Source organism: Leptodactylus fuscus, chromosome 6, assembly GCF_031893055.1.
Source record: "Leptodactylus fuscus isolate aLepFus1 chromosome 6, aLepFus1.hap2, whole genome shotgun sequence".
NCBI classification, from domain to species: domain Eukaryota; kingdom Metazoa; phylum Chordata; class Amphibia; order Anura; family Leptodactylidae; genus Leptodactylus; species Leptodactylus fuscus.
The window spans coordinates 36,468,477-36,612,655 of NC_134270.1; the positions used below are offsets into that span (position 1 = coordinate 36,468,477).

The 144,179-nt window shown below is 43.3% G+C and overlaps 2 protein-coding genes across 4 annotated transcripts; both read right to left on the reverse strand.

Moving 5' to 3' along the window:
* Positions 1 to 9,624: 9,624 nt before the first annotated feature.
* LOC142210528 (FXYD domain-containing ion transport regulator 6-like) lies at positions 9,625 to 65,896 on the reverse strand. 3 transcript variants are annotated; one of them, XM_075279746.1, is made up of 8 exons: positions 65,669 to 65,896; positions 22,321 to 22,374; positions 20,643 to 20,684; positions 16,344 to 16,418; positions 14,613 to 14,652; positions 14,100 to 14,149; positions 13,977 to 14,016; positions 9,625 to 11,985 (listed from the first exon to the last, which is right to left on the reverse strand). In XM_075279746.1, exons 2-7 carry the CDS (start codon positions 22,367 to 22,369, stop codon positions 13,988 to 13,990), a joined length of 285 nt encoding a protein of 94 aa, XP_075135847.1. In that variant the 5' UTR covers positions 22,370 to 22,374; positions 65,669 to 65,896; the 3' UTR covers positions 9,625 to 11,985; positions 13,977 to 13,987. The 3 variants fall into 3 exon arrangements, with proteins under 3 accessions (XP_075135847.1, XP_075135848.1, XP_075135846.1); XM_075279747.1 differs by lacking the exon at positions 65,669 to 65,896 and adding an exon at positions 65,248 to 65,282; XM_075279745.1 differs by lacking the exon at positions 65,669 to 65,896 and adding an exon at positions 43,847 to 44,128.
* Positions 65,897 to 76,386: 10,490 nt separating this feature from the next.
* TMPRSS13 (transmembrane serine protease 13) lies at positions 76,387 to 113,519 on the reverse strand. Its single transcript, XM_075279748.1, has 13 exons — positions 113,300 to 113,519; positions 99,685 to 99,811; positions 94,996 to 95,100; positions 91,440 to 91,562; positions 90,260 to 90,392; positions 89,631 to 89,729; positions 89,501 to 89,544; positions 86,661 to 86,832; positions 84,890 to 85,056; positions 82,032 to 82,130; positions 78,610 to 78,752; positions 77,562 to 77,714; positions 76,387 to 77,028 (listed from the first exon to the last, which is right to left on the reverse strand). Exons 1-13 carry the CDS (start codon positions 113,312 to 113,314, stop codon positions 77,011 to 77,013), a joined length of 1,398 nt encoding a protein of 465 aa, XP_075135849.1. The 5' UTR covers positions 113,315 to 113,519; the 3' UTR covers positions 76,387 to 77,010.
* Positions 113,520 to 144,179: the final 30,660 nt, after the last annotated feature.

The window sequence follows — 144,179 nt, forward strand, 5'->3', positions numbered from 1 at the left end:
TGGCCAATCAGTGCTGGCCAATGCATTCTATTAGCTTGATGAAGCAGAGTGTGCACAAGGGTTCAAGCGCACCCTCGGCTCTGATGTAGCAGAGCCGAGGCTGCACAAGGGTTCAAGCGCACCCTCGGCTCTGATGTAGGAGAGCCGAGGGTGCACTTGAACCCTTGTGCACCCTCAGCTCTGCTACATCAGAGCCGAGGGTGCGCTTGAACCCTTGTGCACACTCTGCTTCATCAAGCTAATAGAATGCATTGGCCAGCGCTGATTGGCCAATGTATTCTATTAGCCTGATGAAGTAGAGCTGAATGTGTGTGCTAAGCACACACATTCAGCTCTACTTCATCGGGCTAATAGAATGCATTGGCCAGCGCTGATTGGCCAGAGTACGGAACTCGACCAATCAGCGCTGGCTCTGCTGGAGGAGGCGGAGTCTAAGATCGCTCCACACCAGTCTCCATTCAGGTCCGACCTTAGACTCCGCCTCCTCCGGCAGAGCCAGCGCTGATTGGCCGAAGGCTGGCCAATGCATTCCTATGCGAATGCAGAGACTTAGCAGTGCTGAGTCAGTTTTGCTCAACTACACATCTGATGCACACTCGGCACTGCTACATCAGATGTAGCAATCTGATGTAGCAGAGCCGAGGGTGCACTAGAACCCCTGTGCAAACTCAGTTCACGCTAATAGAATGCATTGGCCAGCGCTGATTGGCCAATGCATTCTATTAGCCCGATGAAGTAGAGCTGAATGTGTGTGCTAAGCACACACATTCAGCACTGCTTCATCAAGCCAATACAATGCATTAGCCAGTGCTGATTGGCCAGAGTACGGAATTCGGCCAATCAGCGCTGGCTCTGCTGGAGGAGGCGGAGTCTAAGGTCGCTCCACACCAGTCTCCATTCAGGTCCGACCTTAGACTCCGCCTCCTCCGGCAGAGCCAGCGCTGATTGGCCGAAGGCTGGCCAATGCATTCCTATGCGAATGCATACTTAGCAGTGCTGAGTCAGTTTTGCTCAACTACACATCTGATGCACACTCGGCACTGCTACATCAGATGTAGCAATCTGATGTAGCAGAGCCGAGGGTGCACTAGAACCCCTGTGCAAACTCAGTTCACGCTAATAGAATGCATTGGCCAGCGCTGATTGGCCAATGCATTCTATTAGCCCGATGAAGTAGAGCTGAATGTGTGTGCTAAGCACACACATTCAGCACTGCTTCATCAAGCCAATACAATGCATTAGCCAGTGCTGATTGGCCAGAGTACGGAATTCGGCCAATCAGCGCTGGCTCTGCTGGAGGAGGCGGAGTCTAAGGTCGGACCTGAATGGAGACTGGTGTGGAGCGATCTTAGACTCCGCCTCCTCCAGCAGAGCCAGCGCTGATTGGTCGAGTTCCGTACTCTGGCCAATCAGCGCTGGCCAATGCATTCTATTAGCCCGATGAAGTAGAGCTGAATGTGTGTGCTTAGCACACACATTCAGCTCTACTTCATCAGGCTAATAGAATACATTGGCCAATCAGCGCTGGCCAATGCATTCTATTAGCTTGATGAAGCAGAGTGTGCACAAGGGTTCAAGCGCACCCTCGGCTCTGATGTAGCAGAGCTGAGGGTGCACAAGGGTTCAAGTGCACCCTCGGCTCTCCTACATCAGAGCCGAGGGTGCGCTTGAACCCTTGTGCACACTCTGCTTCATCAAGCTAATAGAATGCATTGGCCAGCACTGATTGGCCAGAGTACGGAATTCGGCCAATCAGCGCTGGCCAATGCATTCTATTAGCCCGATGAAGTAGAGCTGAATGTGTGTGCTAAGCACACACATTCAGCACTGCTTCATCACGCCAATACAATGCATTAGCCAGTGCTGATTGGCCAGAGTACGGAATTCGGCCAATCAGCGCTGGCTCTGCTGGAGGAGGCGGAGTCTAAGATCGCTCCACACCAGTCTCCATTCAGGTCCGACCTTAGACTCCGCCTCCTCCAGCAGAGCCAGCGCTGATTGGTCGAGTTCCGTACTCTGGCCAATCAGCGCTGGCCAATGCATTCTATTAGCCCGATGAAGTAGAGCTGAATGTGTGTGCTTAGCACACACATTCAGCTCTACTTCATCGGGCTAATAGAATGCATTGGCCAGCGCTGATTGGCCGAATTCCGTACTCTGGCCAATCAGCACTGGCTAATGCATTGTATTGGCTTGATGAAGCAGTGCTGAATGTGTGTGCTTAGCACACACATTCAGCTCTACTTCATCGGGCTAATAGAATGCATTGGCCAATCAGCGCTGGCCAATGCATTCTATTAGCGTGAACTGAGTTTGCACAGGGGTTCTAGTGCACCCTCGGCTCTGCTACATCAGATTGCTACATCTGATGTAGCAGTGCCGAGTGTGCATCAGATGTGTAGTTGAGCAAAACTGACTCAGCACTGCTAAGTCTGCATTCGCATAGGAATGCATTGGCCAGCCTTCGGCCAATCAGCGCTGGCTCTGCCGGAGGAGGCGGAGTCTAAGGTCGGACCTGAATGGAGACTGGTGTGGAGCGACCTTAGACTCCGCCTCCTCCAGCAGAGCCAGCGCTGATTGGCCGAATTCCGTACTCTGGCCAATCAGCACTGGCTAATGCATTGTATTGGCTTGATGAAGCAGTGCTGAATGTGTGTGCTTAGCACACACATTCAGCTCTACTTCATCGGGCTAATAGAATGCATTGGCCAGCGCTGATTGGCCGAATTCCGTACTCTGGCCAATCAGCACTGGCTAATGCATTGTATTGGCTTGATGAAGCAGTGCTGAATGTGTGTGCTTAGCACACACATTCAGCTCTACTTCATCGGGCTAATAGAATGCATTGGCCAATCAGCGCTGGCCAATGCATTCTATTAGCGTGAACTGAGTTTGCACAGGGGTTCTAGTGCACCCTCGGCTCTGCTACATCAGATTGCTACATCTGATGTAGCAGTGCCGAGTGTGCATCAGATGTGTAGTTGAGCAAAACTGACTCAGCACTGCTAAGTCTGCATTCGCATAGGAATGCATTGGCCAGCCTTCGGCCAATCAGCGCTGGCTCTGCCGGAGGAGGCGGAGTCTAAGGTCGGACCTGAATGGAGACTGGTGTGGAGCGACCTTAGACTCCGCCTCCTCCAGCAGAGCCAGCGCTGATTGGCCGAATTCCGTACTCTGGCCAATCAGCACTGGCTAATGCATTGTATTGGCTTGATGAAGCAGTGCTGAATGTGTGTGCTTAGCACACACATTCAGCTCTACTTCATCGGGCTAATAGAATGCATTGGCCAGCGCTGATTGGCCGAATTCCGTACTCTGGCCAATCAGCACTGGCTAATGCATTGTATTGGCTTGATGAAGCAGTGCTGAATGTGTGTGCTTAGCACACACATTCAGCTCTACTTCATCGGGCTAATAGAATGCATTGGCCAATCAGCGCTGGCCAATGCATTCTATTAGCGTGAACTGAGTTTGCACAGGGGTTCTAGTGCACCCTCGGCTCTGCTACATCAGATTGCTACATCTGATGTAGCAGTGCCGAGTGTGCATCAGATGTGTAGTTGAGCAAAACTGACTCAGCACTGCTAAGTCTGCATTCGCATAGGAATGCATTGGCCAGCCTTCGGCCAATCAGCGCTGGCTCTGCCGGAGGAGGCGGAGTCTAAGGTCGGACCTGAATGGAGACTGGTGTGGAGCGACCTTAGACTCCGCCTCCTCCAGCAGAGCCAGCGCTGATTGGCCGAATTCCGTACTCTGGCCAATCAGCACTGGCTAATGCATTGTATTGGCTTGATGAAGCAGTGCTGAATGTGTGTGCTTAGCACACACATTCAGCTCTACTTCATCGGGCTAATAGAATGCATTGGCCAGCGCTGATTGGCCGAATTCCGTACTCTGGCCAATCAGCACTGGCTAATGCATTGTATTGGCTTGATGAAGCAGTGCTGAATGTGTGTGCTTAGCACACACATTCAGCTCTACTTCATCGGGCTAATAGAATGCATTGGCCAATCAGCGCTGGCCAATGCATTCTATTAGCGTGAACTGAGTTTGCACAGGGGTTCTAGTGCACCCTCGGCTCTGCTACATCAGATTGCTACATCTGATGTAGCAGTGCCGAGTGTGCATCAGATGTGTAGTTGAGCAAAACTGACTCAGCACTGCTAAGTCTGCATTCGCATAGGAATGCATTGGCCAGCCTTCGGCCAATCAGCGCTGGCTCTGCCGGAGGAGGCGGAGTCTAAGGTCGGACCTGAATGGAGACTGGTGTGGAGCTATCTTAGACTCCGCCTCCTCCAGCAGAGCCAGCGCTGATTGGTCGAGTTCCGTACTCTGGCCAATCAGCACTGGCCAATGCATTTCTATGGGGAAAAGTTAGCTTGCGAAAATCGCAAACTGACAGGGATTTCCATGAAATAAAGTGACTTTTATGCCCCCAGACATGCTTCCCCTGCTGTCCCAGTGTCATTCCAGGGTGTTGGTATCATTTCCTGGGGTGTCATAGTGGACTTGGTGACCCTCCAGACACGAATTTGGGTTTCCCCCTTAACGAGTTTATGTTCCCCATAGACTATAATGGGGTTCGAAACCCATTCGAACACTCGAACAGTGAGCGGCTGTTCGAATCGAATTTCGAACCTCGAACATTTTAGTGTTCGCTCATCTCTAATAGTGGGTATACATATACCCTGATCAAAATATATACTAATAACCTCAAATTTCATGTTTGATGAGAAGCCTTGATCAATGTATAATACTGGGATGGGCGGCCCATGTCTTTTTTTTCTAACATATTGGTATACTTCTAAGGAAATGATTCCACAATCATATATGGAGTCCACATGTTCTTCCTTTTTTCTGTTTGGAAATGTGCCTGTTTTTGCAAATATGACTGTGTCAATGAACCTACCCCTTATACTATACATTACTCATGGGAAAGCATATCTCGTAATAATGGGAATAGTGGTCATAGTTCTAGTCCCTAGTTTAGTGATCTGCCCTGATGTAATATGCAAGTGATGTGACCCTCTCAAAGGCGAGAGGACTCACTCTGTATTGTAGCAGTCACTGGCATGTCTGCATATCTATAGGTGACCAAACACCTTAGACAGCTGTCGGTTGACTTCCACACCCCTCTATATACATGCATTCTCAAACAAGTGTGATAAGTTCTCGGTAGTGAGTGGAGTGTAAGCCATTACCAGACATCTTTGATGGTGACTTATCTACCTTGACCATAAAAGAACCAGGCATGTTGAAATCTCACATGTCCAATCTGCTTCTCCTGTTTCTTGGTTGTCCTCTACTCTCTATGTCCTTGTTTCTCTCGGCAGTCGGGACATACAACAAAGCAGACGACTGGCTGATTTGGGATTAGTGAGTGAGCCTGTCGCTGGTACGTTGGTGCCGTCACTCTCCATGAGCATCAATGAGCTTGGCACTTGTTTATTGGCTTTCCTTCTTTGGACCACTTTTGGTAGGGACTCACCACTGCATGGCTGGGTACATCCTACAAGATCTGGTGTTTTTTAGTTGTTCTTAGTAGTTTTGCTATGACCATATGGCACTAGTCACACAGCTCCCTACTCTTCCCCATTTTCTACACATCGACTTAAAGAACCCAATATATCTCACCCTTGGCAGGCATCATTGTCACAAGATAACCCAGTTCAGTCACTTCACCTATCACTGTTTTAACGCTATGGCTGTTCGCTATATCTATATGGTGGATAATGTATCTGGAATGTAATGTTAATGGAAGTGGAGGACGGTAAGTGACAACTACTCTGCGAATATAAAAGGATCATGTGGTTGTCACTTTTCAAGGCAAAATCTGTTAAGTATACTTTGAGCACCATCTGCCATGATATCCTAGTCTACGGAGAAAAAGGACATTGATATCTGAATGATTCTTTGTGTGAATTGACAGGACGTGAGTTATAATGTGTGTTGGTACAAGGGTGATACAATGTGGCATTAGAATTGGAAAACAGAAGTGAAGTCAAGTAATTAAAATACTCAGATGACCTTGAATTATGCAAAAGGTCATTAACCCTATAGGAGTCCTTCTGCACACATGGACCCCAGTAATGAGTCCTCACCTTAATCTACTTGGCACATTAGTGTAATTTCGGCCATTACACCTATGTCTGCATGAAGCTGGTTCTCACCTGCACTTGGAAAATCCTTGTGACCACCCATAAATGTTGTGTCACATATTCTCATTACATGGTCCATTGCTTTGCTACAGAATTAACCTCTTTTGTCTGGAAGGATACCCATTGCGAATGCTGAGAAATAGGTAAAAATTAATAGAAGTCCACGCAGTCTAAGGTATGAGATTAAAAAATGACTTGGGTCTTTAAGGACTTAAAGGTAACTAACGTTTTATTTTTAGCAATGTTTATCAAAATCTGGTTAAAAAAATTATTTAGAGGCTTATTGAAAACTTATGAACCCACAACAAGGATCACCCAACAAGTTTAGTAAGGCCCCGTTCACATCAGTGTTCGGGTTTCAGTGCAAGCAGTACGTTTCTCTCCGCATGTTTCGTATGGAAACTGAGCAGAAAACACACAGACCTCATTATAGTCTTTGGGGTCCGTGTGGTTTCTTAGGTAACCGGTTTTTATTGCATATAGGTTTCCGTTTGAAGGGTCCCCAAGTGGACTCCCCAAATGGAAACCTGAACGCTGATGTGAACCGAGCCTAAGGAACATGAAAAACCAGAAAACATTGTAGACAAGCTCCAACGATGGTGCTAATCCCAAGACGCTGGTATGTCTAATGGGAGAGAAGTGAGAAATTGTCTCATCTTGGTAGGTGGTGAGGATGACGCTGGTCATATATGTTCTATAGATGTCAGCCAGCTGTTCTTAACAAACCCCTATACACATGCACACTCTTTTTAGCTGGGTACTGTTAATAGCATCAGGCTAGGATTGGTGAATCCCCTAGTGGGCCTAGTCTCTCATTCCCTGCCTGAGTACCTTGGTGATGAACCTATGGCACTCGGAGCCCTCTCTGTGGGCACCAATCTGTGGAACAGATTATACTGTGTGACGGTCACTTTGCAGCAGATTGCACTGTGTGGGGGAAACCATGTAGCAGATTGTACTGTGTGGGGGCCGCCGTGTAGCAGATTGTACTGTGTGGAGGCCACTGGATTGCAGATTGTACTGTGTGGAGGCCACTGGGTTGCAGATTGTACTGTGTGAGGGCCGCTGTGTAGCAGATTGTACTGTGTGGAGGCCACTGGGTTGCAGATTGTACTGTGTGGAGGCCACTGGGTTGCAGATTGTACTGTGTGGGGGCCGCCGTGTAGCAGATTGTACTGTGTGGAGGCCACAGGGTTGCAGATTGTACTGTGTGGAGGCCACTGGGTTGCAGATTGTACTGTGTGGGGGCCCCCGTGTAGCAGATTGTACTGTGTGGAGGCCACAGGGTTGCAGATTGTACTGTGTGGAGGCCACTGGGTTGCAGATTGTACTGTGTGGGGGCCGCCGTGTAGCAGATTGTACTGTGTGGAGGCCACAGGGTTGCAGATTGTACTGTGTGGAAGCCACTGGGTTGCAGACCGTACTATGTGGGGCCACAGAGTTGGAGATTGTGTTGCGTTGGGGCCACTGTGTTGCAGATTGTACTATGTTGGGACCACTGTGGAGCAGATTGTACTGTGTGGAGGCCACTGGGTTGCAGACCGTACTATGTGGGGCCACAGTGTTGGAGATTGTACTGCGTTGGGGCCACTGTGTTGCAGATTGTACTATGTTGGGACCACTGTGGAGCAGATTGTACTGTGTGGAGGCCACTGGGTTGCAGACCGTACTATGTGGGGCCACAGTGTTGGAGATTGTACTGCGTTGGGGCCACTGTGTTGCAGATTGTACTATGTTGGGACCACTGTGGAGCAGATTGTACTATGTGGGGAACCGTTATGGAACATATAATACTGTGTGGCAGATTGTACTGTGTGGATGCCATTCAGTATTTATGTCACACAGTATCAGTTTTATAACAGACATGTGATATTATTACAGGCCTTAATAACATTGCACGGTCCTATAAAACAGATCTGTGTAATGTAGTATAGTGAACATTAATTGTTCAAAAGTACCAAATGCAAACTTCTACCTTTCAGTACAAAATTGTTTTGTATCATTGAAGCTCTGTAAAGCCCCATTCACATGACCGTATTTTGCGGGTCCTTTACCTGACTACAATTGTATATCCGCACAGTATTAAGGTTAAATTGCCGTATTGGCACTTTGTGATAAATTATTGGGATATGGGTTGCAGTTTGGGCACTCACTATTGCTGCCCTAGTACAATCACTGCACTATATACAGGTAGGCAGCAAACACACATATACACCCATATAATAAACCGGGCTCAATATTTAACAAAACTACCCAGATTATTATATATAGATGCATTGTGTTACTTAGACGACATCTAGGCACAGAGGCAAGATGGGCATTATTCTCCCTCCTGGGCCCTTTATTCCTGTCACTGTGGGGTCCCCATCATAAAGATAAGGGGACCCTAGTCTAAGGCAGGCTAACACTGAAATAAATGGGAGACAGGTAATATTTCCATTTGGCAAGTGGACCCCCTGAAGGAGTTCTACTGATGTGCCCTAGGCACCTTAGCTGAAACTGAATGGCATCTTATCTCACCTGAGACCAAAAGGATTTTGCATGTTGAAATTCAGGATAGGAGATCCTTCTTTCCCTCAACACCATTCTGAATTTTTAAGGATTCAGAATGGTGTTGGATTTTTAAGTGACTGGTACAATGCCAAGGAACTAGCGGAAGTCAAATCAGGTGCCTATTTTCATAAAGGTCTCTTGGTCTTCCCCAGGTGGGATTGATATATTTCCCCAGGTATGTCCAAGATGTGTGACCAAATAGCTTCAGGGGATTTTACATAAGGAGGGGGTACAGGCTGTAGGTGGGCTTGGAGATAGTAATAGGGGTTGGTGGGTCCTGCCTACCGAAGTGCAATTTGGAAATCAATATAATCAAGTTGTGCAATAAATATGGTGTATGTTGTAAAATAGTTCTAACAGAATTGCAAATTTTGGTGATTTTTTCTGTTTTGTAGATGTGGGACAGCAAGGTTGTCTTGATGCCGATAGAGATTGTTTTGGAGTCCTTTTTTACCTAAAAATGAACATGTCCGCAATATGTTTCCTAAAGTCTAAATTCATGTGTCCTTCCCTGGTTTACAATATGTATATATGCTGAGTTTACTTATACTGGGTCATGAAAATCCTAGCTATGTCAGTGCCTATAAAAAGAGGTAAGAATGGATGGGGCCGGTCTGCATAGATAGTATTAATCGTAAAGAGTCGTCATATGAATCGATATGTGGATTTATAGAGCCATACAGGTTATATGGAGCAGAGATGACATGAGACAATAGAATTTATAGACCATAGGCAAACAAAGGAGAGGTCATGGGCGCCAATAAGAGGAGAGGCAAAAAACAGTTATAGGATCAATAGGAAGAGTTATAGGAAAATGTCACGAGGTGACAACGCTGGAATTCAGCCATTCTGCTCAAAGGCGGCGGCCGGCCTTACAACACCAGGAATGTATAAAGTCAATCTGGAGACAGTGGAGGGTTAGATATACAAGTTTATTTCACATTGTTCTGACGTCACTAGATATACATACACGATAAAAAAGATGCTTGTGTTGTTCCAGGAGAGGAGCAGGGGATGCCCCAGAATCACAGCGAGATCGGTACAGATTTTAGGAAACATAGATTTGATTGTGTAAAAACATGCCACAGAAACAGCCACATCTGCACAGGGATCAGGCGGGAAGAGAACTGAAAAATAAAGGCAAAGCCGCTATCTGATGGGAAAACAGTATAAGATTCAGTGTAGGATCTTGCTTGGATATTGGAGGACGAACATCTTGTATAGCGGTTGCTTAAAATACATTATTATGTATTAGGGAATTGCTGAAATGTAAGCACAATTCCCTGATATACAAGAGTAGGTTCGTCTATGGGACAGATTATTCAGCAATTAGGGAGATTTATCAAGGACAGAAATGAAGGGTTGCCCATAGCAAACAATGATATTGGGTTTATTAAAGGACCTCTGAAAAGTGAACGGGAATTTCGTTCCTTGCTATGGGCAACACATCCACTTTTAAGTTGTACTGGGTTTGATACAGAACAATCCTGGGCGAGTTTCATCCAGAGCAGCCCTTAGGGTAGTTGTCTCCTTATGGGAGTCTTATGGGCAATGCTCTCTGGGAAATGGTATGTAGATTGGATCTCTATAGTGCTACCTATAGAAAGCTGCTATGTCAATATTTGACCCATTAAAGAGTCTTGAAAGTTGACTATGGATTTTTGTCAAACCACTATCCCCTCCAAAAGGAGGAGTTCTTGCCCCTTACCACTACAGATCAGGTTGCAAGGCACTTTAATGAGTCAGACATTGACTTATAGGATTGCTATATAGATAGCAAGATGGCATCAAGTGGTCAAGAATTTCAGGTTAGGTGCAGCAGCAGCAGTTCAGGCAAAACCTCGGTTCTTGAATTCTACCTGAATTTCTTAAAAGGAGTTGATCACTTAATATTTCTTTTACCAATGAACTTATAGTTCTTACTAGTTCCGTGGCAGCGCCTTGGATAAGTATCAGCTCTTTGTTAGTACAGCCTTCTCCACTGTCTGCACCGCACCCTTCAACATGGCTGCTGATGGAGGGGCATTGTCTATTGAACTTCACCAATGGAGGTCATTGCATAAGTGCAATGGGATGAGGCCAATAGACATGTCTGATAAACAACTATAAAGTGATCAACCCCTTTAAATGCTATAGTGCCAGTAAAAACAGTGGTCACATGCATTGCCACCTCTCTTTCAGGCAGAGGACCGACTGAGGTTTATTTTTGTGAAATTTTGCAGCCGATCCATTTGATTTTTCCAGAGAATTTTTTTTATATAAAATTATTTTAATAAATCTTTCCCAATATATGCTGAAATAGTATTTTAGAGCTTTTTGCTACATTTTAATACAGCAAATCTCAAGTAAGAGCGTCCTGGGGTTCAAGTCAAGACCCAGAGAGTATCCCATATTAATGTTACTATGTTCTTTCTCATCTCTGTGTACGCCCCAATACCGTAAACTCAAGTGTACGCTAGTTCCATAGGAAGCCTAGGGCTATTATAGTGTCGTTGATGCCCCCTGCAGTTGGTGAGAACAGCAGTGCAGAGCATTACAGCAGTGTGCTTACTTACTCTATGGAAAGAATAGACTGAAGTAGTCAGCGCTATACTCTGCATAGGATTCACAGTGCTTTGTGCGTGATATATGCACTGTTCGGCATAACATACACAGTGTACAGTACTCTGCACATGACTAGATATGTATGACTATTTACACATAACATATATGCTAAACACACAAGGTATGTGGCTCCGCCATAACTTCTTACATTAATATGTGTAGCTCCACAGTAGTCACTAACAAGAATATTTAAAGGCACAAGCACACTTTTGATCTGGCTATTGGGACCTCCTATACAAATAGACTGTGTAACACACTCGTCTTAATAGTATGTATGGTGTCGGAGGTAAACGGCATGAAAAACTTGATTGAAAAATGAAAAGGATTACATAGGCCGCGGTCAGATGGTCAGTAAGATTCCCTACTGTAATGCAGCATGTGCGGTTACTGAGAACAGGATTACACATTGGCCACAAAGTTAAGGTTAATAATAACATCTTCGCTCCTTCTAAGCCTCTAGGAAAATATCTGCCACCAAGTGCTAAGACATTACAAGTGAAGAGCACGGACGGCACTGAGTAACAAATCGTAACTAAGAAGTTCACGCATGGTGCGGACGCACAACATGGCGGAGAGGGAAGGCCTGATTTATGATGGGTGGTAGTAGGTGTAGCGCTGCTTAATTTTTTTTTTTTTTTGCGTAGTTTGTTCTCTGTTAATCCCTGGGGTCCTAAAAAGAGAAAAAGAACAGAAATGAACAGTCTGCATTTGATAGGAAATAGGATTCAGGGTACTGTTCTACCTTATGGAGACACAGTAGTGTAACTAGTAATTTGCAGGGCCCCGTAACGAACTTTTGACATGGGCCCCTCTGATCACCTTCTCAATTCCTCCTGCCCCCCTCCCCGAATACCCCAACTGGCCAATCTCCTCTTCCCTGCATTCCTGCATGCACCATTATGCCCCATAGTGGCCCCTTCAAACAGTATTATGCCCCATAGTGGCCCCTGCACATAGTATTATGCCCCGTAGTGGCCCCTGCACACAGTATTATGCCCCATAGTGGCCCCTGCACACAGTATTATGCCCCATAGTGGCCCCTGCACACAATATTATGCCCCATAGTGGCCCCTGCACACAATATTATGCCCCATTGTGGACAATCCATGAACAATTATTATACTCTGAGGTGTTTCCAGACCCCATAGTATAAAAATTGGAGACCCAGGGGACGATATAAACATAAGAAACACTGTAACTGGCTCTGGCGCACTCCTCGCTGATGTCGGCCATCTTCAATGTTGGAAAAGACGTCACTTGAGCCAGGCTTGTTTGGCGACGTATAAGGACACAAGCCCAGCCCATGTGGCGTCTAGGACATCACACAAGTAGGCCTAAAGCCTTCCGGAATCAAGAGAGGTAAGTAATAGTGTTTTTTATATTAACCTCCCCTCCCCTCCCATTATTACACTCAGAGGTTTGAAATGTTTGTGGGGTTCACAGGCCTCACAGCCTCACTTAGCAGTCCCGGCTTCTGCTCACAGCCTCCGCAGAAGGGGAAGCACTGGCAGCCGTGAACATCAGCCAAGATTGGGAAGTAAATAGGGCCTGTTATCTGCTGGAGTTACTGCAGCAGGTAACGGCCTATAATAAAAAAAAATATAATAATTTGTAGCGGCTACCACCGGACCCCCTAATGTCCTGGGCCCTGTGGCAGCCGCTACCACTGCTACCCCGGTAGTTACGCCACTGTGGAGACCACCAACTGGTGGAAAGAGTCTGTGAGGCCAGGCAATGCTCCCCGGGAAATTAGTTCTTCTCCCAGAGGGAGAAATCTATCTCTTTCTATATATTTATCTATCTTTCTATCTATCTATCTATCTATCTATCTATCTATCTATCTATCTCTCTCTGTCTAACCTGTTGGAGGTAGACTTTTATAGGTGCCATGTTATGACCCTGTACAATTGAGACCTTATAAAATATCAATAGAAGTTTAGAAGTTTCCTGCACTGTGCTCCTTTGCAGATTGCCAGACTTCCCATTTGAGATCAGCGGATCCCTATACTTACCAACAGTCCCAAATTTGCCAGGACTGCCCTTTAAAAATTGTGATTTTAATTTTGGACGAAATGGGGTGGGATTTCTTCGTTTGTAATCGGCTGCTATCTATTGGAATATTTATTCGGGAATAATGGACCATATTATACTTACTGATCACTAGTCTTGCACGGGCTCAAGTCCAGCGCACAAAGTATGACTGGAGCAACAAGCACATTATGTCTGAATGCTAAGCAACATCAGGAGCTTCAGGGGGCCTATAAAGAATCTCTTTCCAATGTGAGGAGACTTGTACCATAAGCCATGTATTAGAGCTAGAGGGTCTGCTATAGGTATTATATACCTAGGGGCTTCATGTTACACCTCTGTCTGCAGTGCAGTGTTGCACGTGTGTTGCTTGTGCTCTGTTCACTTCTATGTGACTATCGAGATGGTGATCTGGGGCTATCCATATAATGGCACTACTGTTCCATTCACATGGGCACTTGGTTGCACTCGTGGACCAACCTTCCCCTATTTGTGGGGGGTTGATAGGGGATATTTTGGGAAAACCCCTAAATGTACTGTAACTAATGCAAACCTACCCAAAAATAAAAGTTCATATCAACAAGTCTTATTCATTCTGGCCATTTTAATAGAATACCTTAGAAGAAAACTTACAAGTTGTTGTGTTAATTGTCCGTTTTCTGCGCTCCACGAGCTATAGGGAAGACAGAATATAAAAGTTAGTACCATAGTGACAGTATACATGTATATACATAATTTCCATTGTGATTCAGTCACCTTTTGAGGCAATAAGGTTTTCTGCCTGAGCTTCTTCATCACCTGGAGCCCTAAGAAACAAGGAAAACATTAAGATCAATTTACTGAAACCATCTGAAACAGAATCCATTATGCATTGACGGGACTCATTGCTCATGTACACAGTCCTATATAGATCTACGTAGCGAACCTGTGTAATGTGACGCCCATACAGTACTGCATCCCTGTGTGAACATGGTACTGTATGGGCGTCATGTGACTCGGAATCCACCTAAAACAGGCTTGACTTCAACTCCAACTCCAATGTCTTGGTACTGGCACTGATAATGGGGCTATAATAAATGGGGGATTTGGGTCAAAATCAATCAACATCTTTCCAATAGATAGAAGAATATTAGATCGGAGGGGACTCCAGTTTTGCACTCCCCCACTTGCTGCTCCTCTGCTAAGAGCGTTTGATAGGAGAAGCATCAAACATGCACCATATACACCCTATGGCACTGACAGTCCAGCACTATATGTTATGTCTCTTACCTTTGTTTCTGGTTCAGATTATTGCATCTGCACCTTCGACCTGCATGAAGAAAAAAAAAAATCACATCACATTTGGGTTTTCTTGTATGTTCACTTTTCATGGTGAATCCATCAGTGGATCCAATACTTTGGCGCTGTATTTTGGTAGATTGCGGATTGGATCAGTTTCTTATAATGACCACCCTGCAGGAGGGAAGCTGCAATGGAGGAGGGAAGCTGCAGGAAATAAGACACTATCACAGCGTAGTTCTTGCAATCCTAGTCCTTGCATTTTAAGTGTGGTGGTTACGCACAAAGGCCAAGTAAGCGCAATGATTCCACAACAGGCACATTCATAGTTACAGTCTCTGTATAATATTTACTTTGGTTGTTTCCCCTTTAAATTCTGCGGGGAAAGGATGGTTCTAAAAACAGGTATCTGAAACACTCTAACTTGTCACTCAGGTCACCTGGCATTCCCTCCTCAGACCCTGTCTTGGGCACATGTTTGGCCTTCTGCATTGCACTTTTTCACCTCTTCCAATAACAGGAGCTTTATTCCTTACCCGACATTATATGACGCAAAGGGCACTTATTTTATTAAATTCTGGTTGATCCTGCCTAATAAACATGTGAGTGTGATATAACCGAGCCTGCTACAGGACGACCACCACTCTACTCTAATGGAGTAGGGAAAATCAAGTGCTGCCTCGTATGCTGTGGATCCAGTAGGTGGCGCTAAGTGACTGTTAGTATGTGGAACCAGCTGTTATATCCACGTCAAACCAGGTGGGTTAGGGTTGCATATAAGAGAGACAAAGTTATCCTCTATTTCAGCAATACAACACCCAAGCCAGATCAAACAGCTAATAATCGTGTGTGTGTGTGTGTGTGTATATATATATATATATATATATATATATATATATATATATATGTATATACACACACACACACACACACACACACACATACATACATAAGAGCTCTGTTGCTATAAAATAACATAAACTGCAGCAGTTCAGAACATAACCAGAAGGGGCGGCTTTATATACATTAAAAATATTTATCAGAGCAATAGAGATATACTAGTAGTGATATAGTACGTGCTAAATGCATTATAGAGCAATGTCTCCCTGCATTCATATGTAATAACCTATTAGGATAATTCATCGTTATTTCTTTAAGATTTCTCGGCTTATATTAATGGTTCCTTTATCGGTAAGTTACATTTTTTTCAAGCATCGCTGTTCTTACTGTTACTGTTGGGACTATACTGTTTTAGGCTAAGGACACACGTTGCAGAAATATAATTAAAAAGCAGCAGAAAAAATATGCTGCAAAAAATACTTATGTTTTTCACTGTTTTTCTATTGTGTCTTTCATTTTTCTTTATATAAATCTATGGAATGAGCAGCATATCTATAATATTTCTATTCTGCATATATAGGATTTATACATTCAGTTTCTCTGCAGTATCTAAACCACTAAAGAGAATTATAAGTCACATCTCTATACTGTCCCTTCCTCTTGGATACACTCAAGGTTTCTTTTGACTCAAAAAAACATAATTATAAACTTTCAAAAAGAACTGCATCAAAACTGCATGTATGAATTCAGATTTAGGCTAAATCCCTACATTTTTAGTTCTAATCTCTATTGGCCAACTATGTCGACAACCACTAGGTGTCAGTGTAATACTCTGTAATATACAAAGGGCGCCATCCCACTTGTAGCATAGAGCAGACTTACTCAGAATCAGCAGGATTCCCAGTGTGAAGAGGACCACTGCAAAGACCAGGCCGCCGATCCGCAGGCTCTCATAATCTGGGGAAAGGTCATTTAATGTCACATCATAAATTCAGCACATTAACAGGCTCCTGATACAATATTTAAGCACTATAGGAAATTGTGAACTTGCATACTATGCTTTGTATTGTATTAGATCTTATTGTATGGATTTTATTACAGTGCATGACCCATATAGACCAAGGTTTCTTATTTCCTCTTATTTGATGAGAATATCCATATCAGTTTTCCCTATAATTGTGGCTGATCTTAGAAGTTAAACTGTACAGCAAGTATGGTATTAGGGAGAAGAGAAGGACACATGGCATTGTGGGCAGTGGGCACAGTATTGGGGAGAAGTGAGGGACACATGGCATTGTGAGCAGTATTGGAGAACATTACTGGCTGTGGTATGCTGCACAAGTGAGGAGTCTGGACATCAAGCAGGACAGTGGCTATAGGGGATGCAGCGGTAGCCCTAGACCCTGAGGGGCCCATAGCACATAAAATATACTGCTATTCTAATAGTACAGTGTAGAGAGAGGCCCCACTACAGGGTTTTCTCTGGGGCCCAGGAGCTTCAAGCCACAGCTCTGCATTTTGTGACGTACAGTAGATGAAAGATGTCTTCATAATAGAAAAGACTCAGAAAGCAGTAACTACCATTAGATAAGACGTCAGCCATGAGTCATTGGATTTAATGGTTGTTTACTGAGCTTGAGCCTAAGCCTGATCAATACTGTGCTTGTAAGAGTCTGGGGTATGATCATGACTGTGTAGTCACCATATACTGATATTATTCAGTCTGGGTAAGACACTAATATTATACCAATATATGGTAGTATTACTCCATCCCTATGTAGTGCAGGTATTATTCGGTCATTGCTATTGATTTTTGTTTGTATAGGGGCACTTTATCATTGTACTGAAGCCTACAATATAAACTTATACATGGGTAACTACTGTATCTAATCTACAGTATCTAGTCTATTGTATCTAATCTTTTGTATCTAATCTATTGTATGTAGTCTACTGTATCTAATCTACTGTATCTAGTCTACAGTATCTAATCTATTGTATCTAATGTACTGTATCTAGTCTACTGTATCTAGTCGCTATGAAAATGTAGATCAGGAATACGTTGAGTAAGCAGCACAGAGCCCAGTATATACACAATACTGGGGGCTTGTGCTCTGGGAAACATCTGATATGTGGGGTCCTAACAATTGGGACATTGGTAACAATAGGCCATCCATTTTTAAAAGTTATATAATCCTTTTTTATGGATATTCCACTCATTTTTTGTTTACGCTCTGGACAAACCCAAAACTTTTGGGATTTATCATCCTTGATACACTTGAAACACTATTATACTCTGAAATCCCCTAACTATGTCTTTAGTCCTCGTCTGGCCTCTGGCTCATATTACGCACCCAGCAGCCAGGAGAGTCACATTGACGCCATGATGATAGATGAAAGAGTCATTACGCGGTTGCATCCTGGATGACCCCAGGACACTTGATGTAAGCAGAGGTCAAAAAGGACACCCAGGAGAGGTGTGTATAACTATTTCTTATTTTTACTCACCTCCCCTCAGACTTCACTTATCATACTTTGGCATCTGAGGAGACGCCAGAGTACAATAACTGCAATTTTTGCTGAACAAATGCCCCGCATAGTATAATTTCGACCTCAATGCAGCCCCTACACTATAATGTATCCCTTAACATGGCCCCCACTGTATAATGCCCCCTTAATATGGCCCCCACTGTATAATGCCCCCTTAATATGGCCCCCACTGTATAATTCTCCCTTAATATGGCCCCCACTGTATAATGCCCCCTTAATATGGTCATCACTGTATAATGCCCCCTTAATATGGCCCACTCAGTATAATGCCCCATTAACATGGTCATCACTGTATAATGCCCCCTTAATATGGCCCAGATAGTATAATGCACCCTTGATATGGCTCAGACAGTATAATGCCCCCTTGATATGGCTCAGACAGTATAATGCCCCATTGATATGGCTCAGACAGTATAATGCCCCCTTAATATGGCCCAGACAGTATAATGCCCCCTTAATATGGTCATCACTGTATAATGCCCCCTTAATATGGCCCAGATAGAATAATGCCCCCTTAATATGGCTCAGACAGTATAATGCCCCCTTGATATGGCTCAGACAGTATAATGCCCCCTTGATATGGCTCAGACAGTATAATGCACCCTTAATATGGCCCAGACAGTATAATGCACTCTTGATATGGCTCAGACAGTATAATGCCCCCTTGATATGGCTCAGACAGTATAATGCCCCCTTGATATGGCCCAGAGAGTATAATGCCCCCTTGATATGGCCAAGATAGTATAATGCACCCTTAATATGAGATGAACCTCATGAATATTTACCAAATGAATCTCATGGGGTGAATTCCATAGGCAGCAGACATGAGAGCCGATCTCTTCACTAGAGATGTATTAGCTTTTCATGGGAGATAGTAGTCAGGAGATCCGGCTTTCCCTGACCACTATCCTATCTTAGACCTATAGGCCTCCTACACTCCTGCCCCCTATAGAAGTGAGTCATTCTGCCATATATTAGCTGGACTGACTAACATGGCCCCTTTCCTACCTACTTCTGAAAAGTGTAGCAGATGGCATATACATGTAAAATTACTTTTTGATGCCAGAATTTTGAAGTGCAGACCATGAAATCCCCTCAGTGGCCGCTGTGACCTTTTACTTCAGACGTTTGATGTATTATTAGTTTCAAAGGAATTTAATGAATTACACCCCCAAGAAAAACATAGGTGAGCAATAAAAATATCAAAGGGAGAATAAACAGTACAGGGTAGGCGCAGTACAATATACGAAACACAGTCCTAAAATCAGAATGCCAAGCTAGAAGAAAAAGTTCGGAGGAGTAGATGGCGCCATAATGAAGGGCTCGGAAGTTGAGTGGGGAAGGGGCCCAGCCAGGTCGGAAGGGGAGGGTGTATCACGCTCAAGCCCAGTTTGTGTTTATAGTTGGAGACAATATGGCAAGCATAGGGCATTGGATCTGGTAATCGAGGGTGTCCAAATTTTATCGGAGAGGTGAGTATAAGAGATGGCGGAATCTATTTTTTCGTGAAGCATTAAAGAGTCAACTAACCGGATAACATCCATCTCATCCGAGAGAGTGTGTTTCGTCCAGTTGAAGGCTACATGAATACATGCGGCCATTAGGATATATTGTAGTAGTTGTAATTTCGATAGGCCATGAGGGAAGAAGGGGTTTGAGAATAGGGGGATCAGTGGGGAGATTGGGCTCTTTAGGTAAAGCAAAGCTTGGAGGGAGGTCAAGGCCTACGAGCCCATCTCTAGGTCAAGCCATTGTGGGGGTTCTGTTCCATTACAGATAGCGTAGCGTTGGGAGTCTAGCATAATCAACTTGGCATTATTTAATTTAAAATGATGTGCTGTATTATTAAAGGAGTATTCTACAATTACAATACTGATGAATAATCCTTAGAATATAAAATTGGTAAAATCTGACTCCCAGGATCCCTGCCAACTTGCTATTTGAAGAAGTTGCTGTGCTTTTCAGGGCAGTGACATTATGTCCATTGATCACATGACTATTCTGAATCTCAGTGCCATTCAAATAAATTGGCCTGGGTTGCAATACCAAGCACCGCCACTATATAACGTATGGTGCTGTACTTGGTAAAAAGTAAAGAGGCAATTAGCAGTCAAAATTACAGTCCTTTAAAATCCCATTTAGGCTATGTTAGAGGCCATATCAGGATTGTCCATGGCAAATTGCACCTTATATAACGAAAAAATATCACTATGTGCAGTGGTATTTTTCCATCAAAACAATAGGCAACTTGGCTGAACCTTATGGACCCCATTATAAGTCAATCAGGTAATGAGGGTATGATGGGTGTTGTTGGTATCCATTATATGATGTGGTTTCCATTATAAACAGAGGCCATGTTAGGTAAGTTATACGTTTACGTATATTGAGGGTCACAGTACATTGATGGCCTTCCTACCTTCCTTCCTTCCTCAAATGGCCGCATTATAGCCCATATTATACACAGTCCATATTATACAGCCCATATTATACAACCCATATTATGGCAGCAAATTCCATCACAACTATGGATTTGATGACCTAAACTACCAACCTCATAGTAGCATGTTGTATTTCTGGATGACTATGTACAATTCTAAAGGTTTTGCACCTTATAGGTTTTGCATGTTGCCTTACCGTATTTAAATGGATCTGTATCATTTTGTTCTTCACTGACACCTGCATGAAAAAAACAGAAGAAAGTCAGATTGTTGCAGAAAAATCTAGAATTATAGATAACTGTATATGATAATAACTTATAAGAGTTATGGGCAGCACGGTGGCTCAGTGGTTAGAATTGCAGCACTGGAGTCCTAGGTTCAAATCCTGCCAAGGACAACATCTGCAAGGAGTTTGTATGTTCTCCCCGTGTTTGAGTGGGTTTCCTCCGGGTACTCCGGTTTCCTCCCACACACCAAAGACATACTGATAGGGAATTTAGATTGTGAGCCCTATATGGGACAGTGACTGTCAATATCTGTAAAGCGCTGCGGGATATGATGGCGTTATATAAGTAAGCATAATAGATAAAATAAATAATAAATACGAGTTCCTGTCTCTACAGCCAGTGATGGGCTCTTTATACTGCACAGCAATGAGAAATCCAGACCCAAGAGCACCATGATATTCTCTACTCCTGCCATCGGAGATCATGGAGGAGGGGACATCACAGTATAAACCTTTATACTGTTAGTATATGCTACTGGTAAAGGTAAAGGCCAGACATATAGACATGGGGAGAGCTTTTAGATGGTTACGTCATGATTGATAGCTATGACTGCAATTTTTATTGAAACCTCACCTTGCATACCTTCCAACTGCCCTGGATTCAGCGAGACAGTCCTGGATTCTGGGTGCTGTCCAACTTTTCCAGATAACAGAAGGTATGTCCCAACTTTATCTGTGTCCAGTGCACTGGTGAAGCATGAAGATGTCGGCTCCCTGCTTTACCATTCAGCTTCTGTCTCTTCTGCCAAGAGTTTCTAAGCAGGAAGAGGCAATGTACTGACATCACTACAGCAGGTCTTCTGCTCCCGATGTGCAGAAGTGCAGAGAAGCTGAGTATTGTTTTTTTTTTCTTTTGTGCGTTATACTGTGAGACCACAAGATGGGACAATATATACTGTGGGGGCATATTAAGAGGGCATTATACCATGGGGGCCATAATACAGGAGGCATAATACAGTTGGGGCCATATTAAGGGAGGCATTATACTATAGGTTCTATATTAAGCAGGAATTATACTGTGGGTGCCATTTAAAGGGAGGCATAACTAAGGGGGCATTATACAGTGGGGCCATATTAAGGAATGCACTATACTGCGGGGGCCATATTAAGGGGGGAAGTTATACTGTAGGGGGCACATTAAGGGTGCATTATACTATGGGGCTATATTAATTGGTGTTTTACTGAGGAGGCATTATTAAGAGGAACATTGTAGTGTGGGGGCCACATTGAGAGGGAAAATATATCGTGTGGGGCATTATACTATAGAGGTTACAAGGGGATACTAATCTGTGTGGGGAACACAAGGAACTTGATAAGGTGTCAGGGTCACTAAAGGGGGCATTATACTGTGTGGTGGCACAAGAGACATGTTTGGGAATGGGCAGGACCAAAGTGGGCATGGGAAGGGAAGGTTTGGGGGCATGACTTACAACACCTAAACTTGCTGCAGCACGTTTCAGTCCCTTGAACATTGGGAAGTATGCCCCTGTCACTCTTTAGAGTCGGGTTTTTAGTAGTCATGATAAATATGGCATGTGTTGAGAAGAGAATAAATTGTACAGATTGAAGACATTTTAGTGGCTCTTACCTAGTACTGGTACCAAGACAGAACAAAGGAAAATCAAAGCAGTCTCCATGAGCCCTGTAAGAATCAGCAGATTGTTGGTGAGAAGACGGTTGTGCATATCATGTGCATATACATACATATATACATACAGTGCATACACTCAGATATGCATACATACATATATCAGAATACTGCCCATTTTGGAGGCAGAGATGAAGGGTGCGGTTACACAGTGCTCAGAAAGCAGTCATAACTACATTCAGAGTTCAGTAGAAAAACATGGTGCAATATACGGTGTTCAACAGAGCATGCTCTAGTACTTTTATTGGTGGTGCGGATGGCTGTTGGATATTGACACTCAAACATACGATACAGATCTCAAACCAACCAATGTGAAACTATGCCATCAGCAAGACTTAGGGTACCTACACAAATTACAGTAATGGTGGCTGAACGTGCCAGTCTGATGTATACTTGGGTGTTGTGAGTCTTTACTGAAACATGGTGTTGGTGGGAAAAGAAGGATCAGGCATGTTGAATTTTACATGCTTGATCCTTTTGTTCTCAGGGAACATAAGGACTTTAATATGTATGGGAAAACAGAGAGACATAGCTGTTGCCAGCTTGTTAGTTCAGCTGACAGCCATTGAAGGTGTATGGACACCTCTATATGAAAAATAAAGACCTGCTATATCTATATCCTACCAACTGTGCCTGATATTCAATGATTCATCTTCATTGTGTTTGAGATGTAAGAATGGCCTTACACATTTGATAGCTGTTTCTTATCTGTCTGAATGTCAGAGGTTTCTCCTGATGCCCCTGCAAGTTAGACTTGGCTGAGTGTTCATGTGTTCAGAATGGGGAGAAGGGAATAAACTGATACCAGAGACATCTTATCTTAAAAACATTGCATATGGTGGATCACAACAACCTGATCCATCTCTCCCCCAACATCTGCTAATGGGAAAGTCAGGAGGACCCAACACTCATTAGATGGTGGAGTCCTCCTAAATCGGTAGGTTTGGCTGACATTAATCTAATGTGCACGGCCTTCTTAAGCCCTTTAAATTGAAAGAACATTTGCCGTAACACATGATATATTATTGGTTGTGAATATGTGGTTGGGTCACACTAAAGAACCTAACATTATGGTGATCCAGATGTTTCCCATGATAGCGCCCAGTGGACCTCATTGACTATCTATGGTGGTCCTTTAGGTTACATCAAGGAGGGCTTCATTGTACCAGAAAAAAATTGTGCTGCATGCTGTGCTATTGTTTCTGGCAAATGTGATGGAATCTGCAACATAGCTCTGCTGCGGTTGTGAACACAGCCTTAGAGGATTCCTTAGGTTTGTGTCTTCTATATATGCAAAGGAGGTGTATCTACTTGTTTGTGGCTCCTCTGATTCCTAATGGTATGATAAATCACTGTAAAAGGGCACTGGATGCTGGAGCTGCATCTGTCGGAGCAGAAATTAACCCTCAAGCATGCTGAATTTTTTCTCCGATATTTTCTATAGGAAATATAATGCGCCTACAATCCAGGCTCAAGGATTACAGTTTCCACTATACAGCACAGGGTATTTTCTGCTCTCAGGTCCATCTTCTGCCTTGTCAGGGATGGCTGCCTTGAAGCATTGCCTGGATGTTTCACTGCAGAGTCCTGCAGATCCCAAGTAGTAGGAAGAGGTGCGGGGAGGAGGCGTTCTCTCCTCTTATCCCTGACTCAGGACATTGCAAGGATGTGGTACAAAGGCAGCTAGGGGATGGCAAGAAATGGCACACGGCAGTCAAGAATCACCAACAGATACTTTACAAGGATTATTCCCCAGGTCAGTAAAATAACCTCCGCTCCATAAGGATCTGCATTGACCTTCTCTATTATCTCTTTGCCTCCTCTCCCATCTCTTACTGTATATCTCTTGCCTACTCGTACTTTAACCTTCACATAATGATTTTTGTCCCCTGACTTCTTCCTCTGTTCTCCCTTCTATCTGCATACATCTCTTCATCTGCATGCTCCATTAAATGGATAAGTACCCGCTGATACAAATGTATATGTGATATTACATGCATTCAGTGTAATGTGCAGTGGGGTACGGAAACATCATGGTGCGGTGTAACTATTGAGGCTCCTGAGTCTGGAGACTGAGAAACCCATAGTCATTTGTCCTGCAAGCACATAAGATGATTTCAGTACGTTCCTTAGGGGCCCAGTGCCAGATTTTCTATTAGGGCCCAGGAACTTTAAGTTACCATTCTTATGTTTGTATGCACTGTGTGCGGCTTTCATGGTAGAAACTGTTTTACATAAGTGGTATATCCATGGAATTTGCCATAAACGTCTTATAGATGCTAGTGCCAGGCTGGGCTCTGCACCAGTTTTACGAAGGGGGTTGAGAATCCCCATTACTCTATTGCTGCAAACATATAGGGGGCAGTGTATAAGAGCTCTGAAAGCAGTCGGACATGCTTACTGGCCTGAACTCCCATAGAAATCAATACATGGCTTCTTCTCGATTCACAATGTGGATCCATCGCTCCCATTCTTAAGACAGGTGTTGAATTCCAACCTGCAGTTGTACGTCATGTATTGCATATTTGTGGATAGTACAAAAATATCTGGATGGGAAACCCCCTTTACTGACATTAAGCGGTACCTCCAGCTCTAAACAGCTTTTTACAAATGAATAGTGCATATAAATATAAGAATGTAATATATTTCCGTCCTTGTTTCCTTCTCCACTTAGTCTAGGGTCACATCTGCGCTGTTGGAGACTCTGCCACAAAAACTAACAAAAATTGGCAGAGAGAAAAGTCCTGCAAGGAGAACTTTTCTCTCCTCCAGTTTCAGTATAAAAACGGGGGACACCTGGCGACCCCATTACAGTCTATGGTGTCCATGGGTAATCACTGTTTTAGCGGTCCAGTTCTGTGTTGACCAGGTCCCCCAGAATGAACTGACCCACATGATGGAGACCAGTGTGCAAATGTGAACCTAGCCTTATTGAGCTGTTCTCCTGCTCCTTATCTTCAGTCTGACTACTTGATTACATTATATCCGTCTCTGTCTTTAGCCTCATACATACAACCCTATGGAGCAGGTCGGGGCTGAGCACAATTGAGTTATTGCCTCATTCTGTGTGTTATCAGCTCATTATCTATAACTTAGCAGTGTCTAAAGAGCAGCAGAGTGTAACAGCAGCAATTACTTGAGTGTCTTTTCTAATTCCCTTCCACAGTTCATAGACTAATATAGAGAAAGTAACTAACTGAAAAGAGGAGAAGAAAACTGATTTTTTTAAAATAAGATATATTACAAAGTTTCTTATTTTTACCTGAATTATTCATTTATATATAACTGGAGGTACGTTTTAATGCTTTGTATCCTGTCAAAGTCTTTATTAAATTGTTACCCATATAACAGAAGTCATTCTTATAATATATCTAAATAGCTTTAGTAAGCTTTCTATGCCTTCAGGTGCCTACAGGAGCCAATATGACATAAATGGGTTTGTCACAATGTACTTTGGGAAGTGAAATGGCTCCTGTGACAATGCCACTCATGATTATATCTAGTCATTGTATACAATGGCTAATAAAATATATATATCTGTGCCTTTAATAGAATGCATTTAAACTGGGGACACAAAAGTGCCAACCACTACCCCACTGTAATGGACAATCTCAAGCACAATATTTTTTTTGTTTAATCTCATGCACAATATTGTAACATTGCAGAGATACAATAGCGACAAGCTTTGAATTATTTAGTTAAAAGTCATTGGTAAAGTACAGAATAGAAATTTAGATAGATGCAGCACTGTTCTGTAGCTGACTTACTCCGTCTTAAGGGGTATACCTGTGGGGAGGGAGACTCCCTCTCCTCTACCAGGTTTTCTCTAGGTGTTGTCTCAATGATGTTTCACAGGAGGCAATAACCAATTAATCTATAGAATGATGCTAACAAACCCTAGTCTAATTGCGCTAGAATTTTTATACACCTACATTAGAAATATATACACATCTATCATGAAACAGCTGCTTCCCCAAGTCACTGAGCACTATTACAACTTCTACACTCTACCATCCGATGCTCTCTCCTCTTTTTTTGTCGGCCAATGGTGGACAGTGTTCCCATTCACTTGAATGGGAGTGCTAGAGATAGCTGAATGCTTTACTTCAGCTATCTCTGGCACTACCATTGAAGTGGATGGAAAGGCTGTTCACCACCAGTCATGCCTACATTCAGCCAGACTGGGGTCAGGTTGGATGCGCAGTGGGGGGGGGACCCCACGTTCTCAGAACTGGCAAGAGTCTCAGTGGTCAGACCCCCACAATCAGGTATTTCAGTGGTCAGACCCCATAATCAGGTATTTATCCTCTATCCTATGTATACCTGGCATACTCTTTAAAGCGTAGTCTCTATAAAGCATAGTATCACTCCTCTTCTTCAGGATGTCAATGCAAATTCACAGTAACAAGCTTTGCATTTACACAACAGCCGATGCCATAACAGTATATCCTCACGTACGGGCAATGGCTGAAGCACTCAATGAACCATACAACTCAACAAGCAACACCCTTGCTCTCATAGGCATTGTTACATCACTCCCACTCTTCCAGGATTGGTCTTGCTGGGGAATACGTGTTTTCAGGATTGTCATCATGTCTTCTGGCAAAATTCTTGGGAACATTCTAAAAAACCTAGACAGCCCCTTTAACTGAACTGAACCTAAAGGCTCAATTTAGATGGGTTCTCATCATATTTGCTAGTGTTTAGGCCACAATCTTGCTTTTCGAGTAGAGCACAGATGACTGATCATTCCTGGTGCAGAACGTGTCCCTGCTTTATAATAGGAAAAATTGCAACTGAGACATTAATCATAAGCCTTGCAACAATTTAATAGGTATGTCTCAAACATCACTCAAGTGAATGACAAGTAGAGTTATCGTTGGTGCAGCACCTGTCAGGAACGTGTCAGACATATTACTTAACCAGTTCCCATCACTGCACTGCTTTTATGTCCTAATTGCCAAGCCATTCAGTATTAGGATGTGAAAACACAGGGTAGCTCAGAACCTGGTACAGATCTAGTAGCAGGTAGTGAGCAAGGTGAGAGCAGCTGTCAACCTGTTATAGACCTAGGGGTGTGACAGTTTTACTGACCATCGGACCCTACAACGCAATTGTTTATGTGTGAAGTGGTTGGGTTATAATGGGAAATGGGCCTAACAATGGGCCAACATTTGGCGCAACAACCCAAACTATAATATTATCACTTTGTTTAAACCGTGCAGTATTCACTTAAAAAAAACCCAAAACAACCCACCCCCTCAAAATTACCTTTTTTCGGCCCCCCCTACTCAAAATAAACAAAGGGGTTGGTCATTTTCAGACCAATATGAGAGACCATTCTTATTGTTTGTATAATAAAAAGGGGTTAAATATCAATCCATGGTCATGTGATGTAAAGTCCATGGTCATGTGATGCACAGTCCATAGTCATGTTATGTAAAGTCCATGGTCATGTGATATACAGTCCATGCTCATGTGATATACAGTCCATGGTCATGTGATGCGTAGCCCATGGTCATGTGATGTAAAGTCCATGGTCATGTGATGCACAGTCCATAGTCATGTGATGTAAAGTCCATGGTCATGTGATATAAAGTCCATGCTCATGTGATGTAAAGTCCATGGTCATGTGATGTAAAGTCCATAGTCATGTGATGTAAAGTCCATGGTCATGTGATATACAGGCCATGGTCCTCTGATATACAGTCCATGGTCATGCGATATACAGTCCATGGTCATGTGGTATAAAGTCCATGGTCATGTGATGTACAGTCCATGGTCATGTGATGTACAGTCCATGGTCATGTGATGTACAGTCCATGGTCATGTGATGGGCACACAGGTGCACAGTCCGTTATCAGGCAGACTTCTGATCACTGTGCTGTGACTATAACAAGTGACCATGGACCATGGACTTTATATCTCAAAGTCATACCAATAAAAATTTCAAAGCAATATTAAAAATACAACTGACAGAAACCTAAAATAAAGTTCTGGCTCTCAAAATATTGTGACACAAAAGAAAATATTTTTTTTAACAAAAATGTTTTTACTGTACATAAGTTGTAAACCATGAAAACCCTCTAAATATTTGACATGGACATATTTGTACTATCTCATCAATATTGGGACCGTGTTATGTATTCTACAAGGTGGATGGCTCATAATGCGAAAAAAAATGAGAATTGTGTTTTTTCCAGTCCATTCCAGAAAGAATTAATAAAAGTTAGTCAATAAGTTATATGAACCCAAAAATGGGGCTGTTGGAAAATGCTACTCATCCTGCAAACAACAAGCCCCCATATGCCTACAGAAAAATTACAAAAGCTATTGCTCTGTGAGCATGCAAAAACAAAAAAAAAATTGCTTACGCTAGGTTCACACCTGCGTTCTGGTCTCCGTTCTGTGGTTTCCGTCTTCTGCATGCCAGAAGACGGAAAGCACAGACCGGTTCCGGCCATGAGCGGCGGTGAGCGTTTTATGCTCTCCGCTGCGAAACCGGATTTTTTTAATCCGGACACAGAGTACTGCATGTCCGACTCTGTGTCCGGAATAAAAAACCCGGTTTCGCGGCGGAGAGCATAAAACGCTCACCGCCGCTCACGGCCAGACAGCTTTCTCACCCATTCAAATGAATGGGTGAGAGACTCCTGCAGGTTTCTGTCTCCTGCTCTGTTTTTTGCAGGAAATGGAAACCTGCAGAACGGAGACCGGGGCGCAGATGTGAACGAGCCCTTAGATACTTTTCCTTCCCAGGATCCTGCTGTTTTTTGCTTGCACCTTTTACTTAGCACAGAGCTGTAATGTGTGACTACATTTTAGCTATAGTATTTGCAGGAAGTCTGATGTAGTCTGAGACACGCCCCCCATCTCATCATTGGTTGCTGCTCTTTCCCTCCGCCTACAGCTCTGTCTCCGCCTACAGCTCTGTCTCCTCTGATTGGCTGCTGTATATCACAGTCTACCAAGGGCTCACCATGAAATCAGTGCTGGGAGGGGGATTTCTGTTACAGAAAGGGCAGAAAAATTCTAACGTACAGATAGTAAATCACCAGTGCGAAAAAGATTATTTATTGCTGCACATATACCGATAGAATGAGTCTGGCGGATTGCTTTATCCATTGTGTGTAATTATGTGGGAGAAGTTGGGTTCTTAGGTAGTGGCGTAACTAAAGTCTTTTGGCCCCGATGCAATCTTTTGTCCTGGGTCCCCTACCTCATCCCTACAGTGATAGTTGCAGGTTTTAAGGAGTTTAATCCACTTTAGTGTGGTTAGGGTAATCTGTGGGTCTCTTTGGCTTATGGGCCGGATGGAAGCTGCAATCTCAATACTGATGCCAGTGCTTATGGGCCCCCTAATGCTCCTGGGCCCGGGTGCGACTAGACCCTCTGCACCCTGTCAACTTACCCCTTGTTCTTAGACATGGTACTTGCTCTGGAGCTGAGTAGTTAACGGAACCACACTTATCCCTGCCCCACCGGTCCAATGCCTTGAGGTAAACCTGCATGTTATATACAGCAGCAGTGTCTCGGATCTCAGTCTGCTCCGACCAGATGAGACTACAAGTGGTTACTTCTAGCAGCCAAGCAAAGAATTGTGTATTGCGTCAGCTAACTTGGCCTCAGTGTGTAATGCCATAAGATTGGCTATAAGGAAGAGCCTGAGACAGATGCTGCGGAAAAAAAACAGAAGTTGTGTGGTCTGGACTTCTCCACAAGAAGGATGTGTTGCGTCATGGGAGAGCCTACATCCTGCACTACCAAGATGGCCTCCTGTACCATGTGCACCTGTGCTCACCCCTTGTATCCAACCCAAGAACGGGGAACCTGCTCTCACTGCGCATTTATTCAGTCTATGCTGAGACTCATAATACCTCAATGTTGCAGAGTATATTGATCCGCACGCAAAACTGTGATCTGTAGTACCTCAATGCAGCAGTGTATATTTAGTCACAGGCTATGCTGGGACATGTAGTACCTCAATGCTGCAGTGTGCATTCATTCACAGACTGTTTTGGGACTTTTAGCATCTCTGTTTTCAATCCTAGGCTATGCTGGGGCTTGTAGTACTTCAGTGTTGCCGTGTATACTGATCCACAGGCTGTGCTGAGATATGTTGCAGTGTATATTTAGTCGCAGGATATGCTGTTACTGCTGACACTTCATTGTTGCAGTGTGCATTCATTCACAGACTTGTAGTACCCCAGCATTGACTTTTCGCCCATGCTGGGACTAGGGTATTTAGGATATGTAGGTTATTTTCACCCTTTTGGGGAGGCTTGTTGTGTTGCACTGTGGTATTTGGTGCCGCTGGTTATAGTGTATATGGTTGATAATGTGCGATAGTGTTTGGTAGATGGATTGGCTGTCGATGATAATATGATAGTAATATATGCCATGTACTCATGCAGATGCCTCATTACCAATGCCGTGCACATACGGGACAAGTGTATCTTTGCATTTCCACACGTACATAGCCCCCCACTAGCCAAATCTCTGGTTTCCCTAGTCTTTCTTCTTCAAGGTCCCCATATCTCACATCACACACCAGTAATAGAGTAATGGCCGCCTGCTATCACGTCACCATCCACAGGCTCCTTTATAATCTGCAGCTTCATTCATGCACACACGGCCATAACCTCCTACTCCCTGGAGTCCTCCACAAGCAAGCCTGCCGTATTATCTATGTCCCTGCCTGCAGATGTGGTCCTCGCACATCCCGTCACCATAGCAATGCAGGGAGGAGAGGCTACTATGGAAGCGACAGGAGGCACTAACACAGACAAAACAAACAAGAAATGTCTCCCGGCCTCCTCCTCGCTCAGAGTAACCCACTCATCTACACTAGAGGGCAATGGAGTCCAATGTGTCTTGTAGAGTCGGGGCTTTCTGCATCATTGTCACCATCATCATCATCATCATCATGTAGAGCTGTGTTATGAAGATCAGGGCTCTCCGGCCTCACCCCATACATTGATCACATAGTATAAATATAATGCAAGCTTACGAGAGTGGAAAGTGGTAAATCAATACAAGTATTCATCCCAATGATGATCAAATAACATGTCCTAGGCGACATACACAGAATAAGCGGATATAGGATATGGGAAAGAGGACAAATATGTATAAGAAAAGATAAGATAATCCTTTAATAATGGGGAAATTCAGTAATATCCTATATCAGTAGGATAGGGGATGAGTATCAATGGGGGTCAAACTGTGCAAGTGATCACAAGAATAGGGGTCTAAGGTTCCCCCAGTGCCAATGCTCCATTCACTACAATGAGACACCAATCTCCGACAGTAATGACACCACCACACCATGCACATGGTGACGTCTTGCAACCCTTGTTCTCATGATCGCTGTGGGTCTCAGTGGGTGGTAGATGTCAATAATGGGAAAACTCAACAAAGTCTCCATTTTACCTATTTTTGACTGGTTTGTACTTCTTAGATCACATTTAACTACTTTCTACATTTTTTTGTTACCACTGCACAGGGGAGTGGTGATGTCCCAAAGGTCAGGGTGGGCCATAGCTACATCCAGAACCGTTGTGCACAGTTCAGCCATATTGACAAAGATTGGTGTAATACCTCATGTTACAATATCATGGTTTTGGGGTTATCAAATGTCCAGTGCCCCATTGTTCTTTCGTTCTGCAATTAGAGGGGTTTGGACAATATCTGTTTGTTAATAGTGACCCCAAGGATCTGTTATAATTTGTGAGGGAACCTGGAGGTTAGTGTTTTATTTCCCTGCAGCTCCTCCAGAGGAGAGATTAAGTATTGCACAGTGTCCATTAAAATCACTGGCATTGAACAGGATAGGAACAGCTCTCCACTTTGACCAGGAGATGACCAGGAGATGAAGATCCCCAACAGAGGACCTCCTCCCCCCTCTATCATCTCAGAATTCCTTGGCATTGTAATATCATGATGTCAGATCAGAAGTTCTTCTGAACTCCTTTGTCTGTATTTTATCTTGTTGCTTATAGAATATAGGACACTAAGTCTCATTAGTTTGTAGACTTATGTCAAGGAAATTTAAGGCCGAGCGAATACATTAGATTCCTATTTCTCCTGGCCTTCTCATACATGTGCACACTTGGCTCGAATGAGCATGCGTGTGTTCTCAATGGGGAGAGGGGAATAAGCTACTACCAGACGCCTCTAGCAGCAGCAGACCATACTTGAGAACAAAATGATTGAACATGTTCCAATATTTTTTTCTGCCCGGATCTGCTTTGGGTCGGGTGAAGTCAGGGGTGTAAAGACACTGCCATACACATTATATGTCTGGTTTACCAAAGTCTTTAGTATTAGATATGTTTTTCATGCACTGAGAGGCATATTAAAGACTATGCCACAGAGTCAGACGTCACCTAATCCCTGTTTTTACGTGGCGTCTCTGTAACTTCATTGATCTGTCTGCCCCACTGTGACCATTTGATGGCTCTAGAAATAGCCTAAAAGCTACAAAGATGTAGCAGAGTGATATAGCAGAGCGGCTGGCTTCATCTACATTATTTAGCCTGCAGGAATGAGACTAATCTGTGAATTGTTGCTTTTACCTTTGCTATGTAGTATATATATCAAATATTTCCCTGTAACTTGGAGCAAAGTCTGTCTGTGTAACGCCTGAGGCATGAGTTCAATTCGATATATTAGGGCTTCACCGACTGAAAATATTAAAAGGCGTTTGTCTCCAAAACTCAGCATATCAAGCCAGCCCTGCAGATAGATAGGTTACAAATGGTGTTTTCCCCTCGTGAATCGCTGCCTTTGTTGTCAAGATATTGCTCTTTGGAGCAACTAAGGTGTGGCCATTGCTCCATAGAGCTAATTTGCATATTGACAAAGACTGTGACTTCTTGGCAGTGTAGGCTCCTATCCACAAGTACATAACACCATTTAATGTAGGCGACCATAACCTATTTATCTGCAGGGCCTCTGGTAACAGAACTCCAGTTATATCTGAAAGGGGATAGCAATATCTTTTTGTGTAAAGGGACCTCTGATGCTTAGCAATTATCACTGGGGCAAACCAGTAGCAAGTATTTAATTCCTCTGCAGCGCAATCATAGGAGGAAAGAAGAATTGCGTGGTTCTTATTGAAATCAGTGCAATATATATTTGCAACACGTTGACATGTAGGTTCTGCAGAGCAAAAAACTCTTTGTAAATGTAATCTGATCAGGATGATAGACACTCATACTGCCCAACTGTCCCAATTTCCACGGGACACTCACGCTTTCTTGCCCCTGTCCCGCGCAGCTCCATACATATCCCGCTATGTCCCTTTAACGATTTACTGATCAATCATTCCTCTGATTACCGCCTGCTCTTATAACAGATAAGAGGCTGCGCTGATTGGAGGAACGCTTTACTATGGTTCAAGGACCTTGTGTTACTTCACACGGTCACATGACTAGGTGGGCGTGTCAGTGTCCCTGCAGTTAAGAGAGAAGAGATCCGTGTAAGGTACTGAGAAGGGAGGGAGGGTCTGAGATGCAGGATGGAGAGAGAGAGTGTCTGTGTGTGTCTGTCTATGTGTGTTTGTCATTATACTGTGCGCAGAGATGGACGGGTGACATGAAACTGAGGGCAGATGAAAGGGTATATGAAACTGAGGGAGAAATGGAGGAGGGGAGATGAAACCGGGGGCAGAGATGGAGGAGGGGACATGAAATGGAGCAGAGAAAGGGGGCACTTAAACTGGGGGACAACTGGAGAGGGCATTAAACCGTGGGAGGAGCTGGAGGGGGACCTGTCTGCCTCTAGTTGCCCCCAGTTTAATGTCACACTCCAGCTACCCCTACTGTTTAATGTCTGCTTCTAGTTGCCCACCGTTTAATGTTCCACTTCATCTGCCATTTATTTATTGCCCCCTCCAACTACCCCCCATTGTTAATGTCCCCCTCCAGCTGCTCCAGTTTCATGTTTAAACTGGGGCACCAGGAGAGGGACTTAATACTGTAGGGCAGTTAAAAGGGAACATTACAATGTGGAGACATATAATGTGCGGGTGACTGTAGGAGGATTATACTGTGTCGGGGGACATGAAAAATGAATGAGAATGGGCGGAGTCAACATAAAAGTGGGTGGGGCTAAATTTGCTGCGGCACACCATGCGCCGCACATTTTGCCCCTCTTTCTGTTGTTCAAAAGTTGGGAGGACAACTCCTTTAAAGATTTCAGCTGCCCTCCTTCATCTTCTGCCCTGCATTTCCTGGTCCTCAGGTCAGGCTAGCGGTATGCTCTGCAGATGAGCAGTGTGCTTGTTGTAAACTGGATCCTTATCTCTGGATTTACATATATAGATAACAGAGACAGATCCATCACTGTCCTAGCTAAAAGCACTTTGCAGAGAGAGAGAGAGAGAGAAAGAATCAAGGTGGCCAGGAACAGGGACTGAGTCATCAGCCCATTAGAGAGCTGGTCTGAAACCTAGGCAACAAGATCTAATCACTTAGGACACATACATAGCTGTATCTGACAAATGGAGCTAGCAGGGGTGTAACTAGAGGGGGTGCAGAGGGTGCAATCGCACCCATGCCCAGGAGCCTTAGGGGGTGCATAAGCATTGGCATAACTTAAGTGGCTCAAAGCGGTTTCATCTACCACTGAGTCCATTAGCCCAGTGGTCCATAAGTCACCCTTACTATACAAAGGAGATGGGAATACCCCTGTAAAGTGCAGAGCACAAGATCTCCTCCTGGGACATGGCTCTGTAATAAGTTTATATTACAGTTTTAGATCTTTTGCAAATTTCAATACATGTGAGCTAAACAACAGCTATTCCTCCTAACCTCTTCATACACATGAAATCTTGGCATGCTGACTGTGTATGTACATTAACCCTTAAGTACTATTATGGTGTCTATCATAATGATATGTGTATGATAGAAACCATGATAGTACTTAAGGGTTAAATAGGTAGAGGGGAGATGCCTCTGGAAGTGATGTACAGTATCAAACCAAAGGATCAGGCATATTGATTATTACTTTTTTTTTTTTTTTTTAAATGTAGATTGTGAGCCCCAAATAGAGCTCACAATGTACATTTTTCCCTATCAGTATGTCTTTGGAATATGGGATGGAAATCCATGCAAACACGGGGAGAACATACAAACTCCTTGCAGATGGCTTTTTGCGCTTGGCGGGATTTGAACACCAGGACTCCAGTGCTGCAAGGCTGCAGTGCTAACCACTGAGCCACCGTGTGGCCCCTGATTATTACTTTTTCACACAACATTGGCAGAATGACAGAAAGTTGATTGGATTGGGTTAGATGTGCAAGTGTTCTAGATAGGGATAGGAGTATAAAGTGTTGCCACCTCTTGCGCCATCAGATCTCCCTTGAAGAAAAAGGGTATTCGGTATGTTGAAGAGTCAGGACACCATTGTATACTTTGGATGTTCCAGTGTGTGCACACATTAAGGTGAAACCTTACATAGTACTTACATTTTCTACATATTTTAACTTGCTCTTAGCAGTAGGACTGGCTGGTGATCTAATAAGTGGGACTCCCTGTTTAACTCCTCAGATACACCTACAGTAAATTCATGCAACACCTCCATCCCTGAGCTGTGCACCAAGAGATTTCTTGATTCACTGTAGTACGTTGCAAGTGGAGCGCCCTCCTCCAGGTGCCATAAGCCATAAGTCCTGCCTTCTCATGCCATAAGGCATTAGTGCTGCCTCCTGGTGCCATAAGTCCTGCCTCCTGGTACCATAAGCCATAAGTCTTGCCTCCTAGTGCCATAAGGCATTAGTCCTGCCTCCTGGTGCCATAAGTCCTGCCTCCTGGTGCCATAAGCCATAAGTCCTGCCTCCTAGTGCCATAAGCCATAAGTCCTGCCTCCTAGTGCCATAAGCCATAAGTCCTGGTGCCATAAGCCATAAGTCTTGCCTCCTAGTGCCATAAGGCATTAGTCCTGCCTCCTGGTGCCATAAGTCCTGCCTCCTAGTGCCATAAGCCATAAGTCCTGCCTCCTAGTGGCATAAGCCATAAGTCCTGCCTCCTGGTGCCATAAGCCATAAGTCCTGCCTCCTGGTGCCATAAGCAATTAGTCCTGCCTCCTGGTGCCATAAGACATAAGTCCTGCCTCCTAGTGCCATTAGTCCTGCCTCCTAATGCCATTAGTCCTGCCTCCTAGTGCCATAAGCCATAAGTGCTGCCTCCTAGTGCCATAAGCCATAAGTCCTGCCTCCTGGTGCCATAAGCCATGAGTCCTGCCTCATGGTGCCATAAGCCATGAATCCTGCCTGCTGGTGCCATAAGGCATTAGTCCTGCCTCCTGGTGCCATAAGTCCTGCCTCCTAGTGCCATAAGCCATAAGTCCTGCCTCCTAGTGGCATAAGCCATAAGTCCTGCCTCCTGGTGCCATAAGTCCTGCCTCCTGGTGCCATAAGCAATTAGTCCTGCCTCCTGGTGCCATAAGACATAAGTCCTGCCTCCTAGTGCCATTAGTCCTGCCTCCTAATGCCATTAGTCCTGCCTCCTAGTGCCATAAGCCATAAGTGCTGCCTCCTAGTGCCATAAGCCATAAGTCCTGCCTCCTGGTGCCATAAGCCATGAATCCTGCCTACTGGTGCCATAAGGCATTAGTCCTGCCTCCTGGTACCATAAGTCCTGCCTCCTAGTGCCATAAGCCATAAGTCCTGCCTCCTAGTGGCATAAGCCATAAGTCCTGCCTCCTGGTGCCATAAGCCATAAGTCCTGACTCCTGGTGCCATAAGCAATTAGTCCTGCCTCCTGGTGCCATAAGACATAAGTCCTGCCTCCTAGTGCCATTAGTCCTGCCTCCTAATGCCATTAGTCCTGCCTCCTAGTGCCATAAGCCATAAGTGCTGCCTCCTAGTGCCATAAGCCATAAGTCCTGCCTCCTGGTGCCATAAGCCATGAATCCTGCCTACTGGTGCCATAAGGCATTAGTCCTTCCTCCTGGTACCATAAGTCCTGCCTCCTAGTGCCATAAGTCCTGCCTCCTGGTGCCATAAGCCATACAGCAGATTAGCACCGGAAACAGCACTATTCCTATTCAAGCAATAGGACTATAGCTGTAGGCTCTATGTACTGTATTGTCATGGCGCAGGGGTTCTACAAATTTGCACCTATTACGTGAATAGTAGCAGAGTTCCTTCCATCTCCATTCATCTCTATAGCTTCCAATGCCCAGAGACAGCCAGCCAAGCACTGCTAAGATATTGATCACCCATCCTGTGGATAGGTCATCAATGTGAAAAATAACTAGGCTGGCTGAAAACCCCTTTAAGAAGCCCATCTACATAAGATGGTTGTCAAGTGAATCCAACAAATTCGGCAGAACTGGCTGACCATCTAATGTCCAGACTCTTCCATGACAGTGGTTAGATTTCAACCTTCTTTTCTTGGGAATATAGGACGTCACAAGAAGTGTCTGGTAGTGTCTTCCCCCATTCTTCCATTCAGTTATCATGCACTGGTCGGCTGAGTTTAGCATGCATGTGTATGGGAGGATTGGGTAAAATATGGCCACCATTGTCCTGCTTGTCTGTGCATTAGTGTAACCCTGCAAGACAGGTGACCCCAACACCAGGATTCATGCACGGTGATAAGAAAGCTGACCAAAATGGACAACCCCTTTAAGGTAATGAGTGACTTTCTATGGTCAACTTCCACACATCCAGTAGTTCATATCTTATGGAGTAACCAAACACATCATGTAGGAGAAGCAAAAAGATATATTAAGGAGCCATAAATTCTTGCAAAATGTCTGAAAGAAATGCCCTCTCCTAAAAAGTAAAGGATAAGCATCGGTATTCTGTGCAGCATTACATTGCTGAGATGAAAAGTGGAGAAGATGGGAGGGGGTGAGCATATAAAGAGAACTGAAATGGGGGTGGTGGGTGGAGAATTGGAGCAAACATCTGCTATCAAAAATACACTGAAATCTAAGTTCACAAAGGGAGGGGGAGATAAGACCAACAGGCTTCTAAATACAGTCTTCAGACACTCCCCTCATATCTTACAAGAAGATTAAAGGCACATAGTAAAAGACATTGCTTTTCCTCGCAGAGGCTTCTGTGCAGATATTGTGTATCTCCGGGTTCTGTATTCTGGGTATGTCCTAGTATATGCATGTATATATTGTAAGTGAGCCCTAGCTACAAGAATCTGAGCCACATGTGCACTCTGAAGGCTGCATTGTGATAGCCATAATATGGGTGCATTTAGATGAAATCCCCTTCTGACCATGGCTCAAATAAACTGGCAGTAATAGCAATATAGGGGTCTCTAAATATGGCTGATCAAACCTGTGCATGGGACAATCTAAAAAGCACATGCATGAAAGATGTCTGACGTAGCCCTAATACATATATTGTATGGAAGGAGTAATTATGTATGTATGGCAGAGATTGGTTAGGTTCACATCTGTGGTGGGCCACAAAAAATGAATGGGTGTCAAAATGGATATGCAAAATGACTGACACCAACTCAGCCTGAAAAATCCCATTGTCTAAAATGGGGTCAGTTAGCTTTCCATTTACCCAGACAAAAAGCGTAGCTTGTAGGAATTTTCGTCTGGGATTTCTGAATTCATACTAGGGACAAATATGATAATGGGGGATCATATTAAGGGGGCATGATAATGAGGGGCTATACTAAAGGGGACCTTATAATGTGGAGGCTATATTAAGTGGGACATTATACCATGAGGTCCATAGTAAGGGGGATGTTATAATGCTGAGGCCATATTATGTGGGACATTATACCGTGAGATCCATAATAAGGGGGATGTTATAATGTGGAGTCCATATTAAGTGGAACATTATACTGTGAGATCCATAGTAAAGGGGATGTTATAATGTGGACGCCATATTAAGGCGGGGGGGGGGCATTATACTGTGGGGGCGATATTAAGAGAGATGTTATACTATAGAAGCCATATTCAGGGGGAAATTATAAAATGTAGGACATTATAATGTAGGGGACACATTAAGGGGGATGTTATACTGTCATGCTAAGGGGAATATTAGAACGTGGGGCCACTTTGAGGGTGACATTATAATGTGACAGCCACAATGAGCGGACATTATACCATAGGGGCTACACAGAGACATTATACTGTGTGGGTATCATAAGGGGTCATCATACCATGTTGGGGCCAATAAAGGTTCACTATACTATTTGGAGGCAAAAAGGAACGTGGATGGTGGAGCCAAAATAGAAGTGGGCAGGGTTTGAGGTGGGGCTTACAATCCCCAAATTTGCAAAGGCTTGATGCTTGCGCCATAGTTTTTGTTCCCTCATTTAGTCCTATGAAAGTCAGGAGATGTGCAACACTGAGCAAATGAAATGGTCCATATTTTCATCTGGCCGTAGCCATAATACAGAATGATACCTGAATGATAATACCTCGATGCATAGGGGACGCCTGGGCTCACAATTGAAAGCCTTTCATTTCCTGATGTGCATAGTCCTGCACAAGTTCCTGCAAGGCTGAGCCCTGTGTACTTTGCTTTCTCCTGTACGCCATGACTACCTTAATATATAGATATTAGGGTTGAGCCGTTCTTGAGATTTCAGGATCGTTTTTAAATTCCGATTTTCGATCATTTTCCAGCCGATCCCAATCCCGATTGCAATCGTGACATTTGCTCGATTGGCGATCAGGATCCGATCTTTCCCGATCCCGATCGCTCAACCCTAATAGTTATCTGTTTTCTGATGGATTTTAGCAGTAATTCTTTTTACGTATCCTGTAGCACATACTAATATGAGAAATAATTGCAGTCTTTGGCTCTCTCAGTGCTGGCCATACACACTAGGGAAATGTTGGCAGGATTAGCCATAGACCATCTCATGTGGTTAGGGAGGGGGCACAACTGTCCCCCATTGTCTGCTTGAATTTTAGTAGGATTCATCATTCTTTCAAAGGGTAATAAGTGATGCCGGTGCTGCCTGGCTGACATTACTAAGGGTACATTGTATTTCACTTTTCCTGTCCGTCCAACAAACTAATTTTCATAAGCAAAACAGCTATAAAATCATATCTGCAGGTGGACTTATAGAGAGTAAGCACAAGGTGTATGGGCACCTTACCCGTATGATCAAATAACTGATAACAAGGAATAATAGATTGTACCCGGCTATTACCCAGTATCTATCTATCTATCTATCTATCTATCTATCTATCTATCTATCTATCTATCTATATTACCCAGTATATATATATATATAGATATGTATATATATATATATATATATATATATATATATATATATATATATACACTGACCGGCCACTTTATTAGGTACACCTGTCCAACTGCTCATTAACACTTAATTTCTAATCAGCCAATCACATGGCGGCAACTCAGTGCATTTAGGCATGTAGACATGGTCAAGACAATCTCCTGCAGTTCAAACCGAGCATCAGTATGGGGAAGAAAGGTGATTTGAGTGCCTTTGAACGTGGCATGGTTGTTGGTGCCAGAAGGGCTGGTCTGAGTATTTCAGAAACTGCTGATCTACTGGGATTTTCACGCACAACCATCTCTAGGGTTTACAGAGAATGGTCCGAAAAAGAAAAAACATCCAGTGAGCGGCAGTTCTGTGTGCGGAAATGCGTTGTTGATGCCAGAGGTCAGAGGAGAATGGCCAGACTGGTTCGAGCTGATAGAAAGGCAACAGTGACTCAAATAGCCACCCGTTACAACCAAGGTAGCCAGAAGAGCATCTCTGAACGCACAGTACGTCGAACTTTGAGGCAGATGGGCTACAGCAGCAGAAGACCACACCGGGTGCCACTCCTTTCAGCTAAGAACAGGAAACTGAGGCTACAATTTGCACAAGCTCATCGAAATTGGACAATTGAAGATTGGAAAAACGTTGCCTGGTCTGATGAGTCTCGATTTCTGCTGTGACATTCGGATGGTAGGGTCAGAATTTGGCGTCAACAACATGAAAGCATGGATCCATCCTGCCTTGTATCAACGGTTCAGGCTGGTGGTGGTGGTGTCATGGTGTGGGGAATATTTTCTTGGCACTCTTTGGGCCCCTTGGTACCAATTGAGCATCGTTGCAACGCCAAAGCCTACCTGAGTATTGTTGCTGACCATGTCCATCCCTTTATGACCACAATGTACCCAACATCTGATGGCTACTTTCAGCAGGATAATGCAATGCCATGTCATAAAGCTGGAATCATCTCAGACTGGTTTCTTGAACATGACAATGAGTTCACTGTACTCCAATGGCCTCCACAGTCACCAGATCTCAATCCAATAGAGCATCTTTGGGATGTGGTGGAACGGGAGATTCGCATCATGGATGTGCAGCCGACAAATCTGCGGCAACTGTGTGATGCCATCATGTCAATATGGACCAAAATCTCTGAGGAATGCTTCCAGCACCTTGTTGAATCTATGCCACGAAGAATTGAGGCAGTTCTGAAGGCAAAAGGGGGTCCAACCCGTTACTAGCATGGTGTACCTAATAAAGTGGCCAGTGAGTGTATATATATATATATATATATATATGTATATATATATATATATAACCCAGTATATATATATATATATATATATATATATATATATATATATAATAAACTTCAGCTTTATATCCCCTTTGCTGTTTTTGACTTAATATTCTGCCTTTTTGCGTCATATTTCTCTTATGACTGCTACAACATTGGCCCAACCCTCATCCCAACAGCCATCATACCCATTCACATGTTAGCTAACCTAGTCTGAATTGTGATGTTATTTCTATAGAAGTAGATAAGAGCCACATACACGCTTGGTTACACCCATCAGCATGGTAAAAATCCAAAGTGTCTGATCCCAGAGTCTTCTCATGCTGGGTCAATAGACATCAGATGTAAGACAAGTCCTGCCAACAATATCTAATGTCTGGGGTCAATGTTAGACATGTTTTGCATGCTAAACACTAGGTCATCCCCTATTTATATCTACAGCTGTACTCCTTGTAAGCAGTTTTGCCTGCAAGGGGCGCTGCAGAGAGCAAAACATAAGTGCCTTGGTCAGTTGATATAAAGGGGAGAGACATCATTTCTATAGCTGTAATATATAATCCTCATTGGGAGAACCACTGTACATATATACTGTATGTGATACTCATATGTACAAGTCCTTGTATGGACTGTGCCAGCGTGTATGTGCAGAATTCAGCCCTGTCTATGTGTGATTTATCATTTTCTATACCTAATAATCCTATAAGAAGTCTGACTACTGCGCCCTCTCTATGAGACTGATACATATGATCTATTGTATGACTCATTGCTGCCTATGACATATAAAGTACATTGTTTATAACATGGTAAGGATTCTATCTTGTTTACTACATTGTTCTGTAATAAATCAGTCTGACTAGGGTCTATGTGATGGGTTATTGTATTGTGATATGCCGTTCCAGTAAATCTCCTGCACACAATAATATTGCGTCACACCAAGTTGATTTACTGTGCACAGCTTTCTTTGGAGCGTCTCAGCTGCCATTTTGCCCCAGTTACTTACAAGCTAAATAAACTCAATCCATTCCCAAACTACTAGTAACATCATAGTAAAAATAACAGTAATGATAATCCAATAATCAATATTAGTAAATATAATAAACACTTCCTTCTATTCCATCTATCTCATTGTATCTTTGCTTTATTGACACTTTATTGCATTTTGTGTTGTAAATACAGAAAACAGCAACATCTTGAAGGAGAAGAAAGAGATTTCTGGGAATTAACTAGGAAGGGGGGAAGGTGGGCACAAGGCGCTGGCATAAACACCCCCACCCCCCACCACTCCCCCTCTAACAAGCACAGATGAAAAGATTACCAGAGATAAACCTCTTTATCTAACAAAATCATGAAATCTCCATAATATCATAGAGCAGACACCTGTGGGAATGGGCAAGCAGAAGATGGACAAAGGGAGGGACAATGGAGAAAGAGCAAGGACTAGGAAAGCCTTCGCAGATATCACGCTACTAGCCAGAAATATTGGATCTCTGTATGCTTAGCATACAAAATGGAACAGTTTCTGGTCTTTTACTAAAGACTACAATGTAACAGTCTCGGGTTATCCACTGAAAAATACAATGTAACAGTCTTTGGTCCTTTACTAAAGACTACAATGTAACAGTTTCTGGTTTGTCACTGAAAAATACAATGTAACAGTCTCTTGTTATCCACTGAAAAATACAATGTAACAGTCTCTGGTATTGCATTGCTACATACAGTGTAATATAAACTATGTTTTATGTCTAGATAACATTGCACAGGGTCTTCTAGTGACACCACCATCCATTCATTCATCATTCATTCATTCATGCCCTATTCTTACTTGCCTGTACAGGTTGTAAGCCTCCCACTCTACACTCTTGCTTTGGTGGACAGGCTGCTATTATGAAGCACACAGCATATAGATATCCAGAGAACAGCATTGCCTTATTGTTACCTTGTAGCAGAGATGTTCCCTGATGGTGGGATCAGCAGGTGGGATATTCTCTGGTCTGTGCTGTCAGAGCAGTCTGTATGTTGCTGCCAGGCTGTGAGTCTACCACTGCTGATAAGGATGGATGCAGGCTGCTGTGCTGCTTAATAGCACATCCTAAAGGGAGGGAGATTCTTCCTTATGGACCAGCAATGGGAGGGGTGGTGTGTTGTGTGACTCTGCTTTATCCTTGTGACTGAGAACAAGGCTCCTAGTAAGGTGCTTGGATTGTGCCCTTTCATAAAGAGATGTGTTCTGTAACACAAGGAGCTCTTCCTCCTCCACCCCCTTCCCTGCACATTATAACCAGCACATCATGGCTCTTATACATTCCAGGCTACAAGAGACCTCCCTGGCTGGAGAAAGTTTCCCTGCGCAGTCATAACACAGCCAAATAAATGTGCTCGGTGGTGGTAGGAGAATTGTCGCTATGATTTGGGATTTGCAGATCCCTATTTATCCATCATTAGATATGGGTCAATCACATCTATTATTGTCATCTCTCCCGATGTGTCTATTTCAGTAAATACTTGTATTCTCCATGAACTAACAATTCTTCATCATTACTTATGCCGTTCCTCTGTTGTTCCTCCTACATATCAACAAGAAGATTTTACTGTTCCTCTTGTCAATCAGTCTCTACAAAGTCTGAAATGATTGGACAGTGTTACACTGTGCAGGGACACCCCCTCCCCAGCCCCAGTGGGTAACACCCAGCTGTCAATTCATTCATACATTTCTAGGAAGAATAGAAGAGGAACAGCACAACGAAAAGTCAAAAGTAGGGAACTGGTTCATAACAAGCTGGTTTCATTACAAATTTTTTAAAAAATTTCTGGTTTAGATGAATCTGAAATTTATGGGGTTTGCCACTCACGAGCCACTATCATACGCTGGGGTCTCTTTAGACTGTAGAGTATAATAAACGGATACCCAAGAGAGGTGCAACAATGTAAACAAATATCGTGATGTTTCCCCATCTCTAATTATAAGAAATGAGAAACCACAATTTCAGGAATTTACTAAAATATCTGGTTAGTAAATTTTGATCCGCCCTTCTGTGACTCTAATAATAGGATTTAAAGGAATGTATCACCAGATTTTTACAATTTATTTCTTGAAACCAGATAGTGAAATCACTTTTTCCAACCTGTTTCTGTTCTCTGATTGTAGAGGTGTTATCTGTTATTGTGATCCTGTTTGTTTTGTATGTGAAGTCAATGAGATGATTGCTGCAATGAAAATTGTAGTAAAAACTCTGTATTTTGCCTGCTATTAGGTGGATATTCCGAAAGCCTCGGAGCTCCGCTATCATTATTTCACCCCTTTCATTGCCCATGACTGCTATTGTCCAGAATTTTTCAACAATATACAAAAAAGTTTTCATTGCCACATTGCGGTCTCTAGTGCCGTAAAGAGGACCTGCCACATTCCTGACAGGCCTGCTTTTGGCACTATGTATATTCCTTGTAATATAAGTGTTGCAGAATTTTGCTTCTGTCTCATTTCAATCCTCCGTTATTCCTCATGGAACTGCATAAATCCATTAACCAGTGGCTGTTTCTGACTGTGCAGAGGATTCCCACCACAACTAGTAATACTCAGTAGTCAATATTCAATATGTAGAAACTTCCAGGAGGAATAACAGAGGGCTGTCATAATTGGGCACACGTTCTGTGTATAGGCCTTGTCTTAATGACTGTTACGCTAGGTTCACACTAGCGTTCGGCAGTCTGTTCTGTGGTTTCCGTCTTCTGCATGCACAAGACGGAAACCTGTCAGATCGGGTCCGGCCGTGAGCGGTGGTGAGCGTTTAAAAAAACTGGTTTCACGGCGGAGAGCATAAAACGCTCACCGCCGCTCACGGCCGGACATCTTTCAAACCCATTCAAATGAACGGGTTTGAAAGAGTCCTGCAGGTTTCCGTCTCTTGCCTCTGTTTTGTGCAGGAAAAGGAAACCTGCAGAACGGAGACTGGGTGCAGATGTGAATGAGCCCTAAGCTGTCTATGGAACATCTTATCATGAACTGTATGAGCTGCTTATGACATGCTTGATATATTTTCTGAAATCATTTCTCAATTTATCTGTAATTTATTACATCTTATAAAACTGAGGCCCCACATTGCGGAAATTCAGCTTTTTTTGTTGCAGATTTTGCTGCGTTTTTTTTGAGCCAAACTCAAGAATGGCTATAAAAGGAACGGGCAGTATATAGGAAGTTCTTATACTTCTACCTTCTGCTCAATCCACTCCTGACTTTGGCTCAAAAACTGCAGCAAAATCTGCAACAAAAAAAGCTGCGTTTCCTCAACACGAGGCCTTAGCCTAAAGGGGTTTTTGATATTTATGGTCCTGTCCTTAGTAAAGGAACTATCCTTAGAATAGGTCATCAATATGAGATGGGTATCAGGCTGACACCTAAATCTATATACTTTCTGCTTCCTGCATTGCCCGCTGTATAATTCTGGTGCCAGTTGTGCCTGAAACAGCTGATCAGTGAGGGTGCTGGGTGTCCTAATGTTAGGTCATCTATATCAAAAGCCTAGAAAATTCCTTTTAGTAAAATCTCTTATGCTGGTTTCATACAGGGTTTTTTGGCCCGGATTTTGACGCGGAATCTGCCTCAGAATCCGGCTCAAAAAACCGCCTCCTATTGAATTCAATGGGTTCAAACCGCTTGTGGAAAAAAGAAGCGACATGCCCTTTCTTCAGGTGTATTCCGTAGCTGATTCAGCCGCGGATGTGCACGGCACGACAATCCCTCCCGACTAGGCCCATTCATTTGCGCCTAATCCAGAGCGGAATGCCGCGATAGTCGCAGCTAATTTTTGGACAGGATTCTGAAGTGGCCTCTGCCTCAAAATCCAGTCCAAAAAACCCCTGTGTGAACCCGGCATTACATTTCCAGTATGATGCAGATGTTTAATGTATGTATGTATGATGATGGAGTCTATATAGTGTGCACAGCGCTTATCATTACATTTGCATAGATACAACCACACTATGAGGAATCCATGCACAATATCTGCGTTTCAGACTTATCCTTGTAGACAGATCCCTGAGACCAAATCTCTCCAAATATAGATGCCTGCCTTGCACTTCCCCAGTAGTTGTCTCTCCCCAAGCAGGTCTTCTTACCTTTACACACGGTGCTCCTTGTAAACACGCCACGTCACCATGGCTGTCTCTCTCAGATCCCACCGGGATTCAGCTAAGTACAGGCTTTCAGCCCCACAACAGGTTTAATCACCATGACAATCATGGGCGAATATATTCGTAAAATAATAATAATTCTCCGCTTTAAACACCCCTTCTATTCAGGCATGTCACATCCATCTATATAGAGATCAGCGGTGCCAGAGATGTAATGAGGCTCCTTTATAGTTTACATAAAACAACTCAACCATATACACCGTATATAGATATTCATATTATATATGTCTCCATATTAGTTATCACTAGTCTTCAATGTGTTTGTAGTATATTATACTATAACAGTAGCCGAAGGCCTAATGCACACAGATATATGGACTCATTCACTTGGCCATAGCATGGGCTTGTAAGCACTCGTGAGTTATCACGCACCATATTCTCCCCTATAATAACCTTTAGACTATTGGATTATGCCATAATATTTTTTTCAAACACAGAGATACATAAAAGTACAGTATGAGAAGGACATGGCTTAATGTATGAGGATTAAAGGGATTGTCTAATAGGCTTATTCTTAGCATAGACCCTCAGTATCAGGCCGGTGGGGTATAGCTCATGGTTCCCACCCATGGAACAAATACAGGGGCAGCAGTGTTCCAGCCAGCACGCTGTCCCCTGTGTAGGAATTTGCTGCGGATTTGGGAGTGGGGCCCAGAACAGCGCCATATGTTGTATAGTGGCTGGATATGGTATTGCAGCTCTCTGTAGTCCCATCAAAGTAAAAGGCAGTGAGCTACAGTTCCAGGTACAATTTGACAATATGGCAACGCATCTCAGCCATAGCACATCCACTTCAGTATTGAGAGTCTGATATACTCCTACGAAATGTGCCGGGCTTAGCGTCTAATACTGAAGTGATAGCATTTGTCACCTCGATACATAGACTGATAATAATATACTGTACGCAGTAGGCTGGATTGTGTGGTCTGGTTTCCATATAAATATCTCATGAGATGCAAATGACTTATTATCATGTGGTATTGTTAGAATATGCCATTTTTGTCAGTGTATTTTCCCTCTTCTAGGAACATATGGGTATGTTTATGTGCGCTGGGTGCAGGAAACATGCATTTTTGCAATCTGATGGCAGCTGGTACAGTAGGTGTGATGCCAGTTTTATAAATATTCACTACTATATCAAACGGCTGCGATAGAGATTCTGCTTTGATATCTGAAACCCGCCTTCCTATCTGAGACTTGTGTCTATAAAGCAGATAGAAAAATCCAGGCCGAGCCCCGTCATTTGTTTTCCCAGCCCCATTTGTACGTCCCGCTGAGATTCGACTTGCTGCCCTTGCCCTGTATATATTAATATCTTTCATGCATGTCCCTTCCCTGGACTCTGAAGAGTTAATGGACATTCTCTATGTTTGGACTGGGGTCACCAACTCTCCAGACCCCTGCGCTGTTTTGTGGGTGACTGGAGGATCAGGGCAAGGAATTGGGTTGGGCAGTCACCAGTATATAATTCAGGCAGTGATGTTGATGCAGGACCGGATACTGTTTGGGCAGGAGTGTGACAGAAGGGGCATAACAAGTAACAATGGGGCAGAAAGTTTAGAACTTGAAAAGTGCAGGCCCATTTTACCCCACAATGGTAGACCCTGTGCAAAGTGAGCCCCCCCATCACCACAATTTAGAAATACCTGACTTCCACAATAATGTCCCCTCAATGGTCCTCGCATGATATAACTCACTGTACTGACTCTCACAAAATAGTATGCCTCCCTAGTGGCCCCATACAATATAATGCCCCTCTGTGGCCCATCATGCAGTCAAATGCCCCTGCATACATCACACTATAACCTGTTCCCACCACATAGCGACTCAGACATTAACCTGTCTCACCTCCCCATGATCTCTGAGACATTATATTATTAGGTCCCCCTCCAGTTGCCCCCACATTTTCATGTCTCCATCAAGGTTTTTCCCCACATTTTTATGTCCCCCTCCAGGTTGCCCCCACAGTTTCATGTCCCTCCTCCAGGTTGCCCCCACAGTTTCAAGCTTCCCCACTCCCCAGATTGCCCCCATTATTTCATGTCCTCCCCAGGTTGCTACTGTGCACTCTCCAGTGCCATTTTCCTTTAGACAACAATATTTTCCATTTTCCTCAGTTCCCCTGAGAAGATTGCGAACGTACTGCGCATGCGCATTACACTTGCAATGTTGTCTAATGGAAAATGGCACTGGAGCGTGTGCAGTCATGCTCTGGAGGGAGCGCTACTGTGCACGCACAAGATTTTAATACAAACCGCCGGGAAGACAGATGGTGGAGGAGGTGAATAACAAGGAGGAGGAGTTTGGCTGCACAAGTAAGAGCGGTGGGCATCCATAAGGTATGACGCTGGGGGTGCATGGAACACCCACCGTGCACGGAAGGACTGATTTGCATATCAATTTCAACAGTAATTAACAAAAATGCAGGGGTCTTTTTAAAAACGATTACCAGCATATCTTTATCTCAAAACCTGAAAATCTGATAGACCCCCTTTAAATACTCAGACTAAGGCAAAGAGGTTTGTTGCAGCCCCATCTGGTATTCAGCACCTTGGGCACAGACCCCTGTCGCCCACATTTCCAAGCTATGCCCCCGGTTTAGGGGTCAAATCACATTTTTACTAATGGTCAGGGAGGTGCTGCATGGCTTTCTGGACAGTAGGACACATGGCAGGCTGCATGGATTTCCTACATACACACCTTATTATGTCGCTTGCTCTTGTTTGTAGACGTAGTACTTTATGTTTGTTCTTCACACCCACATGGTAGGCATGTACAGTATATTGTCTTTGGGTGGGTGAAGCCTTGTTCCCAATGCTCTGCTTGTTTTGCTGATCATACAATAATGGATGACCTAACTATTTATGAACAGTTCGCCTGGAGGAATTTGGAGATGATTTTGCAGTAGATAACACTTCAAAACATTCCAGCCAGAATTTGCCTCCTATTGTTTTCAATGGAAAGAGTAATGGAGTCTTCTATTTTTTCTGGATCCTTAAAAAGGAAGCGTCCAGTTTAATTTTCCTGTGGATTCCATGGCTGATTCAACTGCAGAACCCACGGTATGAGTCCATTGTGTCTGAGACTTATTAGAGGGCATTGCTTTGCCAGTCCTCCACAGGAGCCACACAACCAGTATTTGGAATATGAAGTTGAAGACCAACTCAAATTCCGCTCCATAATTCCTTGTGTGAACCTAGCCTTAGCCTTCTCTAATATCAATGGAAGGTAGAACAGATTACAGTATATCATATAAGGTAGGTTCACACACTGACTTGATGCAGAAATTTCTTTTACTTAAAATCCACATTCACATTGAGTTCTGCAAACCTCCCTTCTAGTGAATAACAGAAATCTCTGCAGCAAATCTGATGTGTGAATTTACCCTTATTACATAGTCGTAGCCGTATGTAAAGTCATTCACCCCATTTAGACCAATGGACACATGACATAGGTATTACCCGCAACATCAGGGCAGTGGCCACCATGGCTGGGGTGTGTTGTGGCTGTAGGCATTTGCTACATGGCAACTGGTCAGCCGCTATGTGATGTGTCTGCCTTAAAGAATCGTATAAACACCAATGAGAACAACCCAGAAATATAGCACCGATCCCACTATCTGGCTCTCTGCGGCATTTCTGCAACATGGGGCTTTAGCCTAAAACAGACTTGCAGAAATCATTAGGAAATTTCCTAAATTTACTATAGCCTTATGAAAGTGAATAGCTTGATAAGTTTATATTATTCTGCTTGCACACAGCCATCACTAGGGGGAGCCAACTGCATACATATCTATACAGATTGAGGCAAACTAAGCAGAAGCTGCATGCAGTGTCTTGGAGAGCCCACCATGGATTCTGTCAGGGACAGGTACACCATAGAATGGATCAGTTTGGTTTTTTTTTAAATGTAGATTGTGAGCCCCACATAGAGCTCACAATGTACATTTTTCCCTATCATTATGTCTTTGGAATATGGGATGGAAATCCATGCAAACACGGGGAGAACATACAAACTCCTTGCAGATGGTATTTTTGCCCTTGGTGGGATTTGAACACCAGGACTCCAGTGCTGCAAGGCTGTAGTGCTAACCAATGAGCCACCATGTGGCCCCAGAATGGTTCAGTTTTTGTCCATATTTCTGTTCTTCTCATTCTCCAACAGCCCAGAAGAATTGATGAAGCGGTGCAGGTATGAACATAGCGTACTGGTATATAGCATGTGCTATAGGTGTAAATGGTGTATGCTTCTAAGATCATTACTTACATATATATAAAACTACTTCTTTAGAACTATGGACTAGTCTGTACATAGTAATGACATAGAAGACAGACTAGAAGTTGCTAACAGATCCATGATACCTGCTGTTACTTATCCATCACTGTCTTTCATTGCAGCACAAGTGCTAACAGATGATATGACCAAGGGGAAGATTGAAGATGAGAAGATCCTCCGTGTGGATGTCATTGTGGGTATTTGTCTGTTGTGCACAGCACAGGACTCACTATTACATTTCTGTGACTCCCATAGGAGTGAATGGAGGGTCCTACGTAAGCATGGCTATCTGTGTATTCATTCAGTGTCTGGATGCAGTGGCCACCATCAGTGGTCAGGGGTGCGGGGTGGGTTGTACTTAACAAATTCTAAAATAATTAAACTAATGTGTAATATTTAGACATTCATAACTTGAGCAAAGGAGGCAGTTGTCTAGGGGCCTCCACTATTTAGGGGCCTCCACCACCCCTACAGTATGGCAAACAGCTTATGTTAAAAATTTCCTTTGTCATACTGAATGTAAAGTGGTTGTCACTTGTCAGAGATTGGACAAAATTAGCCAAGTGGGGAAAATTATATAAAACCCTCCCAAAAAAACAATAACTTACCTGGTAAATCCCTGCAGTGCTCCTACCTTGTATACTTGACTCCAGAAAGACATGCAGTGCAGAAGGGCCCCATAGTAAAGCCTGCAGGGCTATAGGACCTGACTGCAAGCACATCCCCTATAGTTACAGCACTGGTTCATTATTATATATCAGATATCCTGTATGCCCAGAGCCCTCTACTAATCTAGATCTGACACTGATGCTGATATATTATCGCTTGAAGTCATAGGATCAACAACTGAAGAGAATTTAATAAGCACGTGTAATGTTTCACTTTCCCTGTGAAGGCGCTGCAGGGAGATTTAGCACTTGAGAACAGATTCCTTCACTAGCTAGGTGACAGCCTACTAACAAACAGGCATTACCCAAACTAGACAACTACTTAAAAGGGGTTGTGTCACTATTGACACTTACCTCCTAACCATCAGGAGAATGGGGCCCCAAAAACTCACCTGCTTCATGTGAATGGAGGGGTGGTGCTCATATGTGGCCACTGCTATGGTGCTGCCGGAGATTGTTGTCCCAGTATCCCCACAGAATTGAATGGAGTTGTGGCCACGTATGTGCACAACCACCCTATTGACATGGAACGTTCAGGGAATCTTTAGGGCTCTCATTATTGGGGACCCCAGCAGTCAGGAGACCATAAATCTGACACAGGATAGCAAATAAGTGGCATTACTGCTTTTAAAGGGTTAAAACAAGTTTTTGACTGCAGAGGCCAGCTATATGACATAAAATAAAGAATATAAAAATATGATAAAAATTGCCGCTGCCTGTGACTTCGTATGCGGGTTGTTGGCATCGATGATCCACCTATATTCAGCAAATTGCTGCCTTCGATGGTTTGCCCGTACCAGCGTTTTGACAGCTCTCAAGGTGTCCTGCTGCTGAACTCGTTCCTTGCGTCATGCCTGTGATTGTTCTGGCATCTCCAAAGCTTGCTGGGACGCTATATAATGAGCGTGTTGTTGGCATCGATGAGCCGCCTGCTTCAGCATTTCAGCAGCTCTCAAGATAGCCTGCCCCTGAACTTGTTCCTTGCACCGTGCCTGTGATTGTTCCGGCACCTCAGCAGCTCACTGGGACACCATATAATGAATGTGTTGTTGGCGTCGATGACCTTCATAGCTTTTGTTGTTTTAGAATTTTGGGGCAAATTAGATTTTCTTTTTCCAAGCATGCTAAAATTGGCAAACTGCCAATTTGGATTAAAGATGTTTTTCCATCCAGTGTGTCAGCCCTGCCTGGAGCAGATCAGATAATATTCAGATGCATGTACAGAATGGACTGAGTGTTAGCTGAGTGTTTACATAGAGAGATAACAGACCTGGCTTTATCAGAACCTGAGATAAGCTGCTGCAAGCAGTGTAATATAGTATGTGAACATAAATTCATAACAGTCGTGAGGCTATGTCATTTACCGGGATAAAAAGTAGCCTATATTTTAATTTGAGGTTACAAACTATATATGTGCCAAATTTCATCTAAATCCGTTCAGCCATTTTTGCGTGATCGAGGAACAAACATCCAAACTAAATAAATAAATATTAGTATAAATAAGAAAGAAGATAAGATAAGAAGATAAGATAAGATTAGTAAGATAAGATAGTAAGGTAAGAAGATAAGATAAAGATAATAGATAAATAAATATATATGTATATATAAAATTTTTATTAACTTTCTACATATCTCTTGATATAGAAATATATATACTGTATATACATATATTACATATCAGCTCGGCCTAGGAATCATCTCTCAGCCCAGCCATATGCATATGTGTGTATGGAGGAGGACCGGCTGCCGTGCTATTAAAAGCTCGTCTATCAGCTATGTGCATGTTAATTACTAGTTAGGAAAAATCCCCTTGCTCTGCTTTTTGCTAAACTCTTTTCTTGGACCCTTCCCAAGTAGCTTTTACTAAATACGCTTGATAAGCAATTCAGATCAAAGAAATTTTATCATCCCCGTAAAAGAGCAGGAAATATTCAAGTTTATTTTCCGTGTGCAAAATTCATGGAAACAAAACCTAATGTAACTAGGGTGGAAATATGGAAATCGCATAAATAGAGCAGCGGGAATGAGCGGACGCATTTAATCCTCCTGATGCCGGAGGCATTTGTGGAGTTCAGAGAATTTTAATATGTAAAGGAACAAATACTAGTAGTGAGAACATATAGAAAAGTCACAAGTATTACCTTCATGTATTTACTTGGCTGGTATTTTTATGATACAGATATATATATATATATATATACACTGGTATATATAATTATACTACATGTGCCTGCATTTCCTCTTTCCACATACTTGGTACCTGAGAAGTGTTGAAAAACAATGCAGGATCCTAATGACAGGTCCTGTCCCCCCATAAATCATGAGGCAGGCATCTCTCTGTAATAGCGTAAAGTTAATGTTAGCTGCCAATTTCCTCTCCCTGTATACAGGGGTCTATGTGATGGACACGGTACACCTTGTATCTCTCTATGAAACATTGTAGCCGTTAAAATTCTCTGAATGTGGCCCTCCTGACTGCAACCCATTGTAAAGGAGTTGGGTGTTCTCACTGTTAGGGCCTTTACAAGCAGCTTACTGACATCAAGGGATGCCTTTTGTTTTAGTGGATGTCTGATGGTCGCAGGAGCCATGATCAAACATAAAATGGTTTCAGTTAGGGAGAGAGCCCTCTCCATGAATCCAACTTGCCCTAAAAATAGTGGTTACAATATTAAATATGTGGTTTTCTCCACCGGATGTCCATTATGTAACATACAAGAGTAGCTCGTGAGAACTAAAAAGATCCAGCTGGTATAGGGGTACAGATAGGCTGTGGAAATCATGGGAAAGTGTATGCAAATTAGCTCTCCTCCGGATGATGGAAAAGTGTCTCTAATGCCACCTATAGGTAGCCTATGCTGCACTCATTAAAGAATAAGGGATTTTTGATAAACCATCATCTCCTCCAGAAGAGAGACACCCTTACTTGGCAATAGTGAGTCTCCTTAAAAAAAAAGAGACTCCCATACTAGGCAATAGGGGGTCTCCTCCAAAAGAAAGAGACACCCATACTAGGCAATAGTGAGTCTCCTCTAAAAGAAAGACACCCATACTATGCAGTAGTGAGTCTCTTCCAAAAGAGACACCCTCACTAGGCAATAGTGAGTCTCCTCCAAAATAAAGAGACACTCATACTAGGCAATAGTGAGTCTCTTCCAAAAGAAAGACACCCTTACTTGAAAATAGTGAGTCTCCTTCAAAAGAAAGAGACACCCTTACTATGCAGTAGTGACTTGAACCCTAAATTCTTTATCAGTCTGATATTTTCTGAAACCAGCGTATGCAACCACAATATATGCTATGGCTGCTAGCACTAATAATGATAATGTCTATCTACAATCTCAATAGCTGGGTGTGCTCCTATATTTTGGCTACGAAGACCCTCCACATGTTGTAGACTTAAAGTGAGCAGCACAAGGCAGTGACATATTCACTAATATACATGAATTCTGTCTGCTCGGTTGTAGCATATTACTAACACTGCTGCCAGATCTCATGTTTGTCAGTAAATGGAAGGAAAAACAAGCAGATGGTTGCCATCTCTGTAAGCATGTAAACTCATTGAATATGACAGCAGCCATTCAGCCCTGCTAACAATGGGAAGAAGCTGACCAGTGATACTGCAGCAGGACGGTCCGCGCTGGGAAACATCGGGAATAGGTGAGTAGAGGTTTTCAAAATGTTTTCACCTTCCTTAGCCTAATATATAAAAAAAAAAAAGGCTATCTAAACAACCCTAGCAAGAAGGGGAAACAAAACCATACTCCACTGCCTGTCCGGTCCGGTGCACTGACCACTACAACCAGTGACTACAGGAAAGGACCCAGCGACATCACTTACATATGGTGACGTGTGACACAGGAGTCCAGCGGTTGCTCCACAGCAGACGCTGGACTGTATAACTGGTGGACAACACGGCATTGGAGACAGGTGAGTATGGTTTTTTTTGTTTCGCCTTCCCCGACCTGCTCCCTGGGTCCTGAAATTTACCACACACCTATCTGGGCATGCCATTAGTAACCTGCTTTATTCTCCCCTTCAGGGGATTACTCTATAAATGTGAATAAACTGATGGCTGACTACTGGATGAAGTGTCTTCTCTACTTATTCATTTCTAGGCTGGTGCTGAGGAGGGGGGATTAATAATTGGCTTTCATCAATATAAAAAAAAAACCTAAAAATAACATAACAGTCACTTTGCAAGTTTAGGAAATGTTCCCGGCGTGTTATTACAGCCACATTTGCACTTGCAGGCTTCTCTGCTCACCTGCAGTTACACCTCAGCAGAAATAGAAGCTGTCACCTTCTCCGCGAACGTCTTATTAATGGCTGCGAGGGTTATCGTAATTGGATGTCATACTTGTTTACCCAGCAATTTTATACTGTAAATCCAACCGACAATGTATTGTACAAGTCAAGACAAGCTTGTAGGGAGGGTAAAGCTGGCAGTTGCCCAGGGGCCTCCCCATTAAAGGGTCACCACATCACAGTCTTATCAGACACACCCTGCATTGTAATAGAAGGTCAACAATGCTTTATACAGGATCCACAATGTAATATTAATAAAATATATTTGTATGGGTTGGAACTGTCTTTGTTCAGGTTGCTATCCCTGGAAAAATCTAGAGGCCAAGTATTTCTGCTTATTGCAACAGGTAGAGGGAGATAAGCTGCTGCCAGACACTTCTGGCCCTGCACACTGAAGGTGGAGGATTGTTCATGTTAAACTTCTACGCCCAGTCCTTGTTTTTCCCCACAGCAGACATTGATGGTCAGTTCAGCTGTCCCCATATATTCCAACAATGACCATATACCTTCAATAGCTGTCAGTCAAGTGCTTGTTCAGTCAACAGCTATTCCTTCTGACTCCTGACACATGCATGCTCAGCTCGGTTGAGCGAACATGTGGGAATAAGCATGTCATAGGAGATAAGGGTCAAACTGTTGGATTTCAATTACTCAATCCTTTGGTTCTCGGGGAGGCCACCAGAGGAGACTGGCAGGGTGCATGTGTCATGTGGAATAGCTGTCAAGCGAACTAGTACTAGTACAGTGGTCTAGTATGTGCATGGGCTTAGATTAAAGGGGCTCTATCAGCAAAATCATGCTGCTAGAGCCCCACATATGCGTGAATAGCCTTTAAAAAGGCTATTCAGGCACCGTAAATGTTATATTAAACTACCCCAAGTTTTAAAATAATACCCTAAAAAACAATGTGATCTACTTACGCATCGTGCACGGGGAGCGGGCATTCAGGGTGCGCCGTCTTCTTCATCCACGCCTCCTCTTCCTCCGTTGTCCTCGGGTCTCGTCTTCCTCGGGCGCTCACGAACTGACATTGCTTAAAAAAAATGGCCTGGGCGCATGCGCAGTAGCCGTAGTAGAAGCAGCATGCTACTGCACATGCGCCCAGGCCATTTTTTCAAAGCAATGTCAGTTCGCGAGCGCCGGAGGAGGATGGGACCCGAGGACATCGTAGGAATATGAGACGTGGATGAAGAAGACGGCAGACCCTGAATGCCCGCCCACCATGCACGTTTGGTAAGTAGATCACATTCTGTTTTAGGGTTTTATTTTAAAACGGGGGGGGGGGGTAGTTTAATAACATTTTTACGGTGCCTGAATAGCCTTTTTAAAGGCTATTCACGCATATGTGGGGCCAGGGTCGGACTGGGGTGTCTAGGGCCCACCAGTGGAATTGTTTCTAGGGGCCCACCACCAGGACCCTGCAGACCAGTGATGCCGAGACAGGGCAGCTAAAGGTAATACCATCTCGGGAGCCATGCAGCTCACCTGCCATACAATGTGCAACAACTGACTACCTAAACCTACTGCTACACTCTGTATGGAAAGTGAACAGCGCAGCTCCTAGAAATGTTACCATTACCTGTAGCCAGGATGTCCTGGAAGAGCTGATCTGCAGAGGTCCTGGATGTTGTATCATCACAGATGTAATACTGATGGCCTATCCTAAGGACAGACCATCAACATTATAAAGATGGATAAATCCTTTAAAGATTTGTCCAGGAATTGGATCAACCCATGTGCCTGATGGAAGGTGTAAAATAAAAAAATAAATAAAAAGCGCCTTCACCTGTCCCCATTGCTCCATTGTCCGCCGCCAGTGTCCATTTAGTCTTGTGCCGGCGCCTCCATGCTGGGAGTCCTGCACCTCATGGGACCACTGAAACCAATCAGATACAGAATTTCCAGAAATGAGGCCATGAGACCAAACAGACACAGGCAGGAGGATAACGGGACGCTGGGGACAAAAGCTCAATGAAAAACTCTGCATCTCACGTCTGCGCCTAATCTTTAACCCCTTAAGGACCAGGCCATTTTTTGGTTTCGCATTTTCGTTTTTCCCTCCTCACATTTCAAGAGCCATAACTTTTTCATTTTTCAGTTCACAGAGTCACATGATGGCTTATTGTTTGCGGGACAAATTGTACTTTGTAATGGCATCATTCAATATGCTGTGCAATGTACTGGGAAGCTGGAAAAAAATTCAGAATGAGGTGCAATTGGAGAAAAAATGCATTTGCGCCATTTTCTTATGGGTTTAATTTTTACAGCGTTCACTGTTTGGTACAAATGACATGTTACCTGTGTTCTACGTGTCAGTATGAACGCGGTGATACCAAATTTATATAGTATTTGAAATGTTTTGATACTTTTAAAAAAATGATAAACTTTGCAAAATAGAAAAAAAAATTTGTGTCATCATGTTCTAACACCTGTAACTTTTTCATATTTCCATGTATGGAGCTGGTTGTGGTGTCTTTTTATGCGGGACAAGATGACGTTTCTATTGATACCATTTGGGGAAAGATCTGATGGTTTGATCACTTTTTATTCAATTTTTTATAGGAGGCAAAGTGTTGAAAAAAACGCTTTTTGGCTGTTTTTATTTTTTTTGCCGCTACGCCGTTCGCAGTACGGGATAAATGTTTTAATATTCTAATAGTTCGGGCATTTTGGAGCGCGGGGATACCTAATATGTTTATGTTTAATGTTCTTTAATTACTTTTATAGCTAATCTAGGGAAAGGGGGGTGATTTAAACTTTTATATTTTTTTTATTTTTTTAATACTTTTAAAAACTTTTTTTTTTCTTCTGTTACATTTATGATCAGACCCCTTAGGTACCTTGAAACCTAGGGGGTCTGATCGCTCATACTATTCACTGCAATACTACAGTACTGCAGTGAATAGCAGAATCCCAGCACTTCTATTAGACGATGCCTCTGGCATCGTCTAATAGATCTAGTGCAGAGACAAGCCTGGAAGCCTTCAATAGGCTTCCGGCTGTCATAGCAACCGATCACCGCCCTCATGTGACGTTCAGGAGGGCGGCGATCGGGGAAACATGGCGGCGCCCATGCCGCCTGCGTTGTTTACACGCTGCGGTCGCGTTTGACCGCAGTGTGTAAAGGGTTAACAGCAGCGATCGGCTCGGGCACCGACCGCTGCTGTTATTGGCAGGTCCTGGCTGTATTATACAGCCGGCATCTGCCGTGTATGGAGCGAGCTCAGCGTGTGAGCTCACTCTATACATCCCCATGCGACCCATGACGTACAGTTACGTCAAGGGTCGCTAAGGGGTTAAAGAGGACCTTTCACCATTTGGGGCACATGTGGATTAATACACTGTTAGAAAGGCGTTTATGTCAGTCAATCAGTAACACCCTTCCTCACAGTAGTGTCTATTGCGCTGTACTGTGTGAGGGGGCTTTGCTTACCGCCTAGTGATGACGCTGAGCGGTGAGGAACGCTTCCGATCTCACAGTACAGTGCAATAGGTGCTGCTGGGAAGAAGAACGTTCCTGACTGACTGTCAGAAATGCCCTTCTGACAGTGAAGAGCTACGGTACCGGCACCGATAGCTCTTTACTGGGGGCACAGAACAGGAAAGCTGCACTGAATTCAGCGCACTGTCGGCTTTCTAGCGGTATATAAAACCGCATGTGCCCCAGGAGGTGAAAGGTCCTCTGTAACATCTCAATATACTGTACATCACACTAAAAGGATAAGACCTAACACAGCGTCCCACAGCCAAAAAGTGCTGCGGGAAAACCCCCGGCGGCAACACATCAGTTTTTCCTGCAGCGCTTTTTTCAGAAACTCCACAGAGGTTTGCTCTGAGGACTTTCTGCTTCCATTATACCTATACTGCAACACTACACACTCATACATATACATTCATATATACTCACACACTCACACATATATATATATATATATATATATATATATATATATATATATATAATTAGCATATACACATTTATGTACATTCATATACCATATATACTATATATACTCACATATATACATACACTCACACATTATTATAGCATACTGTATATACACACACATACCTGTATACAAACATACAGTCCTCACACAGTATACAAGACACATGCTTTAACCCTTAAGTACTATCATGGTGTCTATCATAATGATATGTGTGTGATAGTGGTGGATGATAGACACCATGATAGGACTTAATGGTTAAACAAATGTACACATATACATATTAAACATTACATTTTACTAAAAAAAAAGGAAAAAATATACTCACATTTGTGGATCATTGCAGCAGCAGACTCCTCTGTCCCCACACGGGCGATGTAAGCGATGACTCACTGCTGGGAGGGGGAGGGGAAGGAAGTCTGGGCTGCAGAGAGATCGCTTCTAAAGATTGCAGGGACAGCTGCAGCCCCTGGTGTGCTCCGGAGTCCGATGTATACTTTCCTTATATTAATAGGGAAAGTATAGCATCGGCAGGAGGCCCCTCTGTGTAAGTGTCGGGGCCCTGGGAAACTGGCAGCCGGGCATCTTTAGTAATTACAGCGCTGCTGGCAGCCTGGGGCCCCGAGCTTACCGATCGGGCCCCTGCCACTAGCAGTGCTCAGTTTATCAATGCAAATGCATTGGACAGGGGCCTGAACCAGCCCCTGACATCCCGATCGGGCCCCTGACCAGTGCTTCTGCACTGACGAAATGAGCACTGTCAGTCCAGGCTGGGGCCTACCGTGGGATTCCCCGGTACTCCGGCGGGCCAGTCCGACCCTGTGTGGGGCTCTATCAGCATGATTTTGCTGATAGAGCCCTTTTAAAAGGGTTTCCAGTTTCTAAGATGGATGACCCTCGCAGATCACAGTACTGATGCAATACTACAATTTGCACTGGGGCCGAACTAAGGATAAGCCATCAATTTTAGAAACCAGATAACCCAAATCATCTTGAATTTACTTATTTATAGAGTGACAACATTCATTGAGGTGTGTCACGTAAAACCATCGGAAAAAGTGCACAAGTCTTTGTAAAACAACCTAGAAGGATGACGTGTTCATGTAGAAATACTCCTGGTTCTTACTGAAGACATCCAGCTGATATATGGAAATTTACTTACATGCAATGCTTCATGGGAAAAGTATGCAAATTAGCTCTTATCCACAAAGAAATAAACAATGTCATACTGTTACGGACTAAAGGTAATTTGTATACAATCCAAAGGGGAAAAAAACAACTTCCATTTTGCCAAGTGTCTACAAGAACATCCTCGAGACATCTGGCAGACCAGTAAGATGTGATTTGCAGTGTTGTTGTGTACAGTAAAATGTGATCAAGGCCTGGCAGCCCCAGGGTGACGGTATGGCCCTTCTCCAGCCATATAACAATGTATTCAGCTTATATCAGAGACAATATGTCCATTTGTACGTATTCTATCTCAGCCTTCCCTGTCGTGGAGAGCCAAGCTCTCATTTCCTAGCAGTCCTGCTATAAATAGTGACAGTGGTGAGGACTCGCAGACCAGAGAGGCCGATCTCGGAGTCACACAGCCGGCGGCTACAAGGAGGATCTAGGCCTTCAGCCCTTCCATGACAAGCAGAGAAGGAGGGGGTGCCACAGATAATGCTGGAGCAATAGAACAAACTTGAGGATTACTCCATGACACATGCTGAAGGACATCAGAACCTTGAAGACGCCTGCGCTGTTTAACCCTATAAATACTCTAGAACTTCCAGAGAGCAGCTAAAGCAGGTGGTAGACCATCGCTACTGTATGAGAGAATGTAGGACATAAGACAACGCTGCCAACGACTTCATAAATCATTAAGGATCCGATCCCGCAATGCTTTCCTACATTTGTTCTATTAGCCGACGGCTAAACCTTCTTATAATGAATGATTCATCTGATTTTCACCGATTTATGTCCCTTAACAATATTAAAATGTAAGTAGGACTCAATACAGGGCAGACAGAATGATCAGATAGGAAATCCGGTCTCACACCAACGAGATCCATAGAGACGGGGAGTCAACAGTTATCCAATCCGCAGCCTGGGGTGGCTGACAACAGATTGCAATAGATTACATTATAGATTATAACTGGAAGGGCTGTTACAGAATATCATTGATTATATCAAGGATCTATCTCAACTTGGAGCAAAGTCTAATATAATAAATGTGAGTGAAATGTGTCAGGAATATCATTTACAGCTACAGTATACGGGTAGTATGACAAATACCTACCTGCAATAGGTTATGACAATTATATGGAACGTACCCCATATTAACCGAAAATGGCCTGTAGAGCAGTACAACGTAGGTTATTACGTGTGATAAGTATAGGGATAGCTTCACACAAAACAAATGTGATGCAGAAGTTTTCTAAGAGTACAAAGTAAACAGCAGATTTGCCAAAAAATGTGGAATTTGATGTTTATGTGACATTTCTCTAAAAGCTGATATCTATATCCAGCACCACACCCCGCCGCCATATCTCCTTCCATGGCAGCTCACTAGTGATATCACCGACCCAGGCCAGACGGTGGGGCAATGCTCGAACGTAAAGGTTTTGTCCCACATCAAACTTTTCTGCACCAGTGACTATCTCTACTACACCAGAGCCCAAGTCTGCTACATCATAGCCCAAATCTTCTATATCATATCCCAACTCTGCTACATCAGAGCCCAACACTGCCACATCATAGCCCAACTCTGCTACATCATAGCCCAACTCTGCTACATCATAGCCCAACTCTGCTACATCAGCACCCAACACTGCTACACCAGTGGCCAAATTCTACCCCACCTTTGGAGCAAGTACACTTGGACACTTGTGGTCCTATCCTAGGGGCTCAGCTGTGCTACATCAAGTGGTTTCAGCTCTGCTACACCAAGGGAAACCAACTCTGCTATACAAAGTGGCTTCACTAACCCAAATGGCCTAAGCTATGCTATACCAAGTGGTCCCAGTCCCTACAACTCTGCTACTTCACGATGACCACGGCTGGGACCACATCAGAGCTCTAGTTCATGGCTGCAGTCCCACAGCTCCGCTACCATAAGTGCAGCCACTGCAGCTCAATATTATCCAGTGTCATCCAGTCCTGGTATTTCCAGCAACTTCACCAAAGCCAACACTACTACATCAAACTCTATTGACCAGCGCTACAACAACAGTGGTCCACAGGTGCGCAGTTAATCCACTGCAAAAGCCGTAACACTAAGGGTGCATTCACACTACGGATACGCTGACTGATTCTGAATGTGAAAACACGTTCAGAATCAGCGCGTATAAAGCAGATTCCATTCATTTCAATGGGAGCCGGCATACGAGCGCTCCCCATTGAAATGAATGAGCTGTTTTTTTTCTATGAGCGCTCCCATTGAAGTGAATGGGAAGCGCTCGTGTGTACGGCTCGCCGTGTGAAGGGGCCTGTCGCTCAGCTCCGTCTGAGCTGTACACGCGAGCGCTTCCCATTCACTTCAATGGGAGCGCTCGTAGAGAAAAAAGCAGCCCATTCATTTCAATGGGGAGCGCTCGTATGCCGGCTCCCATTGAAATTAATGGGATCTACTTTATACGCGCTGATTCTGAACGTGTTTTCACGTTCAGAATCAGTCAGCGTATCCGTAGTGTGAATGCACCCTTGCAGATTTCTTTCTCCTATTGACCCAATGGGGAAAATCTCAATGCAATCATCACATGCCCCATAATGGATTACCATACTATACATTAATGACATTCATCCTATAGTAGGCCACTGTTTCTTGCCTTATACAATGCTAATAGATGTGTACAATATCCACCACCCTTGCTTGTATTAGTATTGTATTTCCATAGAGGTGACAGCACTAATGCACATTAGCAGCTCGGGTGCAGGGGTGGAGGGTGCGATACAAGGACACACCAGCTGCTAAACAGTAAGTGATCCGTAGACATGAAAGAAGGGATACATTATACTGTAGGACTTCAAGGCTGCCTCTGTGGGGAATAGTGGAAGCTTTGATGGTTAAGAAAGCTTTAATGTGTTTGTAACATTGGAATTGCTCAGTCTGAACTGATGTTAACATACAGTATAATGATACATTTAAAGGAAACCTGCAACATTAAAAATGCAACTAATCTGCAGGTGGCATGTTATAGAGCAGGAGGGGCTGAGCAGATTGATATATAGTTATGTTGGAAAAGATTCAGCATAACTTTATTCCTAATGCTCTGTTCATTCTGAGCTTAGAAGTCCAGTGGGCGGTCCTACTGCGTGTAAGCAGCTGAACACCAAGGGGTTAAGCGCATAAAATATTCACTGCGCTTAACCCGTTGGTGTTTGGCCGCTTACACGCATTCCTATGGGAGTGAGGCATTGGATCAAATACTACTCACTCATCTCTAGTAGCCATACATCAATCGCTTTATCTATTATTTGAGATATATATGTGTGTGTGTGTGTGTGTCGCAGAGAAAAGGTCCAACTGGTTTCCAGCAACATCACTGAACATGTCCGATCATGAATATATACCTCTCATTATCGATTCTTAAAACATAATAGAAAATATCAAACTGAACCCAAAAAACACCCCAAAACCACAATTTTTGTAGAAACTTTTGACTTACAAAAAAGTCCCATTCTTATGTCTAGACATCGGTGACATTCACAGAAATGGAACGATTCTTGGATGCGTTTACAATGGGTGGGCTTACAATGGGTAAGTCAGGTCCATGAAAACAGATCTGTGTGCCTCCTATCCATGATTACATATTGCATGCACTTCTCTTTTTATGGATCATGGACAGTAACCCGTGTGTGTGACTGAAGCCATAATCTCTGACATCTACGCTGTATATATGAGGAAACAAACCAATATATGAATATCATGAAATAACAAGGTAAATGTGCAGAACACGAGGCCATACCTTCAGGATCGCAGGATCTAGTGCGGACAGCAGTGTCCTCATAGAATGACGTGTTTTACAAGTCCAGAATTATTTATAGACCCCTGTTAGTATGGCACTCACACTCCTTTATCCCTCCTTGCCAGCACTCTCTCTGCTCAGGCTTACCGTCCTATTAGACAGCCCGAAAGACCCTCAGAATGAGCGTCAATTGGGGATCTCTCCTACTGAATGACTTATTTCTATAACTATGTATGTCCAAAGATTTACAAATAAGTTCTCCTTGATGGAATAAGACAACCTCAGCTCTGTAGACAAAGTTCATCCCTCCAGACCTCACGCCCTGTCCGCAGCTTCATAGGAGGCTTACTCTAGTCACAGCTGGAGTGAGAAACGTTGTCTGTCTCTCTGCAGGGCAGGTCTCTTAGACCCCTTCACTTACCTTAAGTATGTCTCCTCTTTCTCTTCTTGATATATATCCAATAGACTTGGCTCCTAAATCCACAGTCCCGGGGTAGAGCGAGCCTTGCAGGTTTACTTTCTTGGTCGGCCACTCCTCTGTCCTGCCTGTGTCTTGTGTCACGCAGCTGCTACTTACTCGGCAAACAGCTGCACTTTTCCCATATCCTGGAATCCTCGCTATGGGAAGTGTGATGGGGCTGAGCCGAGGACTATGGGATATTTTTAACATGTACCAAAATAACACACGTGAGTGTCAGACTTGGTAGCGTGCCATGCCTGCAGTGAACATACAATACTGGGTACTTGTAACGTAGACAAACCTGGTCGCCACATTGGATACGTGCTGTATATCATAGTGCATGAATAATGGGACAGGTTCCCTTTAAAGGGGTTGTCCATGGACTTAAAAAGTTCTTATAGTTAGTGCGGAGTCAGAGATGGGGTCTGGTTTAACCAATGACATAAGCCAGCCACTTCATCATATCACCGACATGGAAGGAGGGAGCGATATCTCTGCCGTATTGTAATGAAACACGGATTTCCAGGAGCCCGAGACTGACACTGAAATCTGCCATCACAAAAACCATAATTGTACGTTTTATTAATATACATTTCAAATAACTGGGGTTGTACCACAACAGGCATGTATGGATTGGATATATATGCCATAAATGTCTGATGGATATGGACCTCACCTCCGGGATCTACTCCTGTCTCTAGCACTAAACATGGCAGCCCCCATCCCGGCTCACCCAGTGCCGCTGACAGCCAAATCCAAGTGAATGGGAGTTATGGGAACAGCATAGAACAGGGAGTTATGTTATTTCTGCAACTTGAGAGATGTGTGCACAAAATTATCAGATGCACACTATTCACATGACCGCAGAAAATAATCTGTCACATGTAGGGTTGAGCGATCGGGATCGTAAAAGATCGGATTCCGATCAGCGATCGAGTAAATTTCACGATCGCGATCGGAATTCTGATCCCGTTCTTTTCCGGCAGGATCGAGGTCAGAGGTTATCTCAAGATCGGCTCAACCCTATTCATGTATATACCATGAATAGGGTTGAGCGATTGGGATCGGGAAAGATCGGATCCCAATTGCCGATCGAGCAAATTTCACCATCGAGATCGGCTGGAAAATGATCGAAAATCGGATTTTAAAAACAATCCTGAAATCTCAAGATCGGCTCGACACTAGTCACATGGCTGTTTTGACAACATATTGAATTCAATGAATATGTGAATTTTTTTGACAACCTGTTTTTAATGGCTGTCAGAAAAACTGACCTTCACTCTTTCTGTGGATACGTGACATAGATAGCCCCATGTAAATATATCCATTGAAATCCATGCGATCCATAATGGCCATGTGACAGATTTTTTGTTGTGGTTTCTGCAAGGTGGAATCGTCCTGATCATCATGGTTGTGACACTTCTACTTTTTTCCTCCACCTGAAAGATCTGGATGTCCATTGAATTGAATGGGAGAGCTGGGATTCATTTTTTGGGGGGGTTTGTGGACTTGCTTCAAAATCTGCCTGTGTGAACACTAATACCACTCACAGCTACGGACGGTGATAGTGTTTGGCAAGTGAGAGCACTGGAGGCCCCTTCAGTTAGCTGATCGGTAGGTGCCAGATATTGACCTCTCGCATCTATTATTGATGGCCTATTTCGTGGATTGCCCATCAGTTTTATCTGACCGGAAAACTCCATTAAGGCTTATAGTTACATTGGTAACAGTCACAGTTTCAGGGGGATCACCTGCTGTTTAAAGGGTATCTGTCAATGGTTTACCCTCAAACAAAGGCTGGATGGGTGAAAAGACACCGATTCTGAATGAATATGTAATTTTTGTCTCAGTACTCACTGCCATTCCCACCATGGGCAGCGACAGATACAGCAAAGTTACTAATAGGAATTTGTAGTGTCCCAGTACACTCCTTCTTGCCATTATAATAGTTGTATGTTATGTCATGTCTCTCACAATGTACTAATACTGAGTATCACTACAGTCCTATGAAAAAGTTTGGGCACCCCTATTAATCTTAATCATTTTTAGTTCTAAATATTTTGGTGTTTGCAACAGCCATTTCAGTTTGATATATCTAATAACTGATGGACACAGTAATATTTCAGGATTGAAATGAGGTTTATTGTACTAACAGAAAATGTGCAATATGCATTAAACCAAAATTTGACCAGTGCAAAAGTATGGGCACCTCAACAGAAAAGTGACATTAATATTTAGTAGATCCTCCTTTTGCAAAGATAACAGCCTCTAGTCGCTTCCTGTAGCTTTTAATCAGTTCCTGGATCTTGGATGAAGGTATTTTGGACCATTCCTCTTTACAAAACAATTCAAGTTCAGTTAAGTTTGATGGTCGCCGAACATGGACAGCCCGCTTCAAATCATCCCACAGATGTTCAATGATATTCAGGTCTGGGGACTGGGATGGCCATTCCAGAACATTGTAATTGTTCCTCTGCATGAATGCCTGAGTCGATTTGGAGCGGTGTTTTGGATCATTGTCTTGCTGAAATATCCATCCCCGGCGTAACTTCAACTTCGTCACTGATTCTTGAACATTATTCTCAAGAATCTGCTGATACTGAGTGAAATCCATGCGACCCTCAACTTTAACAAGATTCCCAGTGCCGGCATTGGCCACACAGCCCCAAAGCATGATGGAACCTCCACCAAATTTTACAGTGGGTAGCAAGTGTTTTTCTTGGAATGCAGTTTTTTTTGGATGCCATGCATAACGTCTTTTTGTATGACCAAACAACTCAATCAGTCCACAGGACCTTCTTCCAAAATGAAGCTGGATTGTCCAGATGTGCTTTTGCATACCTCAGGCGACTCTGTTTGTGGCGTGGTTGCAGAAACGGCTTCTTTCTCATCAATCTCCCATACAGCTTCTCCTTGTGCAAAGTGCGCTGTATTGTTGACCGATGCACAGTGACACCATCTGCAGCAAGATGATGCTGCAGCTCTTTGGAGGTGGTCTGTGGATTGTCCTTGACTGTTCTCACCATTCTTCTTCTCTGCCTTTCTGATATTTTTCTTGGCCTGCCACTTCTGGGCTTAACAAGAACTGTCCCTGTGGTCTTCCATTTCCTTACTATGTTCCTCACAGTGGAAACAGACAGGTTAAATCTCTGAGACAACTTTTTGTATCCTTCCCCTGAACAACTATGTTGAACAATCTTTCTTTTCAGATCATTTGAGAGCGGGCTGTCCATGCTCGGCGACCATCAAACTTAACTGAACTTGAATTGTTTTGTAAAGAGGAATGGTCCAAAATACCTTCATCCAAGATCCAGGAACTGATTAAAAGCTACAGGAAGCAACTAGAGGCTGTTATCGTTGCAAAAGGAGGATCTACTAAATATTAATGTCACTTTTCTGTTGAGGTGCCCATACTTTTGCACCGGTCAAATTTTGGTTTAATGCATATTGCACATTTTCTGTTAGTACAATAAACCTCATTTCAATCCTGAAATATTACTGTGTCCATCAGTTATTAGATATATCAAACTGAAATGGCTGCTGCAAACACCAAAATATTTAGAACTAAAAATGATTAAGATTAATAGGGGTGCCCAAACTTTTTCATAGGACTGTATCTATCTGTATTTCCTGTGTGCATACATTGTGTTTATTGCCATGTACTGTTCTGCTGCCACCTATGTTTCACTCTATGTAGGTGCATGTGATATAGGATCCCAATCACTTCATACACAGCACGAGCAGAACTTTCTAGCAAGCTGTGGGTGGAGACTTTAGCCCCGCCTTCCTCTTGGAAGGGAAAAGGAAACCAGAGCAGCCATGTTGTGGAGAGTGTAGTGTGTGAGGTAACAGCACCTGCTGCTACTCCAACTCCAGGGAGGATTTTCAGATTCCTCCTGCCAAACCCTAGGAGCCACATGGTGAATCTCACAGCCCATGTAAGATACAGATTCTCCTAGGACCATTCACCAGTCCATACAGAGGGGATAACAGCCATACTGCTACTGCCTCCAAGAAGGAGAGAACCTGACAGAAAGGAGCGGCTATAAAGGAGCCTTTCTGCTTCCCTGGACCTAAAGAAGGCCTCCGGTCAAGTCCAGTGCTCCGTGGTTTCCAGGCCACGTGTATTAGGTCTGCGTCCGGCTATCGGATACCGCAGCCCAGTAACCGTGAGTAACTACATATACCCCAAATTAGTCACCCGCCGGGAGCCAACCGGTGAAGATCCCTCTTCTGTAGCTATAACCTGGACTGTGTCTCCTCAATACTCTAAGCTACCAAATCTGAGGAGAGTTTTGTCAGCATCAGCCATTACCTGTCAGCTTACAAGGAAATTCTGCATCACATGCACCCGCTGTATTGTACATGAGACTGTATCACTGTGAGGTATGACGGCACTATATGGTAGTCCTCCTCACATGCACCCGCTGAATTGTACATGAGACTGTATCACTGTGAGGTATTGCGGCACTTCATCAGAGTCCTCAGTAAAGAAACTTTTGGTTAACAAAGGACGGTGTCTTTTGCTATCCTTCTTTTGAAAATTGACTTGCTGTGTGTCCTATGAGAGGTGCCCCACAGTCTGGACCACCACTACAGCTACTGTGACCATTACAACATCTCATCTATCAGAGGGACTACTACCCCCATTAGGTCCTACTATAACACCTGCATCCTTTGGGATACCACAAGCGTGTCTCTTAAATTCATTGCATTTTACGCCAGAGCACTTCAGATTCAGTATAACACCCCGTGGTAGGGGCTGCATGACTTGGGGGCTTTAGAATAACTTTTTTTTGTCATGGCCCATAACAGGCGACACACTGGGCATGCTGACTGGAATAGGTCATTGGAAGTACTAGAATATGTCTGCTCTGGTGCTGACCGGTAATAACCCACATGAGCTAGTAGGAAAAAGACGGGCAGCTGGCAGCTATGTAATAATAGTTACAGCATGTCTACATTTCTGATAGCCCAGCCATAAACGGCACCCTGTCTACTCCATAAAACTTTCAGCAGTATATACATTTGTTGTTGGAACCTGCAGATGTTCTCATAAAACCGAGCAGGTGCATAATACAGACCAATGTACAGCTATGTCCCAGCATAAGGTTATGTTCTCCTATGTTATACAGCATACAAATCTGATAAGATTAGCAGTGAGAGAAGTGTGATATCCGGACTTCAAAGGCTCTTTATCTCAGAGGCAGAAAGCTTGCAGTGTGTAACATGCACAGTGGCAAATTATACATTGTCATCAAGTGCTTTCCTTTCCAGTGCCTTAAAGTGAATCTAGAACCCAGTAGATCTATCCAGCAGTTTAGGGTCACCTGAATCAAGTAATGTCTCCACCTTCAGAATCGCCGCCTCCTGTGCGAAGTTATCGCTGTTTTTACCATATGCAAATAAGGGGTTGACACCCCCACTGATCAGCTATTATGGCCAACTGGTTCTGTACAGTGTACAGAGCTGGAAGCAGGCTGCTTTGTTCACTATGTAGTAGCTGTTCTGGGTATAGTTTCCCAGCTCCAATACAACAGTGTACAGCACGGTCTGTTTCTGCCTTCAAACACTGCTCATATCTAGTGGGCACTGCACTTGATAACTAGACTAGAGCGTACCTTGCAATCATCCCAGATTCAGTGGGACAGTCCCGGATTTCATGTCCTGTCCCGCTGTCCCAATTGGCAGGAGGTATATTCTGGTTTCAACTCATCTGCATCGTGAGCATCAGGTTTTGTATGTTTGTTTGTTACCAGGAAGCAGACTTTAAACTGTAGGGCAGCTGGAGGGGGGGAAATGAACTGAGGGTAGATTGAGGGGGGCATTAAACTGTGGGGCAGCTGGAGGGTGGACATTAAACTGGGGGTAGATGGAGGGAGATATTAAAATGTGGGGGCAAATGGAGAGGGACATGAAACTGGCGGCAGCTGGAGGGGGACATTAATCTGGGGCAAATAGAGGGGGACATTAAACTGGGGCAAATGGAGGGGGACATTAAACTGTGGGGGCAGCTGGAGGGTGGACATTAAACTGGGGTAGATGGAGGGAGATATTAAAATGTGGGGGCAAATGGAGAGGGACATCAAACTGTGGCAGCAGCTGGAGGGGGGATATTAATCTGGAGCAAATAGAGGGGAATATTAAACTGGGGAAAATGGAGGGGGACATTAAACTGGGGCAAATGGAGGGGGACATTAAACTGTGGGGGCAGTTGAAGGGGATATTAAACTATTGGCAGTTGAATGGGGACATTAAACTGTGGGGGCTGCTGGAGGGGGCATTAAACAGTTGGCAGATGGATGGGGACAGTAAACTGGGGACAACTGGAAGGGAATATTAAACTGTGGGGGTAGATGAAGGGGAACATTAAATTGGGGAAGCTGGAAGATGACATTAAACTGTGGGGGCACCAGGAGGATGACATTATAATATGGGGGTATATCATGTTAGGATGACTGTAGGGTCATTATACTGTGTGGGGGCACAAAAGAAATGGCTGGGAACAGGCAGAATCAAAGTAAAAGTGAGTGAGACTAAATTTGCTACTGCGTTCACATTGCTGCATATTCGATCCTTCTCTCTGTCCTTTGAAAGGTATGCTATAGGTGCTGGGTATCGGACCACCACTGATCTGATACCAATGATTGATCCTAAGGATATACCATCTATATCTACTCTTTGAAAGAACCTTTACATCCTCATTATGAAACCACTTACTGTATATACAAGTAGGCGCTGTGCTGAACACAACACAACACACTGCTGCTTACTGAGATCTCCATTAAAGAAATAGTTAACCGTATCTACCGCCTGAGTCTGTCCGTTGCCCGTCCACCTGTATTTTAGTTGAATTATTGATCACCATGACAATACAACAAGACAAGTAACAGCGCCAATGACAGGTTTTAGCTGAAGCATTTTGTTGTCTTATAACGTGTCTATGTTTGCCCCAATGCCTGGTAACCACCGTACATACCACCGTACATACAGCTAAGTTGGCAGCCAATATCAAGGTCACATCCAGCAGTACGGAGAAGACAATGGCAGCACTATTCACTCTGAGGAAACAAAGTCACTACCAGGCAGCAAACAGGAGCCAGGTCTGATAGAAAACAGTTACCATGAAGTCTATGAGTCACTTATAAAACACTCAGGATATAAGAAGATGGGATTCTCCTACAAGCACCTTCATCATTCAAGAGGTTCATGAATTCCTACAACATTCTCCAGCATTTACATATCAAAGGCGTTTTACAATGAAAACAGAAGGAAGCCACAATAAATATAATACTCTTAAGGGGACTCCATAAGTGTCACTAGGAAATAAAGCTATTGGAGCTGTGTAGAGGGAACGTGACTGCCGTTTCATGCATAAAGGGGTTCTCCCACTAAAAATAGGGGATAAGTTACAGATTATTTGGGTTCTGATTTCTGGGACCCCACTGATAATGAGAACAGGGGTCCCTTCTATACCTATCTGTATGGAACTGCTACAGATGTCTGTCTGTACTTGGCATCTCTTTGCTATGTGAATGGAGTGGTAGTGCGGAACTATCGCTCCATTTAGACACAGGAACAGAGCCATACCTCCCAACTTTTGAACAATGAGCGCTGCAGCAAATTTAGCCCCGCCCACGTTTATGTTGACTCCGCCCATTCTCTTTCATTTTTCATGTCCCCCGACACAGTATAATCCTCCTACAGTCACCCGCACATTATATGTCTCCACATTGTAATGTCCCCCTTTCAACTGCCCCACAGTATTAAGTCCCTCTCCTGGTGCCCCAGTTTATACATGAAACTGGATCTGCTGGAGGGGGACATTAGCAATGGGGGTAGTTGGAGGGGGCAATAAATAAATGGCAGATGAAGTAGGACATTAAACGGTGGGCAACTAGAAGCAGTCATTAAACTGTAGGGGTAGCTGGAGGGTGACATTAAACTGGGGGCAACTAGAGGCAGACAGGTCCCCCTCCAGCTACTCCCACAGTTTAATGCCCTCTCCAGTTGTTCCCCAGTTAAGTGCCCCCTTTATCTGCTCCATTTCATATCCCCTCCTCCATCTCTGCGCCCAGTATAATGACAAACACACATAGACAGACACACACACACTCTCTCTCTCCATCCTGCATCTTCACTGCACGGGACACTGACACGCCTACTTGACCTGATGTCACACAAGGTCCTTGAACCATAGTAAAGCGTTCCTCCGATCACCACAGCCTCTTATCTGTTATAAGAGCAGGCGGTGATTGGAGGAATGATTGATCAGTAACGGTGGGACAGGGGTAGGAAAACGTGAGTGTCCCGTGGAAATCGGGATGGTTGGACGGTATGACAGAGGGTCCGCATTGTCATGATGGGTGGTCATCCCAGTGGTCACATCCCCACCGATCAGACACTTATACACTGTGGATGGGGATACTGAGGACAGACTAGTGAAACAGCAGCATCCTATAGCACTATTCTTTTCTCCTCTGTCCTCTCTTTGATCTTCTTCTATTTTTCTTCTTTACTTACATCTCTTCATCTAGAATTTTGACTTAGAAAACAATATACAGAGCGATAGTCCGGATGTGCCCACAAGGCTAGCACTTTATTACCTGGACCATATAGTATATCCAAAAGAGTAATGTGACGTCACCTGTCTTTGTGATGTTGTGATCCTACTACAGCCAGGAGTGAACTGACTAGTTGGTGAGAAGGTAAATCCCCCAGTGGGCCCCTGAGCCAGGATGGGCCCCCTATGCAGCAGACTCACTGTACTACATGCAGATAGGCAGTGTACAACATCTTATGTAGCCAAAAAACTAGGACGACATTATCAAAACTACCCATTTTATTATTATGTAGACACATTGGGTGACTGAGATGACATCTAGGCTCATAGGCAGACTGATCAGCATTCTCTCGCCCCAGGCCTGTCCTCTCGGTGTCACTGTGGGGGCCCCATCCTCAATCATTGCGCACCATCTGCTGCTACCTGAGGTGTTGGTGCAGTTTTAGGAATTTGCAGCCCCTGGTTAGGTAATATCTGCATGCTGATGAAATTCCTATAACTTTTCTCTCTGAAATTGGAAATCAATATGCTTGCCATCAAAACCCAATTCACATGCTTGGAACTGATATTCAGATGCAACATGTCTGCCGCATGTTAATACGATAACGTGTCATGCACATGTGTTCCATTTTGCAAGCCGAGTGTCTTCCGGGTCTTCCGAGTCTATGTGTTTGTTATGGATCTGAATAGGATCTGCTCTAAACATATCAGAATGGAACATCAGAAGACACTTGGATTGCATACTTAGGCTGGTCTTATACGACCGTAATGCTTTTACGGTCCGCAAGTTGCTGATCAGCAACATAGACTCCGCAGATGCCCGTAAACTGCTGCACTTGCCCATAGAGTTCTACGGGCGAGTCCGTGCAGTCCCGTGAATTACGGACATGTCCTATAAAGTGCGGACCTCGGTTGCGGCCCGGCACACCACGGATGAAATATCCGGTGATGTAAGAGGCCACATTGAATATAATATGTCCGCAATGGAAAACCCTCAATTGCGGACCATTTGCGGTCTTAAACTACGGTCGTGTAAGACTAGACTTAGTTGTGTGCATGAAGATTAAGAATGAATGGAGGACTGGCCGAGAGACAATTACATGTCAATCTGGCCTGAAGGGAAACACATTGTGAAACTCTTCCCTGGGGTTCCAAATAAAGGGGGTCATTTTCTGTCTGGAAGTTACAAATGACGTCTTTCATGTATATTGGCAACTTCTTCTATATGATCAGGTTCCTTGTCAGCAGCTCTATGTGCTATCTACAATGTCCTGATAAAACAGAGTCCACCAATGCGGAATATAAAAGTAAAATCTGTTTATTGCTGGCATACAGTACATGAATTCATTACATTAAGTGAACGTCCCATGTCATATTATTACTTTTAGAAACCATCATACAAATTGCAAGTCATTCCTTACAAGTTTCACAAAACTTTTTTAATTTAATTGTATTTAAAGGGGTATTCCATCTCAATCATTCATGGTTCATGGCCTAGGTGGGAAACGTTCTTATGTGGTCAGGATTATAGGGAGAGTGAAGCAAAGCCCCTTGATATTTTCCAAATTTCCAGCCACCTAAGTTTGTGGTATTAGGACAGGATTCACATCTTAGTTGTAAATGGTAATACCTGTATAATATTAATACATATTATGCAGACTAATGGTATTGTGCACATGATATGACAATATGCTGCAACCTTTACAGTAGATTTAATATCAATAGGATCATTTGGAAGGTAGATGTCATGACAATGGCCATAGATTTCCACCTCTGTGATATCCACTGCAGAGGAGATGCAAGAATAGATCATCCCTACTCACCTTTCCTATGTGCGGGACCACTCACCCCTTTTTCTCTGTGCAAAGTAAGCTATGTGCCAGACCAAAATCCTCATGCCGGCCTAGCTACATGCCATACCTATACTTCCTTAGCTTTCCTAATCACTTGGCATCATTGTTATGCATTGATCTGTTTTCCAATTATTTGCAACTCCCATTGTCAATACTTAGGAGAGTTGCCCGCTTTTGACAATCCCTTCTTAGATAAGTTGATCACAGGATGTCCTGCTTTTGGGAACCCCAAAGATCAATTGTAAACAGCAGCAAGTATTTCCCTGCAGCACCACCGCAGGCGAGATTAAGTATTACATAGTCCCCACTGGAAGGAACAGGCTCTGTGCTTGTGGGGCCCTCCAGAGAGAAAGATTCTCTTTGGTGCCACTTTCCAGTATCAGAATTTGGGATCAAAACCTCTCAATCTACCAATGATTCTAGGAGGAGACCTAAAACCATAACTTTATTAAACTATCCAGCCATAAATATCTAGAAAAAAGATATAAAACTATAACATTTAGAGCACATTATTACACAGAATATTATAAGTTATTATATAAGAATGGAGCTTAAACAATGTAACTTCTACTATACATTACACAATAGAACCAGTGACAGATCGTATACTGTCTCCATTGTGCTCGCCATTGTCCTTTATGTAGCGGGTACCGTAAAGTAAAGGAGTGAAGGTCGCTGTTCTTAGAGATCTGCCGACTCTTGGCGATTTCTTATTGCATCGCTGCTGTAGCATTTGAGTAACAAAGTGTTGTACGATGGTATTTGCTGAATACTGTTAGTTGTCCGTGGTTTATAAATACCCCTCCCCATATTACATCCATTTAGTGAAGTATAGTCAGCGGTGTCACAATGTAAGTGCGTCCTCTTCCTCCACTTTACATATAAGGTCACCGATTTCTCTCCTTCTGTAAAGTGAATGTTAACATTTAAGGTAAAATAATCACTACAAATCCCAGACTACCATTACAGAATACAAATATATCTGAAGCTTGGCCGTGCAGCTTGGATAACTATGGGCTGAACTTTGGCATACACATAGATGGTTAGCCAAGTGTGCATGTGTTCTGAATGGAGAGAGGGGAGAAAGACATTGGCAGACACCTCGGGCCCCATAGACTAAAGTAAGGTCCGCCAGGTTTCCTCCTAAAATCTCCATCTGTTTTAAGCAAATAGGGTCTCTGAACGCTAGTGTGAACCAACCCTTAGTTGGTCTGTCATATATTTTCTCCCCAGGGCACTGAAGCATAAATCTATATAGTATAGAATGGTCCTGAATGACAAGGCCATAGTCCTTAGAACAGACCAGTACGTTTATACATCTATGTAAATTCCAAGCATGAAATAACAAGACTTCATCAGATTACATATCCAAGGCAAGATATATCATCTTTCTTATTTGTCAAAAAGTTTTCTTCTTTTTGAAAGCATCATGTCTTACCTCCATATTGGTGTATATCCATTGCAGGAAGTCAGTTGTACGGGCATACACTCCAGGTTTATTAAGTTGACCACAGCCAGTACCCCAGCTTGTCACACCGGCCAAGTACCAGCGATTATTGTCGTAACAAACTAGCGGTCCTCCACTGTCCCCCTGAAAGCAATTCACAGTTCATATACGATCATATACTGTACACTATACAACATGACTTGCAGCATATAAAGGTTCTTTCACTTGAGAATACAACAGAAACACCTCCATAGGGAACAAGTCAGTGCAGTCCAGTCCCAAAGTTCATGTTTATATCTGAGAATGTCTTCAAGGCTGATGTATGATGGTAAGAGACTTGATTGTAGGAAAGCTTTGGCCACACAGTAGTCTTACTGGAACATGGGACCATCTCTTTGCTCATGGACAACCTTCTTCCTACAGTGTGGCTACTTTCTGTCATTGAGTAAGGAGTTGTGGAGGACTTGGCATGGGACAGGGACCCTTTCCATAGTCACTCCAGGTCAATTCCATAGTAGTCCCCATTACAGTACAGAATCAATAGGCAGTAGTCGTTGTAAGGTCTAGCACATTCCTGGCAATACTGAAGATAGAAAACTAACTGGGTTGGTGGTGGGTCAAGAACAGACCAGAAGAACACTTTAACAGAGTATATAACATGACCAGGAAAGTGGACGGTCTCTTATAAAGATAAGAGCATGGGAAAGGCTTTGGTAGGAATGTGTTGGACCCTTTAAGGATCCCTGAACCAGCATCTGTCCATGTATTATGTATCACAGTCAGCCCACATCTACAAGACAAATACATAGGATGCTAAGCAAGGTAATGCCGACCGCTGAAGACCCACGCAGGGTCATGGGAAGTGACAAGAGGACTCTGGCGCTTTCTTCACTCCAGGTCACTGCCATCATCTTGCCTAATATATTCCACTTTTACCCAATTCTCTTGTATATCCAAGAAGAGACCTTCTTAGTGTAAATCCTGTCTAAAAGACATGTCTGTGCTATACATATACTGGCCATACATTTGCAGTACATACCTGGCAAGAATCTCTTCCTCCCCTGAGGTCGCCGGCACACATCATTCTGTCAGTAATGGCTCCATTGTACACACTAGGACTGTTACAGACTGACGTGCTGATAATGGTCACTTCTACGTTCATCAGCACAATGGACGACTCCTCTGCAAAGTATCAATCCAGAACATGTAAAATATTATCATAGGGCATAAAGTCTTACAATATAGATCATTACCTCAGCAAATTATTTTTATCAAAATGAAATCTTGATTTTAAAATAATAAATATCACATATATGAAGTGGTAGAAGTTATTGTACATACTCATGTCCATGTTAGCCCAATCTATACTGTTATTTTGTTGATCCAAACTTCTATTTATCAGAAAACATCCCCTTATCAACACTGTATCTAGAAAACTTATACCTATAACTTATGATATACTTTTCAAGAAACACATCCGGGCCCTTCCAGAGCTCGATCAAGCATCATAACATTGTGTGGCGGAGAATCCCATAGTCTCCATGCTCTTACAGTAAAGAATCCCACAGTCTCCATGTTCTTACAGTAAAGAATCTTACAGTCTCCATGCTCTTACTGTATAGAATCCCACAGTCTCCATGCTCTTACAGTAAAGAATCCCATAGTCTCCATGCTCTTACAGTATAGAATCCCATAGTCTGTATGCTCTTACAATAAAGAATCCCATAGTCTCCATACTCTTACAGTAAAGAATCCCATAGTCTCCATGCTCTTACAGTATAGAATCCCATAGTCTGTATGCTCTTACAGTATAGAATCCTATAGTCTCCATGAACTTACTGTATAGAATCCCACAGTCTCCATGCTCTTACAGTAAAGAATCCCATAGTCTCCATGCTCTTACAGTAAAGAATTCTATAGTCTCCATGCTCTTACTGTATAGAATCCCACAGTCTTCATGCTCTTATAGTAAAGAATCTTATAGTCTCCATGTTCTTACAGTAAAGAATCCAATAGTCTCCATGCACTTACAGTATAGAATCCTATAGTCTCCATGAACGTACAGTATAGAATCCTATAGTCTCCATGCTCTTACAGTAAAGAATCCCATAGTCTCCATGCTCTTACAGTAAAGAATCCTATAGTCTCCATGCTCTTACAGTATAGAATCCCATAGTCTCCATGCTCTTACTGTATAGAATCCCACAGTCTCCATGCTCTTACAGTAAAGAATCCCATAGTCTCCATGCTCTTACAGTAAAGAATCCTATAGTCTTCATGCTCTTACTGTATAGAATCCCACAGTTTCCATGCTCTTACAGTAAAGAATCTTATAGTCTCCATGTTCTTACAGTAAAGAATCCAATAGTCTCCATGCACTTACAGTATAGAATCCTATAGTCTCCATGCTCTTACAGTAAAGAATCCCATAGTCTCCATGCTCTTACAGTAAAGAATCCTATAGTCTCCATGCTCTTACTGTATAGAATCCCACAGTCTCCATGCTCTTACAGTATACAATCCCATAGTCTCCATGCTCTTACAGTAAAGAATTCCATAGTCTCCATGCTCTTACTGTATAGAATCCCACAGTCTCCATGCTCTTACAGTAAAGAATCCCATAGTCTCCATGCTCTTACAGTAAAAAATCCCATAGTCTCCATGCTCTTACAGTATAGAATCCCATAGTCTCCATGCTCTTACAGTAAAGAATCCCATAGTCTCCATGCTCTTACAGTAAAGAATCCCATAGTCTCCATGTACTTACAGTATATAATCCCATAGTCTCCATGCTCTTACAGTAAAAAATCCCATAGTCTCCATGCTCTTACAGTATAGAATCCCATAGTCTCCATGCTCTTACAGTAAAGAATCCCATAGTCTCCATGCTCTTACAGTAAAGAATCCCATAGTCTCCATGCTCTTACAGTAAAAAATCCCATAGTCTCCATGCTCTTACAGTATAGAATCCCATAGTCTCCATGCTCTTACAGTAAAGAATCCCATAGTCTCCATGCTCTTACAGTATAGAATCCCATAGTCTCCATGCTCTTACAGTATACAATCCCATAGTCTCCATGCTCTTACAGTAAAGAATCCCATAGTCTCCATGCACTTACAGTATATAATCCCATAGTCTCCAATTGTATGTGAAGCTATTTAGTATACTGAAGTTATTGTCAAGTGATGGTAATGGTCATCAAAGTTGAAGTTGGTGCTTAAAGGAGTTGTGTCGTTGTGGACATTTATCAGCTGTCCACAGGACAGAGAACATGGCTCCATGCACACATCCAAGTGTGACATGCAAGGGGGTGTCCATTCTGATGAAAATAGAGCAGGTCTTTTCCTGCTCTGGTTCATTGGAACAGAATGGATTGAAAGCCCCCATAGTACTTGGGTGTCTTTCCAAGTGTCATCTGACTATCCTGCTGCAAACTTGGCCCCAATTTGGATGCACACTTGGTCTTGTGTATTGGGGACTAAGTGTCCATAACGGCACAACTCCTTTAAGTAATGTACAGTTGGTAATATGCGAATCTTACTCTACCAACCAGTGTCAATCAGCTGCTCCTAAAGCCAACAGACTACAGACTATAGTCATGTCCCTACTGTTGTGGCACTTTTTTATTTCCAACTGTACTAATTCTATAACATTCAGTATGTCCACAATGACCTGCCCTATTGTGTATGGTCAGAATTTGACACAGCCTAAATATAACAGGATTTAAAGGGGTTGTCCAGGCCCCCAGGCAATTTTCATACTACATCATCATTTCTGCTGCCACAAACAGAAGCCACCATATGCGGTATAGCTACACCAGAATACTGCACCTGTGCTCTTATTCACTTCAATAGGAACATAGCTGCAGGACTGAGGCTTGGCCTTATACAGTTGAGGATACCTTCTACTTTTGCCATGGCTCACTGTATAGTTTCCAGGATCTAAAAGCAGGAATGGTCACTACACAGTGGGGGGAGCTGTCTGCTTCCTGCTCTATCCACTGTATAGTTCTGCTGCTTATCAGAAGTTGAGAATAGCTGATCGGTGGGGGTGCTGGGTGTTAGATATTGATAGGCCATCAATTGAAAATGTCCAAAAACAACTGTAATCAGTAACCAAATTTAGATTCACCTAAAAAAGGAAACAAGCAGTGGTGCAACTGAAGTCTTATGAGCCCCGTGCAATCTTTTGTCCGGGACCCCCTACCTACAGCAAATTCTTGATAGTGATGGTTACAGATGCTAAGGAGTTTAATCCACCTTAGTGTGGTTAGGGTAATCTGTGGTCTCCTTGGCTTATGGGCCAGATGGAAGCTGCAATCGCAATACTGATGCCAGTGCTTATGGGCCCCCTAAGGCTCCTGGGCCCCGATGTGACTACTCCCTCTGCACCCCCTCAAGTTATGCCCCTGGAAACAAGAATGTCTGACCACTATACAAGTGCTATCCTATCATACTTACCAGAATCAGCTGCAGTCCTACCAAAGCCACTGATCCAACATCTGGTACCGGGGCTAAAGCTCTGCTGGCTCATTGGAAGGCAGACCGGTTGAATAGTCGCTAGAGGAGAAACCAAGCGAATATCACATTTAAAGATTTTTGATATTTTTAGCATTATCTTTTAGTGGTAAATATAATAGTTTTGAATCCATATCCATAATGCAGCATACTTTGTGCAAGAAAACATGAAACAACCTTTAGCATGTACTAAGCACAGAGAATGCAAAGTGAAAAAGCTATAAAATATAAAAGTACTAGCTGGTACCCGCGACTTCGTCTGCGGTGATTGTAGCAGTGTGTATATACAGGCACGGGTAAGGTTTTCGTACTGTGTATAAGGTATGGGATATGAAATGTAACTTTGTATCTTGTTTTTGCTGTAATTCAGAGAATACGTGAGACTTTTGTGTTGCAGTTACTTTGTATTTGAGCTGCTATATATACAGTGTTGTGAGAAACCTTACATAGTGACTTTGGGACAGAAGTATTTGAGGTTAACCCCTTCCCGCCGATGGCATTTTTTTATTTTGGTTTTTCGTTTTTGACTCCCCTCCTTCTAAACCCCATAACTTTTTTTATTTCTCCGCTCCCAGAGCCATATGAGGTCTTAATTTTTCTGGGACAAATTTTTCTTCATGATGCCACCATTATTTATTCTATATAATGTACTGGGAAACAGGGAAAAAATTCAGAATGGGGTGGATTTGAAGAAAAAATGCATTTCTGCGACTTTCTGACGGGCTTTGGTTTTACGGTGTTCACTGTGCAACCAAAATGACATGTCCCCTATATTCTGTGTTTCGGTACGATTCTGGGGATACCAAATTTATATGGTTTTATTTACATTTTGACCCCTTTAAAAAATCCAAAACTATGTTAAAAAATTATGTTTTGAAAAGTCGCTATATTCCGACAGCCGTAACTTTTTTATACGTCCGTGTACGGGGATGCATAAGGCGTCTTTTTTTGCGGGACCAGGTGTACTTTGTAGTTCTACCATTTTCGGGAAATGTTATTGCTTTGATCACTTTTTATTCAAATTTTTATCAGAATCAAAACAGTGAAAAAGCGGCGGTTTGGCACTTTTGACCATTTTTCCCGCTACGGCGTTTACCGAACAGGAAAAATATTTGTCTAGCTTTGTAGAGCGGGCGATTTCGGACACAGGGATACCTAACATGTATGTGTTTCACAGTTTTTAACTACTTTTATATGTGTTCTAGAGAAAGGGGGGTGATTTGAATTTTTAATCCTTTTTATTTGTTTTTATTTTGTTTTTACTTTTTTTTCAACTTTTTTTTTGCATTTATTAGACCGCCTAGGGGTGTTGACATGGGTGGGCGGTGTCGCGGATTGTCAGAGCGGTGGGGGTCGGCAAACATGGCTGTTCCGGAGCGTTATAGAGCGCCTCCTGGAGTATCGTTAAGGTGAGGGGCAAAGTGGTAAAGTATATGTATATGTGATTGTGTGGGGTTAGGGGTGAGGCTGTAGAGGGCAATATGAATTTTGTGGCTTGCTATGGTCCAAAGTGTGTGAGATTGCAGAGATGGTGGTGTGAGTTTGGGTTTTGTGGGGTTCCTGGCACAAACGTATGTGTGCTATTGTGATGAAAAGTAGCCTATTGCGCAATCGGGTGTATTAACTATGTTTGTGGAAAATTTCAGCCAAATCGGTCGAGCGGGTTTTGCGTGATTGAGGAACAAACATCCGAACATCCAAACTCACAAACCCACAAACTTTCACATTTATAATATTAATAGGATACAATATACTAAAGTAGCCACTAGGGGGCTCTGTGACAATGTCCATACACTGGCCTGTTGTTGCCTTACACAGGCAGTCGTGGCCAAAGGTTTTAAGACTGATGCAAATGTTGCTGCTTCAGTGTTTTTAGATCTTTTAGTCAGATGTTTCTATTGTAAACTGAAGTACAATTATAAGACAAAACATCACGTCTATGTAAAAAGTCTGAAGATGCTTTACTGCTGACACAAGACTCATGGTAGACGTGCTGACCTTTTCTTCTCCAGGTAATCATTCTTCCAGATGTCCCAATAGTCTTGAAGGGGCGACATCTGAATAAATAACTTTATCCCAGTCCTTAGCAGAATGTCAGTCTGTCCTTGAACGGAGCGCTACCATGAGTCCTGTGTCATGCCAACAGCAAAGCGACCTGAGACTATTCATGGATGGTGTTACCTTTCATACAATGAAGTAGGATCACTTATAATTTTGTGTTAGGACTGGTTCACATCTGCGTTTGGTATTCCGTTCATGGAGTAGGCATGGGGAACCCCCAAACGAAATACCGAACGCATTGGCAAGTGGTGACCAGTGACAGCACCCAGACCCCATAGACTCTAATGCAGGGGTAGGGAACGTATGGCTCTCCAGCTGTTGCAAAACTACAACTCCCAGCATGCATACTTGCTCTGCTGTTCGTGGAACCCCCATGGAAGTGAATGGAGCATGATGGGAGTTGTAGTTTCACAGCAGCTGGAGAGCCGAAGGTTCCCTACCCCTGCTCTAATGGATCAGCTGTTTAGGGGCACTTCTGATGCCTGTATTATACACAGCACAGACCCTGAAGTAGTCGCCCTGGTTCCTATATAGTGGCCAGGGTCCAGTAGTGCAGCCGAGCCACTATACACAGCACAGAGCCAAGTGCTTTTGTCTCCATGTTGTGTATAGTACGGGCATTGGAAACGGCTCCCAGACAGCTGATCCTGGCCAACCCGTTTAACGTGATATTCCATAACGTAAATTTTCCATCCATATTTCACCTACCAAAAACCAGAGTACACATATCTATTGTTTACCTGAGAAAGTCAGCGGAGTACTCAGTTTAATGAGCGCCACATCAAAGTCATCGGTCTTGTCATTATAATTTTCATTTCTAATGATGGCGGTGACAGACAACATAGTTGGAGCCTGATTCAGATTGACTGTGCCAGGTACAATCTTCCAGCTACTGAGGGGCACGTTGCTGTTGGAGACACATAGGATGGAAAGTTACTTAAAGTCTTCAAAGACAACACGATTCTCAACAAATCTGTGAAATGCATTGCACATGGAGGAATGATCTGCATATTCACCAACACCAGTGTACTTGGCAACTTTTCTAAACTGTCTGACTTAAGAGTGCAGTGTGTTACGGGCACCAGGAAATTTTTTGGGGGGGCGTATTATCCATTGTCCCTTTTACAGGCCATGTCCCCTTTATACCTAACACTGGGGCTGATTCTGATGATGCAGAATCCTGGTAGCTCTGTGTGCTTTGCCAGTACGCTAGCCTTTTTATTTATGGCTAATACACTGGCCCATTATTTTTTATGGCCTCCATATATGTTGTTGTATTATCCTGGGTCTATGTGTAGGGTCGGGAGCGCAGGACAAAACACAGGACAGGTCCTATACTTACTGAAGGAGATCAATGGGCCCACACACGGATATCATACATGCATGTGTGACTTTGGCCTAAAGCCATGTTAAAAGGGTTGCCCTAGGAAAAGTGTATAGTGATGACCAATCCACAGGATAGGTCATCAATATAATATCAGCTCACCAATCAGCTGCTTGGGTCGCTGGAAGCTGTATACAAAGTATACGGCCACAAGCATCTCTGCTCCAATTTCAGTGAATGGAAGCAGAGTTGCAGTTCCCATGTGCCATCCCTACACCGTACGGACAGAAAGCTGTGTGCATATGTACGTATATGTAGCACTGTCACTAGGGAACTGCAGCTCTGCTATCTTACTTGAATAGGAGCAGAGCTGTTTCTGACCCATATACCTTGAATATGCCTTCCAGAGGCCCAAACAGCTGATCGGCTCAGAGACCGGATGTCAGCCCCAGCTGATCTGGTGCTGATTAGAGATGAGCGAGTACTGTTCGGATCAGCCGATCCGAACAGCACGCTCGCATAGAAATGAATGGATGTAGCCGGCACGCGGGGGGTTAAGCGGCCGGCCGCCGTCAAAGCGGAAGTACCAGGTGCATCCATTCATTTCTTTGGAGCGTGCTGTTCGGATCGGCTGATCCGAACAGTACTCGCTCATCTCTAGTGCTGATAATTGATCTTGTTGATATCTTTGTCCAATTTTCTTAGTTCTCAGACAACCCTTTTGATCTCTTTAGAAGAGGTTGTAGACAGATCTCAATGCAATGAGATCCAATGCAATGTATATATAAGGAGCTTTTAAGCTTTGCAATGCATAGTGTGAAATTTTCTGCAAATATGTTTATTATTAGCATTGAACACTAAATAAATGGATGCGCTTCCGTGGCCATTTGCATCCACTTTTAGTGGATCTATTCAACAGATCTCCGGAATAGATGACCAAAGCATAGTGAATGTACCTTCAGGCACATGGATTTTGCAGGGGAATTTGCGCTATGTATATCTATGCATATATCCAGCCTGTACAACTCCATGTTCACAAAGCCAAATAAGTCACAAGTTCACCTTTTAACCTTCATGGAATTAAGTCACACCTCATTGAAGTTTGGGGGCGGATATACGAAAATGAATGACATTTTATGATGTTTCATATTAATGGGAATGATCAAAACCAAAAGACTGCTACTTACGCGGTCACACAGTGAGACGCAGTCACCACCCAAAGGTTATTGATAATCGACGCGCCACATACGTGCTCGTATCCACCTTTTGTGAGAACCTGTAAGCTAACTTGCCAAGGCCAGTCACCAGTGTTGGCCTGTGTGCCGCCGATAATCCTGCTTTTCTTCTGTTGCCCGCAGTCTGAAAAGTAAATAATTCAACGCTAAATGAGCAAATGAGATAAAGTTTCTAAAAATAAAGAATCAATGAACTGTCTGTAGAACGTCTTCTGCTCTATATCCCTTCTTCGATAGCCGTCTGGCTAAGGATGAATGCCTTTACTACTATGGTACAGACACATCTAACTTAATATAGATTATCAAAACGTTATTGCAATTTTTATAGTTTATCCAGGATAAGAAAATGGTGGGAAACGGTCCATGTGTGTGCGGGGGGTAGGACACGTCTGAACTGGACCATGTAAATAGAAGACATGACATTCCATATTCTGTACATGATGATAGGGTCAGCCATCTTTCCTGAGCTTGTGCTCTGCTTTGTTAGCAGCGTATAAACACCAAACAAACAATGGCCCTCCTTTTTATGTGTCCTTACCACTAGACATCTAAACCACGTGAAACAATGAAAAACCTAGGTAAGTATGACACTCAGAATAAACCGTACAAAAGAGTTATTAGTAAGAAATAAAAATACATTTTTATTGGAAACAGTTAAAAAAATCCATAGACAAGACATTCAAGGAAAACAGTAGAACTGTATGTAACAATCACAAAGGTGATAAGCAGGGGCGTAACTACCGCCATAGCAGCAGAGGCAGCTGCCACAGGGCCCAGGCAATTAGGCCGTTATGGGCCCTATTCACTTGCCGATCCTGTCTGGGCTGGGATCGGTAAGTGACACCGCGGGCCCCACAAATACTATCATTATACTCGGGGGTCTTTGCAGACCCCAGAGTATAATGATCGGCGGACCGGGAGAGGTAAGAGAACGTAAAAAACACTGTTACTTACCTCTCCACGATCCTGCCAGGCCTCCTTCCTGCTTGTCTGACATCTCTGACGTCATATGAACCCAGCCTGCTTCCCGGGACATGTGATGTCCGATGTCATTGAAGAAGGACAACAGCGGAGAAGACAGCGTAGGAGCCGGGGGACAGGTAAGAAACAGTAATTTTTTATGTTTTTATTCCCCCGGGTCTCCGATTATTATACTCTTGGGTCTGAAAAGACCCCAGAGTATAATAATTGTTTATGGGTGTCCACAGTGGGACATAATACTGTGTGCAGGGGCCACTATGGGGGATAATACTGTGTGCAGGGGACACTATGGAGTACAATACTGTGTGCAGGGGCCACTAATGGACATAACACTGTGTGCAGGGCTTACTAAGGGACATAATAGAGTGCGGAGGAGGGGGTCGGTCGAGGTCTTTGGTGTCGGTTGGGGGGAGGGGGCCATGTCAAAAGCTCGCCATGGGGCCTCGCCATTCCTCGTTACACCACTGGTGATAAGCTGTACCATATCACCACATAGTCCCCCAATGGGGAGGGCACGTGTACATATATTCTTGCACCAACACAATAATAAATGTTAGAAACAAATTCAACAGTATCAGCACAACAGAGCAAATAAGTCACAATACACACCTATCAGGAAAAACCGCCGTAGAGGAGGAACTTTCCTCCATTCAGTGCTTATGAAAGTTAGCAGTGGCCGTAATCGTACAACCGATACAATTTTGTGAATGCTTTCATTCTGTTACTCTTACTATTGCCACTTATAGGATTTAATTAGCAGTCTGGCATGTTTGGGTGGTCCTATTAGGATCCCAGCTGGTGTAATCTAGCTTAGTAATATGTGACCTGTACGATTACGGCCACTGCTAACTTTCATAAGCACTGAATGGAGGAAAGTTCCTCCTCTACGGCGGTTTTTCCTGATAGGTGTGTATTGTGACTTATTTGCTCTGTTGTGCTGATACTGTTGAATTTGATACTAACATTTATTATTGTGTTGGGGCAAGAATATATGTACACGTGCCCTCCCCATTGGGGGACTATGTGGTGATATGGTACAGCTTATCACCTTTGTGATTGTTACATACAGTTCTACTGTTTTCCTTGAATGTTTTGTCTATGGATTTTTTTAACTATTTCCAATAAAATTGTATTTTTATATCTCGCTAATAACTCTTGTGCTGTTTATTCTGAGTGTCATACTTACCTAGGTTTTTCAATGTTTTGTCTGTTAGCAGCGTTTAGAGATATGCTTTACAGCAGTCTAATGTCCATAGGTGGCAATAGTCTGGAGCAGACTCCTTGAGATCTATGGGAGTGTTTTCTAGTGTGATGGGTCAATGGTCTTATCTATAGAGGTGTCTTCTATTGTAATCCTGGCTATGGTGTCAATGAGGTGACTACTGCAAAGTAAACTTCCACAGAATTGTCAAACTATTATTAGGCCTATTGGTCAGAGTAAAACTTGCAAGATGTAGTACTTTACCAGTTCTGTCCCAATAACAGAAGAACGGACTAAATATAAAAACGGATCCATCTACTGACTGACAACAATGGATCACGAGGGACCCTTTTGACTTGTAATGAGGTCCAATGGGTAACCATCATTTTTTGCTATCACTTGTCAGCCATAAAAGCCGTGCTTGCAGAACTTTTTGGTTTGCAATTTTAGACCGCCTCTGCCTCAGATGTGACCGTACCCTCAGAAGGTCAAATAATCTGCATGTACCCAAGTGGATTAATGCCTATACCCATATCATCAATAGGGCAAATATTTGTAATGGATAGAGATAGCAAAATAATCGAATGTGACTAAGACGTCTACTGCTTACCCGAGCACCTCACGGACAGGTACTGGCGGCTCGAACACGTACCACTGAAATAGTAGAAAAGAATAGTACAAAATAAGTACATGCCACATGGAAGACAACTGTAAGGATCAAAACCAAAAATTGTTCATACCTGTCCAAACCTCCTTGTATGGTGTCAGATGGTCCAGAGGAGAAAAGTCCTATATTGGAAGGGTTGTCATTCATGGGCACCGACTCAGTCAATGGGCTTCTAAAGGAGGGAAACAATATAATAGTATATAGTCACATGGCATGTACATGCAGAAAAAAAGTACAAGTGACACAACAAATATAGATCCTTATGATGTCATAAAAGAACATATAGGGGTAGGGTAAACATTTGGCTATGTATTGAAGTCACGCTTTTGTGCAATTACATCACTCCCATATTTATGTGAACAGCCATCCGCATGCTACATCATATACTACAGACGCTGCAAAAATATTATTGAAAAATTACTATGAATGGAAATCTGTAAGCCCCAGGTGGGAACAGAGTGGCAGGGTGCATGCGCAACCTCCACCTCTATTTCCATTCGTTTCATTCACACAGGGGTATCAGGGGATCAATGGAGCCCCAGTGCTTGGACCCGGCTATCAGACACTTATCCTTTATCCTGAAGGACAAAGCGGTGACCATATACTCCATAGATATCATATGACCCGGGTATGACCTGGATATGACTTTCTGGGTTCTTGGTTTCTAGATGATGAAACAATGTGAAGATATGAAATACTCACTCGAGAAATCCATAGCGTTGGCACACGTATGATGGGAAGTTCCCGTTGACTCCTGAAGAACACACTGGTAACCATAGGTTCTCTTGATTCCGTGACATAACTTGAAGCAGTGAATTGTCCCATCTAAAGCGCACTGGAAAAAGAATGAATATCAGTCAGTACAAGATAGTAAATGCCACAGTATGACTATAAAGTCTTTACCACAAGTAACTAGAAACATCTCTAGGGTGGGGCAGCCCATGTCACTGTCCCTTTAAGGGGAAATGGGGTGACCAAGCAGGAGGTTCTTCTAATATTTGGACTGAGTGCGCATAAGGCCCTACCTCAAGTAGCACAGTTCTCTGTATCGTGCCCTGTGTGAACAATGCAAATAATGACGGGGAAGTTCATCGTGATGAGAACATTGTATTCAGATTCTGTTCAGAGACGCAAGACTTAATAGACATTACTGAAATCTGGACTGGGGGGCATCCAGTACTGGACTTACTACACGAGACCATCCGGTGGTCATGTTACCCTACATCTCCGGGGAAGCCGCTATTAACCTCTCCACTACCTAGATAACCAGGGGAAGGGAATTATTCTTCTTCCCATGGCCCCTGCACACAGTATTATGCCCCATAGTGGCCCCGGTACAGAGTATTATGCCCCATAGTGGCCCCAGTAAACAGTACTATGCCCCACAGTGGCCCCTGCACACAGTATTATCCCCCATAGTAGCTTCTGCACACAGTATTATGCCTCATAGTGGCCCCTGCCACAGTATTATGCCTCATAGTGGCCCCTATACACAGTATTATGCCCCATTGTGGCCCTGTACACTGTATTATGCCCCATAGTATCTACTACACACAGTATTATGCCCCATAGTGGCCCCGGTACACATAGTGGCCCCGTACACAGTATTATGACTGATTGTGGAAACCCATGAACAATTATTATACTCTGGAGTCTTTTATACTTATATACTTTTATACTCTTTTATACGTCTTTATGCATCGCAACGCAGGCCCATCTCAAGTGACATATGGTCCATCATTGCAGATGGCCTAAGAGGGTTGCTTTGTTGTATGTCCACCTATTCTTTATGTGATATTGACCACTTTGGAACATCAGAATTGCTTGATATCTCCTTAAACCTTTAGCTTCATGCATCTATGGCAAGAGAAAAGAACATTACCGCATCCAGACTCGTCGCTTCCTTCCGAACACTCAGCGATCCCATTACACAGGGTCTTGTTGGAGAAACACTTCTCTCGAGTCTGGCTATATGAAGAAGAGCCTCCAAATGCATTAAGTTTATCTGAAAGAAGGAGACATGGTTACATCTCAGCAAAAGCTCATGGTGGCAAAGTGGCAAAGACAAGTTTACACATGTCATGGAGCAAAATGAGGATTTAAAGGACTTTTCCATGACCATAACCATAGACAATTAAAAGTTCAACATTGCTACAAGGGTAAATAAACATTTTTCCACAATGTATATTAATGAGACGTATAATAATTTAGAACTGACTTATACAGCCGCTTACCAATTCTGCAGAGAAGGCTATGTTATCGGATTAGGAAATAGGACAACTGGTTAATCCTAAATTGCCAGTTTGTTGTGTTGCGATGATAACACCCATGACACTGGCATATTACTGGATGCATTAGTATGCAGTAAAATAATATCATGCATTGTTCCCTATAATTATTATATGACAAGGCTGGTATGATGGATTAGGCCAGGACAACTTGATGCAGTAAGGCAAAACTTCTTTTCCTTCTTTTAGGCCCAGCAGTACATGGGCCAAGACTGAAGAGAGGGATGTAAGGGGTAAGACAAGGGAAACAGGAATGGTGCATGCCATGGCTACTATAGGATTTAGGAAAATGAGAAAGGCCCATTAGGTCTGTATTAGAGATGAGCGAGTAATATTCGATCGAATACCTTGCTCCCATAGGAATGCGTGTAAGCGGCTGAACGCGGCGTAATCGCGCACCGTAAAAAAACGCGGCGTAAACGCGCCACAATGCGCGGCGCGTTTACTCCGTGTGAAGGGGCCCAAAAGACTGCAATATTGGGAACTAACACATTTAAGTATTTAAGTATTTCTTATAATGTTTTACAAAAATCTGTAAACCTACATAATGTACGGAGCGCTCCTTGTGTCTTATATGCCACCATACAGCTCGTCCTCCTGTGTCCTTGTACAGTTACACCCAAGTTCAGCTATTCCTAACATATGCACAGATTTCTACAATAGTGGTACATTATACCCATTATGTCCATATCCATATTCATTGACTGCTGTAAGAACACGTCGGTACTTATAGTAAGATATTAACCATGACTTATAATAGTTGGAGGACATCACATTATACTGCATGGCTTATGTTCTGTTCATTCTTGCATTACAAACTTGACAATCCATCAAGTTTCTGTGCAAAAACGAGATCATAGTGTGTAATGGAAAATTATACTGAATCTGTTACCATAATAGACCATGGGGGTCTTAGTAGATAATAGATCATGAAGGATTATAGTAACAGTTCTTGGTAGAGAGGAGGAATTGTAACAGATCAGAATGGATCATGAGGGATTGTAACAAATCATAACGGATCATGAAGGATTGTAACAGATCATAATGGATCATGAAGGATTGTAACAGATCATAACGGATCATGAAGGATTTAACAGATCATAATGGATCGTGAAGGATTGTAACAGATCATAATGGATCATGAGGAATTGTAACAAATCATAATGGATCATGAGGGATTGTAACAGATCATAATGGATCATGAAGGATTGTAACAGATCACAATGGAATATGAAGTACTGTAACAGATCATAATGGAATATAAAGTATTGTAACAGATCATAATGGATCATGAGGGATTGTAACAGATCATAATGGATCATGAAGGATTGTAACAGACCATAATGGATCATGAGGGATTGTAACATCATAATGGAATATGAAGGATTGTAACAGATCATAATGGATCATGAAGGATTGTAACAGATCATAATGAATCATGAAGGATTGTAACAGATCATAATGGATCATGAGGGATTGTAACAGATCATAATGGATCATGAAGGATTGTAACAGATCATAACGGATCATGAAGGATTGTAACAAATTATAATGGATCATGAGGGATTGTAACAGATTGTAATGGAATATGAAGGACTGTAACAGATCATAATGTAATATGAAGGACTGTAACAGATCATAATGGAATATGAAGGACTGTAACAGATCATAATGGATCATGAGGGATTGTAACAGATCATAATGGATCCTGAAGCATTGTAATTGATTCTAATGGAACATTAGGGACTGTGACAGATCTTAATGAATCATGAAGGATTCTAATAATTGATAATGGATCTTGAGTGATTGCTAGTGGCCATCGGCACATTACGAAGGGTTGTATTGCAGTGAAGTATCAGCCATAGTTATCATTTGCAGGCCACATAGACCCATAAAGGAGCTCTGCAAGATAACATGAATGTATTTACAATCACTGAGTACACATTGACATAATCCTTGTTAATATCCGGTCACCTAGAGCTCAGTACGTGGCGGCTGCCAGGATGGATTGCTTGTTGGAGCGCTTAGCTCCTGGCTACATTGACATACTATGTAAATATGAATGTGATACGCTCATGTCAGAAATACATTGAAGCCCTCTATACATAAAGTGATGGGGTCTGACTAGTAAGTAGCATGTCGCATGACCTTAGCATCCCCCATCTAGTAACATTGCATTTCATTGACATTATTGGCAAATTAATCAATTCATATCTCTAAAGTGACGAATGTGACAAACAGGATTTGCAGGAAACATTCACTTTTGTTCTTCCATGTGCCAATAGGGTGTGGACGACATATTCATCTACTGCTATTCTTTTCACTTTAGAAATCCCAGGAGTTTGGGTGTGCTTAGGTTTTGCTTGTTTCCAGGGGAAAGTGAAATACACAAGCAACAATGGAGTCAGTGACTAAGACAAGTGATAAGTGGATACAGGAGAATGTGATTGCAGAATGAAGGCTGTATATAATGTGTATCATTGGTTACAAGATAGTACATGTTATATTCTGCCATTCCATGGAACGTCAGTGTCTACCTACAGTGGTTGGTACACAGTCCAGTCATATTAATGTGACCACCACCCACTTTTGACGTGAACGTTAAATAACCAATGGCAGAAGGCACGTGTCATCAGCCATCTGGGTGTACTCATCATGGTGGAAGGCACGATGGATCAACACAAGTATAGATCTATCCTTGCAGACCATGTTCACCCCTGCATGAGAATTGTTTTTCCTAAGGATGACGGCATCTACCAGCAGGACAATGTGACGTGTCATAAAGCTCGCAGTGTACGTGCGTGGTTCGAGGAGCACCAGGATGAGTTTACCGTACTCCCTTGGCCAACAAATTCCACGGACTTGAACCCAATTGAGAATCTGTGGGACCACCTCGATCGGGTTGTTGGCGCCATGGATGCTCAACCACGTAACCTAGCGCAGCTGGCCACGGCACTGGAGTCGGCATGGCTCAACATCCCAGTGACCATCATCACAATATCCCCTCTGTTCCTGCACGTCTCGCAGCGGTCCGCTCTGCCAAAGGTGGTTATTCTGGATTTTGACAATTGGTCACATTAATTTTACTGGACTGTGTATTAGAATTTAACACAACTGGACAGAGGATAACACACGGTAAAATGTACTCACATGCGGTGATGAGACCAATCCCAATGAGCGCAACGATTATTACAAGAATCGCAAAGATGGTGGAACTACGGTTTGAAAAGAAGGAAAATGGCAACTTGTTGGAAGCTGAAAATACATAAGATTAGATGAGACATGTAAGAGATTTACTCTAAAAGTGCAGTATCTTACTATGTATTGATTCTTTACAACTCTCAGCATATCTCAGAGCTGTATTCATAATGATGCTCGGCTCACACCTGTGTTCCAACCTAATCTGCAAGGACTAACCTCTAGGTGGCATTGTGCCATAAGAGGGGGATGTTTTAGCTCATAGGCACTATATAATGTTACGTAATACAAGCTCAGCAGTTATACTGGAGCCTATATTATTCTAGTAAACCTCCCATATAATATATGGGCTATCCTTCTATCTGAAGCATGGAGATAGAATCGGTATGTCCTGCGTGCGCCCATGTAATTATTTCTCACTATTTATAATTAATGACAGCCGGCTTCTTGCAGAAGTTACATAATGTCTTCACACTTTAGAATAATGAAGACAATGTGTACCTTATTATATTGTTATAGGTTTTCCATTGGATGGGATATTATGGCTCAGAAATTATGAAAGCTTTTATGAAGTGTAAGTACGTGTCTGCGGCCTATGGGTAGCACTAAGGACATAGAGAGTTATCCTTATAGCAATGATCAACGTTGTTGCCTGTCCTCCAAATTGGTACATCTATACCGGTAAAGGTAGGCCTAGTAATCTGAGTTCTCATGTTCCTTTCATTGTTCCTCCACATTTATGAAGGGCTTGGATGGCTTGGAAGACATTCATGCAAGCTGCTGCTCCAAGTCTAAGGGTAAGTTAAAACGGGGTTTTTTTGGTCAGGATTTTGAGGCCGTATCCGCTTAAAAATCCTGATCAAAAAGACGTCTCCCATTGAAATAAAAAAGAAGCGAAGTGCTGCTTTTTCAGGCCGATTCGCCTCGCAATTCAGCCTGAAGATACTCCCTCCTCCCGACTAGGCCCATTCATTGGGCCTAATCCGGAGCAGAGTGTGCGACTGGACCGGCATTCAGTCGCGGCTACCTGTATTTTGGACTGGAACCTGAGGCGGCCTCCACCTCAGGTTCCGGTCCAAAAAACCCCATGTAACCTTACCCTAATGGTAAAAATCGGTTACCAGTGGACACCATGTGGATCCCATAGACTATAATGGGACCCATTGGGTTTCCATCCAGTTTCAGACAGTTTTATACTGCAAGATCCTCATTGCAAAACTTTTATCTTTCTGCCAATTTTAACATGGAGTCTCCTACGGGAACGCCAACGCAGATGTCAGCCTAGCCTTATCATCTTCCTCTTTGCATAGATGATAAATGTTGAGTCTGGAAAAATAAGCCTAAGTTTTTGGATAATTTTTGCCCAAAAACAAAGTTAAATGGGAAAAAGTAAGAACCACTCAAAAACTTTTCATAATTTTATGTAGTTTTCCCTTCCTCTAAGTTTAACTTACTTGCCCTATCAATTTCTTCCCCTGAGATCTGCCGTCTTGACAAACATCTAATATACATGCGTTGGATGGCTGGTACAACCCAGTTTTGTCTAATGTGTATGGCCAACTTTATTTAGTGGTCAGCACAGTGTTCAGTACAATCCCACAAACTAGAACGACAGCGGCATGTGCGATTCGCCACTTCATTTGTACAATACACACAGTCTCACTGGAGGGAGTAAATGGCTGAAATAAAATAGAACTTTTAATGATGATCTTAAAATAGACTCCAAATCTAAAACAATGCTGTGCCCGTAATTGTTCCAGTATCTCAGCAGACTCGCTGGGATGCCATATAATGAGCGTGTTGTTGGTATTGATGATCCGCCTGCTCCAGCGCTTCGGCAGCACTCAAGTTGGCCTGGCACTGAAGTTGTTCTTTGCATCGTGCCTGTGATTGTTCCAGCTTCTCAGCAGCTCGCTGCGATGCCATATAATGTATGTGTTGTTGGCGTCGATGATACCCCCTGCTCCACTTGAGGAGAACTCTGTGACTGCTGGCTACCTTCATAGCTGTCGTTGTTTGCCACAAATTACATTTTCTTTTTCCAGGCTTGTTTAAAATTGACAAACTGCCAATTTGGATTAAAGGTGTTTGCCCATGTCAGTTTGTCTGCACTGCCTGGAGCAGATCAGATAATATGCCAATGTATGTACTCCATCCACTGAGGGTTAGCGTGTGTTTACACAGAGAGAAAACAGACCTGGCTGAGATAAGGTGCTGCAGGAGCAGTGTAATATAGTATGTGACCATAAATTCATAACAGTTGTGAAGCCGTGTCATTTATAGGGATAAAAAGTAGCCTATATTTTAATCGAGGTTACAATCTATCTATATTCTGAATTTCATTCAAATCTGTTCAGCCGTTTTTGTGTGATTGAGGAACAAACATCCAAACACACAAACTCACAAACTTACATATTAATAGAATGATAACAAAAACTCACACGTTTCACCTGCATAATCTAGGCAAAACGCGTGGAGCTTTTTTATTGAACGTTCTATTTTATTTCAGCCATTTACTCCCTCCAGTGAAATTCAGTTTTTGCATTTGAGTAAGAGATGCCACAGTGAGTTATACAAGGCACATAGGACCATTCTCTTGATATGTGGACATCCCATTGGTCGGACCCCACTATTCAGATGGCTATCCATTACCCTATGGATATGGAATATCCTGTAATTATATATCTTATGAAAATAGTTGCTGTTTGCATTGTGGATGGATATTGCCTGGTACTTTGAGTAGAAACTATATACAGTCCTATGAAAAAGTTTGGGCACCCCTATTAATCTTAATCATTTTTAGTTCTAAATATTTTGGTATTTGCAACAGCCATTTCAGTTTGATATATCTAATAACTGATGGACACAGTAATATTTCAGGATTGAAATGAGGTTTATTGTACTAACAGAAAATGTGCAATATGCATTAAACCAAAATTTGACCGGTGCAAAAGTATGGGCACCTCAACAGAAAAGTGACATTAATATTTAGTAGATCCTCCTTTTGCAAAGATAACAGCCTCTAGTCGCTTCCTGTAGCTTTTAATCAGTTCCTGGATCCTGGATGAAGGTATTTTGGACAAACAATTCAAGTTCAGTTAAGTTAGATGGTCGCCGAGCATGGACAGCCCGCTTCAAATCATCCCACAGATGTTCAATGATATTCAGGTCTGGGGACTGGGATGGCCATTCCAGAACATTGTAATTGTTCCTCTGCATGAATGGCTGAGGATTTGGAGCGGTGTTTTGGATCATTGTCTTGCTGAAATATCCATCCCCGGCGTAACTTCAACTTCGTCACTGATTCTTGAACATTATTCTCAAGAATCTGCTGATACTGAGTGGAATCCATGTGACTCTCAACTTTAACAAGATTCCCGATGCCGGCATTGGCCACACAGCCCCAAAGCATGATGGAACCTCCACCAAATTTTACAGTGGGTAGCATGTGTTTTTCTTGGAATGTTGTTTCTTTTTGGACGCCATGCATAACGCCTTTTTTTTATAACCAAACAACTCAATTTTTGTTTCCAAAATGAAGCTGCCTTGTCCAAATGTGCTTTTTCATACCTCAGGCAACTCTATTTGTGGCGTACGTGCAGAAACGGCTTCTTTCTCATCACTCTCCCATACAGCTTCTATTTGTGCAAAGTGCGCTGTATAGTTGACCGATGCACAGTGACACCATCTGCAGCAAGATGATGCTGCAGCTCTTTGGAGGTGGTCTGTGGATTGTCCTTGACTGTTCTCACCATTCTTCTTCTCTGCCTTTCTGATATTTTTCTTGGCCTGCCACTTCTGGGCTTAACAAGAACTGTCCCTGTGGTCTTCCATTTCCTTACTATGTTCCTCACAGTGGAAACTGACAGGTTAAATCTCTGAGACAACGTTTTGTATCCTTCCCCTGAACAACTATGTTGAACAATCTTTGTTTTCAGATCATTTGAGAGCGGGCTGTCCATGTTCGGCGACCATCAAACTTAACTGAACTTGAATTGTTTTGTAGAAAGAAATGGTCCAAAATACCTTCATCCAGGATCCAGGAACTGATTAAAAGCTACAGGAAGCGACTAGAGGCTGTTATCTTTGCAAAAGGAGGATGTACTAAATATTAATGTCACTTTTCTGTTGAGGTGCCCATATTTTTGCACCGGTCAAATTTTGGTTTAATGCATATTGCGCATTTTCTGTTAGTACAATAAACCTCATTTCAATCCTGAAATATTACTGTGTCCATCAGTTATTAGATATATCAAACTGAAATGGCTGTTGCAAACACCAAAATATTTAGAACTAAAAATGATTAAGATTAATAGGGGTGCCCAAACTTTTTCATAGGACTGTATTAAAATGGTGATCTGTTTGCATAAGCTTTATTATGTTTACTGCTATGGAGACTATTATTATCCGTCTTCTATTAACCTGTAATTTTTTTCTCTGTTTATGAAACATTTACATCACTAGATACATGAGATAAACAGATAAACCATTTGCTGCCTCCCTTTTTTAGTACAACATTCTTCACAATCCAACACATCTGATGCACTGTCCATATGGAAAATTCCATCATGGCTAACCAGCTAACCAGCCGCCATCAGTGCTACATAATAATGTCTTTGATCCAATGTTTAAGATACTTACGCGGCCTTGTAATCACATAAGAAGGAGGAGGGGGTCCTGGCTGTATGGTATATGGCTGGTAGTTGGGTCCATAGCTGCTCGGTGGATTATAGCCTGGATATCCTGCGTACGGAGCATTGTTGTAACGCTGTAACACAGGAACTAGTCAGTGTGATCCAGAAAGAGAAATACTTCCAAATATTCAATACAAGGTAAGTAAATGAGGCATAATCTAATAATGCCATCCGATTCAACATAAACATGTACGCACTAGCTTATAGATGTGAATGCACATGAACTGACTAAGGCTGAGGCCACGTATTGTGCATAAGCTGGGTTTGTGCTGATTTTGCTGCATTTCTTGGGCCAAAGCCAGGAAGGAGAAGTATACGAGCTTCCTTCATATTTCTCATTCCTTTTGACATCACTCTTGGCTCATCTATGACAGAAAATTCTGCAACAAAGAGGGGCCACACGGTGGCTCAGTGGTTAGCACTGCAGCCTTGCAGTGCTGGAGTCCTGGTGCTCAAATCCCACCAAGGGCAGAAAACCATCTGCAAGGAGTTTGTATGTTCTCCCCGTGTTTGCATGGATTTCCATCCCATATTCCAAAAAAGACATACTGATAGGGAAAAAATGTACATTGTGAGCTCTATGTGGGGCTCTCAATCTACATTAAAAAAAAAGAAGAAAATTCTGCAACAAAGAATCATAGTTTTTCTGCAAAATGTGGCCTTGACCATAGGATACAGACTTCTCAGATAGATCCATCAGAACTCATTGGATGAAAAGATGCAGCCGGCCTGAACTTCGTGGGTGCCCCATAGCAATTGTGAACCTGGGCCTCCTCCATATTTCTTTCCATGACGCTTGGACCCATTCTCTTTCCTCTTGCTACCAACGTAGTGTTTTTGGAGGAGGGAGACAGGCACAGCTGGTTACCCCCAATTGTAGAGGTGAGTCTAACTAAGACTGGGCCCCCTTTTCTCAGGACCCCATAGCAGCCACATGGTCTGTCCCATTGATAGGTATGCCTCGACAATCATGGGAAATCTTGTTTATTGTTTCATTTAAAGGGGTTCCTGGGCAGATTTTTTAAAATGAAGACCTGTCCTTAAGATAGGTGATCAATATGAGGTTTGTGGGGATCTGACACGACATCCCCATCACTCAGCTACTTCTATACAGTGTAGGAACAGGCTACATATACTGTGTAGTGGCTGTACGGGAACAATGCAGCTCTTTCCCTATATAAATGAATATGGGGGTGCAAGGTCTTAGACTCCACTGATCTGATATGGATAACCTATGCTAAGGACCCAGCAGCTGCTATACAAATAACCAAGCAGCACTATTCTCTGTTTAGTGGCTGTATTGAGGTACTGCAGCTTAGTAGTAGCTCTCATGAGCTGGTTATAGTTCACATTTTCCAGGGGTTATTTATGTACCTTTGGTATTTGGAGGTGACCTACTCCAACCCTGCACAGTCAGCTACTCTATAAAATGGGCCATACCAATTGGATGTCCCCATAGCACAGTTTATAATTAATGGAACATTCCTGACTATGACAGAATATGACTCAGAAGGTTAAGGCGACTAATGCCACAATTGCAGTAAGTTAGCTGGGACAAAATCGCCGGTGACTGCAATCTACACTTGGGATATTGTAGACTAAATCCACATGTTGTGACCAAAACTTGCAGTGCATGTTAATATTTGGTGCAGGTTTCACCCACAATGCACATATTGAAAGCTGAGGGGACCCCGAAAGAAACCTGATGGTGCGCCAAAGCCACATATGAGTATTTTCATAGTGGCCCACCTTGCAGAGGAACACATGGGACATTTTGCAATGTCTTTGTCCTATGTGGCCCTGATGGAATTGGGATTATAATCCAATATACAACATCAATTCCTCCTGTCACTAACTAGTCTACAGGACACTTATCACTAGTGCCAAGGAACACTCCTTTAAATCATTGGTCTCCATTCACCGATATCTGCTTTCCAGCTATTGAGAGGCCACAACTCTCAGTATTATCTGACAGCATGGACTATAACTTTCTAACATCTAGACATCTGCAGACTGAAGCCGTACACAACTCATCTAAAAAGTGACCCTGGAAACTATAGGACAGTAAGTGTAACCTCAGTTGTGGGTAAGACATTTGAAGGTAAGAGATGCCATCCTGGAGTATCTCATCATTATGCATCTTGGTCCCGGCCTGATCCATATGATGTCTATCACGTCACTACAATGGCCCAAAACAGCATGGAGTCCTACCAGATCCCAGGAGAGGTGAGTAACACTGGGTATTATGTTCACTTACCTCCCCTGGGCCTCCGATACTCAGAAGAAACCCGAATATAATAATAGCCGTAACTGTTGGGGTTTACCTTCCTTACCAATCCCTTGTCCTGCTCACAACTGCCTATACGTTCCCTTCTGCCCTCCAGGGGGGCCTCATGCGTTCCATATCACTTTGCTAGGGGGTGCTCTGGAGGTCATAAGGGGAAGCAGAGGTGGCTTTGAGCAGGAACGGGGATCGGTAAGAAATTAGGACCCATTGCCACTGCATCAAGTTATCACAAGCTTTTCACAACAACATGATTTAGCAAAATTCCATCAAAAATTGATATGCTCTATGTCCCTATGTGTGGCCACCTAGTGGTTGTATTGTGGATTGCAGTCTTTGATGGGTTATGTTTATCATGGTGTGGTATTGTATTGAATTGGTTTCATTAGAAACTGAAGTCCTTAACCAAATAGAGCTAAGCTAGGAGTTAACAAATATACAAAGTTTCCGATCCCTATTATACTATTGATTCAAGGAAAGAAAACATTGAAACAACACTTACTCTTTAACTACCCTGTATACTAAGCTGGGGTGCAACATCTGAACAAGCACTTAGAGATAGACCAGTTACTGGTTACATTGTATCAGGCATTGTTGTTATGATGGCTGAACATTATGAAACGTAACATGTAGATCCCTTCACATTAGCAAATGTACGTGCCATGCCCTGTATACAAGAGACGGTGCCAAAGCCTGTTCTTTTATAAAGGAATCAAAGCTTTCCTCCACAAACTCTGGGCACATATAACAAAGTATCCAGTGTTAATATAACCACAGATTAGTCATCCTGGATTTACTCCAGCATAACCACAGACTGCAGGCACATGGCAGACTTCACTGCAGTGTTAATGCAGAGATCCAGATCTTAGATGTGATTTTTGGTAGGGGATGCAGCATGGTGGGTTATACTTTATCAGTCTCCGTCACAAGTCCTCTTAGGTGGATGCGATTATCACCTTATTGCCCTATTGCCTTATGGCCTCAGTAAAATGCATGAACACCATATAATACACTACAAGTCCTAAATATACTCACAGGCATAAAACCTAAAGCTAGTCTATGTGCGTTCGGCCAATGTCCCAGTATAAGTGGGGTCTTCCAACACTGCAAAAAGAGGAACCTTGGACTTCAGTGTTACATCCATTACACCCATAGGAGAGAACTAGGCAGTGGAAATGGCACTAGGTTACCCCGTCCTCCATTGAAAGTAATGAGTAAAGAGCTCAGTTTATTAACCCAAACTTGCAGATAGGTTACAGTCAAACAGTGATTTCTCATTGTGAATCAGTGTGACTGCAGCTGAGATGTCATAGTTTTTGTGAAAATGCAAACGAGGGTGTTCTCATTGCTCCAAAGAGGTAAAGCGAAAAGGTCCTCATTGCTCCATAGAGCTTATTTGCAGCAATATCTCACCAATTCACATGGGGAAAGCACAATCTGATTCCAGTGACCCTAACCTATCTATCTGCAGACCTGGGGTGATATGCTGGGTTCTGGTGATACTAACCTTTCTATCTGTACACCTGGGGTGATATGATGGGTTCTGGTAATACTAACCTATCTATCTGTAGACCTGGATTGATATGCTGAGTTCTGGTGATATTAACCTATCTATCTGTAGATCTAGGGTGATATGCTGGGTTCTGGTGATACTAACCTATCTATGTGTAGATATGGGGTGATATGCTGGTTCTGGTGATACTAACCTATCTATCTGTAGACCTGGGTTGATATGCTGGTTTTGGTGACACTAACCTATCTATCTGCAGGGCTGGGGTGATATGCTGGTTCTGGTGATACTAACCTATCTATCTGTAGACCTGGGTTGATAAGCTGGGTTCTGGTGATATTAACCTATCTATCTGTAGATCTGGGGTGATATGCTGGTTCTGGTGATACTAACCTATCTCTCTGTAGACCAGGGTTGATATGCTGGGTTCTGGTGATACTAACCTATCTATCTGCAGACCTGGGCTGATATGCTGGATTCTCGTGACCCTAACCTATCTATCTGTAGACCTGGGCTGATATGCTGGGTTCTGGTGACCCTAACCTATCTATCTGCAGACCTGGGCTGATATGCTGGGTTCTGGTGATATTAACCTATCTATCTGTAGATCTAGGGTGATATGCTGGGTTCTGGTGATACTAACCTATCTATCTGTAGATCTGGGTTGATAAGCTGGTTCTGGTGACACTAACCTATCTATCTGCAGACCTGGGCTGATATGCTGGGTTGTGGTGATAGACTCCCTTTACAACAGTTGTTGTAACAGAGACAATCCCTTTGAGATGATTTTGCTGGGAAAGGGAAATGTAATATTGCACAACCGCCCTTCCGCTTTCCAATCTACCTCATTAGGGAGAGTCCCAGCAGAAGACTCCCTGTATGTCCATACATTCTTATTATACGACAGAACTTGTCTTCAAAGACTATCCCTCCTGAGATCTTCATATACATACTTGACTCTGCTGAGTGTACATGTGTTCTTAATGGGGGAAGTGGAGTAAGTTCCTGATAAACACCCCTGGAAATGACTGTTCTTCCTGAATACAAGTCTTGCTGGGAGAGCCGGGAAGACCCTACATGCATTAGATAGTTGGCCGATTTGGCTAAAATCACGAGGTTCATATAGACAATAGGGATGGTATAAATTTATGACACTGGAAATGGTAGATGGAGGAAATGTTGCTTTCCCTTTTCATTCATACCAGTTCCATAATGGTGTCCACAAAACATCAAGATTGAAGCCATTGTGTCTAATTATAGTTTACATAAATTCTATGTAGCTTTAATACCTATAGGGAAGGGATTTTACACAAGGCCGCCATATAGTCGCTTCCTGCTTTATAATCTGGGGAAAAACTTTTGATACTGGAGCTTTTAAAAGATCAAAAGTTCAGATTAGGCCATAACAATGAGAACCGTTTCCTAAACAGGAAGCCATCGTGAACAGATCAAGGTTACCAACTAATCCGCCAAAAATCGCAACCACAAGGTGTACGTTATGTCCATAGATCAGATAGTAACACAGCAGATTACTGTGACCATATCAGGAAGTTACAAAACCACAATTGCTGTGCTATGGAAAAAACACCAAAAATCAACAAAAACAGTATAAATCAAAATGCCTTGTACTGTTTGTAGACTTTACATTACTTTTATCATAGTTTATAGAATGAAAAACAATAAAAAAAAATGGCATGAAAAATGCAGCAAAATGCTGTGTGTGAATCTAGCCCAGAACGAAAACTCTTGTCAAAACTGAGACCGTGGAGGGATTTACTGCTCAATATAGGCCAGTTTTCTGGCATAAAGAAAGTCAAATAATTTAGGACAAGCCACTTTTACTCGAAAATGTGATTTTACACCCCCCCTGCTGCAGATGGCACAGGCGTACCTCTTGTGCCAATGCTTTACTGGCAGAAACACAGTGCTAAAATGGATGTACAGCTTGGCTATGTTCACAGTACAGTTATCAATGTACATTGCTGTGAAGGCCCCCTCGTTCTGTGTCCATTCCCATGGACACTAATGTACACAACATGGCGGAAGCAGTCTTCTATCTTCTTTCCTTTGTCAATTTTTTCTTCCATCAGCAATATGAGAAACATGACAGAATGAAGAAGATAGAAGAAAGCTGCGGTCATATTTTTTTATATTGGGGTGAGTGCAGGCCACCTGTAATGTCTGTTGCAGTCATTCTCTGATGGATGACAGCAACGGACATTAAATAATGGTACTGTGAACCTAGCCTTACTTCCAAAAGCGCAAAAGTGTTAAAGTGGTCTTCCCAAGATTGTCCTCTTACATATTGAGCGCTAAATGCAGTTTACAGTGATGCCAGGCAATTGTCCCAAATCCAATGCAATCCTATGGCTGCCCCCTAGCTTCCATGTTCTTTGACTCTATGATTAATTTACTACCCCCTCAGGTCTTACACTAGGAATAACTCAGTAGGAGATTTATCGATACTACGATACCTGTTTTCTGGCGTAGATGTGTGATAATGCTGCTCGCCATTTTTCACGAATGTGGGCGAACCTTTGCAGGGACACGTCAGCCCAACATATTTATTAGAACTCATGACAGCTTTCTATTATACAGGAAACCTACACTAGTTCCTGACTGGCATAGATTCTCATTTCACTTTGTTCCTGATGCTAGGTAGTAAACACGGAATCTCTTGTATCTGCCACGTACACAGTATTCATTCACTGTTATATAGAATAGATTTCTGCACAACACACAAACAGTTAAAAAAAAGTGGGTAAATCCTATGACGGCAGCCATCTTGAGACCTAACAGTCCAGGGACCAGGGCATTTGATATTTTGTATTGTAAGATCAGACAGAGATGACAAGAGACATGAAAGAAGATGTTTGCAGCCGTCTATGCCCACTTGTTTCACACCTTATAAATAACTGCTATGGTGCAGAGATAACAATCTGCTGCGGGTGAGATATTCTGCCTACCTGAGACAAACATACCCGGCACCTCCTCAGAATTTCCACAATGCAAATGTTACAGATATAGCAGTCGCCAAACAAGTGTTAGTCGCATTACAATTTCCATGCCATGCATGTTGTGCAGTTATATTTCACAGTTCTTATATCTGTACCACTACCATGGTCAAACAATTTTGTAACACTGGTTAACACAATATTCAGGATCCTGCAGCCATACAACAAGACGCTTTGGGGATGTGAGCTCAATATAGAAAATAATACAAAAATAATAAGAGTATATAGATGATAGTAATAGACTAAGCTACAGCATGGCCATGTAACCCCTGATGTCTCTGCACAAAACATGCAGAGAGAAAAGTCCTGCATGTCCGACTTTGTGTCCGTGCAAAAAAAAAAAGGTTTTCCTGCGGAGAGGCTGCATCGGCGATTTGCTTTAAAAACCCATTGAAATGAATGGGTTTTAAAACTGACTGCTGGGAAGCCGTTTCCTATCCAGTTTCCCTGGGGAATAGGACGGAGACCTGGCGGGCCGACATGGGCGCAAGTGTGAATGCCCCCTTAATGTGCAGCATCCTGGAGTGCTGCTATTTTTGTTGTTTGTCTGTTGTGCCTCCAGGTTATGTTGGTATGTCCCATCTTCTATGTTCCGTGTTACATGTATTTGTTATGCAGCTTTTCCCATGCCTTGGTTCAGCCCTGGCCAATAACAGGCCATGGGATGGGGTTGTAGGAAGACTATAGTCTCCCTGACAACCGTTGAAGGCTAGTCTAGTGCTAGTAGTCACCCTGCACAGTTCCTGCTGGGCTGTGCCGGAGGAAGACCAGGACTGGAGCTCAATGGATGCCAGTACAGCCTCTAGGAGGAACATTTACACCCAAGGCTCATCCAGAGACAGCCCTGAGACGGGGAATAATTCTGTGCATCTCTGAAAGAACATTTGCCAGCCGTGTCAGGAGGAGCAACGGAGGATCCTGACAGGAGAAACTCATTTGAGCCTAGTATTCAGAGAACCAGATCCCTGTCAGGACTCCTTGCTTCACTACAACCCCAAACATCTTAGGTGAGGAGTGGCATGAGAGGAAGAGTAGTTGTGGACTTTTATCACCAAGCCTGTAACACCTCTGAGCAGCCTCCTTTAACCAAGGCAGGTGGATTGGACTGTGTACTACCCCCATATGCAAGCTGCTGCTTGTTTAACTGAGTTAATAAACAGTTACATGGCTTTCACTGCACACCTGGACTGAGTCGTGCCCTTCTGAACACCACCACACCAGCTCAGAGAGGAGAGGTCCCTTCTCCAAACTAGAAGTGCCCTGAGGGAATACTATTACTACCATCATCATCCGGTAGAGCTGCAAGACCCCCGTTCGACTGTGTCCGTCCCTGGAGAGGGATTGGGGTGCATGTGGAGTGTGTTTGGTCTAGCAGGTGACACAGCCTACGCCACTACTACTCCCATCCTCCGATCTACTCCACTGGGTTGTGGAAAATGCAAGTTACATTGATGCCTGGGGTGCATTGTCTCTGACCTCCTACTACTCAGATGGACCAAGTTGGTAAAGAATTCTTCTACTTCTAAACCTATGAAACAATAGAGGCATAGACGCTCATGACAAGAACATAGTTATGCTTCTATACAAATCACTGGTACGGCCACACTTAGACCATTGTGCACAATTTTGGGCCCCAGTATACAAGAAAGACATAAGTGAACTAGAGAGAGCAGAGAAAGGCAACCAATATACTTTGAGAAAGGGGAGGATTGGAGTACAAAGACATAGGAACAAACTTAGGGTTATTGAGTTTAGAGTGAAAATTTCTACAGAGAGATCTGCCAACAATGTACAAATACATGAAGGGACAATACAAAGAACTTTCCAATGATCTTTTTACTCCTACGCCAGTGACAAGGGAACATCCACTACGTCTGGAGGAGAGAAAGTTTCACCAGAAACATAGAAGGGGATTCTTCACAGTAAGAACAGCGAGTCTATGGGCAGCGCCGCACCTCCCATGAGGCGACCTGAAGCGAGCGCTTCAGGCGGCGCTATGCCTGGGCCTCAGGGAGGGCGGCATTTTTGCTAACCTAAGCCAGTCCAGGACAAGCTGTCCTGGACTGGCTTAGCACGGAGCGGTGGTTTGGGGAGGCCACTGGAGCAGCGCTGCTCCGGCAGCCTCCCCGCACGCTCAGGCAGAGCGCAGGCAGTCTCCGGGCCTGCTCTCTGCCGGCGAACGGCGCTAAGCCCCGCCCCTCCGCTAAGCCACGCCCCCGTGGGGGCCGGCTTTCTGCACTTCGCCTCGAGCGGCGAAAGGGGAAGGTTCACCCCTGGCTATGGGACTCTCTGCCCCAGGAAGTGGTGATGGTGAATTCATTAAACAAGTTCAAAGAGGGCCTGGATGCCTTTCTTGAAGAGAAAAATATTACGGGTTATGTGTTTTAGACTTTTGGTCAAGACAGATTTATCCAGGGTTTTATATTGTTTATCGGACTGGTATCAGCTTCATGGGTTTGGTTTTTTTTGCCCTCCTCTGGATACTATGTGACTATATTTTAATGTGACTGGATGGTGGGTAGCCATTTATGAAGGGACAGTAATGATCTTTTTACACCTAGGCTGGTGACAATGACAGCAGTAAATGTGGCTACACAATGGCAGAACCCCTTACAATCCTTATTGCTTGTGCTTTTAAGACGCGTTTTTTTATATGATGCAGTTTTTGTCACTTTTATTTAATGGGCTTTTTTGCTCCAGTACACTGTACAGACCTAGAAACCTCACTTTAAAAACTGCATCAAAAACTACATTAAAAAATTTCAATTTTTTTTCCACCTCCCATTGAATTCAATGGGTTTTTCAAGGCAGAATCAACCCGAAGATAGATCATAAATCCGCTAAAGGAAAAAAATGCTATTGACTCCCACTGAAATAATTGGGAGGCATTTTTTGAGCTGGATTCTGTGTGAAAATACTCTAACAGGGGTAAGGGGCAGCTAGTGGGAGAGATATGTGCCGTGAATACTAAGAGCCAGGAGAAGGTGACATCAACAAAACCAAGCTGCCATGCAGAGGTGTAACTACCGGGGTAGCAGCGGTAGCCACAGGAACGGGACGTTAAGGGGCCCAGCTGGCCCCTGATGTTTTTTTTTTTTTTAATAGTCTGTTATCTGCTGGAGAAACCCCAGCAGGTAATTAGCCTTAGTTACTTACTGATCCTCCCTCCTGCTCACGGCCGCCTGCACTTCCTCTTTTGCAGAGGCGGCTGTGATTAGGAGCAGGGATCGTTAACACTGCTATCAATATACTCACGACTCTTTTCAGACCCCGGAGCATAACGATCGGAGGCCCAGGTGAGGTGAGACAACAGTATTACTTACCTCTTCTGTGTTCCGACAGGCTTCAGGCCTGTTTAGTGACATCACAGACATCACATGGCCCAAGCCAGCGTCATTATGTGTTGCGATGCCGGCCTGGGTCAGGTGACGTCTGGTCCAACATTGAAGAGATCTGCGCGAAGTGCGCCGGAGCCAGGGAGAGGTAAGTAACAAGAGCCACTATTGCGCATAATGGTGTGTGTAAGGGCCGCTGTGGGGCATAATAGTGTGTGCAGGAATGTGGTTTGTGCGGGGGAGGGGGGCCAAGAGGCTGGAAAAGCCCCATGTCAAATATTCACCTTGGGGCCCCGCCATTCCTAGTTACACCCTGCTGCCATGGCCAGACCGCGTAAACTGAATTTTTGCCCCAGATGAAGGAGAGCCTAACTACATGCTTGGGTTCCCTTGTATTGTAAAATTAGAGTATGCCTTGTGCTATGTTCATTTATTTATGGATTTCCAACAGGGATCCACCAATAAGCTGTACCTGCAGCTGCCGCTAACTGAACTACAAACTGGAAGAAACCAGAAGCAGATTGGTGAGGGTGCTGGCTGTGGGACCCTCACCGATCTGATATTGTAGATCTATCCTGAGGATAGAAATATATCAAGAAGCTAGAAAACCCTTTAACACTGCAGGCAACTGATATAAAAAAATAGATGGAATTTACTAAGACTGGTAAGTTTGGATTTAGATCACAAGTCTAAACCACACAAAAATGTGGAAACACTGATTTCATCTCAAGTTGCTGTACAAATTGCATATCACTTTGTGATACAATATCATAAAATGTCATTCTATCTCATCACAAATGTACAGTATCTGTACACATCTGGCCAAGAAGAAAGGAAATGGTGGACACATCTGTAGCTTGAGCTCCAAGTTGAGAAATTCGGCAAGTGTTTCTACAAATGTGACTTGTGAGTTTGGGCAGTGTCTGGGGGAAAGAATCTCATACTTTATTCCTCCTCATCTATAGTACATTATGAGATATTGGGTTAGCAGAGCATGTTATACCTCTATACCAGACAGTCGACATGAACTGTACAGCCAGTTTTCGGTAATACCAAGGACACACAGGAGATTAGTATTAGTTCTGCCTGACCGCTAACTAAAGTCGACTCATTACAAAAGTTATGTTGATCCTATAATTACAGTACAAATGAGAAAACTGCTGTGGATATTGTATCACCGCCAACCAGCTATATCCTACACAAATATATAAAAAGTACATATCCAACTAGTCATCTCCACCTACTCGGCGCTCACAATATCAGGTGCAGAAGAACTATTCTTATGAATGAGCACTGGAAAATATGACCAGGGTCAACTCGGTCACACTATGGTGCATTTTAGTAACAAAAATCCAAGGTTTTAAAGTTTTGAAAACTGGATTCTGGACTTGTCTGTGAATATTGTGCTCCCTAGCACATCTGTGCACCTGTGGAATACTATTCAGGTGAGCTGGCCTGAACTCCTTATGAATATGACTGGGCACCTGTACAATCTTAGCTGAGTTTGAGGTTAGGTTTTCACATAGTGTGTGCACCCAGAATGCGCCTAAAACAGGGTAGACCTGGAGTTTTCGAGTGAATACTCCTGACAGCACTTTCATTTTTATGGCAGCACACAACCATCCCAGATTCAGCAGGACAGTCCTGCATTTCTGGTACTTTCCCACTGTCATTGGCAGCTTGTCCTGATTTCAACTCTATCTGAAATCTTCTTGCGTGTTTTCTTATCGCGGTGTTTCCATCGCAGATATTTAGGGCATGTTCAGATAGACTTCTGTAGAAGTAAGTGAAGAGTGTCAGGGATGTATGGCCTCCTCTCTATTCTCAAAGGCCACATCACCAGGCCGGAAAAGCTCACGATTTGTTCTGGAGTCTAAGAAGCTGAACCAGCATCTATCAGTTATTGACTATAGGATTTGTCATAAATGTCTAAGATGGGAATACCGTAGCTTAGATTCATCAGAAATATCTATTATATACATCAATCTCTAGACGTAACATCAATCTCTAGCACGTAAGTCATATTTACTGTATAGTAAACCAGATTGACAACAGAACATTTCTGGGAAACACCCTGACAACAACAAGTACCTGACACTGTTATGTTTCATCCATATGGCCTTTCACATTGAGCGATTATTGGGTATCCTTGACCAAATACAGTGGCGTAACTAGGAATGGCGGGGCCCCATGGCGAACTTTAGACATGGCCCCCCACCCAACCGAACTGAAGACCTCGACCGACCCTCTCCTACGCATTCCTGCGCGTTCTATTATGCCCCATAGTGACCCCTGCACACAGTATTATCCCCATAGTGGCCCCTGCACACAGTATTATGTCCCTTAGTGGCCCCTGCACACAGTATTATCCCTAATAGTGGCCCCTGCACACAGTATTATCCCCCTTAGTTGCCTCTGCACACAGTATTATGTTCCACTGTGGACACCCATAAACAATTATTATACTCTGGGGTCTTTTCAGACCCAGAGTATAATAATCGGAGACCCGTGGGAATAAAAACATAAAAAACTGCTGTTTTTACCTGTCCCCTGGCTCCTACGCTGTCTTCTCCGCTGTTGGCCTTCTTCAATGACGTCGGACATCACATGACCTGGGACGCAGGCCGGGTTCATGTGACGTTAGAGACGTCAGACAACAAAGAAGAAGGCCTGGCAGGATCGTGGAGAGGTAAGTAACAGTGTTTTTTTATGTTTCTTACCTCTCCCGGTCCGCCAATCATTATACTCAGGGGTCCGAAAAGACCCCTGAGTATAATGATAGCATCGGTAGCGGCTGTCACCGGGCCCCTAATGTCCTGGGCCCTGTGGCTGCTGCCTCTGCTGCTATGGTGGTAGTTACGCCACTGACCAAATAAGTGCAACAGTTATGCAACCAACAAGATTTCCCTTGCTTGTCACTGGCTGGATATTTTATCGTACCCTCAAAATGATCATTTGTTAGTGGTATCCTCATGCATGCAGGCAGATAAGATGGGAAGAAAACCAAAGAAACTCAGAAGTGGTCAAAATGACAAAAACATATGGTTACTGTAATATATAAATGCATGTCTTTTGAACATCAAAGACATTTTATTGACGATCAAATTTATCTTCATACATAAAAGACTCTTACTGAGGATGGTAGGAGTCTTCAAGGGTCAGATCTGGTAATGGAGCCTGAGGTTGGCACAATGATGTATATAAAGACTGATATCAGGGCCTTGTCGTAACAAAACTAACATGCAAGCAAATACATAAAAAAACAAAAATCGCACGACCACAGTTTTGCCTCCTTATTCTTTGCCTTTGCTTATTCTATCGTTCACGACTCTTATATTAGGGTCATCTGCTATGTAGGAGCAGGTTGTAAGGCCGGGTGCAAGCACAAGTTAATGGTAATTTGTAGGTCAACTACTTACCGGAGTGTTGTCCATTAATGAAGTTGAGAAGATCAGATAAGAAGAGAATGGGTCATCTCAGTTGTTCCTAATGTTTCGGACTACACCTGAATCGCTGAATGCTCAAGTACTACTTATTGCACTTGAATTGCTTCTTTTCTTAATACCTGCATGCCTCAGATAAGTTTAAGAATACTTCTGGCCTCTCCTTTGCGACAGTGATCCTTCTATCCCAGGTGATACTTGTATCGAATGTATCTGTATTATAATGGCACTCCTATTTGTTTTCCCAGGTACGGCTTTAGCTTATGTCCTCTTCTTGGTACGAGATAAAGTGCGTCTCTTTTGTGTTCCAGTTCGTACCAGCCCTTTTATTCCTCCCTCTTCTCTGTCCCAGGCACAAGTTGTCCTCTTTTCTGTCTCAAGTGTTGCCTGCCTTCTTTCCTGTCCCAAGAAGCATCCCTGCTCTCCTCCCTCCCAGGTAATTTCAATCCTGTCCTCACCCCCTCCCAAACTCACTCAACCTGTCGCACCAGCCTCTGGCATCATCCTACTCCTGTCACCGCTCCATTGCTTCTACTTCCTCACAACTAAGATGTGGGTGGCATCATCCATAACTGTGGCACAAGGCAAGGAGAAAGTGCAATAGGTCACTTTAATGAAGTGGCAAGGTACCTCCAGTAATGGGATCCAAGTACGAATGTTCATCGCCTTCATAGGTAGCAGTATACGGAAAAAAAATAAGGATGGTTATGTAAGTTATGACAGGCTGCACCGGACAAAGATGCGAACGCGCCCAATCAATAAAGACAGAACGCAATTATTTCTTTGATGGTGGGTCATGGACACTTTTTTTTTTTTTTAGAGTATCCATCACTTCTCCTTAGTAAATACTTCCCTATGAAATGACAATTTTGGGGAATATTTTTCATATCTCTGCATTATGTGGTTCCTCTATTATTACTCCTAGATATTTAGGAATAAATTGACATCTGGGTGTTACCAGTTGGGGGGGGGGGGGTGTCCTTACACAGTCTGACATTGACCAATCAGAGTAGCCAGTATCAGACTATAGTTGGGGTTCTCCAGTGAATGGCAGAATCCCCTCTGTTGTAGATGGACTCCAACAGCAACAGCCAAACCTACAGATGGTGATGTCTATGAAATGAAATCAGACTATGCAGGGACACACCTCTTTCTTAGGGTAATGGTAATTCCCATTGGTTAATGTATTTCTAATTATCCAGGAGGAATAACAGAGGAACAGCACAATGCATCATGAAGGGAAAAGATGCTCCAGAACTTCTGTAGTTATAGTATTTGTAATAGCCATGGACATCCTCTGCTTCTAAGTGATTATCTGCGACATATTAATACCCAGTAATCCCAAACGTCATCATACCACCATAAGGAAGATGAAAAATTAAACCAATGAAATAAACAGTAAAATATGAGCAAACCTAGAAAAAAAACAAAAAAACCTTAAGTATTCAAAGCAGTCAACTAAAACTACCTTCACACAGGGCATCCAAAATCCTGAACAAAACTTAAAACATGCCCTAGGAACCTTAGACTGGGGACACATGGGGCAAGTTCACAGTCAGTTAGCTGCAGAGAAATCCCTGGTGGCCAGCCCACTGTAATGTATAGTAATAGTATAGTGGATATGGTGGATATGGTGGGTGAGTTTTAAATAAATCTCATCCATACACTGGGTGGAATTTATTAAGAATGCAGTTTGCTAGACCAGGATTAACAAAGTGCCCGACTGCCACAAGGCGTTCCGGGATTATTAGTCAGGAACATAAGGGGGAGTTCACATGTAGGAAAGTGGAGCGCAATCTGGCACGTATACACGTGCCAGCAGATGACGCGCTCAAAATGCTCCCATTCATTTCAATGGGAGTTAGGAGCAAAATCACGGCCGCAAAATAACGCGGCATATACGATCTAGGCTCCCATTGAAATCAATGGGAGCTTTAACGGCGCGCAAAGTCACACACGCCGTATACGTGCCACATTACGCGGCACGTTACTCCGTGTGAATGCACAACTCACAGCAGTTTTCTTTGGGCTGTACACCAAAGTCATGCCACATTTACCAAGAAAACTGGCATAGAAGGGTTAATAAAGCAAGCAGGACTTTTCTCACTGCATTCTTTGGGGGACCCCATTATAATCTATGGATTCCGCAGGTAACCACTTTTTAAATGGTTTGGGTTTCCGTTTTTTTATGTTCTACCTTCTCCACCTCCTCTCCAATTTGTCCAATACAATCCTTACCAGTAAACTTTATTATTCCCTAATTTTGTTTCCTTTTACGTTCATACAGCCCCCTCTGACCTTTCTCTATAATTTATATCCTTCTTTACTAAAGCCCCCTAACTCCTCTTATATTAGTTATTGCCCCTTATCTTGCTAAATTCCAAATGCCCCCAATTGACCTCCTATATGTATTACCTCCCCCCAAATAAAATACCCAAAGTGAGTAAAAAAAAAAATAAAAAAATTGAAGCTACTCACCTACCTCCAATTCCCCGAGGAGGACCTCCGCCGCTGACACTGTCATTGCTTACTGTAAGTAGCAGGACTTCTGCATACGGGCGTGGACGACTCAGGACAGTGACGTCATTGTGAAGACTTCAGTGCCAGGACGCAGACGTCTTAGGGCAGCTTGTAGGCCTCAGACCTGAAGTGGCTTGTGACTTATGGGCTACTTAGTAGCAGAGAAGGATGCTAGAAGCTTCCTTCCTCCTCTACTATGTATTTCAACTGTATCGGTTACATGCAGATGCTGATGTACTTGATGTGTGAGCGTAACCTGTATTGTGGTGGCCTTAAGGTAGGCCCCCCAGAGTCAGCGGGCCTGTGGACGCCGCCTGCTAGCTACGCCTCTGCCCCCACTGTATTTATTACCTGCAGAGCAACCTGTCTTGTGCTACAGTCTTGAACCCTAGGCATGTCAATTACTGCTGCGGGTTTAGCAGTGGCTTTGCAATACACAGCTGGAATATTAGGCCAAACGTATGGGAAGGAGCTTGTGATAGCCATGGGCTCCATTCACTATAATAGGTCTGTAAGGCGTCCAATTTTTTCACACAGCGCACGGCCAGATTCGTAGTTAGCAGATAGCACTCATCTTTTTGTACTAAACAATGACCATGGAAACACGCCCTTATAGCTCTATAGGTCCATAGCTTACCATAACCCCTCTTTGCATATATAATAACTATATGCCAGAAATTTGCATTACTGCATACTTGCTTTTAGTATTTGGTTCCTGGTAGTCATCCTATAATAGCAGTGCTACAATATGTGACTAATAAATCAATGACAAATATGCAGTAAAAGAAATCATCAGGTAAGAGAAGAATTTCTTGTAGGATTTCCTCTCTGAGCGCATTTCATAGGCCGGGTATATTCTGTGCTTGCAGTGCCTGGGGTATAATCCGCCCGTGTAATATTGTTGATATATAAATGTATGGATTACTGAATAGAAAGAGCTGAGCACAGGAGAGTTTACACTACAAAGGAAACCCAATCCTATACAACATTTCAGTAAACTGTGAATCATTGGGACAATGTAAATCATTAGTATGGCTCTGTAATATAGTGCGGATCTAATGGATAGGAAGGTATACATTAATATGGCTTAGGAAACCTCTGTGGAATTTGCGGGAATAACCGTGATGCGTTGCCGCTGTGGGTTTCCTGGGCTTAAATAGTGATGACCTGTCTTTATCCATATCAGCTCATTGAGGGTCTGACACGTGGGACTCAGATCAATCAGTTGTTCTCAGCAGGTGATACACAGAGAATGGAGCAGGAAGCAGACAGCGCTGTTCTCTGTGTAGTGGCCAACTCAAGTAATGCAGATCAGCTCTTATTCCCCTGAAGGAGAACTAAACTGCAGTGACTCAGTGCCACCACAACACAGAACAGCGCTGTCTGCTTCCTGCTCCATTCTCTGCTGATTGGTTGGGGTGTCTTATGTGCTGCATGGTTATTACATGATCATAGTAACTGATGTTTGTGTATATACTGTATACTGTGGGTCAGATACATTTATGTGCTAATGGACTTTATTTGTTCCAGGAATACAATTGCCTAGGATCAGTGGTAACCTCAATGTGTGAATACTAACCTATTCTCATTATTTACACTGATACTACAAGGAACGTACTATAGTGATGGTGCTTATACACTAAATATGGGATTAACATAGTAATGTAGATTTATTCTAAATATAACCTATCATTAGTCACAAGCACGTGTGACCAGAGGATGATAGACCAGATGCCATTGTGTTCCTTCTTCCCATAACTCTGCCCATATCTGTGTCCTCAGATACCATTTAAATATCTTAAATATCAACCCAACCTCAGCCCATTGTCTTCTGCCTTAATCTAGTTATGCAAGCAAGACGATAGCGTTTTACAGAAACAGCACCACACTTATCCATGGCTATGTCTGGTATTGCAGCTCACTGAAGTAAATGGGGGTGAGATACAATATGAAAAAAAATAAGCAAGCATACAGCTGGCCCTTGTATTGCTGATATTAGTTGGAATCCGTGTAAGCCCTTGGAGGAAAGGAGGTGCACAGATTGCACAAAACAGAAACATGGAGTCCAGCAACGAAAAAAAATTATCTGTTCTGGATGATAAAAAGAACCTTTTTAAATTCTGTATGACACTATTTTACATAATTGAGGGTTATATACTGCTTCTCCTGCCCCAGTGCTAACTGGGATCTCACCAATGTCTATATCTTACTGTTAATTTACTTGAAATTACTAGTAGCGACCCCCCCCCTCCCATATGTTAAGACTGGACCGTAAAGTCAGGCTGCGACGTGTCACCTTTCTGCCATATTGTTCCTGCAGCTCTTTTTGGCTGCGCCTTGTTACGTAGGGCATTAGTGTCAATGTCTTCCAGAACTAATATCTACTTTACCCAATTTATCCTTGGTATTAGATGGGCTTTTGAAAGAGAAGTTTAAAATGTACAACAATGAGATGGCTTTTGCTGGGGGTCCAGTACCCCCACCAATCAGCTGCTGCATCACCTGGGGCTGCACGGGGTATGGAGCTGGATGTTGTATGTATGGAGGAGGTGAAAGGTTCTCTTTCAAGGACTATAGGCCAATACAAAAATAGTACAAAAATTATGGAAACCCAGTGGACACATTATGGTCTATGGGGTCCACGGGTATCTGCTGTTTTAGAGGACAGCGCAACTCTGAACATAGCCTTGCTGTAGCAGGATTACGCTGCTCATTCACGTGGGATTACAAATAGTGGGCAAGGTATGACGTGGCCCAAACATTCATTTGTTTAATGCGGAATGTAGATAAGATGAATTCTCCGTGTTATTACTAAATGCAGCTTGAAGCAGGTGTATAAACCAGTGTGACAGCCGAATGAATCACAACCTCACCCATAGCCATAGAACAACAGAACAACAACAAGAGTGGGAACACGGACACAAAGTGACAGCTGCTACAACAATGTGGGGACCTTGATACTATGTCACCGCTCCCCTATCTACTGGGTATCTGCAGAAATCGGCCTTGTGATGGATACAAAGAATTGAGAGGACTGATATTGGGAACATTTGAAAACCCAACCTCATGTTCTCTGTTACTGACTAATTCACGTAATACTTTGTTTTCATAAAACATTCATTATAGTAACTTGTTCCAAGCTGTACTGCCTTGTTCACATAGCCAATAGCCAAAGCCTGCAGTTTATCTAGGGATCGACAAACCAGGTACACACCATGTTGATTATATGTAAAGGACCTGGAAGTTGTATGAGGCACATAGCCTTGGGCTTAGGTCACCTTAGGGACATAGGCGACCTTCAACTTCCACCCTCCTTGATGTCCGTTCAGTAATCCCAGCCTAGAAAGGGTGTAATGCCCGGTTCACACATGCTGACCTGTTCTGTCCGTAAGGGTATGCATGAGGACCCCTCCAGACGGAACACAAGCGCAACTGCAGGGCGGACATGCATGCATGTACATGAATTGGCCATATTCATAGCTCCCATATGTATGCACTACTGCATGTGACTGTTACATGGCGTCAGCCAGAGGCAGGGTCCAATCTGTTTTCAATTGCCATGGCTAATAGTGGACTTTGTGTCTGGTTAAAAAAAAAACCGTTTTCACTGCAGAGAGCAGAAGCCGCTCACCGGTGGACACTGAATGCTGGGTTTCCGTCTCCTCTCGGCAGAAGACGGAAACCACAAAATGGAGATCGGGCGCTGGGGTGAACCCGCCCTTAGGGTGCATGCACACTGAGTAACGCCGGGCGTGTATGAGAGCCGTACACGCCGGCATTACAGCAGACTGCCGAACACTTCCCATTCACTTCAATGGGAGCGCTCGTAACAGCGGCGTTTACGAGAGCTCCCATTGAAGTGAATGGGAAGTGTTCGGCAGCCCTGCTGTAACGCCGGCGTGTACGGCTCTCATACACGCCCGGCGTTACGTAGTGTGCATGCACCCTTACTGCTATTATTTGGTAGGGCGCCCTGAGTCTGAAAACTTTCTGAACCACTGATCTGAGGTCTCTGATGGTTTAGTCCGAGCTACCCTGTCCTAAGACATTGTCTGCCCATCCCAGAACAAGTCTAATTTACATAACCAGGACAGAAAATGGTCATGTATGGAGCTCTGAAATTCTTCATGGTAGACCTGCCTAAACTCTCTGACTATTCCGTTATTCTGCAACTTATAGATGTGCGGCTTGAAATGAACTCTGGTTTGTCTCTGACCTCGATATTGGGTTCTTCTTGGCTGTGAATTCTGTATCGACTACCTGGGATTAACCTTGTTACATATGCTTATGGTCTACCCTGTTTGCTCTGTTGGTCCCCATACAGGGGTTAAAGTGGTACAGTACAGTGGTTCTAGCCAAGAACAATGGACTGAAGCTCCACTAAAACCAGAAGAGCTGACCATCCCAGTAACCGTAGGGCCATTAACTAGTGGTGCGCAGAGTTTCATCTATGTTCGGTTAGCAATAATGTGGGGCCATTCTCTAATACAAAGCATTCAGTTCTAGATAAACACGAAGACACAAGGCGATTCCAAATGACTAATTTGTTTTCAGAAATTCTCATCTTTTGTTGGTTAAAGGAGGAAATATCTTCATTGTTCCATCATGAATGACATCAACATGGCTGACTCCTCTGAATAGCGCATGTACCGGGTATCCGCTGTTTGTTGTAGATGTGAAGAGGTTAAACATCAGGTTCTCAATAGCTTAAGGATTTGGTAAACTGCTTGTAAACTTAGACAGGTGGTGTCATGATCCAGCCACTTATTAGTCACAGGGTGCAGATAGGATAGGGTGGAGCTCCAGATCTTCACGGTTTCTAATAATCTCTTGGTGACCTCGCATCTTGCTTTGCTGTGCAACAAGTTTACGGGCAGATCACGTAACGTTCTAAGAATCTCACAAATTGCCACTAAGAATCATTACAAGGAGCTGAGACGGAGATCAGACTGTTTTATCCTCTGGCTTAGAACAGTATACAAAATGAAAATCTAATTGTTACACATTTTATGGTCAAAGATCTCCTTCCAAGATCACAGGGCTGACTTCAGGGATAGCCTGATGTATCAGTTTCTTTCCTAGTATATTGGTAGACAATGAGTACTGTATGGCTGTATTATTAACCCTTCCATTTCTCCAGACTGCCAGGATTATGCACGGTGGCTCAGTGGTTAGCACTGCAGCCTTGCAGTGCTAGAGTCCTGGGTTCAAATCCTGCCAAGGAAAACACCTGCAAGGAGTTTGTATGTTCTGCATGGGTTTCCTCTGGGTACTCTGGTTTTTTCCCACATGCCAAAGACATACTGACTGTAGATTGTGAGCCCTATATGTGACTGTCAATGTCTGTAAAGCGCTGCGGAATATGATGGCGCTATACAAGTAAGCATAATAAATAAATTATTAATCCCTTCCCTTAACTTGTTCACTCTTCTATACTCCTAAACACACTAGGGCTAGATAAATGTTTTGTATTTGATTTCCATTGTTTCTGACTGTCTGTACACGGTATATTTATGCCCTCTGGTGCACTGGCGTGAGAAGATTTATGATTCACAACAGTCCACAGTCAGAAAGGAAAAAAATAACCCCTTCACGGCAAAAATGTCCAATGTCCCATTTCTCCCAGCTAGCACTACAGCAAGGACATGTTTGAATAGAGTAGCAGTCTCGCATGATCCCCATTGCTCCACTGAAGTCTATGGGACTAAAGGACACAGCTTAGTATTGAAGATTTTAGAGGTAGAGTACCTGTCTGACCCTCGCTCCATTTAAACTCTTCCCAGCTGCAGTCAAATAGGTGTCCTTTTCTGGAAGTCAATGGTGGTCCTAGTAGTCAACCCCACAACAATCTAGAATTTATAACCTTTTCAGTGGATGAGTAATATGTGCATCAGTCTCAAATAACCCTTCAAAGCATACCTTCCTTTATAAACAACTTTCCCTAATAGTGTATTTGAATATAATAATCTGTGTTATATATTATATTAAGGAGATTAATACTATTCATCACTTGTCCCGCTCCTTATCTTCAATGAGACTGCTTGTTTCCTGTTTGCTTCGTATTCAGCTCTATGAAGAATGGAGGGGTGGAATAGAAGGCTACTGCCGGATGGTTAATTCATTTATTATATCATTCTGTGTACTAGAAGCCTCTCATCTACAACCTAGTAGTGTTAAAAGAAAGGGGAGTGACTCCCATTGAAATGAATGGGAGACATTTTTGCAGTTGGATTTTGAGGCAAATTCCACATCCAAATCCGCCTGCAAAAACTCTGTGGACAGAGCCTAATAAAATAAAAGCAGGTAATATAAACATTGATAGAAATAGCTGCCTTGTCTGTGCAGCATTACAGGTTCCCAAGGGTAAATAGGTTTCCCATACTGGCCTGTGTCGTACCGGTAACCTGCGGGATAAGGTTTCACAGCGCGGCCTTATGATGATTTTCCTCCACAGACTGGAAACAATGCTCTTTTTGTCACCAGCCTGTCCCCATTCATTCAGTGGTGATGTTCCTTAGAGACAGCAGATCACAATGGCCAGCCAGGTTCATGTATTGTCCCCCTGTTACATGACACACAGGACTGGGTTAGGTTATATGTGGGCTAGACGAGGAATTGGGGATTAACTCTATCATTACAGAATACGAGCAATACAGCTCAGAAGCACTTCATGCAGGTAACTACTATGTAGCATATGTGCTGTTTATGTGGTTTTTATGTCTTGACACCATAACGAAGATTCCGAAGAGAATGTCTAGAAAACCAATAAATTTACATTATTACAATTCCCTTTTGTGAGGCCCCGTTCCCACGGAGTAACGCGTAGACACGTATACACATGCAAGAGCGAGGCACTTCAAAACAGATCCCATTGACTTCAATGGGTGCCAGTATTATGTGCGCTACACATTGAAATCACTTTTTCCCTTTAGCCACCTTCCCAGTCTCATATAAAATTTTTTTACCCCTCTCCCATCCCCCACCTACAACATGGGACTGCATGCAGACAGCACTATCCTCTCTGCCTGCTTCAGCTCCATCCTGCAGGCAGTCCCATGAATAAAGCAGCCCTACAATTTATGCAGTCCCATGCATTTTAATAAAAAAAACAAAAAAAAAAAAACACAAAAACCGCCCTCTCCGACCTACCAGGACTAAATACTGTCACGTCAGGCGCTGACTGCTATTTTCAGCGCTGAAAAAAAAAGCGCTTCCCATTGACTTCAATGGGTGCCGCTAGCTTTTTTCCACTAGGACAATTTTCTAGCTACCGGAACCCATTGAATTCAATGGGAGGCGTATTTTTCAACGTGGAAAATTCAGCGCCAAATAAAACGACATTTTCCTCCATTTTCCTCCTGAGGACATGAAAGGTCTAGGTTTAGGACAGCTATAGGATCTGCTCCATAATTTGCAGCTCTTCAATTTGGCCTGGACACACGGCCGCAAAAACAACGACCATGTGTATGGAACCATTAAAATATAATCTCGCCTCTCCTGGAGCTACAGCTTTCTCTGTTCAGTCAGCTTTGCTGTTTGTGTTTTCTGTGGTTTTGGCATCCATGGATTTTCTTTATGTCGATATGTTTCTCCAGTAACGGGGCACATTATACTGATATTGTGGTCAGCATTTTGTGATCCACACCTCATTTGTACAAAGCAGCGCTTGACACTCTGGATCTTCGTGTTCCTTATTGTGTGCTGTGAACCAAATCGGCGCGTTTGAGGTTACTTTAAGGAATGTTCTAAGGATAAATAACTATATCTAATATAATGATATTATGTACTTTATGAATCCCTCACAGTTTTCCAATTACTTCCAGTTTCGGGAGGTACTTGAAACCAATATCCAATGTGACCGCTCTTTGGAAGAGGAGTCCTAGAAGTGATGACCCTCACAGAGCCCTGATCTCAACATCATCTAGTCTGTCTAGGATTCATGAAAAGATAGAAGGATTGGAGCAAGCTTATATCAATAGAAGATCTGTGCTGAGTTCTCCAAGATGTCTAGAACAACCTCCCTGCCGAGTTCCTTCAAAAACTGTGCAAGTGTGCCAAGAAGAACTTATGGAAGGCAAAGGATGGTCACACCAAATATTGATAGGATTTAGATTTCTCTTTTCTTCATTCACCTTGTATTTTATTAGTCGATAGAAAGCATTCTTACTGTATTGTTTCTTCCCCTGCCTAAAACATTTGCACACTGTGTTCCAATAGCTGCCTCGGCTTGCAATAATTAAGGACTGTTATGACCATAGATAATGAAATATACTGTTATGAACATGATGCAATAATAATCACTGTAAGTCTTAGATAACTAGAATCCCCTGGCACCGAGGTAAAAACAGACCTGAGTGTACAGCGCTCTCCTAACCGGAGCGAGACCAGGCCCTGGAGTTCTTCGCCACAGCTCCTGATGGTGGAGTTGGACTTGGTAAAATCCAAAACCCGGAACCGCAGCCGCCCAGAGAGCGCCGCACACCCAGTAAACCCCAAGTTAAGAGGACCCAGACACTAACCTTCAGTGAATGAAGTTCAGGAGAACAGGTCAGCACAGAGAGAAGTTGTACAGGGTAGTTGGTAATCCAGAGGTCAAAGCAGGTTCAAGGGGAAGCCGAAGCCTAGTCAATCAAGCGTAGTAGGTTCACAGGAGGTCACGTGGTAGCAGGAGGGAGAGGCAGAAGCGTAGTCAGGAGCGCTGGGTCATACACAGGAGATTGCAGAGTAGCCAAAACAGGAGTCAGACAGGAGAGGTCAGGAGAAGCCAAAGGTCAAGCATAAGAAGTCAGGTAAATGCCAATTCAAGAGAAGGTTGTAAAGCAAGCTGGGGTCATACACATACAGGCAGGCGATCAGGAGTACAGGGACAGGTAGTTAAAGGGGCTCTATCAGCAAAATCATGCTGATAGAGCCCCACATGTGCGTGAATAGCCTTTAAAAAGTCCTCCTCCGGCGCTCGCGAACTGACATTGATTAAAAAAAATGGCCTGGGCGCATGCGCAGTAGCCGTAGTAGAAGCCGCATGCTACTGCGCATGCGCCCAGGCCATTTTTTTTTTTATCAATGTCCGTTCGCGAGCGCCGGAGGAAGACGAGACCCGAGGACATCGGAGGAAGAGGAGGCGTGGATGAAGAAGACGGCGGACCCTGAATGACCATATTTTGAGCCTAGAAAACCCGTTTAAATGAAGATTCTTGACTGTGAAGAGTGCACCCGCCATAAGACTAAACCGCCCACAGAAGGTGAGGCCACTCCAGAAATGTTGCATGACTAGGTGTGAAGGAGGTATGGGCAGGGTGCAAGTGTCCTGGGGGTTAAGATAATTCCTCATTTATATATGTAAATGACTAAACATAAAGCAAATAAATACTTTTATAGAAATGGAATTCAATTACGATTGCGACATATGACCCAGTTTCATCCATCTCATCATAATCTCTCCAAATATTTCTGTGCCAGGGTGACTACTTTCCTGCAATTGGCATTGGAATACAGTGACAACATATCTGACAGGCACATGGATAGAAAAGCATGAAGTCAGCCCTTTCCTGGGCTCGTGAGGATGATGAAGGTATCTAGATAGATTCCAGTTCTCTACTTGTCTGAGTGCAGGCTTTGTATAATGGTAGCATTCTTCCAGCATGAATGACTATGGCTCATTACGGTGATTTCTAGGTAGACGGCTGAATGAATCAGCTTAAATTATGGCCTATTTAGAATTGTGTTCTCTCCTTCATGGAACCCGGCAAACTGCTCCACTGAGAAGAATGCGGCTTTGTATTCCAGGCCATCGTGTGTATCCTCTTTATGAATACATACAATGTGTGTCATATTAGTGAGAAATTACCGTACGTGCACGCAGATATCTAGGTAATCGTGTAAAAGAGACGTCGCCTTCTGTTAAAATGATATAGACTGGGTAATTTCTAGATCCGGGTTTGCAATGAGTTTCATATTGAAAGAAAAACCCAGACGTAATACCTTGTGTTATTAGTCAACCCTTTGATTTTCATTGGAATGCCAGAATGTAAAATTAGGGAGATGGGGAGGCAGAGAAGTCACCTGCACAGGCTCGGTATATCTAAACTTGCATTGGAAGGGTGAAGAGTTTTTGGTAAAGGAAGTAATGGTGCAGTATTGTAAGGGTCACTTGGAGGAATTTGAGGCTTACAACTTAAATTTCTCATCAAATTTCAGCCTGGTGGAATCGGCAGTAGTAAGTTGAACCACAGCTATGGCTTTCTGCAGAAGGTTGCTGACACATAAGGCTAGGTTCACATCTACGTCATAGTCTCTGTAGGACTCTGCTGCAAATTCTAACGAAGGTTGGCAGAGAGAAGAGTCCTGCACGGTTTTCTCTCTGCTGGCTTCAGTATAAAAACAGCAGAAACCCAATGAATCCCATTATAGTCTAATGAGTTTGCAGATGTCTATGGATAACCATTGTTATAGCAGACAGGTCCTCTGTTGTTCAGGTCCTCCAGGGTACCCGAATGATGGAGAGCTCAAAATTAGATTGTTGGCAATGAAAGGGTTCCATGTCCATTGTCTGTATTGCTACAGTAGTCAGGTTCACATAGCACAGACTTCCTCACTATCTATGATTTCTATCACTAATCTGCATGTACTTGATTAAATCTAACTAAACTATGTTCTACTTCTCCTATTCCTAAGATTCTTTAGATGTATTACAGGTTTTGTAGCACTTTGTGTTCTGTATTATAGTGTTGAATAACACATTCATCTCCTACTTATCGCACAAATCCTATTGACCACTCTCAGTAATATTATCTAACTCTGTGTATTATACAGTGATGAAGTCTTCTTAGGGTATGTTCTCAGGGCGGAAAATGGATTCCGTGTATGAACATACAGTGCGGCTAGCCGCGACGGAATTCCGATGCAGTGCACCAGCACCCCGTCGCAGAATTGCGCTCTGGATTAGGCCCGAATGAATGGGTCCAATCAGGAGGGAGTCTTGCGCCTTGGGAGTCATCCATGGTATCCGTGGGAAGAAGGGGCATGTCACTTCTTTTTTCCGCTACTAGCTAGTGGAAAAAAGAAGCAAGTGGCTCCCATTGAAGTCAATGGAAACCATTTCTGGCAGTGGAATTTGAGGCAGATTCTGCGTCAAAATCCGCTGCCAAAAAGCTCCGTGTGAACTAGCCCTTAGTGATAGCCTGTCAAAATTGGTAGGTTCGGTTGATGCACATCTATGGTGTATAGCAAGGTTAACAATAGGCATCTAAAGGCACTATAAATTGGTATCACATCCAAGTCATTTAGGAGCTAAATCTGTGAATATGTAGGTCAAGTAATACAGAACATCAGTTGCTCATAGGTCACATTTTAAAAGACTGGAGGACCAGAGGATCAGGGTCATGTAGTCACGAGTTTTGCATTAGATAGTCTGTTATTGCAAGTCACATTGCCTAGAATAACTCTCACATTACTATGATAAGTATCATGGATATACATGTCATATTGCACAATCGCTAAACGTGAGCAGAGCTGACATGAGTCACCACATGGCACCCAGCCGCGCTATGATAATGAAAGGTCAGGAATTATTATTCCAAAAACTAAAATAAACATAGACACTCACGTTGATCTCGGTACCTGCATGTGAGTATCAGTGGAATGGCAACACCATATTTACTGACGTCCTTACAATACATTTCATTGTGGGCATGTATGCAAATATTTATACAATTCAGGAATTATTGGACCTTCTACATTGGAGCCAGCGAAGATCTGCAGTGACTGATGATTCCCTCCAGGTCTAAGTGCATGTCTCTGACAGGTAATGGAGGCATGTACTGTGCACATTTGGTTTTATCATACAAACCACATAAAAAACTTACAAAATGTCCTAATCTGGTCTATTTTTGTGGACCACAATGACCTATATAAGTAAAATGGACCATCAAAACAGTAGTCAAGTGAACGGCCCCCATTCACAGATATTGAATTTAATGTTGCCGTGTGATGTCCGTCACCAAATCCCCATGATGAAGAGGTATAGAGATTGTCCCACAAAGAATATTGGGGCAAATTTATCAATACTGTCAAACTTCACACTGTCTTAAACTACAAATACTGTTCATAGTTTTAGACATGTTTTTAAATCTGTTGTATGGACCTTCATCAATCTATCTCACAAGATTCTGGTTCACTTTCCACTTTGGTCCAATTTCAAAATTTTGCCCTAATTTTCTTGTGTGGCACCATGTGGCCCCTTAAGTTCCAAATTTCTCCATGACCACTGGAAATTTATTGTGTTACCCAAACCACTTCAAAGACTATGATTTTCCCTGAGAGCAAATTATTATTAGGTATGATGCTCGGCCTCCTGGCTTTTATGGCAACCCCTCGGAACCCGTGATCTTCTCACGGTGGGGTCTGAGGGGTAATGGGGGAAAAACCAGACACATGGTCACAATAGGTAATTTCACTGCTTATCTACACCCCATTCTGTGCAATGACCTCTGCAGAGGATGCAAACTTTCCCACAGAAGTCAAAAGGATTTTCTCCAGACCATCATGTCTATCCAGAAGACAGGAAGTCACAAAATATTTTAGGTTTAGTGGAAAGAGTTAAAATTGCAAGGTGTTTTTTTTTTTTAGGATTTTTTAAAATGTAGATAATGTGGGAATTCAAAAACAACATAACCTAAAATACTTTAAAAATATGTTTAATATAAAAATATGATCTAACCCTTAAGTACTATTATGGTGTCTATCATACACCATCATACACGTATCATTATAATAGACACCGTGATAGTACTTAAAGGGGCTCTATCATTAGATTTTATTTAAAAAGACTATTCAGGTGCTGCTAATCACTTTTGAACCCCCCCCATTTTTCTGATTTACCGTTAAAGGGGTATTCCCACGTCGCATACTCACCAGTCTTCACTGCTGTAAAATCTTTTTTCCTCCTGGTTTCTTGCGTCATTTGGTGGACGGGGTTTCATATGCAACCTGCCATTTAGCTCTGCCCCCAAATTAGCATGTAGCTCCGCCCACCGCATAGCGTGATCCTATGGGGCGGCTGAAGGGCCTCAAACAACACTATATGCACAATATTGGACTATGAAGTACAGGCAGCAGCAACTCCATTCTGTGTTACGTACAGAGACTGCCTGTCTCTGCCATAATGAACACAATTGAATTATCTAGCCTGATAACTGGGAGAACAGAAGACAATTTCAGAAATGAAAGCAGCTCCTCTCCCCTATCTGAGTGCAGGACCTAGGTCACGTGGTGTAGACACAGGAATAGCTAGATACACAGGCTCGCTCCCTGCACTTAGCCCCTCCTCCCTCCCCCTGAGAGCAGGCAGATACATCATTTGACTTTTGAGCAGATAAGTCAAGGGCTGTGTCAACAATGAATTGAATAAAGTAATATAGTGGACAAACAAAGCAGTTTTGCTGAAGCAGTGTATTTAGGAAAAGTCTTAAGTCCACATTAACAAGCAGTATAGATAGGATCCTTGTGATGGGACAACCCCTTTAAAATGTATATGCAAATCGGTCCTACCGTGCATAGTGGGCATTCCGTGTACCCCCCCCCCCCCCGCGTCATAGCTTGTTCACGCCCTCTTCTTTGACGTCCTCCTCCTTGCGATTCACCGCCTCCAGCCTGATGGTTTCGATTGAAATCTCGCGCATGCGCAGTAGCGCTCCCTCCGGAGCTCTACTGCGCAATGCTCCTGCTCCATTTTTGTGTAGAGAATTGCTCAGTTCCCCTGAGAACTACGCAAGCATGCTGCCCATGCGCAGTACGATCGCCAATGTTCCCTACAGGAAAATGGTTCTGGAGAGTGCGCAGTAGCGCTCCAGAGGGAGCGCTATTGCGCATGCGGGAGATTTCGATTGAAACTGCCGGGCTGGAGGCGGGGAATTGCAAGGAGGAGGACGTCAAAGAAGAGAAGAGGGCGTGAACAAGCTATGACGCGGGGGGTACACGGAACGGCCACTATGCACGGTAGGACTGATTTGCATATACATTTTAACGGTAAATCAGAAAAATGGGGGGTGTTTCAAAAACGATTAGCAGCTTTTTAAAGGCTATTCAGGCATATGTTTATCTAAAAACCAGAAAATCTAATGATAAAGCCCCTTTAAGGGTTAAACAGTAAGTCATTTCCTAGCGACACTTATCCGTTTAAGCTGTTGTAAGTTTTTCTTTTCGTTTTGAGAGTTTTAGGAATTGTTGAAGATTCAAGGATCTTTCTATCAGCAATACCTATGTTTCAAATATTTTTGGTGTAGAATTTGGTCTGAGAATCCGACAATTCATGTTGACAATGGAGAACAAAGTCTAAGGCCAAGGCCTGATGTTGCGGAGACGCAGATTTTATTGTTGCCGTTTTTGAGCTAAAGCGAAGAATTTCTAGAAAAGGAATGTGAAATACATAGAAAATTCTTATACGTCTGTCTACTGCTCAATCCACTGCTGGCTGTGAGTGGTGGTTTTTTTTTTCTATTTACTGTACAGTATTTTAGTGTAATGCACGTAGACTATTGTTCTTCTCAAGGATTTTATAAGAGAGTAGCTTTACATGTAGCTTTTCTGCATTCTTCTTATGTCTCCAGTGTAGACTTACGACATGTAATCTAAAACACCAGAATTGCCCTAAAAATAAAAAAAGACCCAAAAGTAACATCTAAAATGTCAATAATTGAGAGTGAAAAAAAAACAATGAAAAAGCACAAAAATATCATATGAAGGTTGAAATGGAGTTGTGAAACTTTTGAAACTTGTTTTTTATTGTTCCATGTTTAGAGTGAATTGCTTTCCAGGAAATTCCTTACCAACTAAAATGTAGATTGTATTCACATGGCCCTAACATAGTGATATTACACAATCTGCATTATAGCCGCATACGCCATCTTGATGAGGGATCTATGATACTGTTCTTGGATCACAGCCCTAATGATGTTGCTAGTTTGAGTCATTAGATCCATTGTCTAGACAGGATTTGCATCCGTAATATGGACCATATAATACAAATGTATTATGGCCTGGTGAATCAAGCCAGAGAAAAGAATATGTATGTGCAACTAACTATATGATTATGTACGGCAGAGACAAAGGTGTAGCCAGTGGTGTAACTAGGAATGATCGGGCCCCGTGGCAAACTTTTGACATGGCCTCCCCCCCCAAAGACCCCGACCGACTGCACCTTCCCATCCACATCCCTGCATGCACTCTTATGCCCCATAGTCGCCCCTCTATACAGTATTATACTCTGTATTGGCCCCTCCACACAGAATTATGCCCCATAGTGGCCCCTGCACACAGTATTATGCTCTATAGTGGCCCCTGCACACAGTATAGTGCTCTATAGTGGCCCCTTCACACAGTATTATGCCCTATAGTGGCCACTGCACATAGTATTATGTACTGTAATACATAATCTTGTAATAAGTTTTCTGCCTGAGGAAGAAGGGGTTACAATGCCACATTCAGTGTCAGTGAAGAGTGTTCTCACAGTTCTCACTTAAAACACTCTTTATAGACACTGAATTTGGCACTTGTAACCCCTTCTTCCCCAGACAGCACACCTATAATTTTTGGAAAGGAGAAATTGCAGCAGGTAGCTGCCATCACAACACTGTGTGCTGTACAGCCTGCCCTGCATACATGGGTTAACCTCACCAGACTCCACTTTCCAAAAGGACTCAGCGCTGCCCACTCCATAAGATGAATCCCCTGCACTTCCTGCACGATGTCTCCGCTCCTTCCCCATTGTCAGGATGCACACTGAGGCTCTCCCCCACCCAGAACCCGACATCTTAGGGGGACTCGGGTCTCAAAAAGTAAAATTTCTTTTTTATTTCTTTTTTTGTCATATTAATTAGTGTGGGGGCCCAGGCCCCCTAAAGTGTTGGGCCCTGTGGCAGCTGCTACAACTGCTACCGTGGTAGTTATGTCACTCTCCTCTAGCCATAGAGGATGCAGTGGTAGCATTTGCTGCTAGGCCCTGGACCCTGAGGGGAATCAAAAAGTCCCTCTTGGTTGCTCCTGCAAATCATATGTTCATAGAGTCTACAGCGTCTCTTACAATCACATTGAATATTCAGTCCAGATAGAGTATAAGGCAGTTACCTGAGCAAGTGAGTCTTGATAGGGAAATATTACATATTATATAACAGAGATGAATTGTGAAGCTTTATAGTGAGGCCCGCCTAGTTTAGATGTCATATTATTATAAAGTGGTGCCTACAAAATGGAACAACTAGAAATAAAGGGCACATGGAGAACCTGCAGAGTCATCCTGATCTCATGTAATATCTAGGATACAATCTACACATTATGGCTACTTTACGACAACTACCAGACCATAGAAGGCTTCTGCGGTCATGGTCGTATCCATTGCCAACCCACAGACTGTCACCGCTAATATTAGGTGACTGCAAACTCAATATGAAGCTGTTTCAATGGATCTCCATGACCTGTGGTGGCATTAATAATAAGGTGGGTCTGTTAATACAATAATGTAATACAATAACCAGTTATAATGTCCTTCACGATTTCTATTCTGCACTCTGCTGTATTGTTAACCAATTGAACAAATCCTCATATTTTCAATTGAAATGTACCAGCATGAACACAATACAGTCACATGGCTCTGCAAACCAACATCCACATCTAACTCACTGCTGTAGTATGAGGACATCTAGAGGAGCAATGAGAACTGTACAGTATATAATACCACCAGATGTACTACCAGGAAATACATCAACCTTCTACACCACTCCATATATAGAAAATGTTTGGTACCAGAATATCCTGAAAAACTACAATTTCTGCAATAAAAATAAGGAAAATGATTGTTTTACATTTAGTAACAGATAAAAAGGAACAATATTTATAAGGCTAAGTTCACACTGGCGGCTGGAATCCTTTCAGGGTTTCCGTCCCCGAATCTGCATCAAAAATGCAGAGAGAAAAGTTTTGCAAGAAGGAATTTTTTCTCCCCATTTTTCGGGCGAAAACCCAAGGGACCCCATTATTTGTCACTTGGCTGGTTGGGGTGCCTGGAGTTGAACCGACACAAATCAGAAAGTCAATTCCTAAAGATTGGCCATTCATTGTAGAAACCCTTTAATACAGTACCTGAATAATGTCAGCCAGTTACGCTCTATCGCCAGTAGACACAGCCTTAGGGTGGGTTCACACTTGCGCCCGGTCTCTGCTTTCAGGTTTCCGTCTTCTGCCCGAGAAACTGGACAGTCAGTTTTCAAACCCATTCATTTAAATAGGTTTGCAAAGTGTCCACCCGTGAGCGCCCGTGAGCGGCCTCTGGTCTCCGCGGCGAAACAGTTTTTTTTTTAACCGGACACAAAGTCAGAAATGCAGGGACTTTGTATCCGGTTAAAAAAAAAAGTGGTTTTGCTGCGTAGACCACAAAATGCTCACAGGCGCTCAAAGGCGGACATTGTCTGCTGGGTTCCCGTCTCCTGTCGGCAGAAGACGGAAAGCTGAAAGCGGAGACCGGGGCGCAGATGTGAACCCGCCCTTACTTTTACCTGCTTTAAGAACAAAGCTGTCACTATGAAATACCGGCAGCAGGTTATAGAAGGAGGAGCGGAGCAAATTGGTATATAGTTACAGCTAGAAACTCAGTATAAAACGGATTTGAGGCTGAGGCCCCACATTGCATAAAAGCAGCTTTATTTTGTTACGTTTTTTTTTAGCCAAAACCAAGTGTGGATTGAGCAGAAGGGAGAAGTATAAGTGTTCCCTTCATATTTCAAATTTCTTTGTAGACACTCCTGGGTTTGGTTCAAAAAAATGCAGCAAAATCTGCATTAAAAAAAAGCTGCATGTATCTTATGCCCAGTTCACATCTGCTTTTGTATTCCGTCCAGAAGGAGTCCGCATGGAGACCCCCCGGAACGGAATACAAACGCCATTGCAAACACTAGTGCAGTAAAAGCACACAGACCCCAAAGACTATAATGGGGTCCGTGTGCTTGCCGTGTGCTGCCCGCATGAATCATGTGGAGAGGAAAGTGTGGGAAATGGGCGACAAGCACACAGACCCCATTATAGTCTATGGGATACATATGCTTTTACAGCACAGCGCTTTCAGTTGCATTTAGTATTCCATTAGGGGGTCCTCCCCCGGACGGAATACCAATGCAGATGTGAACAGGGCATTACTCATTTAAATGCCTGCTCTTCCTAGGCTTAAGAGTCCAGTGGGCGGGCCTACATTATGATTGACAGCTCTTTCTGAATGCTCTGGTACATAGTGAGCTGTCAGCGATCCTGGACTGTATCTAAGCACAGAAAAAGCCAAGATATAAATGAAGAAACATGTTGAATCTATCCACAAGACATTAGACCAATCTGCTCAGCTCCTCCTGCTCTATAACATGCTACAGATTGATCCGCAAGGTTACTATGTATTCCATCTAACAATTCTCCGCTTATAGATCCAGGGCTAGGCTGTGTATGATATTTGCTATTCCATCATTTCCTGTTACATAAATAAAAAAAAATGGACTTTGCTGCTGTCAGCGAGTTTTACATCCCATTGCATGACAAGACCTTCACCACTAGATACCACAATAAATAATGGAATAACCACACAATGTATTTTAAGCCCTTACATAAGCTTTATACACTGTCTGAAAACTTGTCACAGGACTCTTTCTTCCTTGCAGCCATGGGGGTTGAAACCAATTTCTTTATCACACCTGCAAGATACATATCACAGAGCTGTATACAGTGGCTTACTAGGTTTATAGCTAAACTAATAGAAAGTCACATGAACTTGTGCATGCGCTAAGTCTGTGGTTGAAAGGCATGGATGCAAATGGATGATATAATTTGCTTTTGTGAGCCTGTACTGCAAAACAGACAGGGCCAAACCTGTGATAATACATGGGAGTGTGTATAAGGTGTGGGCGAGGTAGCAGCAATGGTGCAGGACCCAACCAGTCATAGACAGGGACACAAATCTGGTGCAAGCTGGTTTATTTGAAAAAACAGGAAGATAAATAAACCTTCATGTCAGGTAAAAAATAAGCAAAATAAAATACAGCCTTAACGTCAGGCAAAAGGCAAAACAAAGCTCCTGCTCGTCCGAGCTCTAACTAAACAGAAAATACTAAAAAAAACTGTATGTGCAGCTTACTACTAACAACACAAACAAACAAAATAGCACAGTTAGGTCTCCAGGACAGACCGAGGCGCCTCCTCTCGCTTCTATTATCTGCCCTGAACTGCAGACTCTGCAGCCTTTTAGGGCCCAGTAACAAGCCTGGGACCTACACAGGGGGCTGAAGGCTATTCCAGATCCGCCCTGGACCACACATAAGTCAGGAATCTGGGAGAGATATACAAGGACTCCAACACTTTGCCTGTCACCTTCTCACAGGGGCCATTATAATATAGTGTGTTATCTATGAAAAACCCAGCTAACAAAGACAATGTACAATGTCATGTGCATGAAGCCGAAAATGGATTTGGAATAATGTTTAACAATAACTTGAACTGTAGCAACCAGTATCAGACAACTGCTTCCAAAGCAACGATAAAATCATGGGGTGCATTTAAAAAGGGACTGGGTGCACACTTGAGAACATTCACTATCCAAATTTCACAGAAGCCCTGGGGTTACCACTGTAGTCTTGTAATGCCGGGTGCTCTCGGTTTAAATCTGGTTTCCATGTTTGTGTAGGTTTCCTCCTACATGACAAAACTATGCTGATACGTAACTTGGTTCCCTAGAAAACAACTGACCCTTGTGGGTGTTGGGTATGAATCAGACTTCTTATGTGTAAATATATATATGAATACTATAACACAGAACAGGCGGCCATATAAATACATCAGCCCATGCCGAGAAGATAATACATTGATATCAACACCAATAAAACTTGTACTACTCGGGCTCCTTTTACTAAGGAAACATCTAAGATATAAATAAGATAATGGAACTATTACATAACACTCAAGAAAGGGAAAAAGTGCAGTTTTAATCCGTAAAAATGTATAATTCATATACTGTAGTGACCATTATTAAAATTTGATGGCCAAAATTTGCTAATAGATAGATATTGTAAACTTTGGACAGTCTGACAATACGCTATGCGACAAGTTTACACTAGTGTCTGATTGTAACTTTTTTTTTAAATTCAGGATTGTTTGAGGCGTCCCATTGATTTCATTGGGATTTGGAGCTAGGGCATAATGCTACTTAACCCTTTTCTGACATGCGTCATACTATTACGTCAGATGTTGGGTGTTTAACTATGGTGGCTGCTCATAGTCGATTGGTCTTTGGGATACAACATGGGCCTCAACATGGGATATAACGGAGACCTGGTGGCAATGCCCAAGATTAGTGCCTGAAATGATCGTGGGCATTAATCCTCTTGATGTCTCAGGTATGTGTCCCCTATTTTGGCTTGGATCACCGCCCCCTACAACAAGATTTGGGGGTGACAATCTACAACCAAGACAGCCGGGAGCCTATTGAAGGTCCCCAGGCTTGTCTCCTGTATATTTCTATCACAGGCTGCGTTGCAGCTGTGTGCTGTGGTTTCTTCACACTTCCATTTTTCAGTAACACCACTCACAGCTGATTTCTAGGAAGGAAGAAATGTCATGAAATCACAGAATGTCAATAATACCTACAGAAACGCTGGCGGTTTCCATATAGGTATAACTGAAGAAGGCAGGAAACTTGCCGCCATTGTTTTTCCTGCAGCTTTTTCACTACAGCCCATTACATGGGGCCTTAGCCTAATAGTTATAACCTATGCTAATTGGAGAAGGGGCGACTTCTCAGGATTTGTTTTCTTTCTTGATTCACGTGGCTCGGGCCCAAGATTCTTTTTAGGTTGAAGAAGTTCAGTACAAACTATTCCTTAAGGCCTGGGCCCCATGTGGATTAAACTCTGCGAGTTTGTCTGTAGTAGAAATGCAGTGAATCCCATCCACACACTGAGGAAAAATATGCACAGCGGACATGTTGCAATTTTTAAAATTGCTACGATTTTGGAAATCACAACATGTCAATTATACCTACAGAAATGCAGAACCCTATAGGTAGAATGGAAGGAGAACATTCACAGAGGTTTCCTTTGCAGACTTTCTGTGAAAAGTGTAGCTGGAACGCAACGCGTTTCCACCACGTTTTTTCCTGCAGTGCTTTTTTGTTGCGGCCTGCTACTTGGGCCTTTAGCCTAAAATGGCTTATAAGATAGTGTCGATCGCTCTCAGGGCTACTACGAACTCCTCTATCCAATTTCTCGCTCTATAAGGCAAACACCACTGTGGGGTTTATGGGGTTTATTACACTGTGGGGTTTCTTTAGACCACAGAGTATAATAGGTGGAGGATCATGCGAGGTGACAAAAACCCCATTCATAATCACCTTCCGTTAGCTATTTTGGCCTCATTTCGGCATTCTGTTCTTTTTCTCTGCCTCTACATCACAGGCCTCAGCGGTGAACGGGCACATGATGTCACCAGAAGAGCACCAGACACCGAGAGGAGGCCTCTAAAAGTATGTAAGGTGAGTATGAATGTTCACCTCCCCTGGGCCTCCACCTATTATAGTTTGGGGTCTGAAGAGACTCCAGAGTATAATGCAGCAACCATTTTAGTTTACCTGAGAAAAATCTCTATTTGTTTGAACTAACAATGAACGACTTGGTCCACCCACCTCTAATCCTAAGGAATGGTCATCACTAGAGATGAGCGAGTAGTATTCGATCAAGTAGATATTCAATCGAATACTACGGTATTCGAAATACCCGTACTCGATCGAATACCACGCGGTAAACGCAGTAAAAATTTGATTACCCTCCCACCTTCCCTGGTGCTTTTTTTACACCAATAACTATGCAGGGGATGTGGAACTAGGACAACGGAGGCAATGGAAAAAAAATGTATACAGTCATTGGCAGGCAAAATCAGTAGTAGTCGCAGCAGCAGCAATAATACTGGGACTTGAGCGTGTTAGATGCCCCCAGACATGCTTCCCCTGCTGTCCCAGTTGCACTCCAGAGGTGTTGGCATCATTTCCTGAGGTGTCATTGTGGACTTGGTGACTCCAATTGGTCGAATTTTGGTTTCCCTCGAACGAGCATGTTTTTCCCATAGATTATAATGGGATTCGATATTCGAACGAATAGTCGAATATTGATGTCTACTCGAATCGAATTTCGAATTTTCGAATATTTCACTACTAGCTCATCTCTAGTCATCATTATTTTAGTCCTGGAAAATCCCTTTAAGCAAAGGACATAACAGTCGTGAGAACATCATGTTGTAAAGCTCCACATTAATCTGTAGAGGTCAGGACGAATAGGAAGAAGAAGTGAAAACTGCACATGGTATTAACTTTCATTTTTAATAGGTGGACAGCTCTTTTTCTATCCAGACATGGCTTTACAGTAAAGCATAAACAGTTGCATTTATACATGTGTCCAGTAGGTGGCGATGCACACTGATGAGTTCTGGCTTAATGTGTGTCACTATACTTACCAACATGGGCGCATGATTTGCTGAAAGGGAATTGGCAACTCCTAATTGTCGTTGCTTTACTAATTCCAGCACAGTTGTAATTTTCTCTCTTGTCCCCACCATTCCTGAGTAACAAGCACAGGTAGTTTTGGTGCTTGATGTGCTACTTAGGTCATGTCAGGTGGGCAGTGTCAGGTAGAGGATGTAATTCAGAGCTCCAATCAAGCAGCCAGTGTCAGAGCTCAGAATCACACCCCTTGTCGGTTCCCTCCTGACATATAAAGCATCAAAACTGACGGCACTGATTACTCAGAAATGGTGGGGACTAGAGAAAACATTCCAACTGTGCTGGAATCAGTGAAGCAGCAGCCATTAACAGATGCTAAAAACCGGGGCTGGTGCAGGTGGTGAAAGGTCCTCTTTAAAATAAAGGGACAAAAAGTAAGACAAGTGGTATAAACCTCGGCTAGGAAAGCTGCAGTAGATTTATCATCCAGTATCATTAAAGCATTAAAAGGATTTTCCCATCTGGGTTAATGTGTGTGACCAAGAGTTGTCCGAAATCTCGATGAGCCAAAAGCTCATTTTGGAGTATCACGATCCCCTGTATATACACATGGGCATGGTGTATACATATAGTTTCTTGTGGCAGGCATGGGAAGCAAATAAATATTCCAGATTATCTCAAAAATTAAGGTTTTAAATAATTTACACCAGAAATTGATGTATATTATAGTACAAACCCAAAGCATAATCCTAATCTATAATGCCATAATTGTAGTCATGCTGATCACGTATCATCCATTTTTCTTTCTACAAAAACTTACTAGCCTCCATCAAAGATTATATTTCTATGTTGTCATATGTTTCCATGGTTATTAACCCCTTAGCGACCCTTGACGTAACTGTACGTCATGGGTCGCATGGGGATGTATGGAGCGAGCTCACACGCTGAGCTCGCTCCATACACGGCAGATGCCGGCTGTATCATACAGCCAGGACCTGCCAATAACAGCAGCGGTCGGTGCCCGAGCCGATCGCTGCTGTTAACCCTTTACACACTGTGGTCAAACGTGACCGCAGTGTGTAAACGGCGCCGGCGGCACGGGCGCCGCCATGTTTCGCCGATCGCCGCCCTCCTGAACGTCACATGAGGGCGGTGATCGGTTGCTATGACAGCCGGAAGCCTATTGAAGGCTTCCAGGCTTGTCTCTGCATGAGATCTATTAGACGATGCCAGAGGCATCGTCTAATAGAAGTGCTGCGATTCTGCTATTCACTGCAGTACTGTAGTATTGCAGTGAATAGTATGAGCGATCAGACCCCCTAGGTTTCAAGGTACCTAAGGGGTCTGATCATAAATGTAACAGAAGAAAAAAAAAAGTTTTTAAAAGTATTAAAAAAATAAAAAAATATAAAAGTTCAAATCACCCCCCTTTCCCTAGATCAGCTATAAAAGTAATTAAAGAACATTAAACATAAACATATTAGGTATCCCCGCGCTCCAAAATGCCCGAACTATTAGAATATTAAAACATTTATCCCGTACTGCGAACGGCGTAGCGGCAAAAAAAATAAAAACCGCCAAAAAGCGTTTTTTTCAACACTTTGCCTCCTATAAAAAATTGAATAAAAAGTGATCAAACCATCAGATCTTTCCCCAAATGGTATCAATAGAAACGTCATCTTGTCCCGCATAAAAAGACACCACAACCAGCTCCATACATGGAAATATGAAAAAGTTACAGGTGTTAGAACATGATGACACAAAATTTTTTTTCTATTTTGCAAAGTTTATCATTTTTTTAAAAGGATCAAAACATTTCAAATACTATATAAATTTGGTATCACCGCGTTCGTACTGACACGTAGAACACAGGTAACATGTCATTTGTACCAAACAGTGAACGCTGTAAAAATTAAACCCATAAGAAAATGGCGCAAATGCATTTTTTCTCCAATTGCACCTCATTCTGAATTTTTTTCCAGCTTCCCAGTACATTGCACAGCATATTGAATGATGCCATTACAAAGTACAATTTGTCCCGCAAACAATAAGCCATCATGTGACTCTGTGAACTGAAAAATGAAAAAGTTATGGCTCTTGAAATGTGAGGAGGGAAAAACGAAAATGCGAAACCAAAAAATGGCCGGGTCCTTAAGGGGTTAAAGTACCAAAAAGTGAACCCTGAAGATCTCGTGCTGCAGATAAACCATTCTGCACTCTGCGTGATTCCAGGAAATAGTCACTTTCTGATAATTGTACTAATTCCAGTCTGATCTTCCTGTGCCCGGGCGCTGTCTTGTCTTGCGGTACCAAGACTCAGGGTGCATGCTTCTTTCTTGGAACTATTGTATTAAATCCTCAGTTTTCCATACAGATTAAACCTTTACTGTGCATTGGAGCCTTTCCAAGACTTGAGGACTAGATGTTGTAATAATGACCACAAAAGCTAAGTGGTTTTACAAGAGGAGGGGGAAGGGATGGGGGAGCTTATGCAAAAATAAGAAAGAAAATACATTGTTTGTAATCACCTATTCTTACGGATTGAGGAAAACTACCAGGGCAACCAGGATCATGTGCAGGATTTGATTTATCAATGGCTGGGTTGTAAGTTTAGGAAGGAAAGGTGAGGGCAGAATTACCCCATGACTGCCACAATGCTGTCAGTGCCAACATAGCAACTACAATGATATGTCTTACAGACATAGATGACATCGGAATTGGCCAAGGTAACAATGGCAAAAGACTCAGACTGAGCGCAAGACGCATATGGACCCAAGGGGGGGGGGGGAGAAGGGGGGCCCCACCCCACCCGGGATAACTAAACCAAATCTTACCCCTAAGAAATAAAGGCACAGACACATTAGCTTGGGTTAAGTGGGGGTCGGCCACAGCTTTATTATTGAAAATAGACATGTCAGCAGAAACCTGTTGCCCCAAGTTAGAAAGAGGGAGGGGAGTGCACCACAAGGAATGCCCAGGCACCGCTAGCGGTGTGCATATCTGTTGTATCCAGCGGGTGGCGCGCCTTATCCGGAATGAAGTAAGGGGAGGGGACAAGGTCCTGCCGATCATGCCACCGGAGACCGGTGTAACCCTACACCGGGGTCCGACCCCCCTCCTGAAGCATAAAGAGAGCACGGTCAATGCCATCCTGTATGCCCGACAAGAATATGTCGAGGCCTATGTCCGAAAGATGAACCCCATCCCTGCGTAGCAAAACGCTGTTGTCCCCCTCCAATTGCCTGTGCCGGATGACGACACCACCATGGGACCTCACATGATGGGATACACGCAGGTTAAGGAGCCGGCGAGCCCTTTCCAGAGCAGCCGGATCCCGCGCATCCCTCCAGCGGGCCCTAGGGACTATCTCCGACCAGACCATGACAAGATTATGAAAGAAGGCAGGGAAACGGTCAAAGTCAGAATGAATCAGTGATATCCGCTCCGACAAACGTATGGAACCCAAATCGTTTCCTCCAGCATGTAGCACCAGCACCACAGGGGCCTGGGAGGAACCGGCAATCGAAACAACTTGCGGTAAAATCTGCAACCAGCTCAAACCCCAAACTCCATGCCACCGGAGCTCGGCATGTTCAAATCCAAGCTGCAGACCACCTGGGCGAACAGCAGCACGTCGCGCTGCCCAGAAAACATATGAATGGCCCAGAATCCAAACGATAGGGTAAGTGTCTAAAGAAAATACAAAGGGAAGATGTTAGTACAGATCAGAAAAAGTTCCTCTTTTTTTTTTTTTTTTTTGTATATATCTACCTACATATGGAGAAAAAGCAAGCGGGAAAAATTAACTACATGGTGAGCAAACCCGGGCGCACGTACCGACGGTAACAGTTGGAACGCCATCTGCCGATACGCTTGACCTCCTCCTCAGTGAGGCCAGCCGCATCAGCCGCGGTGGCGGCACCAATGCGGAAGGAATGCGTGCCGAAATCCGCCGGGGGGACCCCCGCGGACGTCAGGCAGCGTTTGAATAAAGATTCAAATTGGAAGCGCGTGAAAAAAGACCCGTCATTATGAACCAAAAACTGGGGGGAAGGCGGGCAGACGGCAGCAAATTGCCGCACAACCGCAACCGGGCACAGGGGGCAGTCTATACGAGATATAGACAACCATGTGCCCTGCCCGTAAATGTCGGTCTTAGAACGCTTCACACGGACACGTAGGGAATCCTGTAAGATGACCACATCATCCCCGCTAAACCACCCTGTACAAAACGCGATGGAGCTACCAATTCGCCCACGCGAAACGCACCAAAAAAGGCGAGGCAAAAAGCACAACTCAGCAACGCTGCCTCGAAGGAAGATGAACAAACCGACGAGGAAGCGTCAACCAATCGCCGCAGAAGAAAAAAGGAAACTGGCCTGTGACAATCGACAGGTCGCGGCGCCTTCTTCCAACCCCTCAAAATAAGTTGAAAGGCAAACTCCTTGGTCACATCTGGGAAACCCAGCAGTTTTAAACCAAAGGCTACCCCGGACACACGCTGAGCCGCCGTGGCCGCCGTGACTCCGTCAGATCGCAAACGAGTCAGAAAAGCGTAGGTAAGCTCGCGGCAACATTCAACATCAAGCAAGCGGTCAGGAGAAGCAAAGGATAACCACTCACACCACGCCTTACCGTGCGCTGTCCAAGTCGCTGGGGTGACCGAATCCCAAATCAACTGAGTTAGGGGTGAAGGACCACGTCCCATAGTAAGGGGTGGCACGGGGAGCCCTCCAAATCCGCCTCCGGGTGTAAGTCTCTGAAGCGACCCAACTGCGAACGAGAAAGAGAGTCAGCAACCGTGTTAACAACACCGGGAACATGCCTAGCCTTAAAAACGACATTATACTGCAAACATCTGAGGACCAAACGCCGCAGCAAGGCTAAGACCGGCAAAGAACTAGAAGAAAGGCTATTAATCGCTGACACAGCACTCTCATTGTCGCACCAAAACAAAATGCATTGGTTCGCCATGGCGGGACCCCACAATTCTAGGGCGACCACTATGGGGAACAACTCCAATAATGTCAAATTGCGGGTGAGGCCCAGGGACGACCAAACCGGAGGCCACACGGAGAAAGACCAATGCGAGCCAAAAACCGCACCGTAGCCCACCGCTCCCGAAGCGTCGGTGAAAAACTGAAGGTCCGAATTAGTCAACTCACCCTCTGGGAAACAGGAAAGGCCAGAATAATCCAACAAAAAGGACTTCCAGACCTTCAAATCATCCCGCAGGACTTTAGTAATCCGGACATAATGGTGCGGAAGGCGGACTCCAGAAGTAGCCATAGCCAGGCGGTGGGAAAAAACCCGCCCCATCGGAAAAATACGACACGCAAAGGTCAGTTGACCCAGCAGGGACTGCAAACGGGACAACGGAACTTTGCGGGAACCTAGGCAGAAGTCCACATCCGCACACAGCCGGGACAGCTTGTCCTGCGGAAGATGAAGGAGCATACGCTCCGTGTCGATGCCAATGCCCAAAAAGGAGAGAGACGTAACAGGACCCTCAGTCTTATCCCGAGCCAAAGGGACGCCAAAATAAGCGGAAAAATAGCGAAAGGTATCCAGCAAATACTGACAAGTAGAGGCCCCAGACGGGCCAACGAACAAAAAATTGTCCAAATAATGTATCACCGATGAAGCGCCAGATTCCTGCCGAATAACCCATTCCAAGAAGGTACTAAATATTTCAAAATAACGGCAGGAAATCGAGCACCCCATGGGTAAACACATATCCTAGTAAAAGAAACCCCCGAACTGACAACCCAACAAATGGTAACAATCAGGATGTACCGGCAACAGACGGAAGGCAGACTCGATGTC

Coding starts and splice junctions, on each gene's coding strand:
- LOC142210528 (XM_075279746.1), bottom strand. CDS start 22,369: ATGGAGACTGCTTTGATTTTCCTTTGTTCTGTCTTGGTACCAGTACTA. Junction 14,150..14,612: donor AATCTGAACCAGAAACAAAG/GTAAGAGACATA, acceptor CTTGTTTCTTAG/GGCTCCAGGTGATGAAGAAG. Junction 14,017..14,099: donor AAACCTTATTGCCTCAAAAG/GTGACTGAATCA, acceptor TCTTCCCTATAG/CTCGTGGAGCGCAGAAAACG.
- TMPRSS13 (XM_075279748.1), bottom strand. Junction 95,101..99,684: donor TTATGTGATTACAAGGCCGC/GTAAGTATCTTA, acceptor ATGTATTTTCAG/CTTCCAACAAGTTGCCATTT. Junction 89,545..89,630: donor ATACAAGGAGGTTTGGACAG/GTATGAACAATT, acceptor CTACTATTTCAG/TGGTACGTGTTCGAGCCGCC.